This window comes from Dryas octopetala, chromosome 7 (assembly GCF_963921425.1).
Source record: "Dryas octopetala chromosome 7, drDryOcto1.1, whole genome shotgun sequence".
Classification (NCBI taxonomy): domain Eukaryota; kingdom Viridiplantae; phylum Streptophyta; class Magnoliopsida; order Rosales; family Rosaceae; genus Dryas; species Dryas octopetala.
The window spans coordinates 497,512-603,107 of record NC_141372.1 but is presented as its reverse complement, the minus strand read 5'-3'; the positions used below and the strand labels follow the sequence as shown (position 1 = coordinate 603,107).

The 105,596-nt window shown below is 36.2% G+C and overlaps 17 protein-coding genes across 21 annotated transcripts; 10 read left to right on the top strand and 7 right to left on the bottom strand.

Moving 5' to 3' along the window:
- Nucleotides 1-2,605: 2,605 nt before the first annotated feature.
- Nucleotides 2,606-11,140, bottom strand: LOC147278068 (ATP binding microtubule motor family protein). The gene is made up of 22 exons (XM_086250918.1): nucleotides 10,628-11,140; nucleotides 10,309-10,508; nucleotides 10,067-10,190; nucleotides 9,890-9,984; nucleotides 9,625-9,760; nucleotides 8,989-9,054; nucleotides 8,757-8,819; nucleotides 8,234-8,284; nucleotides 8,003-8,085; nucleotides 7,761-7,875; nucleotides 6,858-6,921; nucleotides 6,592-6,746; nucleotides 6,297-6,461; nucleotides 6,075-6,167; nucleotides 5,431-5,523; nucleotides 5,007-5,099; nucleotides 4,846-4,920; nucleotides 4,644-4,743; nucleotides 3,896-3,987; nucleotides 3,224-3,345; nucleotides 3,049-3,127; nucleotides 2,606-2,735 (listed from the first exon to the last, which is right to left on the bottom strand). Exons 1-22 carry the CDS (start codon nucleotides 11,138-11,140, stop codon nucleotides 2,646-2,648), a joined length of 2,667 nt encoding a protein of 888 aa, XP_086107044.1. The 3' UTR covers nucleotides 2,606-2,645.
- A 774-nt stretch (nucleotides 11,141-11,914) lies between these two features.
- Nucleotides 11,915-15,716, bottom strand: CLV1 (Leucine-rich receptor-like protein kinase family protein). Its single transcript, XM_086251497.1, has 2 exons — nucleotides 12,820-15,716; nucleotides 11,915-12,536 (listed from the first exon to the last, which is right to left on the bottom strand). The coding sequence occupies exons 1-2, from the start codon at nucleotides 15,386-15,388 to the stop codon at nucleotides 12,184-12,186; spliced, it is 2,922 nt and encodes a 973-aa protein (XP_086107623.1). The 5' UTR covers nucleotides 15,389-15,716; the 3' UTR covers nucleotides 11,915-12,183.
- A 5,686-nt stretch (nucleotides 15,717-21,402) lies between these two features.
- On the bottom strand, nucleotides 21,403-26,275 carry SYTB (Calcium-dependent lipid-binding (CaLB domain) family protein). The gene is made up of 12 exons (XM_086250557.1): nucleotides 25,706-26,275; nucleotides 25,343-25,441; nucleotides 25,188-25,238; nucleotides 24,955-25,078; nucleotides 24,590-24,708; nucleotides 24,281-24,382; nucleotides 23,823-23,897; nucleotides 23,435-23,511; nucleotides 23,104-23,350; nucleotides 22,492-22,842; nucleotides 21,988-22,119; nucleotides 21,403-21,711 (listed from the first exon to the last, which is right to left on the bottom strand). The coding sequence occupies exons 1-12, from the start codon at nucleotides 25,814-25,816 to the stop codon at nucleotides 21,580-21,582; spliced, it is 1,620 nt and encodes a 539-aa protein (XP_086106683.1). The 5' UTR covers nucleotides 25,817-26,275; the 3' UTR covers nucleotides 21,403-21,579.
- Nucleotides 26,276-37,706: 11,431 nt separating this feature from the next.
- Nucleotides 37,707-39,179, top strand: LOC147278065 (uncharacterized). Its single transcript, XM_086250599.1, has one exon. The coding sequence runs from the start codon at nucleotides 38,100-38,102 to the stop codon at nucleotides 38,760-38,762; it is 663 nt and encodes a 220-aa protein (XP_086106725.1). The 5' UTR covers nucleotides 37,707-38,099; the 3' UTR covers nucleotides 38,763-39,179.
- Nucleotides 39,180-39,336: 157 nt separating this feature from the next.
- LOC147278064 (DNA-directed RNA polymerase I subunit RPA12-like protein) lies at nucleotides 39,337-41,753 on the bottom strand. The gene is made up of 6 exons (XM_086250600.1): nucleotides 41,528-41,753; nucleotides 41,064-41,228; nucleotides 40,502-40,542; nucleotides 39,900-39,959; nucleotides 39,749-39,808; nucleotides 39,337-39,634 (listed from the first exon to the last, which is right to left on the bottom strand). The coding sequence occupies exons 2-6, from the start codon at nucleotides 41,179-41,181 to the stop codon at nucleotides 39,560-39,562; spliced, it is 354 nt and encodes a 117-aa protein (XP_086106726.1). The 5' UTR covers nucleotides 41,182-41,228; nucleotides 41,528-41,753; the 3' UTR covers nucleotides 39,337-39,559.
- A 1,397-nt stretch (nucleotides 41,754-43,150) lies between these two features.
- On the top strand, nucleotides 43,151-48,676 carry ABCB13 (P-glycoprotein 13). Of its 2 annotated transcripts, XM_086249797.1 has the most exons (10): nucleotides 43,151-43,552; nucleotides 43,924-43,978; nucleotides 44,072-44,247; nucleotides 44,341-44,541; nucleotides 44,649-44,908; nucleotides 44,997-45,310; nucleotides 45,429-45,652; nucleotides 45,797-46,589; nucleotides 46,689-46,930; nucleotides 47,045-48,676. In XM_086249797.1, the coding sequence occupies exons 1-10, from the start codon at nucleotides 43,271-43,273 to the stop codon at nucleotides 48,266-48,268; spliced, it is 3,771 nt and encodes a 1,256-aa protein (XP_086105923.1). In that variant the 5' UTR covers nucleotides 43,151-43,270; the 3' UTR covers nucleotides 48,269-48,676. The 2 variants fall into 2 exon arrangements, with proteins under 2 accessions (XP_086105923.1, XP_086105924.1); XM_086249798.1 differs by lacking the exons at nucleotides 43,151-43,552; nucleotides 43,924-43,978 and having other exon boundaries at nucleotides 44,147-44,247; nucleotides 44,345-44,541.
- A 274-nt stretch (nucleotides 48,677-48,950) lies between these two features.
- LOC147278062 (rac-like GTP-binding protein 5) lies at nucleotides 48,951-51,522 on the bottom strand. The gene is made up of 7 exons (XM_086249801.1): nucleotides 51,185-51,522; nucleotides 50,963-51,050; nucleotides 50,745-50,854; nucleotides 50,574-50,637; nucleotides 49,676-49,740; nucleotides 49,527-49,592; nucleotides 48,951-49,435 (listed from the first exon to the last, which is right to left on the bottom strand). The coding sequence occupies exons 1-7, from the start codon at nucleotides 51,281-51,283 to the stop codon at nucleotides 49,334-49,336; spliced, it is 594 nt and encodes a 197-aa protein (XP_086105927.1). The 5' UTR covers nucleotides 51,284-51,522; the 3' UTR covers nucleotides 48,951-49,333.
- Nucleotides 51,523-52,383: 861 nt separating this feature from the next.
- Nucleotides 52,384-60,084, bottom strand: VPS35B (VPS35 homolog B). Of its 2 annotated transcripts, none has more exons than XM_086249799.1 (22): nucleotides 59,893-60,084; nucleotides 59,698-59,794; nucleotides 59,469-59,592; nucleotides 59,002-59,187; nucleotides 58,834-58,921; nucleotides 58,579-58,635; nucleotides 58,398-58,487; nucleotides 58,157-58,279; nucleotides 57,769-57,843; nucleotides 57,550-57,609; nucleotides 56,445-56,561; nucleotides 56,008-56,247; nucleotides 55,870-55,935; nucleotides 55,623-55,712; nucleotides 54,989-55,078; nucleotides 54,759-54,869; nucleotides 54,334-54,402; nucleotides 54,039-54,119; nucleotides 53,790-53,897; nucleotides 53,601-53,704; nucleotides 53,286-53,399; nucleotides 52,384-53,187 (listed from the first exon to the last, which is right to left on the bottom strand). In XM_086249799.1, exons 1-22 carry the CDS (start codon nucleotides 59,986-59,988, stop codon nucleotides 52,977-52,979), a joined length of 2,397 nt encoding a protein of 798 aa, XP_086105925.1. In that variant the 5' UTR covers nucleotides 59,989-60,084; the 3' UTR covers nucleotides 52,384-52,976. The 2 variants fall into 2 exon arrangements, with proteins under 2 accessions (XP_086105925.1, XP_086105926.1); XM_086249800.1 differs by having other exon boundaries at nucleotides 54,759-54,848.
- A 2,458-nt stretch (nucleotides 60,085-62,542) lies between these two features.
- Nucleotides 62,543-64,767, top strand: LOC147278060 (protein kinase STUNTED-like). Its single transcript, XM_086251488.1, has 6 exons — nucleotides 62,543-63,184; nucleotides 63,270-63,518; nucleotides 63,613-63,773; nucleotides 63,866-64,093; nucleotides 64,228-64,377; nucleotides 64,478-64,767. The coding sequence occupies exons 1-6, from the start codon at nucleotides 62,656-62,658 to the stop codon at nucleotides 64,727-64,729; spliced, it is 1,569 nt and encodes a 522-aa protein (XP_086107614.1). The 5' UTR covers nucleotides 62,543-62,655; the 3' UTR covers nucleotides 64,730-64,767.
- A 178-nt stretch (nucleotides 64,768-64,945) lies between these two features.
- LOC147278059 (DNA ligase-like protein) lies at nucleotides 64,946-67,457 on the bottom strand. The gene is made up of 3 exons (XM_086251489.1): nucleotides 67,280-67,457; nucleotides 65,723-66,065; nucleotides 64,946-65,606 (listed from the first exon to the last, which is right to left on the bottom strand). The coding sequence occupies exons 1-3, from the start codon at nucleotides 67,349-67,351 to the stop codon at nucleotides 65,092-65,094; spliced, it is 930 nt and encodes a 309-aa protein (XP_086107615.1). The 5' UTR covers nucleotides 67,352-67,457; the 3' UTR covers nucleotides 64,946-65,091.
- Nucleotides 67,458-67,838: 381 nt separating this feature from the next.
- LOC147278058 (uncharacterized) lies at nucleotides 67,839-70,654 on the top strand. Of its 2 annotated transcripts, none has more exons than XM_086251475.1 (6): nucleotides 67,839-68,308; nucleotides 68,494-68,628; nucleotides 68,759-68,837; nucleotides 69,085-69,179; nucleotides 70,022-70,189; nucleotides 70,273-70,654. In XM_086251475.1, exons 1-6 carry the CDS (start codon nucleotides 67,978-67,980, stop codon nucleotides 70,431-70,433), a joined length of 969 nt encoding a protein of 322 aa, XP_086107601.1. In that variant the 5' UTR covers nucleotides 67,839-67,977; the 3' UTR covers nucleotides 70,434-70,654. The 2 variants fall into 2 exon arrangements, with proteins under 2 accessions (XP_086107601.1, XP_086107600.1); XM_086251474.1 differs by having other exon boundaries at nucleotides 68,494-68,655.
- Nucleotides 70,655-72,330: 1,676 nt separating this feature from the next.
- LOC147278057 (putative BOI-related E3 ubiquitin-protein ligase 3) lies at nucleotides 72,331-73,681 on the top strand. The gene is made up of 2 exons (XM_086252450.1): nucleotides 72,331-72,879; nucleotides 73,135-73,681. Exons 1-2 carry the CDS (start codon nucleotides 72,523-72,525, stop codon nucleotides 73,663-73,665), a joined length of 888 nt encoding a protein of 295 aa, XP_086108576.1. The 5' UTR covers nucleotides 72,331-72,522; the 3' UTR covers nucleotides 73,666-73,681.
- Nucleotides 73,682-76,609: 2,928 nt separating this feature from the next.
- LOC147278056 (RING/FYVE/PHD zinc finger superfamily protein) lies at nucleotides 76,610-82,253 on the top strand. Of its 2 annotated transcripts, none has more exons than XM_086249523.1 (10): nucleotides 76,610-77,693; nucleotides 78,178-78,264; nucleotides 78,359-78,490; nucleotides 79,361-79,492; nucleotides 79,674-79,739; nucleotides 79,824-79,934; nucleotides 81,060-81,152; nucleotides 81,391-81,421; nucleotides 81,697-81,767; nucleotides 81,928-82,253. In XM_086249523.1, the coding sequence occupies exons 1-10, from the start codon at nucleotides 76,773-76,775 to the stop codon at nucleotides 82,003-82,005; spliced, it is 1,722 nt and encodes a 573-aa protein (XP_086105649.1). In that variant the 5' UTR covers nucleotides 76,610-76,772; the 3' UTR covers nucleotides 82,006-82,253. The 2 variants fall into 2 exon arrangements, with proteins under 2 accessions (XP_086105649.1, XP_086105648.1); XM_086249522.1 differs by having other exon boundaries at nucleotides 76,611-77,693; nucleotides 81,388-81,421.
- A 5,647-nt stretch (nucleotides 82,254-87,900) lies between these two features.
- Nucleotides 87,901-89,800, top strand: LOC147278055 (GDSL esterase/lipase EXL3-like). The gene is made up of 5 exons (XM_086249525.1): nucleotides 87,901-88,206; nucleotides 88,356-88,486; nucleotides 88,658-88,891; nucleotides 88,963-89,218; nucleotides 89,332-89,800. The coding sequence occupies exons 1-5, from the start codon at nucleotides 87,942-87,944 to the stop codon at nucleotides 89,520-89,522; spliced, it is 1,077 nt and encodes a 358-aa protein (XP_086105651.1). The 5' UTR covers nucleotides 87,901-87,941; the 3' UTR covers nucleotides 89,523-89,800.
- A 3,919-nt stretch (nucleotides 89,801-93,719) lies between these two features.
- LOC147278054 (GDSL esterase/lipase EXL3-like) lies at nucleotides 93,720-96,179 on the top strand. Its single transcript, XM_086250500.1, has 5 exons — nucleotides 93,720-94,085; nucleotides 94,885-95,015; nucleotides 95,124-95,357; nucleotides 95,453-95,708; nucleotides 95,839-96,179. The coding sequence occupies exons 1-5, from the start codon at nucleotides 93,731-93,733 to the stop codon at nucleotides 96,030-96,032; spliced, it is 1,170 nt and encodes a 389-aa protein (XP_086106626.1). The 5' UTR covers nucleotides 93,720-93,730; the 3' UTR covers nucleotides 96,033-96,179.
- A 1,614-nt stretch (nucleotides 96,180-97,793) lies between these two features.
- LOC147278053 (GDSL esterase/lipase EXL3-like) lies at nucleotides 97,794-101,526 on the top strand. The gene is made up of 6 exons (XM_086249524.1): nucleotides 97,794-97,867; nucleotides 97,967-98,299; nucleotides 100,251-100,381; nucleotides 100,510-100,743; nucleotides 100,879-101,134; nucleotides 101,240-101,526. Exons 2-6 carry the CDS (start codon nucleotides 97,972-97,974, stop codon nucleotides 101,428-101,430), a joined length of 1,140 nt encoding a protein of 379 aa, XP_086105650.1. The 5' UTR covers nucleotides 97,794-97,867; nucleotides 97,967-97,971; the 3' UTR covers nucleotides 101,431-101,526.
- Nucleotides 101,527-103,187: 1,661 nt separating this feature from the next.
- On the top strand, nucleotides 103,188-105,157 carry LOC147278052 (GDSL esterase/lipase EXL3-like). The gene is made up of 5 exons (XM_086249684.1): nucleotides 103,188-103,530; nucleotides 103,748-103,878; nucleotides 103,998-104,234; nucleotides 104,344-104,599; nucleotides 104,685-105,157. Exons 1-5 carry the CDS (start codon nucleotides 103,188-103,190, stop codon nucleotides 104,873-104,875), a joined length of 1,158 nt encoding a protein of 385 aa, XP_086105810.1. The 3' UTR covers nucleotides 104,876-105,157.
- The last annotated feature ends 439 nt before the right edge of the window (nucleotides 105,158-105,596 follow it).

The window sequence follows — 105,596 nt, the reverse complement described above, 5'->3', positions numbered from 1 at the left end:
ATGGGAGCCTCTCCCGGCTCACATGTGGATTTTATGAAATGGTTGTTCTCTTTTTAATCAAATGATATAGGAAAATAGATGATACCAAGTTTAATATTTTTTTATTAATAAACTGTTCAAATTTAAGTTAATAATTTTTTTCAACACAAAGAAATTAGTGTTATTTACTATATGATAAACCATTAAAGTTATAAGAGCATCTCCAACAAACTTTTTAAACAATTTTAAATGCTACATTTACTATGCCAAATAGAAAAAAATTACTCAAATAAAATCTTCAAAATAAAGACTTAAGATCAACTAGTCAAATTTGAAGAGTGAGTTAGGCTCTTCAAATCAACTATTATTAATTTAAAAATTATTTAACGTTTAAAATTTAATATAATTATAAAAACATATATATATATTTTTTGTTTAAATTTGAAGAGTATATCTAAATGAATACTTTTCACTTTTCAAATTGTCACATATACTTGTTTCATGTTTAAAAAAAGTTTCATACATCAAGGTAATATTGTTAAGGACCATGGTAAGTACTTATTTTTACGGGAGAGTTGTTTCTCATATTCTTCCACTTCAAGCAATACATATCATAATAACTTCCAATTCTATGATTTTATACCTTTATTTTTTCCTTCATATGATTTCATTGTGTTATTTTATGAATATCTCTTAGCTAGTAATATAGTACGACACAATACATTTATTTGCCAATCGGGTAAAAGAAATACTCCAGTCCTATGCTAAAATGTTACTAGATTATTATTATTTTTATATAATTGCTAATCATGATGGAGCTACTAATTTATATATATATATATATATAATCTTGGCTGAACATTTTTATGATTTTATCCTGGTGCTAAAGCAAACCAAAACATTGGGGCTGGTTGCTTGCTTGCTTGACATGACGGGAGGGAGTCCGGGAGGTAGCTCTTTCCATTTATGATTTATCAACTAGTAAAGATGAAATTTTGAGCTATTCTTTAATCGAACATTAGACACAGACAACTTGCCTACATATATTTATTATTAGTGAATATACATTGACCACTTGCCTACAAATTTATTAGTGAATAAATTGCCTCTTCAAAAAATCCCCATCACTTTTTAATAGCTCTTAGCATAGTGCATAGTGCATACACCAATTACTTGTTGGGCTAGTTACACGCATCTTATCCTTGAGCATAAGATAAGGGTTCAACATACTATTTTCAAGCCCAAAACAACAATAAAAATGATAAACAAATTTCAAGAACCCTATAAATGATCCAAATATCAAATGCATTCTATTATAAAACTTGGTACGTTAACTCTCACAAGAAAAGTCTAAACCATGGTATACAAACCATGAGGTCTTTAAAAGAGCTCAAATTCAAGCTTCGCTTACTATGGTTTTGACCTTTTTGGTAGTCCAAGTGGCACATGCCAAAAAGTTTGACTGCTACCCTTTTTTTTTGTCTAAGGAATCTTTTTTTTATTGGATATAAATTAAAATGGGGGTGACAACGATCAAAGACAAACCAATTCTGCAGCCCATACACATAATATTTTAAAGCCCGGATAGAAAAGGGAGAGAAGTTGACTGTTTTAGGCGGAGGCTATTCCGACCACTTTTTATTGTTGAATTGATCATTCTAACACATGTTGGACAAATTTTTTTTATTTGACTTTTTTTTGCAAAAAATTATAGAATTATCCAGACCCATTTAATAGCATATCACATAAATATACTAAAGAGTTTGGTAGCTTACGGTCGAATATAATGACATAATAGAATACTACTGAATGCCTTTTTTATTTTTATTCAATGGTTACTTATTAAAAACTTCGCTAGTGTTCGACAGTTAAGAATCAAATAACCACAAATATTTCGACAAACAATTGTTGAATGACCTAACTAATAAAACTAAAATTTTTTATTTTAAAAGTAAAATTAAAATTAAAAATAAAGTAATCAACTCAACAATTTAAGATGATTGAAATAACCTTAGCTTTGTTTTATTTTTTCGAATTTCATTTGGCCAATCACAATTTCTTATTCGTCTAGAGAGAAAATGAGGCTAATTTGTGGCAAGACTAAATGGGCTTCCAAAAACCTTAATAAGATATCACTTGAGATGATTACGAATATGGACACCAGATGTTCAAGTTGACAAGACCTTACAACGAGATGACTCATAGTATAAAGGATATTCGAACCCCCACAAAAAAAAAAAAAAAGAGTAAAAAGGATGAGGGAGGTAGAGGTTATGCTAATCAGTTCGAATTGAGGACGTTAGATGCAGTCAAACATCCCAATCATTAGTCATAAACCCTGACCATTATGACATGGTTAGTATTTCATCAAATGCATTTCAAAAGGAACCAGATAGTGACCTCGCATAAAATACAAGGGGTTCATGGACCAAAGGCCTCTATCAATGGGACCAGCAGATATTAGGTGGTTTATAACTTGTAAGAACATCATTCCTAATATTTTTTTTAGTAATGCCAATTTACACTAAGCGCAAATCTAACCACGCTACTAAACTACACAACCTAAATTCTCAGATTTGACCTATATAGGGGCCCAAAACAAAAAATGACCCACGTACAATAGATTGGAACTAATTTTTAGATTGGAACTATAAACATGTGTAGACTTATATATGAAGATTGCTCTGAAGCATGCGCAATAGAGAGATGCTACCCTGCGTTCTTTTTCTTTCTTCTGCAGCTGCTTTCTTTCCACCCTGCAAAATTATTTTAAACCTCAATCCATGAAACAATTTAAGCCATGCAACTATTATTAAGTGTGCTAATTCTCACATGAAACAATGCTCGTCCTACTTCTTTAACCTTGGCACACCAATTCCCATATTCCAAACAAATTTTAGCAGTCAGGATCGATGATTTTATTAGAAATGCAACTTATATATATATATATATATATATATATACCATATTCCAAACAAATTTTAGCAGTCAGGATCGATGATTTTATTAGAAATGCAACTTATATATATATATATATATATCCAACAACATAAACACAGAGAGAGATACCTTTGGTTTCTCATTGTCATCGTCAATGTCCAAAGTAATGACGTCCCTCAATAATATGGATGAGGCAGGCAAAAGTCTCCTGGTAATAACAACATAAAAGGAGTATTTACCAAAAAATAATAATTTAAACAAATGAGTTGGGGGGAAATATGATAACGATTTATCTTGAAGGCACCTTTTCGGTTTCCTTAGTTTGGTAGAACCATGAACTTCTGATTCGCTATCAAGCACAATAACTTCGTTGCACCCTTTAATTGGCACATCTTCCTTGGCCAATGTTGGTAAAATCAATAAATCCTACAGCAAGAAAAATGATTGAGGAAGAGAGAAAGAGAGAGATTGAGAACCATGTTACATTAGAGCCCAGAACATATATTTAATCATTTTCAATCGCTTAGGAAAAGATATAGATATATATATCTATATATCTATATATATTTATTTATTTATAATGTTTCCATTAATGCTAGAAAGGAAAGCAATTATTAGTAGGTCAAGCTTTCTACAAACCGGTTATACTCTTCTTTAGTTTTACAAGTGTTTTTTATGTATTTATTTTTTGTCACAAGAGGGTCAAGTGTTATATTGTTTCCATCACTTTATGCCTCAAGGTAAGCTCGAGAAAAGTTTATAAAATTCATGCCCTGATGTGTTCGTACTCAGATAGCAGTGAAGGGCAAACAATACAAGTATAATTGATAGCAATAACAATTTAATTGGCAGGTTGCTTCAAAACATCACACCACATCCAAGATAGAGATGACTTGCCTGTATTGCTGTACATGAGCTCTTACAAAGGGAAAACCAAGAATCATTATAATTCAAAAAATAGTTCAACGAATCTAACCTCATCCTCCTCAGTAAGCTGGTCCAGCTCAACTGATGAACAGCTATCCTTTCTACGCATGACAAGTGACTGAGAAGAATTCACCATAGAACCTGGAAGCCTTAAACTTGTCAACTAAAGATAGAAACCAAGTTGAAATAATACCTAGTAGGTAAAGACGTACAACTCAACCCAAATCAAAATTAAAATTTAAAAATTCCGTCTTTGGTAGTTAAAGCCCACAATGCTACCACTGAACAAGGCTTATTGAGAACATTCCATTTGCAAAAATCATGAATGACAGAGCTGTTGTAAACAATCAGATCCACTGAACTATCATTGGCAAAGCTGATAATGCTAGAAACTACATCATTACATCTTAATAACCAATGGAGTTTTATATTCTAGATCCCCTTGAGTTGAGCACACAAAAGATAATGATCTTCTACGCAGAATATTGAAAATATACCAATATAGAGCGGGACAAGTCCTATCTGGCCCAAAGGCTTCAAATGTCCATATGATAGTTTTCTAAGATCCATAGTGTTTAACTTCTAACCACTAAATCGTTTCCTTTCCAAAGTGACAAATAGAACCCCATGACAATCTCAATCACATAACATTATATTCCTGGGCAAGACTATTGACAAATAGTGTGACAGAATTTTTACATGCTCCAAGATCCAGATTTTAGATGTTCCAAATCATAGACTAGCTACAGCTACAACAAGAAATGCAAATGTAAATTCATAAACTCTTTAAATCTAACCTGCTACATCTGCCTTAGGATAACTTTCCTCCACTCTGACATATTCAGACTCACACAAATCCTCAGTACTATGTCCACTGCCAGAAAGGCTCTCACATATCTGCTTTATAAACCACACAACAGCTAGGTTAACTTCGAATTCATCTACCACACAAATTACTATGGACGATAAGATTACAATCTCTGTCCTGATCATTCGTACCTGATGATCCCGCTGATTTGAGTTTTCTGGTCCAAGACATGAAGCACTAGCCTCACCAACATCCAAACTTTTCACCTAAATATTAGGAAAGGTATACCACTCAGTCTAACGCAATTCCTTAAAGAGAAGACTACTCAAAGTATAGGGTAGCTCTGCCTTACAGTGGCATCAATTAGTTGTTCATGATTCTGGCTCTGCACTATAGTGGCATCAATAACTTGTATATTGTCAACACACAAAGCTACCTCCTTTACCTGGACATAAAATCAGAAACTGTTTCATGGAAAAGAGCTTAAAACAAAATATTACAAATATCTGCAATAGAAACATGAAGCTAGGAGCTATCCTAATTCTACATCTTGATACCCACTCCTGAGGATCAAGTACCTGTTAGTCTAAATGTATAAAGTAACTATAATTTATTTCGCTTGAAATGAGGATCCAAAGATTTTCAATGTTCCATTGTTCTTTAAAAAAAAAGGTAAATAATGAACTTAGAATAGTTTCACAATGAAATTAAAGTTGGAATACACCCAAGGCCAATTGTTATAAAAGGAGGGGAAAAGAGCTCAGTGGGCTTCGCACCTGCACCTGAGAGAAAATATCTTGATCCTTTTCTGAAGTGGACTCCAATCTTTTGGGAGGGCTATTGCTGTCGCATCCACTTAAGTAGGAAGTCTGAACATAGAGTCAGAAGTTTAAGAGTATAAATAAAACAAAATTATAAAGGCAGTTCCTTAAAGAGAAGACTACTAAAAGTATAAGGTAGCTCTGCCTTATAGTGGCATCAATCTGTTGTTCATTACTGGCTCTGCATTATAGTGGCATCAATACATTGTTCATTGCCAACACGCAAAGCTCCCTCCTTTAACTAAACATTAAATCAGAAACTGTTTCATGGAAAAAAGCTTAAAACAAAAGTTCATAAATCTGCAATAGAAACATGAAGCTATCAGCTATCATAATTCTACACCTTGATACCTACTTCCAAGGATAAAAACCTGTTAATCTAAATGTATAAAGTAATTATGATTCATTTCGCTTGAAATGAAGATCCACATATTTTCAACGTTTCATTAAAAAAACAAAAAAAAGGTATATAATGAACTTAGCATAGTTTCCAAAGTGAAATTGATTTTTTTTTTTCTTGGGTCAGAGAGATTAAAGTTGGAATATGCCAAGGCCAACTGTTATAAAAGGAGGGGAAAGAAACTCAGTGGGCTTCGTACCTGTACCTGAGAGAAAATATCTTGATCTTTTTCTGAAGTGGACTCCAATTTTTTGGGAGTGCTATTGCTGTCACATCCCCTTAAGTAGGAAGGCTGAGCATAGAATAGAAGTTTAAGAGTATTATAATTTCACAGTGCACAAGTCATAATTATTTACAAGTCAAACATGAAACTGAACTCTAAGAGGAAGCTAACAGTTGAGCAAGGACAAATATGTCAAACCTCATCGATATTGCTAGATTGAAGACCATCCAATTGAACTCTTGCCTTAAAATCCATATCCACTTCAACTAAGGTTACCTCAACTGGTTTTCTGTGGGAACATGTACAGCAGGATTTTATATCCTTCAGCTCTTTCTCCAGCTGAAGACATCTTGTATTTGCCACCTGCTTATGATTGATGAGTAAATTTTTTTGGCCAATAGTTTATGAGTAGATCGAGCTAGTTAGTTGCAAAAATTACAAATATATCAAAAGAGCAACACGCCACTTGACAAACTTAAAAACACAGGATTACCTTTAGTTTTGCATTATACTGCTTCAAAACATTCCATAAAGCTTTGGAAAAGTTCTGCATAATCTGATGGTTTCTCTCTCCCTGTCCGGAGTCAATACAACCTGAATTTGAAGGTGCACAGCTACTCATGTCCACTTTGTCTATTCTTGAGGCCTCTATAACAATATAAGCAAGTGTGTCACATATTCTCAAGAAAAAGTAAGAAAATTAGATAAGGGACCCGGCAGTTGGAATGAGAAAGAAAAAGGTAAACAAATATAAGTTACCCATGTTTTTTATAGACCCTTCCTCAGGAGGTCCATTTTCAGCTTCAATGCCTTTTCCTCCAATCTGAAATCACATCAAAAAAGAAATGCATAGGATATAAGGTATGCTTAAGGCAAAAAAAAAAATTACATTTAAAGTCAATTTTGACAGACAGCTTAGTCAAAAAAATTTACACCAAGCATACATATTTTAACAGAAACTTGGGGAACACGTTCATGCATACGTATAACATACAGACAGACCAAGCTAAAATGGACCTCAGGAGGTCCATTTTCAGCTTCAATGCCTTTTCCTCCAATCTGAAATCACATCAAAAAAGAAATGCATAGGATATAAGGTATGCTTAAGGCAAACAAAAAATTACATTTAAAGTAAATTTTGACAGACAGCTTAGTCAAAAAAATTTACACCAATAAACCCAAATTCAGTCGAGTATATGACCAGGAAGAATGCTGATCAATTTTCAGTTTAAAAAATTAACAACTTAGGAACCATAATTCATGTCATCTAGTTGTTATGTCAATTATTTCAATTATTAAGATTAAGCATTGACGCTAATAAAATATATTAGAAACAATCAAACCAGATGTTGAAATAATCAGCTCTTGAAGTCCAATGTTTAGTGCCATAAAATTTGTCCATAGATATTAAGTTTTAACAGAAACTTGGGGAACATGTTCATGCATACGTATAACATACAGACAGACCAAGCTAAAATGGAAAATCTAACCCCCCCCTCATTTAATCATTTCAAGTCATCAGAAAGAGGCATTCATATATACAATATTGCAGTCAAGCAAAGTTTCAAGAAAGCCATGATTTACTTGCAGGGATCAAAATAAAGTGAAATGATCTCTTTTATACTATTTAAAGAATGGTAATAAAAAAAATAAAAGACATACCGCACAGGTGTCAAAACCAGTCAATTTCATTCTTTTGTGTGACTCAATTCTAGACAAAGCTTGGAAATGCCTTTTGTTATGTGGAATATTTGATGGTTCTTCAACATTATTAAACCTGAACATATAGTACAAAAACTTTTAACAACTCGTACCCAAATAAATGAAATTTAAAGAGCTTTTTTCTTTCTTTTTAGTTTTAGTGTTTGGGGGGGGGGGGGGGGGGGGGGTTATGTAGTTCATACTTGATTTCCATATAAGGTGAGGCTTGTCTTAGCAGGTAAGATGTATCACGATAATCTTCTTCTCCTGGTTTGACTGTTAAAATCTGCAAATGAAACATATAAATTGCATGAGATAGTTCCAAAGACAATAGAACCACAATAAAATGCAAACTTCTTATGCATATCCAAACTCATCACAAGTTTTTGAACAAACTTAATTAGGTAACCTATTCTGGATATAAAACAGCATACCAATGTCATCCTCTTCTTGCCTTCCAAATAATCTCGCAGGTACTTGGTCAACTGTCAGAATATAAAATTCACATCAGTAACATTTGTAGCAACTGTAAAAGACCTCCAAAGACCATGTCTAGCAATATTTCAGTGCCAATTGGGATATATAAAGCGAGTGAAATGCATCTCAATATATGTAAGTTTCCATATTTGATCTAACAACTTAGAAACAAGATCCCATTTCAAGACCTTAAGAGAGAACTAAAAACATATATAATCATTTTCTAATGAAATCTTTGAATAAGGACCTTAAATAGAAACATGTTTCTCTGTTATTAGATCAAATATGGACAACTCAGATGCACAATGGGTGAAATGCATGTGAGTCATGCATTTCCATCTTGATAATTTTATATGTTTATATATATATATATATATATATATATGTTGTCACCAACTGAAAGGAGAAAAGAGAAAGAAAGTTAAAGGAAGCAAAGGACTACTGACAAGAGTAATATAAAATCAGTAAAGAGAACATTACCAAAGAGTTCTGAAAGTGCTTCTGTAATGGTTTTTTAGGGTTCTTCTGATGCTCCAGTAAAGACTAAAACCACAAAAAAAAATGACTATAGAACACACACACAAATAGAGAAAGAGCCAAGAAAACAAATAGGGGCCTTAACAAGCAAGCAATATTCACCCATATAAATGGTAAAATTATTATAATCAAGTGCATATGAAGAAAAAGATCCAGAAAACCTAAGGCTACATACTCTCAAGCAAGCGCTAAAAACCATCGATGTGTTGTTGATGAAATTACTTTCAAGCAGTCTTTCCCCCTGCAAATTTTAAAAAGACAATAAGAAAAGGAAAAAAAAAAAAAAAAGGAGAGGCTAAAGCATACATAAAATAATTTGACACCAACACAAATAACTTCAAAATCAGTTCAAACGGTTTGTTATCAACCCCAAAATTTGCTTTGAAGCTTACCGTCTAAAGATGAAAAGACTAAGGAAAAAAATGAAAACAAAAAATGTATTGTCATGCATTCTAATGATTTCTTTTAGTTCAATAGTTAACCTTTCAATCTTTCATCAAGTGAAACCTCCCTATATTATTATAGATCCAAGCAAAACAGTAAATTAGATCATATCCAAATTCATTATGAATACCATCTTCTTGTGTCTATTATGAGCCTACTACAGTGGCTAAAAGTGAACATCATCCGATATTATATTTAGAAACAAATCATATATTTACAATGAAAAGATGGTCATGATGATTATAAAGCAGATATCATGGTTTGGGGGATTTATTGAGCATCCAAAACTGTACAAATTTCAACATTAACCAAACAGCTAGTTCAATGAGATTAACTCAGTCACATAAAATCAAAAATAAAGTGAAACCTGATTCCCAGTTCTTTTTTCTCTTTCTGCACCAGCAAGGTCAACAATACTAAGGACAACATCATTTGCTTGATCTCTACCCCCTCCATTAAACTTTTCAGCAACACCACGGATGTTAATAATACACTGCGACCGACTAGAAGCATATACAGAAACAATAATTTGAGCAACAATGTAAACAAATCGCTGAAATAAATAACACGTAAACTCATGATTAACATAGCAACTCCAGTCACATAAAAATTTAATTATAGCTGCCACACACCTTGACTGGCTATTTGTATTTGTCGTAGCAGTGGCACGTTTTTGCATTGCCTGAGCAATTAAGGATTCTGCTTCTCTAGCATCAGAAATGGCTAACTGTTTACAAAGATAGCGTAGGTGCTAGTCATTTCTATTATCCAACAACATAATCTAAAAAAAATCAAAGATAGTACTCAACCTCTTGTAGGCCTCTTAGGGTTGATTGCTGCATGCTTAAATCACCTCCATTGGGAGATAAGTCAAGCAACTTTTCTGCTCTACCTCTTTCAGAACTTATTTCAAATATTGAGATGAAAAACGATCTGTGAAGATATCATACCAACAAAATTGATCAGAAATTCCACATCAACAATGCAATTGGTGAAACATGTACAAGGAATGCTCTCATCGCATATTTACATGTAATAAAGGACCTAATACCTCAAAGACTTGGAACCACTAGCAGGAATCCGCCTGAAAATCTGTCGAAGTGCACGCGGTACCACACCGGGATCCTTGTTGCTCCCAAAGACCGTATGAGTCTTGCCGGAGCCACTAGGCCCCAATGCAGCCAACATTCCACTTTTGCCCCTCAGAAAATCATCGACCAAAGGTTTCACCATCATCTCATACACCTCCTCCTATCAGCAACACAAATTTTCCAGAAACAAACCAAATAAAGAAATTAAATAATCAAAAACTTTTCCAGCATTTTCTTTGTAACTAAACAAGCAGAACGAACAAAAAAAAAAAAAAAAACCTGAGAGGAATCCTCTGAGAAGACATGGGAAAACCCGTCATAGACCTCAGACCTTGTCCGGTTAGATTCCAGTAATGCTATCGGTGGCGATAGCGTCACAGACTGAGAATCGTTGATCGTTATACAAACCTCGGAGTTCTTCTTCTTATTCTTCAAGCCTCGTTCTCTGGCTGCGTTCTTGGCGGGGTTTTGAGGCCAGAAGTTTTTAGATCTCGGCTTCAAATTCTGATCTCCCCCGAAGCCATTGTTTCTGTCCCAACGCTTAAAAGGCTGTAGCGGTCGAATCCTCAGAAAGACTCGGAGATCCTCAGGCTCTGGCTTAGTTTTGGAAATGTCCATGGAGAGAATCTCTTCGGTTGGGAAAGACCGTACTTCATTCACAGTTGATGAAGATGGATGAGGAAGTGGAAGGTCGGGAGCTAGTGTGGCTGGCGTTGCCGGAGGCCTAGCTCTCCGGTGAGGGTTACGCCGGACCGTCACCGTATTTGGACACGGTGGGCTGAGATTATCCATAATCTGTGTGTGTGGGCGGTGATGCCAGTGACTCAGTGGCGTCCTTCGTCTCTCCCCCTCTCTTCTCTTTTACGCTTTAGCGGCAAAATGGAGGGCTGATTGTTATTTGAAGTTTTGAACACAGCCTTCCAAATTAACCACCAATAAAAATCTTTATCAATTCTTTATTTGTTTAGAGATTTTGTTTAAACGATAAATTAGATTTCAATTTTTTTTAAAAACAAAAACATCAAATCACTTTGTCCTTTCAAATTGGAAAAGTAATGTTAGAGAAAACTTTCTATTTAAACCCATTAATTTGCTCAATAAGCACACTAACTCTTTTTTAAAAATTATTGCAAAACGAACTAGGTTCATGAGTAAACGAACTGGCAAAGGATGTTCAGTAAACTATTCAATTGTAAAATTATTAAACAATGCCAATAAAAGTCCTACATCCATACATATTTGACCTCACAAAGTCAATCAACAATTGGTTTTTTTTTTAGTATAGTTCTCACAATTTTTTGCTCATTTGCTGTTGGCCCCCCCGTGTGTTATTAATTCCATCCATAATACCAGTTTTACATGCAAAATCCCAATCCATGTAATGCCTTCTGATACAAGTTACAGGTACGCAAGAGTTCATATACCCAAAGTACCTTTGAAAAAATTCATATCACCAAGTAGAATAATAGAATGGAATAACATATCCAAGAACCAAAGCATTGAATTACAAGTTTAAAAGCTCGCAAACAGTACAAATTAAGAGATTTTTTAACAGATAGAGTAAACAAGAGATTTTTTAACAGATAGAGTAAACATCAAAACTGAGACGAGGCATTTACAATGAGAAAGGAAAACTGATCAGTTTTAGTGAAAGCAAGAATGCAACATTCTCCTACTATGGCACTAAAACAGGTTGTGCAACTATTTGTTACACCCACAACCTCTTGGCACTAAATTATTTTCAGTTTCTGCAGCTACTGCTTTATTTACTCAAAAACATTAGTCCGGAGCTGGTGGCAGAGCCCGAATCCCAAAAGATCGATATCTAAACTGAACTAAAGGTTGAGTAGGTTCGGAGCAGAGCGTGGAGGATTAGTGAGCATATGAACCACTTCCCTCATTGTAGGTCTTGCAGAGCTTTCATCTTCCACGCACATCATTGCAATCTTGAACAGGTGTATGACACCTGCCAGTGGGTAACCAGAGAGCCTGTGATCCACCACTGCCAGCACTGATGCCGCATCAGACGGCTGAGAGAGTTCTGATGTGGTCTTCCTCACCCACCTTACTATGTCCACCCCATCACCGAATTCCCCCACCGGCTTCCTCCCTGCTATTAGCTCCAGCAGAACCACACCAAAGCTGTACACGTCGCTTTTCTCATCCACTTTCAGTGTGTAAGCGTACTCTGTTCGTACCATCACACCAAACACACACAATTATTGACCCTTCAAATCATATGCTTATGTGTACAACAGACAAAAAGATTGAATTGAATTCTTGGTCAAATTACAATATCAGAATTCAGAAGACAGGTTTTCTTTGACTTTAGTTGTAACCCAATCGAAGCAGATAAAGACAAAAAGTTAGATTTTAATTTTTTTTTTCCAATTGGATTTTTCACAAATATAAAGAAAGAAAGAAATACTCAGACATATAATCAAATTTCAACGAATTGGGTTGGGCTTTACCTGGGGCAATGTAACCATATGAACCAGCAATGGAAGACATGCACTCGGAAGCTCCAGCGTCTTGCAGGAACTTAGCGAGCCCAAAATCTGCAACATGGGCCTCAAAGTCCGAGTCCAGTAAGATGTTATTGGACTTGACATCCCTGTGAAGAATCAGAGGTGAACAGTCATGGTGAAGATAGCACAACCCCTTGGCAGCCTCCACAGCGATTCTGTACCTCCTCTCCCACTGCAAATGCCCTCCCTTTGACCCATGCAATAGCTCCCCCAAGCTCCCATTGGGCATGTACTCGTACAACAGCAAATTCGTGTCCTTGTTCGACACGTACCCCAACAGCCTCACAATATTTCGGTGCCTGATTCGTCCCAGTGTTTTAATTTCGGCGGAAAAACCGTGATCACTCCGACCGGTACCACGCCCGACAAGTCTTTTGATTGCCACGTCAAGACCGTCTGCCATGGACCCGCGGTAGACGATCCCGGCACCGCCTTTGCCTATGATGTTCTCTTCCTTTAAACATTCCAAGACATCCTCAGCTTTGAAATCGAGTCGTTGGAAGGCAGTGAGTCTCCAAGCCCTCGATTTCTGGATCTTTCTCCTTCTCGTTCTATAAACCGTTATCAGTAAGAACAAAAAGACTACAGCGAGTACAAGGATGATCGGAGCGAGCTTGCAAGAACCAAACGCTTTGTGGGAAGGACCCGATGGGCATGAGACGTGGCGTGGTGAACAGAGATTGGGGTTCCCTGCAAACGACGTGTCGTTGAAGACCAGGAACTGACCGTCGGTTGGGAGTTTGCCTACGAAATTGTTATCAGAGAGATCCAGAGTGGTTAGGCTGGCCATGTAGCGAATCTCAGCTGGTATTTGGCCTGTGAGATGGTTTCTGGAGAAATTGAGAATACTCAGAACTTTGAGCTTGGCAATCCCTCTCGGGATTTCCCCAACCAAATTGTTTCGACTGAGATCAGCGGACGTCAGAGAGGAACAGTGCGAAATTGAAGCCGGAATTTGACCGCTTACATTGTTGTCGCTGATGTTGATCTTCGATAAAAATTGTAGATCAAATATTTTCTCTGGAATTTCACCGGACAGTTTGTTTGACTCCAGAGAAAGAGTTTGCAAATTCATGAGATTTCCAATCGCCGGAGGGATTTCCCCGGAGATCTGATTCCCGGAAAGCGTGAGGATTCCGAGTGAGGCCCCGGACATTTGCGTTGGAAGTTGGCCGGACAAGTAGTTATCATTGAGCTCAATTATGGCCACATTGGGCAAACTGAAAACCCCAGCAGGAATAGTCCCATTGAGTGTGTTTTTCATCATTCGGATTTTGGTCAGCGACTTGCACTCCCCGAGTTCTTCAGGAATGGGACCAAAGAAGTGATTCTTCATGAGTATCACCGTTTTCAGCCTCCCTCCTTTGCACAAATCACGAGGAATCAACCCGGTGAGGTGGTTTCCGGTGACGTCAAGGTCTATAAGCTTGCCATTCCGGCCGAGACTCTCCGGCAGCCCGAACGTAAAATTGTTCTCCCAAACCTGAAGAACCTCTAGATGAGGATACTCACCAACAAACTTTGGTATGGGACCGTACAGATCATTCTTATACAGATTGATAAGGGTGATGTTCTTCAGCTCCGAGAAGCTCGCTGGTATCTCTCCGGTGAGCTCGTTAATAGAGAGATCCAAAGACATGAGGCTCACCAACCCCGAGAGTTCGGGAGGTATAAAACCACTGAGACGGTTCAATTGTAAAAACAATGTATGCAAATGATTCAAAGAGCTTAGAGTCGTCGGAATCTGGCCGCTGAGATTACAGCTTCCCATGTCGAGCACTTGCAGCGAGCTCAATTTTCCCAACTCCGGTGGAATTCCGCCGTCGTAGTTGTTAAAGTACCCAACGTACATTTCCTTGAGATTCTTCAACCGCGCCAAGCTGGCCGGGAACTTTCCGCTGAGGCAATTGCCGTTGAGGCCTAAATATTCCAGGCTCTGAATCTCCGAGTAACTCTCGGGAATTTTTCCTGTGAAGTAGTTCCCGCCGAGATGGAGATACCTTAGCTTTTTAAGATTGACGATCTCGACCGGAAGTGCACCGGTGAAGTTGTTGTTGTAGGCGTCGAGAACCTCGAGCTCCGTCATTTGGACCATGATTTCTACGGGGAATCTGCCCCTGAAGACGTTGTTGGAGATGTTGAGGAACTTGAGAGCCGTGAGGTTGGCCATCTTCATAGGAAGCGTCCCGGTTAAGTTGTCGGCGGCGATTGTGAGGTTCACGAGCTTGTTTAGAAGGCCAATCTCCGGCGGAATGGAGACGAACAGAGGCTTATTCGAGATGTTGAGAGCTACCACTCGGGATTCATGGTCGCATGTAACTCCGGAGAAGGAGCAGTGTGCGGACGACGTCGTTGAGGGCCTCCAGTTCTTGAGCCCTGAGCCTTTTGGTCCAATCATGGCGGCCTTGATCTTCAACAGTGCGTCAAGGTCGCCGTATCCACAGCAGGTTGAGCACAGAATTAGGAAAATGAAAGAAATGTGGAGAATCAGGGAGAAAGTGGAGCTTCCCATCTTTGCGTTGGTTGTAATGTTCTTGTTGTTGAGATATAATTGCAAAATGCTCGCTATAATAAGAAGAAGAAGCAACGGTGTACACTAACTAGCTTTTTTCTGCTTTTGGCCTTTGGGAGGAGAATCGAAGAAGTATCAGTATCAAAGTTGAAAATGGATAAACAAATGGAGAAAAACTGGAGTGGAAGAAGGAGATGGAGTTGTTTCTTGCATGAGAGAGACCCATTCCATGTCCTAGCTAGCTCAGCTAGAGTCTGACTAATAAAAGACCGGGCAGTTTGGCCTTGTCATGCCAGTGGGCCCCACACTCACAGTACTACGCTACTCATTTTTCACGGTGCTAGACGGATGGTTAAGTCTCTCTTTGTGCATTGTATATTCTAGTAGGCGTTAACATGGACGGCGTTAAGGGGCAGTACTCTCTACTATAGTCTCTAGTCTCAATAGGATAGGTGTGTTTTGACGGCGTGATGTGGTGGTCTTGATTACCAGATGACTTGATAATGTTGTTGGCAGTCTGTCTCCTCTGCTCTCTCGTGTCAGCTCAGCTCCGCCAGTTGTACTTTGACGTGAATCCCTCTATTATCCAAGTTTAAGTTTTACGTCGTGTAGATTGATGTCGTATTTCTAATGTTGTCGCTGATTAATAATAATATTGCAATCTTTACTTAGTGAATAGTGATATAAAACAACATTAATATCAGAGATCGATCATGTTTAGTAGGGTTGTGCTTCGGACGTATCGGATCAAAAATAGGATGTTTCAATTTTTATTCCAAAAAATCGAAATTTCAACATCTCATTCTAATTCGGAGTTTTTAGATTTCTTGAAATTTTCAGATTTTTTCGAATATCACATTTTCGAAATTTTCAGATAAAAATTTAAAATTTTCAGATAAAAAATCAGAATCTTCACGTTACTTTTTGTTATTAGTAAAAACAAACTAAAAAAATTAGTAATTACACGTACAAAAAATGTGGGTGTTTTTGTTAACATTTATGTTATTATGATACACATATATTTATAATATACATATGTTTATATTAATAGTATTAGTTTTTTTTTTTTTAATATATATGTATGTGTATGTTTGAAACAAATAATAAATTAATGAAATATATAGTAAAAAACTAAATAAATGATATAATATTAATATAAATGCATAATAAATTGGTATAATTTCGAAAATATCGAATTAGAATGTCTTTAAAAAATTTCGGATCAGAATTTACAAATACATTCTATTTCCAATTCAATTTTTTTAGAAATTTTCAGAATTTAATATATTTGAATTTCAGATTTGATTCGAACATTTTAAAATTGGTTATTTCATATTGAAATCGGTCCAATTCTGATTTTCCAATTCAAATCACACCCTATGTCTCGACTCTCGGCAATGTTTTAATTTCGGTTTTGTTGGCTAGCTTTTTGTACTTTAGCAAAATTAATGTGTTTTTGTTTTGGGCCAGGGTTCAGAAACGAAGGTCAATGTGGATGCTACCTTTCTGAGAAACTGATCATGGAATGGGCTTGGCCGTTTGGGGCAATGCTGGGCCCAGAGTAAAGACTGTCTGTGTCTTTTCCCAGACGGTCAAATTTTCCTCTGACTCCATTTGGCTGTGAGCTAAAAGTCCACTCTTGCTCTGTGTCTTTTATCTCTCTTTCTTAATTTGTAGTTTGTTTCACCAATATGGACCCTTCAGTCGTGGACCCTACAGTGTAGTGTAATTGGCAATTACTTTACAACCCTTCAAATTCCAACAGTGAGTTATGAAATATGAATTTTTCGCCGTCTGATTTGTGCAGTGAAGGAACACAGGGAGTGAGTTCACTCGTGGACTTTGCTTAAATATTTCATTGACAACTTTACAGTAAAGTTGGCTTTAATGGAAATGGACCTCTTTAATGATCTTTATGCTAGAAATGAAAGTGGGTTCAAGTGGATGTGTCACTGTTGCTAAGTATATTACTTGGGAATGGGTTTGGATAATTCAGAGCCGCACAAGTTGTCACAACAAAGACAAAGCATTGATTCTTTCGTATTTCCTCCAAGCTTAATATTCCACTACGTTTGGAACAGATTCATATTCCCAAATCATGCCTTAGTGGAGGAATTCTGAATTACAGGAATCTTAAGTGAGTGATTGCAGAATAAAGATGGCTATTTTTATGACTATAATGGCCTATTATTTTATCCAGAAAAATCAAAACCTTTTAAGAGTAGGAAAATTCCTCCTTAATGCAGCTTTTTGGGCTACTTTGGAAGTTAAAATTTTCCAGGTATAGTGCTTCATTGGACATTAGTGGTTAATGATTATTTTATACTGTAATATTCCTTAAGTACAATGCTTATGCTTTTTTTCTCAACTTAATCCGCAGGTGAGTGTTATGGCCTAAGAATTGCCTTAGCCACGCGGATGGCCGAGATCAACCACAACATGCCTGGCCTTGAGTGATGGCAAGGCTTTCGACCTTTGGTGTGGGTGTGAGCATGCCACTAATCAGTTTGAAATAGCCGATTAGAAAAAGACCAAAATTGAAAATATAAATACACCAAATTAAAAATCTTATTTTTAACAACGATTGAGTGATAGGAAAACAAACGAAAAATTTATTTATATTATTTTCTTGCTTAGAACTTTGAAAATGAACATTTAAAATGTAAATAAAAGAGTAACATAATTTTATGAGAGAGCTTAATGAAAAATAGTACTAAAATAAATTTAAAGAACCAGAGATGTCCTTAATAAAACCCAAAATACAAGCAAATTGTATAAACGTAAAAAAATATAACTAAAAGGGCCTTGAAAGGCTTTATAAATAAAAATAAAAGGAATTTTGAGAAATAAAAGTCAAGGGGCTGAATTAGAAGCAAAAAAGTTGTAGAGAACTTTATTTAGATTGTCTTGTCAACTTTTTTTTATATTGGTCAATTTTATTTGATCCCAAATTTTGTAGTCAGGTATATGGTGATTGAGAATAACTTGTTTTTATAGAGTAAATAAAAGATAAGTTACTTTTAATAGTGAACAAGTATTATTGTGTTAACGAAAAGAAGAATGAGATAAGATAGCTTGATGAATCAGTTTTATTCAGCCAAGGTTGTTCAGCCGAGAGTTTGGGTTAATATTTGATGGCTCTCCTTTCACTTCCATTTGATGACATTCTCCTGGAAAATAACGCAACTAGCTCTCTTTTGAACCCAAAAAATATTCACGTGGGCAATTTTGGGTGGGGGTATAAACAGTGAGCTTATTGTCAACAAAATTGGGACTATCTATTTAATTTTCTATCTTTTAGCTTGAAAAATTAGAAAAATTTTAAAGACACGTTTCTTTTAATTTTGTATCTTAAAATTTATAATGAATTCTGTCTATTTATGAAATGAATTTATGTATCCAAACCAACCGATACACTAAACCAACTCGAAAAATCATGGTTAGTTCGGACATAAAAATTGAAGCTTGTTGTACAAGGGAACCCCACCACTACTCTATTCACATCAAGTAAGAGGTCCATCTTCTTATGTAGACCTGGAACAACTTGATCGAAAGTGTACCACTTTTTTTGTTGGACTGAATTTAAGTGTACCACTACCACTTGCTAAAGCCTAAAGGGTGAAATGAAAAGACTTAATATGAAAACACACTCAGTCAATTCACTATTGGAATAGGCGCGTGCTTGAGTGCATACTGCCTAGAGGTCCATACAAACGCACATGCTTGGGTACAATGGAAACTTCAAATTTGTCTCTTCTTTGGTACAGTTGGGCCAATTATAATTGTGCTTAAAATATATATATATTTTGCTAGATCCCCAAAATTCATTGACACAGTTTATGTTATGGATGCATTTTTAACCGTTTTTTATTTGTTATCCTTACAGTATAGATTTTGAGTCACAAAATCTTTATGCATTGGAGCATCCGCACACCTCTAATTTTATTTCCTTTTCTTCTCTTTTATAGTTTTATTTTTTCGTCAGTTTTAACTTTTAACATCAACATCGTCATTTATCGGGATTATCTTGCAATATACTCTCAATTTTAACATGATCATCATGAAATTCATGGGAGTATCTTCCAATTTTACCCTCAATTTGAACATGATCATCATCCATGGGAGTTATCTTCCAATTTTACCCTCAATTTGAACATGATCATCATTCATCAGGATTCTCTTCCAATTTTACCCTCAATCTTAACATGATCATCATCATCATGACTCAGAAGGTTATAAGCTTTTAGCCTTGAGAATTGAGATGGGCTGAGGAGGAAAGCAAACCAATAGTAACAACAATAATGCGGCCTACTTTTACTTATTTTGGTAAAGGTTTTAGGCTTTCTTTTCAATACCTGCAGAATCAGGAGCAATTGATAGGTGATAGATGGGTGATGGACCTGATGATTGCCAGCCCGTCATTCAATTCAAAATACTTTTCCAAATTGCAATGAAGATGATGATAAATTATTCTCCCCAGTGTCCAGTGTTCAATCAAATAGAGTGCAAAGTCGGCAACAGGTCACATCAACGGGTCACTATTGGGCTATTCACGACCCAACTTTCCTTTGGATAAAACGGGCTGTGGATATGACCAAATTTAAACTGGACCTTTGAATCCCAGTTGGGCCATTAAAACCCGGGCCTGACCAAAAGCCCGAAATGGCAAAGGAAGACAACTCCAACTGTTTGTGTTGCCCAACCCAGCAGATTTTTACTTCCACCAAGTAAAAGAAAGAAAACAAAGGTATTATTATTCACTTTAAGGCACATGACAAATGATTTCTGATTGGCCGGGCTAAATCCACCACCTTATTTCAAAAATTCTAATTTTACCCTTTGGTAGATAACTACCGAATGTTCATTCTACAGGTATTTGCCAAACTTTGATGGATTATTCGGTAATTATCTACCGAATATTGGTGAAGGTTTTGGTAGATAACTACTGAATGATCATTCTACAGGTATCTGTCAAACTTTGATAGATTATTCAGTAGTTATTTGTCAAATATTGGTGGATGTTTCAGTAAATAACTACTGAATGAGTGTTGACGATTTCATTTTTATTTTGCTAGACAAAATATGTTAAGGTGATGAACTCAACAACTGAGGATGGTCAATTTAACCTGTGTCTTTCTGATTTTTTTTTTTTTTTTTTTTAGGTAAGCCAAAGGCCCAACAGCAGAAAACTACCGAGCCACTAGCCTGCTACGAGGAACACCCAAAAAGTCCTCTAACAAACAGTGAGAACAATCAAGAGGAGGCTGAGAGTAAACTTTGAGGCCAACAATATGAGTCTATTTACAGTTCCAACTTCTCTTTAGCAGACACGGGCAGGCACCAACTAAGGAAACAAGAGGGAAGTGAATCAAGTGATGGGCAGACTTTTGCATCACAAGATTAACTGCACAGCTAGAGTCCATCTCCACCAAGACCTGTCTGAATCCCCCATGTCCCAAGCCATACATAAACCATGATAAAGACCCCAAAGTCTAGCTGTCAGGATCTCACCACCAAGGTTAACAGCAAACCCAGTCAACCATTGAGCATTAGAATCCCTGATTAAACCCCCTGCACTAATATAACAATCAGGCCCAACTCTGCTACCATCAACAAATTACAATCATCCATTTATTTCTTCGCAAGGAAGCATAAGTTCGTTGAAACAAGAGCCAAATTGATCTTAACAAGAAACACAGCCATATATAGCTCAAGCGGCACCTAAAGAGTTAAGCTCTCGCCCTCTCTCTCTTTCCTGAATTTAAAAAAAAAAAAAATTGCTAAAGCTTTTTTATGGGCGTCCAATGCTAATTATTTCAATGAAAGATTATAACACGGGCATAATCCAATTCCAAAATTTGATATCTAACTCTTGAAAAGAAGCCATGCTAAATTGACATTTTATCAGATACTGGTAAATCCACGGCCTTCAAAGGGATAGTCTTAAATTGTCAGGTGGAGTGAAATCAATAGGAGGCATCACACAGGTATATAAACATGGAAACAACATAATCTGAGCGAATCAAAATTTACAAATCAATTAGTCTTCCAACTAAAGACAAATTGTCAACTAGGACAACATATATCAACAGTACAATGAACTTAAAAAGTAAACAAAGCCAATCTTTGCTGAAAACCTAGAAAACTTACACCATTTTCCCCATTTCATCCCAATCTTTGCTGCAATGCCCTCAAGAAGATGTTCTCCATTGCAGCTCGAGTTGAAGCTTTCCATTCTTTGAGTCAATGAGATGGTATTTCTCATTGATTCTTCTATTGCTAACAACATCCGCTAAATTTATATCCACATATCCAAGAGTTTCCTGATTCGAAGAAAACATCAGAATATCATAAATTACCTCAATGTGCATTTCTTTTTTGAATTAAGTTATGAACCAGCAGAACCTTTTTTACCTAATTTTTTTAAACTTAGTTTCCATTCCCATGGGATATGCAAAAATAAGCTTTTACCAGACATATTGAACCAACCACATGATTTCAAATTTTGAGTGGTTACTGAAAAACACAAATCTACATGAGTTGAATGTGTTGCAGCCTTTAAGTGATGAATCAATCTTTATGGTGGTTGCAATGTGTACCTTGGGATGCAGCAGGCCCATCCTTGAGGAGGTGCTAACTACTTCAACACGAAGTCTATCATTCTTAGGTGCTTCATCTAGGATAAACTGAAACTCCTCGTCCCATCTTGGATCCCGATTTTTCTTGACATGCTGTGTCAGTTCCAAATGTAATTGTCAATTGACATGCAAAATGACCGTAGCCAAGTTAAACTATGAAAATGTCAAATCAGATTAAATGAATGGCATTCAGGCTTTTCTTATTGCATCAACATCACAGTTGGTCGGAGGGAAACCCAATAGGTTCCCATACTTTCAAAGATCAATTTAGTTGGGCTTCAGCTCCCCTCTTACCGAAAAAAATGATCAATTTAGGAGCAACTTCGTCTATTCATGAGAACTTCAATTTATCTATCTAATACACATGCAGCAGCAACTTCGACTCTACATGCATCATCATCACACAAAGTGCTCCAATGTAAAAAGAATACAGGAATGACAACAACAAAAGACATTACAGTATACCTTGGTTCTTTTCTCCTCCCCTCTGAAAAGTATTCGCACATGTGGATTATTGTGGTGCTTTCCTTCCACATCTTCAGCTTCATGGACAATAACTACAAGCACACCACCGGCTGCAGGTGTTCCTTCAGGAGCCTTTTGTATGGTATTTGAATCTTCATTATCTTTAGGCATCTCATCCTCTTTAAGGGGCTTATAAACCAGTTCCACAACAAGCTGTCCACGAGACTTCTCATTTTGAACAGCATTTGGGTCCACGTTTTTCAGTATGTCAAGAGTCACAACTTTAGGTTCATCAGGCGTAAGTTCTTTCAAGGGAATGACATTCATACCCATCTTTTCATGTTTGCCAACCTAAGGAAAATGAGACCTACATCATGATAAATATAAGGAGAGAAATATAGAAATTACTACTAAATAACAAAGAGTACAAAGCTCTGGGGTTCCCACTTATATATGTTTCTACGCATTGTGGAAAATAAAGAATTACACCAAACAAGGACAGGGCTATGGAAAATATGTCTACTTTCCTTCACGTGTGCAAACAAAGAAAATGTCCCCAGAATGTGACCTAAGATTCCAGGACTAGAGCAAATCACTTCTAAAGAACCATACCTTTTCCCAATCATAAACAATAAACTCTAGTGCTTGAGTTCCTGGGTCTTTGACAACCAAATTAAATTCCTCATTCCATTCAGGGTTCAAAGTGCTGCGTTTCACAGTTGTTTTCTTTGAAGGAAGCTTGTCCTCAGTGAGCTTTAGTTTCACATAAGGATCTGATCCTCCCAATAAATCTTTCTTTTTAAGATTTATTGCCCTTACAACCTTCACATTGAGAATCCCAACAGGTCTCTTCATGGCACTGGCAGAGTTAAACAAAATTATCAAGTCACACAACAAAGAGCTTGACCCAATCACTTGAAATGAAACAATAAAACATGCTTACACCATGGGATCCATGATTTGTACTTCTAGGGCTTTGGGCCATAGCAACATATTTGCCACTTGATCTTTAATAAGCTCCTGCGAGAAAAAGTAAACTGGGGAATCAAACAGGATTTACGCAATAACAAAACCAAGTTGAAACAAGATATTCCATGAAAAAGTAATCAATGCATCTTGTTTTATAGCATATTAAAGCGAATCATCATGCATCTTCTTTTTTTCTTGTTTTCTTTTTCCCCATTCAATCACTGCAAACAGTTATGCAAAGAATGACATTAAATTGTAAGAAATATCTTGAGACAACATAATCACTAATCATACATGGATACATATAATGCAAATCACCAATTAAATCACTGCTTAATCTCTGTAAAAGTTAGAAGTGCTACCTGGACAAACCTATATAGGCCAGGAATAGACATAGCATCTGCTCCTAGCAGTTTTAATCCAAAGTCAACATGTGGCTGCAAAATCAGAAGGAGATAGCTGAGAAGGGAAAAGAATAAGAAAACAAAATGGCGGTAAGGAGACAGGGACACATGTCACATTATAGATACCACAAAGAATAATAATTATGGAGGCTGTAGTGTAAGGTGGACGTCTAGGACATCCAAGCCTTTTTCAATTCAATTGAGGACACATAGAATCAATATCTCGAAATGAATATCATTTTGAAAAGATTATACATTTCCGACTCATGGTAGGTACCAGACTTGAGACTACCAGTCCTCAGAATGTTGCATATCTAATTATAAACATATTACATCTGTGACTACCAACTAAATTTTCTGCTGTGCAACAATAATCAAGTATTTTTAACAACTTGAAAATGGAATCATTACCGTACCTTCTCCATAAGAGACACACAAATTTTTGCAAAACAAGGAAACGCTGGAACCAAAGGCTTCAGGGTGATACGTGGAGAAGCAAACACTTGTAAATCAACCACCTGAGACACTCCAAACAATCAATGCCCCATTCAAACCTTGAACCCAGAAATAAATCTCCTCCTTACTTTTGTTATAAGTATTGACCCGTGTGTGTGTGAGAGAGAATTTCTGTGGTGGGGAGGGGGGGGAGAGGGGGGGGGAGTGTGTATAAATGTACCCAACTTTAAAAAATACTAGTTTCTTTATGCTTTCGCATTGGCAAGTACCTGGACTGTGGCTCTCAACCCAAATCCTTTAACTGCAACAATGATGTTAGGATTGCCTGCCCACTTCATTGATAATTCCATAATCAATTCCTTCTCACCAGTAACATAAACTTTCATTCCTGGCATATAATGAAACCAAGAATGAGTAATCCATCAATAGAATTGCAGAGAGTCCCCGAATGAAACAAAAGTTTAACATAAGATGAAACACAAAATTAAGTTGGGTGATAACTTGTTCACTCAAGCATATAATTGACAGATAGGACAACGAAAACATATTGTAGTTGTACAGTTGTGTGTGCGTGTTAGAGAGAGAGAGAGAGAGAGAGAGAGAGAGAGAGAGAGAGAGAGAGGATCAACTCAACCTTGAAAAGTTGGTGGTAGGGAGCCCAAGGTTAGTGCTTCAAACTCAACGGATTCAATTTTGTATTTTGGAATTTGTTCAGCAATAATGGGCTTTGCTACGGTCGTTGCAGTTTTGCAAATTGCCTAAAAAAATTGAACCATCAATACTCAACACAAAAGAGTAAGATGGAGTAAACCAAAGAAGCACCTCCGGAGAATAACTGTACAGTGTTATAATAGTAGTGTCACATACCTTGTCCAGATAAGGCCACATAAGCCCAACGAATTGGTTAAGCCAGTCAAGCTTCACAGAAAAAGAATTATGATAAGCTTCTTGTTATATCTAAATATGACAATTGGAACACAAATACGCGAGTGTGAAAACTAAAATTCCAAAGATTAACATACACGATCATAGTCTGGATTTTTAACCCACAAGGGTATCTCCGGAAGCAGCCTTTGCAAGGTTTTCGAATCTTGTTCAACCAGAGGACGAATAACAGGATCCTGGATGCATCACCATCAGCATTAGATATAATAGCAGAAATGCAAACTTAATAAGTGGGTTTGAACATGTAACATTTATCATAATTTTTTCTTGGTGTTTATGCATTTTTATAACTAGCGCATAAGCAAATCAACAAGCACTTACTCAACCACTTATACGAGTCCAAGCATGGAAATACAGAAAGGGTATAATTCAACCAAACAAAAGCAGAATTAGCAATGAAGAAAGAGATTGGAGAACAAGAAAGGAAGCGAGAAACCAACCTTGACATCAGTTGGCAGGAAGTAGATGAACAGGTAATACCCGATTACAAGCCCAATTGAAGTTCCCACTCCAAAACCACAAAAACCCAGTATAGAACTCAGAATTCCCATCTCTAGTTTGCCCTCAGAAAACCCAAAATTATCAAGAACCCGAACGAAAAAAAAGTAAAAATGGAGTGCGAGTAAAGACACCTCTGGAAATTCACTTTGCTTTTGTACAGACCAAGACTGCAATTAGGAGTGTAAACCAAGAAAGAACATAAAACTGTAATTCAAAACCTCTTGAAATTCACTTTGCTCTTGTAACTTGTTGATTCACATTCTTGTTGCCGAAAAGAAAAAAAAAATAGTCACCCCCCCTTTGAGTGGTATGACGAAAATTGTTCTCATCTGGATTTTCTTATCTGGAAATGCATTAAAGGAGGCATTTATTCTTGGTGGGAAAGCTTTATATCCAACGACCACTTGATCCACACAACGGCTGTAGTGGGTTTCTCAAGTGTCGGTAACGTCTAAGTGATTTCTTGGATCGCTCTGATGAACTGTCCAATTTGAAATATCTTTTAAAGTTTTAATACTAAAGACAGGGCCCGGTTCCGGACTTCCGGTTACTGCTATATCTACAGCGTTAAGTTTAAATTAATTCATAGTGGCCAAAAAAAAAAAGTTTAAATTAATTCATCAAAATATCTAAAAAGGAAGAAAATGATTGGCTTCTATTTTGAGTGTTTGTCCTCACGCGTCTTTATTACTTTTTTGACCTCCTGGTTTCCTCTTTTGACACTATTGCGCTTTCTTACAGATTTCATTTACAGTTATAGACCTGCTTTCCTTCGATAAGAATGCTACTCACCTTCTCCATTTCCTTCTCCACTTTTATATATATATATATATATATATATATTTTTTTTTTTTTTTAATTTTACGATGTATTTTTGTGATAAAAAATATTTATTTTTTAAATAATTATTTGAAGATAATCTCTGTAAAAAATAACTAAATATGAAATCGTTTGATCATGTAATCGTTATAAATAAACTAATGGTGAATCAAATTATTACCAAAATCATCTGTTTATTTGATCACAGATACATAACTAAATAATTTTTAATTTGGTTAATTTTTTACAAATATAATCTTCATATTTAGATCTAAAAAATAAACGGTTTTGATCATAAATTTATATTGTAAAATAAAAATAATAATGAAAAAGGTAGATTTGAGAATATGGATAGCATTACCCTTCCTCCTTTGTCCTTATTACCTCTTTGCAATTGTCAATTTTAGTCAAATTGCATATAAATTTAACAATTTGGCTCTGGATTCAGCATCACCAACCAAACAATAAAAAATAAAGATATTGGGTAAGATTAAAACTCACATAATGCTTACCACGATCAATACATTGTCCCTTTGTATGGTTGTCCTTTTCAGTTGGTTCACTATAGAGTGGCAGGTTCACATGACACATGTTCAATGAGTCAATGACAGATGGGTTGTGTATGGTGGTTCTGCAGTGACCAATTTGAAGGATCAAACAAGATAATAATTAATGGTATGCTGAACTTCAATGTAGACTTCTAGCTTATACTATATAGTCTATATTGCTATAAGATGAAGACTTGAAGTAGAGAAATTATAGCCTCATAGACAAGAACTCTTTTTCAACACCCTTCCTAATTGTATGCCGCTTGATTCTAGCGCAATATTGGAGAGATGACAATTATTGGATTCTACTCCCCACATAAAAAAAAGGGTATATTTTATTTTTTTATTCGAAGATGGATAAAATCATAAACTATAATTTGTCATGCTTTTATGAGGATGCCCTCATTTTAAGAAGAAAGAGGGCAATTTTGTTGGGGCCCACCTCAAGATATGGCTCTACGATCCAAACGGTTCAATTATCTAATAATTATTCATACAAAAAATTAACTATTTTGAAAATTGTTTGGCCATTTAATTATTATTGTGATCATTTTAATATTTAATGTTAATAATTATACACCCCCTAGTTAGAGATAAAATCTTTCATAACCTCCACCCAAAATCTACCTCTCCTATAACCCCCAATCTTACACTTAATATTTTCCTAAACCCCCTAATCAACTAATACCCAGTCAAGTTTGACTCCCCATCTTTTAATTTTCTAGTTTTACCCTTTTTTTTTATTTTCATTTTCAATTTATAGGTGCTCTCTCTCTCTCTCTCTCTCTCTCTCTCTCTCTCTCTCTCTCTCTCTCTCTCTCTCTCTCTCCCCATCAGGTGCCTCTCTTCCCCTCTGCGTTCTCTCTCTCCCCGCTACTATCGCCGGTGCGTGCGCCACCGTCTGGCGACGGTTGCCGGCGAGACCGGTCCCATCACACTCGCCTCTCCTTCCTCTTCATATCCTTGCCCTCCACTCTCCACGAAACATAACATCGACGCCGGATCGGTCTAGGCAAACCCGAGCTCCCTCGCCGGCGATCCATCAATTCCGACGACGACGAGGTGTCGAACTGGTTGGGTTCTTCTCGCCTCTTCCTCCTCTATCTATTCATGGCCTTTTCTTTCCAATAAAATCCTCATAAACCCAAATACAACCCGAAGTCCGATCGTCATCTCCGGCGGTGACTTCGAGATTTTGGCGACGTCGCAGCCGCTCTCTACTTCCAGAAGCTTCCTCTCGACGTGGTGAGTGTGATGGTGGTCTCTGATTCTCCAGCTGACCACCGTGGACGGCGAATCGACGCCGAGAAAGTCTGAGACTTATCGCCGCCGTTGCCGGCGATTCCAGCGGCGGATTGAAGTGGTTCCGGTCTCATTCTTTTCCCTTTGACAGTCTCTCTTTACTGGTATACAAATCTTGGTTCAATTGCATTGAAATTCAAAAGCCCTGATTTGAAAACCCTAATTTGAAATTGATTTGTGAATCTGTCTGTGAAATGTATAATTTGTGAATCTGTTTTAATTGAATTTGTTATAAATCATATAGAAATGTGGTTTTTAATTGATTTATAAGTATATACAAATTTACTTCATTTATTGATTAAACAGTTTCAGTTCGTGAAACAGTTTCATTTCGTGAAACAGTTTCAGTTCGTGAAACAGTTTCAGTTCGTGAAACAGTTTCAGTTCGTGAAACATGAGTTTTAAATGAATTTTGAATGAAATTATGGTTCTGAAATATGATGAATCAAACTTGCAGGTAGAAACAGATCGAGGCAGTGGCGGCTGTCGTATACTCGTCGCGCGTGAGGTGATCGGACGACGTTGTATTGTTGGCTACTCCTCTCATTTCAATGACTTGTTGTATTGTTGTTTTTTTTTTTGATAAGGTTACTGTGTTTTTTTTAGTGAAACGAAATTCAATAAAGGTGTAACTGTTTTAGTGAAGTGTAATTGTTTTAGTAAAGGTGTAATTGTTTTTTAATTAAGGTGTAATTGCATTTTAGTCGAGGTGTAATTGTTTCATTACTTAATTCAGTTTCAGTAAGTGAATTCATAACTGAATTCTTCAATTTAGTGTAACTGAATTTCTGAAATTCAGTTTCAGTGTAATTGAATTCTTGAAATTCAGTTTCAGTGTAACTGAATTTTTGAAATTCAGTTTTAGTGTAATGAAATTCAATTTCAGTGTTTGATTTTAGTTTTAGGAAAATATTGAGTTTTAGCAAAAACTTCAATTCCAGAAAAAAAAAAAAAAAAAACAGTTTCACAAAAATTCAATTATAGTGACGTAAGCACGTGTCAGCATGCGTCAGCGCGCGTCAGAAGGGTAATTTAGGATTATAAGTTTTAGGGGGTTTTGAAAGAGTTTCTAGATGGGTGGGAGTTTAGACAAATTTTTTTGGTGATTAGGGTGTTTAAAATTAGGCACTATTCTTAAAATGAGGATATCACCGTTAGAGAATTATCCAACTATTACAAGGGTATGTAATCAATTTGTGATGTAAACGTTATATTAAAAAAGAAATGTTATATAAAATACTTTATTTTTGTTTTGGTTCGTTTATTTAGATTATCTCTTTTCCCATTTTCGTGTTTTGTTTTACTTCCAAGTTCCAACACATACTACGTGTCTATAGTAGTAATAACTTTATTTTTGTGGTGACACAATTGTTGTGTCCAAAATCCCATTGAAAGCAACCTTTTGGTTTTGGTTTCGGCCGACTCCAACCCTTTCAAAGATATTCTTGGTCAAATTAATTACTCATATATCAACCATTTAAAAGCTTCAGAGAAAGAAATCCTTCTTAAAACATGTAGAAATCTCAAAGAGAATCAAAGCAAACACACACCAACACACTGATCAATCACAAATCCGAGAGAGAGAAAATGGAGCAGCTCGGTGGCTGGCTTTCTATTAGCTTCTCAAAATTAAAACCCTAATACAAACATTAGATGTCTTAATAGGCTTTAGTAAAACGAAACGACACACTTTAGAAAAGTTCAGAAAATAGAAACTCATAAGATAAAAAAATGGCTCGAGGCAACTTTTACGGCGAACAATAAGCTCGAGTTGATTTTAAGAGAGGTAAATAGACTTAAGCTGTTTTGGACGACAACAAACAGGCTCAAACTGTTTTGGACAGAAAGCACAAAATAACAAAAGAGGTTGGTTTAATTCTCAATAAAACACATCACATTAAAGCCATGAAAGACAAAAATAATGTGTGACAAACAAAACAAAAGAAAAAACTTGGGAGTCTTTCTCTCCCTTATCTGTCGGACTTGGGATATTGATATATATTAGTAATTAAATTTCAGTATGATCTCAATCTCTTAATTAACTGTCGCTTTTGATAGCAGCCACTAGTTTTAGCTGGTTAACGATTGGCGCCTAGACCCAAACTCGGCCTGTACATCAAAACCATTGCAAAATTTGCATCAACAATTCAACATCATGCGTGGACATGGACCACTACCATAAAACATATTACATGTCACGAACGTTAGTTAGAACATTGGGGGAATCTTCTCATTACACAAGAATAGATATTCAGAAATGTAATGCATTTTTTGTGGTAATGTTTAGAATAAACATCAATTTCAGTATAAAGAAATTTGTCACCATTTTAAGGGACAGAAGAGGCCACCTCCATAGTGGGAACAACAGCAGATAAAAAAGCTCAGTTATTTAGAAGCCAAGCCAATGAGTCAATGACAAGTCCTGCAATGATAGAGGAGAACTGAGGAGGATTCTTTTGAAATATGTTCGGTTTGCTTTTGGGCTTAGGCCCTCCCTCCATTGTACCAAAAACAAAATATGTGGGGTTAGAACCAGGAAGTAAGACTAACTAGGAAATTTCCAAAGAAGGTGGCCCAATTACTAAAACTGGGCTCATAGTATACCCAACTAGAGAAGATGGCTCAATGATTGAACTGGGCTCATAGTAGATTGTCTTACTGTAAGCCCAACCCTATCAAGATGGCCCAATTATATATATACATATTATAAAAGACATAAATGATAAAATATACAGTAATTAAACATGGCAAAGTGGAAGGACTAACAAGTAACAACCATGATCTGGATCCAAACTTAAAAGAGGAGGAAAGAAAAACACTTTATTTATGATGAGTTGACCATTCTTTTGAGAAACCGACCTTTTATTTGTTGTGATTTGGTTGATGCCTCTTTATGTCATGAGTGAGCAACATATATTTTACTTTATTGGTATACCTTTTTATTTCTTTACATCAATTTGATAATATCTAAGCAAAGAGCACGTGACCTCGATTGTTGTGAATCATATAAGCTGACGATGTTAATACCACTAAGTTAATATATAATAATATAAGAAGTTAAGAACCCAATAATAAAAGGCCGCCTAAACCAAACATATATATAAAAATGAGTATATATATATTATATATAATCTTACTTTATTGCAGCATTGCAATACAAAGAACGAGGGTTCTAATTAATTCTTAACAATGGTCGGTGATACCAGCTTATGTCACTGCCAATATATCAAAGCGTGAGACACGCTTCATATAGTTCAGAATTACGTATACCATGTCTATGGATATATTGTCATTAATAGACCCAGTATTTTATGTAATAAAGCAATTAATATTTAATTTGTTATTATTCTTTTCCAGAAGCTATTACATTGATGTATGAATAAAGTTATTATGATAATAGCTATTATCAAATAGCTATTACTTATAAAGGTATTATCAAATTTAGCTATTACATTGATGTATACTAAAGGTATTAAAATAGCTATTTAAATAAAATATATAAGTAAAATATGTGTATACATTGATATAAAATAGCTATTATCAAATAGCTATTACTTATAAAGGTATTATCAAATAGCTATTACATTGATGTATACTTATAAAGGTATTAAAATAGCTATTTGATAATACCTTTAAAACATCAATTTGATAATACCTTTCATTTGATAATATCTATGCATTCATCACGATGACAATGGTGAAGGTAGGTGAAGATGTAATGAAATAAAGAAACTTAAAGTAAAAATTATGCATGTCATGGACACACCACACATTTTTCTTTTGTAAAATCTGTTCTCTAAAGTAGGGGAACACTCATTCATTTTTGCCACTCTCAAGGCTGGTTTATTTTTCATTTATATTTTAACATTTATCGTTCCTTAATTTATTATTAATGGGATTATGGGACGAGCTGCAATTAGCTATAAAATTAACTTGCATGATACATGTTAAACCCCCACTTCAATGAGAGAAAATCCAAGATCATTAATTTCCACCTAATTAAATATTGCATTACAAACAGGCATTAAAAGAAGAAGAAGATAAAATAAAAGGTGTTATTTTTCTTTTCCCAGTTTTGTCTGCTTTCGCATTCAAAGACTAGCGATCTAGTTGCCAATTAAAGTCAAGGAACTGGTGTAACAAGTTAGAAACTTCGTTTGAGAGAACTCTCATCAATAGATAAACTTCATTGCCGAAGAAGAAAACACATCAAATCTACATGATTTTAGGCACAATTAATAATGCAATAATATTAACCACCAGTCATGAGCTCATTCATGCATGGCCGTGTGGCAGCTTAGTCGTTGTCAAGCTAGCTTTTGCTGCTGTGCAATGTAATTGACATTTGAGCCATTTGACAAATTAAGCCCTGCCAAACCAACTTTCGGTGGCTAGCTAGAATTGAATCTAGCTATGTCGATCTGCCTGTTAAACATATATAACAATAATATATATGCATATATATGGCAGTAGGCTGTAACACTCAGATTATAAGGGTACCCCTAGCTTGTCCCATATATGTAATTTCCACAACCACACATTACACAACAATGCTGTTGGCTGTTGCTGCATGCCTAACTTCACCACCTGCTAATTAGAGAACATATATATATGCAGTCCTCTTAAACATAAACATATCTAAGAACAAGTCATTAATTAATTTCTTATTTTCTGCCATAATCCTGAATAATAGTCATAGACCATGAAATTGAGGTAACCTAAAGCCTCACGAGAAGCTAGATGAGCGTGCTCTCATTCAATCCACCCTCCTTAATTGATACAATATTGGAAGATCTTTGTCAGCACTCAGCAGTGTGGCTGAAATGAGGCCACGTAGCCCATAGCTCCTATCCCATCCTTCCATCTCAATTCTCATATTTAGATATTCTGATGATCCCCACAAATACAATACAAATATTACAGACATGCATCGATCCATTTTATTTTATAGTGCCTAATTTTAAACACCCTACTCACCAAAAAAATTTGTCTAAACCCCCACACATCTATAAACTCTTTCAAAACCCCCTAAAACTTATAATCCTAAATTACCCTTCTGACGCATGCTGACGTCACTGTAACTGTATTTTGGTGAAACTGTTTTTTTTTTTTTTTTTGGAATTGAAGTTTTTGCTAAAACTCAATATTTCACTAAAACTAAAATCAAACACTGAAATTGAATTTCATTACACTGAAACTGAATTTCAAAAATTCAGTTACACTGAAACTGAATTTCAATAATTCAATTACACTGAAACTGAATTTCAGAAATTCAGTTACACTAAATTGAAGAATTCAGTTATGAATTCACTTACTGAAACTGAATTAAGTGATAAAACAATTACACCTCGACTAAAATGCAATTACACCTTAATTAAAAAACAATTACACCTTTACTAAAACAATTACACTTCACTAAAACAGTTACACCTTTACTGAATTCCGTTTTACTAAAAAGAACACAGCAACCTTATCAAAAAAAAAAACCAACAATACAACAAGTCATTGAGATGAGAGGAGTAGCCAACAATACAACGTCGTCCAATCACCTCACGCGCGACGAGTACACGACAGTCGCCACTGCCTCGATCTGTTTCTACCTGCAAATTTGATTCATCATATTTCAGAACCATAATTTCATTCAAAGTTCATTTAAAACTCATGTTTCACGAACTGAAACTGTTTCAAAACTGAAACTGTTTCAAGAACTGAAACTGTTTCACGAACTGAAACTGTTTAATCAATAAATTAAGTAAATTTGTATATACTTATAAATCAATTAAAAAACCCACATTTCTATCCGATTAACATAATTAAGCTAGAACAGAATTTGGGGTGAAACTGAATTTTCAGAAAGTGAAACTAAGTTTTCTAGAACTAAACTGAATTTACACAGTTACACTAATTAAGCTAGAAACTGAAACTGAACTTGTTGAATTCAGTTGCACTTTTTAATCGCCGAGGTACCTGTTTAAGACCAGATAGTTCAACAAATCAAACAGGGTTCATAAAATTGATCGTTCAACGGCCGAGTCGGGCGGTGACCACCACACACGGTAGCTGCCCAGCCCCAATCAACACACAGAAAATTACAGAACTCACCCAAAAATATTCTCGGACCTCGAATTGAGCTTTTAGGATTCGGGGGAAGCTGAACAGCAAAAAAAAACACCCAACCCGCCGCCACAAGTGGCGGATCTAGCGGTTACAGCGGCAAACCAACCTAAAAACCAAGATTTGAGTTAAAACAACCCAACCAATAGCAAGAGCAGGTCGAGGGGACAAAGATTGATACCTGGATCGACAGAAAACACCACCGGAATCGGCCCAAAAACCGTCGGAGAAGCCGCAGCTTTGTAGCTTCGCAAAAGCCGTGCCCAGTGGTGATCGGCGTGAGGAAATGGCATGGAGAGACTTAGCGTGAAGAGAGGAAGATATTGGTGCCAGAGCTAGGTTGCGATGCTGCCGGAAAAGAGAGATCGCCGGCGGAGGCTTCGCTGCTGTTTGGCGTCATTCCATCGCCGTCGAGGGTCGGTTGGATGATCGGTGGGCACCACCGTGTTCGTCGCGAGGAGAGGAAGCTATTGGTGCCAGAGTTAGACCGCGACGCTACCGGAAAATGGAGATCATCGACAGAGGAGCTTGGGTCTGCCTGGGTTGATCCGTTGCTGTTGTTGGGTTTCGTGGAAAGTGGAGGGCAAGGGAAGGAAGTGGGTACCAAAAAAAACATAATTAAAATTTTATAAAAATTAAAAGTAAATAAAAGGGGTAAAATTGGAAAATTAAAAGATAGAGAGTCAAACTTAGCTGGATATTAGTTGACTAGGGGGTTTAGGAAAATATTAAGTGTAAGATTGGGGGTTATGGGCAAGGAGTTAAATTTCGAAATTTTCGGCGAAATTTCGCCGAAAATTTCGTTTTTCAAGGGTATGGAAATTTTGGCACCTATTCGTCAATATTTCGTCAACATTTCGGCGAAATTTTCGAAATTTCGGAAATTTCGCCGAAATTTTCCGAAATATACCGAAATTTCGAAAAGCTTCGTCTTCTCCAACAATTCCTTCTCTGTCTTCACTCTTTGCAAGAGAGGGAGATCCCAGCCAACTCCGGCCAGATCTCAGCGGCCCAAGAGAGGGAGATCCCGGCTAGATCTCGGCGGCCTAAGAGGGGAGAAGAAATCGGGGAGGAAAGGAGGAAGAAATCGGAGAGGAGAAGAGGAAGAGAGGGAGAGGAGAAGGAGGAAGAGATTTATGCGCGGGCTGGTACTTGGGAGAGAAAAATGAGAGGGAAGAAGGGTCTCTGCCACGGGAAGGAAAAGGTAAGGAACAGGAAGGAAAGACCGAAAGAGAAAGGAAGAAGAAAAAACAAGAAACAAAAAGGAGAAACAAAAAAACAAAGAAAGAAGAAGGACTTGATGACCGATGACTGATGGGTGCGAGTGGGCGACCACTGAGGGACTGACTGCGCCCAGAGGAAGAAAGAGTGGGCGTGGCTTGTTCAGCAATTGCGTGCACAGTGCACTGAAGGAGAAAGAAAATAAAAGAAAGAAAAAGTCAAAGAGATAAGGCCATCAGTATTGGGTAGTGGTATTGGGCTGCGTGAATTGATATTGTGGAAGTGTGGACTGTGGAGAGAGAATTAACAATTTAACATACAAAATTTGATTTTAGATTTTTAAAATTTATGTTTATAAATTTACAAAAATGTCCATTATTTCAAATATTCATATCTTTTAAATCGTAACTCCGATTGATGCACAGTTTACGCTCACATATTCATGTGTTCGAGACCTTTCCAACAAACCACAGGTCGAAGTCAAAAGCACAATTGTTCAAAAAGTCAAAGAACAGATCAAACTAATTTAAAATAAAAATTATAAAATTAACCTAAAATATTTTATTTCTCAAATAAATTTTTAAAATATTTTTCAAAATAAAACTTGGAAAAATACGGGGTCTCACAATCCACCCCTCTTCAAAGGGGTTTCACAATCTATCCCCCTTCAAAGAATTTCGTCCTTGAAATTTCCAATGAAAGTAATAATCGAACAACTTCAAACAAGCACAAACAACAACAATCCAAAGCTTTGAAAAGTTCTTTTCATTTATGAAAAATTGAAAAATAAATTACACAAGCTCTGAGGTGTTTGTTAAATTAAATTTATATAATTATTAATTAGTAAGCTATTTTTTTAACAGTATTTGTCTCCAGCGCGCATTATATTCATCTTATATCACATGAAACCTACTATATAATTTGGTTTCTTCAATGTTTTTTATCAATGTAGTAGATAATATGTTAAATAAACATATGGTAAAGTTTCATTCAAAATTTCCGTATTTTGATAGCAATTTCCGTCATTTCCATCTAATTTTTGTCGAAATTTAAAAATCTTCGAAATTTCCGTCGAAATTTCCATCGAAATTTCCATCGAAATTTCCTCGAAATCCGAAATTTTATTCCTTGGTTATGGGAGAGGTAGATTTTGGGTGGAGGTTATGAAAGATTTTTTCTCTAACTAGGGGGTTTATAATTATTTACATTTTATTTTAATACTGTTGCCATCACTCCTTCCCTTCCCTGCACGTGAGGTCACAGGGTTTATTATTAAAAAAGTACTGGGACCCACGTAGTATAGACGTGTTTGGCTGTGAATCATCCAGTCCCCATCTGACTAGACCAATTACGAGGAACCCGAGGACGACATCAACGGTCACAATGGCCCCAATGGTTATTTCCTATTGCGGAATCCAACGGTCAACAATGAACTGGCGGTTGCCGCCCTACAGTACCCCCGGTCCTTGGACTAAGGGGTAGCCGACCGCAACGGTTGCCTGTATAATACCAGTAATTGTGACACCAAATCTTATAAAATATTAGTTTAAAAAATTATAAACGGATAAACTAAAAATAAAAAATAGTAAATTATGCCGAGAACAAAAAAATACAAGTTTCTTAATTAAAAATAATAATATTTAAGTTAAAGGACCGTAAACTTTTGCAACTGCATTTACATATTTACATCTATACTTTTTAAGGTATTTTAAACTAATTTTTTAGTTGTATATATAATTTTTGATGGTGCAGATGCACGTTGCAGTTTCTAAGCTTCTAAGCGCTCGGCACTAATTTGGACTAAATAAATAGATTGTGAATTAAGTTTATTTTTTATTTTGACATGCTAAGTAAAATATCCAATAAAAAAATGAATAAAGTAGCCGTTGGAGCCTCGGCTCTATTATAAAAGGAGGTGGAGGTGCAGAGCTAACTTCAAGATTCCTGAAGGTAACGCATAGTATACAAAAATATCCAATTAATTCATCCCCCCCTTGATATCAATCAGGGTTTCTTAGATCCGTTCCGGATCAGAAAAACTTATTTATTCATCAATCATCTCTCTATAATTCTAATCCATATGGTAGAAAATTTCTACTTCTAACTTAATTTGGAATATTTTTCGTTTTTTTCTATCAAAGATCTATATTTCTTATGATCTGTTGCTCTCAAGAAAACCGTTTGAGTTTGGTTCATTGATTAATTTCTTATGATCTAAAACTTTTCTTGTTTATATTTTGTGTAAAGTTTTCCCAATTTTGTGAAAATCAGGGATTTTCCCACTATCTTGATTTTCTTATACATCACAAAAAGCAGTCAATCTGTGGATATGGAGGGTGTTGTTGTAGACCAGTCAATCTCTGCCTGCAAGCAGATTAAGACGAGAGCCAGTCCATACTCTGAAAATCTTGCTCCTCTAAGCAATATCCATGGAGGTCTCTTACACGCACCTCCACCTTCTCTCTCATTCTCCTACAGCCCCTCAGCCTCAGTCTTCAATCTTTATCGATACCACCAACAAGTTGTTCAAGCACATCAGCAGCGACAACAACACCCACCTCTTCTTCCTCTGCCTGTTCCCAAACCCCAGCACCAGTCTCTCCCATCTCGTACTCGAGGCCTCTCGCGCCCTCCCACCGCCGCCAGAAGCCGATCTCTCACGCCCAAGAAACCAAAATCAAAGCCATCCAAGAAAGACGAAGCTAAGCAAGACATTAATGCCATCTCAGAGTGCTTCATCATCGCTTCCACCAACCGTTTGGGACCCGACCCGAACGACCTTCCTAAAGATGTTACAAAGGTAATAGGGAAGAAGAGTCTTGTTGGTAGTGTTGGTGTGGGTGAAATGGAGAAGTTTTCAGGTTCCATTTTCACTCTCTCACCACCTCCGAGTAGCTTGCCGCTGCCGAGGTTTTCTCTGCAGCCAAGGCTCAGCTGCAACGCTGAAGCTGCGGCAACTGACAATCTCCGCCGTCTGTTGCGTCTGCCCTGAAGTTGTTGTGATCTTGCGTTGTCTTAGTAGCGATTGGTGACCATGGTTGGTTTGTAGCTGTTTTGCTTTGTGTAAATAAAGGCTTGCAGAGAGAGGGTATTCCCTGATGATTAATTATCATGCAATCCCTCCCCCCCCCCTTCTTCTTGAGGAAATTTGTGATCACCACCTGTGTTTTTGATTGGGGTGCACAAAGAATACCTCATGTATTAGGACTTAGGAGAATGCCTAAGGATGGTTCTTCTTTTCTTGTTTAAATTTCAAGTTTCCCTTTTGTCTTCTTTTTTCCTAAGAAAATCTGTATCTTCCTTTTGTTGGTCACCAAGTAATAATGATATCAATGTAATCTATGACTTGAGAGAACGCCTAAGGATGGTGTTTGCTTTTTAATATATATCCTATTTAGTAGTTTGTTCAGATTTTGTATTGTATTGTATAGTACCCAAATAAATACAAAAATTCACAAATTTGTCTCAGGATAATACTGAACTTGCTACTCCAGCCATGGCTAATCCATTTTTTTCTATTATGCTGCAAAGAATGAAACAATGGGCTACCAAAGATACCACGGGAGGAAAATAATTTGCATAATACATTTATATGGTGTAATAATACAATACAAAGTAAAGATTACTGACCCTATTCCTAGGATTTGGTGTGACTACAAAATTGGATCTCATAACTGATAAATCTTAAATTCACAACACACTCACTACCAACACTTTTTTTTGTTATGAAAGGTCAACTATCAGGCATACACTCATTCTGATCCCATAGCTCTTATAACCTCCCACATATTAATTCTCAGTAAAATTATGCTGGCAATTGGTGCACTCGTAGAAAGTAGTTGCCCCTTCATCTGCTGATCTCATCTGTACAAAAAGATATCAAAGAAAGAAAACAAGGCAACTCATAAGATAATTAGATGTTTGGAAAGATAAAAAACAAAAAAAAGAAGAAATGAGCATTGAGCCGTTATAGAATACCTGTCTGGAATAATATGTATGCTCATTGTGGCCACATTTTTCACATCTTTTAGCATCTGTCTGTTTAAGAGAAAAAATAGTATTAGAAGAATCAAACGCAGATTCCAACAAAAACACCGCACCTTAAAGGAAAAATGAAAAGTGCAGCTACCTTCTGCAATTGCACCTTTTCTTCACAAATTATTGATATACCTAGCTCCCTTCTAATATCCTGCAACAAGGGGACACATGGAGTATTAATTTGGTGCTGTGGGCAGCAAAGTTTAGGAACATAAATATTATCTGATTAATTTCAATCCATATGCTTAAAAAGATCATAAGAAGTCAACATTTTGAGTGCATAATCTTACATTTATAGTAAACATAACCTCTGATTACTCAAAACTTAGGTCTATTTTAATATCTAATTGAAACTAAGCACTTCCATATTCCTATAGTCTGAGGGAACATGAAAGAATGAGGACAAAAAACTTTACAAGAAAACAACAGCCTCTTCAGGCAACATCTCTGTCATGGAGTGAAGTGACCACAATTTAACTCAGACATCATCATCATCATTATCTCTCTCCCTCTCAAGCACAACCAACTGAAGATTAAAATGATTATTCAACTTCTTTGTAGGCATTAAGATATAGATGTGGGAAAGGTGTTGCATCACTACATAATTACTAGTATATACCAAATGCAGCCGCTATGAAAGACATAAGAACTTGTCACAAAAAAAAGGCATGACCAGAATAGTGTAAGACATACCTCAGCAGTGACTGTGTAAGATATTTCTCTTCCGGAAATCTCTGAAGACATAGGTAGTGATTTTAGGAACTAAAAAAACTAAGGAAATAGTAAGATAACATAAAACTTTTAAGAGGAATTTATAGACCTATGTAAAGAGGAAATGTGTATACTGCAACTCCTACTACATTATGGTTTACATATGGACTTGACAATTAAGTATTTATGCCATGCTTAACCGCCCAAACCCGTCAATTTGGTACTGTGGCCCCACATAAGTTGCAGATTAAAATGTAGTAAAAGTACAAATAGCCCTGCTCATAAAAATATAAAGCTGAAATACAATACCAATCCATGATTTAAAAGCTATAGCACTACAGATATGAAACAATTCCAAAAGAGTAAATTCCAGTTGAAAATGGAGTATATATGGCTAAAATGTAGTAAAGTAAAAAACAAACACATGCCAACATACAAACACATGCCGACATACAAACACATGCATTGTTGCATGTATTTTGAAACTTGAAAACAGAGTACATGCAAGTCAACGTGAAGGGCTCAAAGCTTCAATGTGCTCTACCTTTGACACTTCGCTTAAACTTGCACAAGGGGCATTGGGCGTACTTAGCTGAATTCAAAATTAGCATAGTCCCACACAGGTCACAGAACATGAAATCGCGTCCTTGAGAGTATGCCATGGACTGCCTCTCCAATGAACCGTTCAATTTCGTTGATGGACGTAGACCTATAAGCGAAATCCAAACATGTTTTCGGATGAGATTTTTCCAAGAAAATACATGAATTTTTTTTTAGCAGTTCATCAAATAGCTGATGTGACACTTAATTTCCCCTACGTTTCATTCTCAATAATCCAATAAGCCAAATTCATATCTTATAACTCATTCATATTACCATAAACCAAACGATGAATTCAACAACCGAACAAGAAGCAGCTATTGAAAAGACCAAAGCATTATATAGACAAAATTTACTTCAGCAAGAAGTTGAAGACGAGTTTTGAATTAAATTTAAGAAATTACATACGAGTAAAGTCGTGAGGCGAATCAGCGATGGTGGTGCCGTAATAATAAACCCTTCTCTTGTTCGCGAATTGCTAGCGGAGCCAAATTCAGTCTCAGGATCTCAGCGCCAAGGCTACTAAATCTTAAACCCTAAATCCCGAATGTCTGCTTTAATCTGTTTATGGAACTTGGGCTGCAGCCGGCTCAGTTTTTAGGCTGTGGAAACACCACCTTAGGCTTGGTTGAACTTTATTAAATCTCGAAGGCCCATACTCTCAATCTTTCCTTGGGCCTAAAAATAGAGGTTACACTTCACAGGGCGTCATTAACTCAATGTATGATGTTTAGGTGACCTACTTCTTTTAGCCTTTTAAGACAATTATTTATATATATTAAATGGTATATAATTGATGATTATTTTTGGCCACTAAGATCAAGACACATCTTAAATGGACCAACATCAGAATGGAGGATTGATCACTTCCTAAACACCCATTTTTATTCGCACATTTAATATTTCTCATGTTTTGAAAATTAGTTTGTTGGGTACGTATTGTAATATTTCAGGTGGGTTTCTCGGTTGAATTCTCTATGGTTAATAACTTAATATTTCCATTTCATGCGGCTTTTCGTTTTTCATTTTGTCTGATATAGAGAAGTGATGGGAAGAGTTTGGGAGGAGAGGGCGGATCTAAGCAGAGAATCTCATCCCTGTAACTCTCATGGTATAAATGAAATAAAGTTCTACCATGTTAAAAAGCAAAGGGAAATTTTGACAATAATGAGATTAAAAAATTTAAAAAAATAGAGGAGTGCAGATTGACTTTTATAGAGTATGAATAGCAGCTCCCTCTTTTTTTTAATTTTCCGGCAACCTATAATTGAGGTTTACCTATGCGAAGAAAATTTTAAAAAAGACATTTGAAATAATTTTACTTGGTTTAGAACTTCAGAAAAATAAGATCAGAATTTAATGCCTAAAATGATTCAAGTTGAAAAATTATCAGGAAGCCCCCTACGGCCCTTACCCACCCTCATGACATGCAAGTATGCAAATTATTTAATTAATTAATGTTTGCTGAAGACAAATTGTGTAAATTAATGAATGGATGTTTGCTGAAAATAACCAATCCATGGACGAAAATAGATGATATCATATTCAATGCAGGCGTTGCCCGATTGATGAATAGTTCAGTATGTTGAGAGTAATGTGGAGCAATGTCCCACATCGGAAAACTAAAGCTTAGCATATGTGTTTATAAGTCTTGGGCCTCTCCACCCATTGCCAATTAATTTTGGATTGGATGCTCTAATTCTATCACAGTACACCACTATATATGTGCTCCTTTAACCGGTAATTTGTTACCAGTGCAAGTGTATGTATCAATGAATTACGTACTTAATTTGCATCACATGCAATGGTGGTCCTTACGTTGAAAGATGATCACACAGTTGGGCCCAAGTAATTAATCTGTCTATTATTGAGTTAATTTGCTTTAGAAGGTTGAAGATGAACCACGCAACACCCCAAGACTAGTGAAACTACAAAGACGGCAATAAAGATCGATTCAAAAGGCATAGTTAAGGAGCCGAGTTGTTTGTTGTTTGACAACTAGCTATAGAACTCGCCTTTTGCATTAATTGGCGGGAATGGACTGCTCGATCTCCATCCATGAGCTGTCCATGAATACTATTACTTTATGCTCTAATTCCAACTCTATTTCCCTCTCAGAGCAACTTTGGCTACATTCTTGATTCGTCTACAATGGAGGAAGTAGAGCTTGCCTCCAATAGCTTTTCAGAAAACAATCCACTTGCGAGAATGGAGCAGCCAATGAATTCAAGCAAGCAGCAACGCAGTGTTTCATTCCTTGGCCTTTTTGCTGCTGCTGATAAAATGGACTATGTCTTAATGTTTTTCGGAAGTGTCGGGGCTTGTATCCATGGTGCTGTACTTCCTGTATTCTTTGTTTTGTTTGGTCGTATGATTGATTCTCTGGGACATCTGGCAAAGCATCCTAACAAGTTGTCTTCCCGGGTTTCCGAGGTAATTAAAATGAAACATTTCAGACTAACTAGCTTTTGATTTCGTCCCATTACTTTGTTTGGTTTTGGAGGTTAAAGTACCAGTTTGGAGTATGCTGTTGAGTAGAATGAGTTTCCATGATGTTCTCTTTTGACAAATTTTTCAAGCATTTTCTTTTCCCAATTAACGTATTACTGATTCTACAAGAACCAGCCCCATCAACTATGTACCTCTTGTACATATTTATTACATAGATATATGTGCATCAACCAAATATATGTATATATGTATGTAGAGTGTTACTTTTGGTACTGGTTTACTGTCATCTGTAATATGCTATACTTCTTAGAAGCTGCTTATGTATCTGAATTTTCTCCCCCTTTAATTTGCAGAATGCTTTGTACTTGATATATCTTGGACTCATTATTTTCGCATCAGCATGGATAGGTATGTTTGATAATTTCAATTTTCTGCTTTGCTTAATTTCCTTCACTTAGATGAGTATGATCAGTATCCTATAACATGCATTTTGATTTTCAGGTGTCGCATTCTGGACACGAACTGGGGAGAGGCAGACAGCTCGTTTGAGATTGCAGTATCTTCAGTCAGTTCTAAACAAGGATATTAATTTTTTCGACAACGAAGCCAGAGACACAAACATTATTTTCCACATTTCAAGTGATGCAATACTAGTGCAAGATGCAATAGGTGACAAGGTAATATGCTTCATACCATAGTGAAAACTTTTGAAAAGGGTACTTGCATAATTTACAGATTTAATAATATTGTTCTCTTGTATGTTAATGCAGACAGGCCATGCTTTGCGTTACCTTGCTCAGTTCATTGTTGGATTTGCCATTGGATTCACATCGGTATGGCAGCTTACGCTTCTGACCTTGGCTGTGGTTCCATTCATAGCTATTGCAGGTGGAGCTTATACTATAATCATGTCTACCTTATCAGAAAAAGGTGAGGCTGCTTATGCTGAAGCGGGGAAGGTTGCTGAAGAGGTAAAGTACTGCTTGCCCAATTAAAAGTTTGTGTATCTTTGTTGCTGCATTTTATGTGTCTGGCCAGTGTATCGTTTTATGATTCGCTCACCATTTGCTTGGACCAGATTATTTCGCAGATTCGTACTGTGTACTCGTTTGTGGGAGAGAATAGAGCCATTGAAGCATACTCTAACTCACTTAACAAGGCCCTCAAACTGGGGAAGAAGGGTGGATTTGCCAAAGGAGTTGGTGTAGGCTTTACATATGGGCTGCTGTTTTGTGCTTGGGCATTGCTTCTCTGGTACGCTGGCATACTTGTAAGGCATCGGGACACAAATGGAGGGAAAGCATTCACAACAATCATCAATGTCATCTTTAGTGGATTGTAAGTTCACTCTGAATATATATGTAATGGGTTCCTTTGTTGGTTTACTAATTTTCTCCTGATTAAAAGCAGAATTTTTCTTTTGTAGTGCTCTTGGTCAAGCCGCTCCAAACCTCGCTGCCATTGCTAAAGGCCGAGCTGCTGCTGCCAATATCATGAGGATGATTGAAACAGATTCTCATTCCTCTAAGCAATCACACAACGGGACAGTGTTGCCAAAAGTATCGGGGCAGATTGACTTTTGTGAAGTTGGTTTTGCCTATCCATCACGACCCAATATGGTGTTTGAAAATTTGAGCTTTTCTATTAGCGCTGGGAAGACCTTTGCAGTTGTTGGTCCCAGTGGTTCAGGAAAGAGCACTATTATATCCATGGTTCAACGATTCTACAACCCCACTTCAGGTATATATGTAATACTTATCCTAGCTAGAAAATTCAGTAGTTGACTAACTTGACTTGACTTGGACAATCAATTGTTAAGTTAAAGAGCTTGTGTTGCTTACTAACCAATTTTTACTAGGTAAAATACTGTTGGATGGACATGATCTTGGAACTCTCCAATTGAAATGGTTGCGCGAACAGATGGGATTGGTAAGTCAAGAACCAGCATTGTTTGCCACTACTATAGCTGGTAACATTCTGTTCGGTAAAGAAAACGCAGACATGGATCAGATCATAGAAGCTGCTAAAGCTGCAAATGCACATTCTTTTATTCAAGGATTACCTGATGGTTATAACACTCAGGTGCACCCTTTACCACCTAGAAATAATGGCAACTGATAAAACCAATTAAATTAAAGTGCTATAAGTCTGTGATACATGGATTACCTGATGCACATTCTTTCATTCAAGGATTACCTGATGATGCTTGACAGTAATTGAATTCAGGCAGGAGAGGGAGGAACTCAGCTTTCGGGAGGGCAAAAACAGAGAATAGCCATTGCAAGAGCAGTGCTGAGAAACCCAAAAATATTACTCTTAGATGAGGCCACCAGTGCTCTTGATGCAGAATCAGAACAAATTGTTCAGCAGGCACTAGAAAAAATCATGTCAAATCGAACTACAATCGTTGTTGCACATCGCCTAACCACGATCCGAGATGTGGATACAATCATTGTCTTGAAGAATGGCCAGGTGGTTGAGAGTGGCAGCCATTCAGAATTGATATCCAAGAAAGGGGAGTATGCAAATCTGGTGAGCTTGCAGGCAATGGGACAAGCCAAGGATTTCAGCTCAATATCTCGCTCTGCAAGTTCAAGAAATTCCAGCTTTCGAGAACCCAACAATAACTATCAGCAAGAGGGTAAGTCAATCACAACAGGACTGCAAGAACAAAGTGATCAAAATATTCAAAACCAGTCCCAACCAAGCTTTGCTCCTACTCCAGCAATATGGGAATTACTAAAACTAAATGCACCTGAGTGGCCCTATGCCATTCTTGGGTCAGTTGGTGCAATTCTGGCTGGAATGGAAGCTCCTCTTTTTGCCCTTGGGATAACTCATATCTTGACTGCGTTTTATGCTCCAAGTGGTTCGCAAATTAAACAAGAGGTCGAAAGGGTGGCTCTCATATTTGTTGCAGTGGCCGTTATTACTGTTCCAATATATCTGTTGCAACACTATTTCTATACATTGATGGGGGAGCGGCTCACAACCCGCGTTCGCTTGTTAATGTTCTCAGGTTCTTTGCCATATGCAATAAAGCAACTTAATCATTCTTCATATTATTTACACTATGAAGTCAGACAAATCTAAGAAATCATTCTTGTTTCAACTGCAGCTATCCTTTCAAACGAAGTTGGCTGGTTTGATTTGGATGAGAATAACACTGGATCATTGACATCAATTTTAGCAGCAAATGCAACATTAGTGCGAAGTGCTCTAGCTGACCGTCTATCAACAATTGTACAGAATCTATCACTCACAGCAACTGCATTTATTATCGCCTTCACATTAAATTGGCGCATTGCAGCTGTTGTCATTGCCTCCCTCCCCCTACTTATTGGAGCTTCCATTGCTGAGGTCAGTGGTTTTTTTTTTTTAGCATTCAACATGAATATAATGTTTATGTTTGAATCATCCAATTGTTTTATCCTTAATCCCATATATGTTTTTGTTCTTACTTTATATCTGCAGCAACTGTTTCTAAAGGGATTTGGAGGAGACTACAGCCGTGCCTACTCTAAAGCAACTACTGTGGCACGTGAAGCAATTGCCAACATACGTACTGTTGCTGCATTTGGTGGTGAAGAACGGATATCACTCCAATTTGCCTCAGAACTAAACCAGCCAAACAAGCAAGCAGTGATTAGAGGCCACATATCAGGTTTTGCCTATGGTCTATCGCAGTTTTTTGCATTCTGTTCCTATGCACTTGGCCTTTGGTATGCATCAGTACTAATCAAGGATAAGAACTCTAATTTCGGAGACATCATGAAGGCGTTCATGGTCTTGATAATCACTGCACTGTCAATAGCAGAAACTCTCGCTCTCACACCAGACATTGTGAAGGGGTCACAAGCACTTGGATCAATTTTTAGTATACTACAAAGAGAGACAGCTATACATCCGAATGATCCTACATCAACTGTGGTTACTGATATCAAAGGAGATATAGAATTCAGGGATGTGAGTTTCTGGTACCCTGCAAGGCCTGATATCACCATTTTCGACAATTTAAATTTAAGGGTCACAGCAGGAAAGAGTCTTGCAGTAGTTGGTCCAAGTGGGTCGGGGAAGAGTACCGTGATTGCACTAGTAATGAGATTTTATGATCCCACTTTTGGTACAGTTTTGATTGATGGATATGATATCAAAAGCTTAAACTTGAAATCGTTGAGGAAGAAAATTGGTCTAGTTCAGCAAGAGCCAGCATTGTTCTCCACAACAGTATATGAGAACATCAAGTATGGGAATGAGGAAGCATCCGAAGTTGAGGTAACGAGGGCAGCCAAAGCAGCAAATGCTCATAGTTTCATAAGTAGAATGCCTGAAGGGTACAAAACTCAAGTGGGTGAGAAAGGAGTGCAGTTATCAGGGGGGCAGAAACAGAGGGTGGCTATTGCTAGAGCAATATTGAAAGACCCATCAATTCTTCTTCTGGATGAAGCAACAAGTGCATTGGACACAGAGTCTGAGAAGCTGGTTCAAGAGGCTCTTGATAAGCTAATGGAAGGCCGAACCACAATTTTGGTAGCACACAGATTGTCAACTATTCGTGATGCAAATAGGATCGCCCTGCTGCAAAACGGTAGGGTGGTCGAAATTGGAAGCCATCAGCAGCTGATTGGAAGACCCGGTAGTCTCTATAAACAATTAGTTAGTCTACAGCAAGACAAGAAGGAGCAAGCGCTTGATTAATTCATAAGCATTGTATGATACTTCCTATAACCTAAGTTAAAGCATAAGAGTCTTTTCCATCACAAACTATGCGTAGTCTTTATATCGAAGAGGTATACAAGAATAGGCAGTTTTCGAGGACCAGTATTGTATATTTTGGGTGTTGCAAAAACCACAAGAGCTTTTGCAATTTCTGTATAAGATGGTATGGATTGTGAACAAACAGTTTTATACAGTCCTCGTGTTGAAGAGTCAAGGCAATATTGAGAAGATCATTGTGAGTTTGAAAGAGAGGGAGAAAAAAATTCACTGTGAATACCTTGCAGACCTTGTGTGTTTCTCTCAATCCTCAAGTAACACTTTGCAACACAGGAGTTTCACATCCTGAATAATGTTATTTGTACACATTTATAATACTATTTGTATACACTTATCTTACCACATTAACTGACCACTTTATGTGGCAATTAATGTACTGATGTTATGTAATATTTACAATGAACACGTGGATCCTTCAAACCTTACACACAGTAAGCGGTAACACCAAAAGGAAAAAGAAAAAACGACAACCTCCTTCATATCCATCTGGATTGCCTTACTAGAATATTCAAATCACCAAAGTAGACTCACATCTGAATACAGTAATTACCATGTTTACCTTGATACTCAAACCCATAATGAAGCATCCAAATATAATGCAGGATTCAACATCAAGTAAGAAGTTATTGTCTGTCGAGAACAGTATGTCATAATAATAAACACCTATGAATATAAAGTACAACACAACCTGTAAGTGGCCAAACTTTTGCACTATCAAACATAAAAAATTAGGAGTGCCAATTACAAATACAACCATGTTCACGCCAGAGAGTGTGCGTGTGTCAATATGGAATGCTAATAATTGATTACAGTCCTTGAAAACAAGTCTGAAACAAACAATCTAATGCTTTCACACAAATTCCTAGCATGTCAGTCAATACTATACATACACCATGGCTTGCTGCTGCCATGAAAGGACTTTAGGGGCAAAGGAGATACTGATGAGGAAGGCCGGCTGGTCATCATATCATCTTGTAAATCTAATTGTTACAAAATGGAACAACCCTTGTGTGCCTTTCTCTTTTTCTTCTTTTGCTTTGGTGGCTGGAGGACCACCTTAATGGCCGCGTCAAAAACAGCCTTCACATTCTGCCATTACAATATTCACAATGAATCCCATCAATAACAAGGGGTGAAGATATGCAACACATTTTTGGAGAAGGGAAGAAAATAAGCATACCTGCTGTGTTTTTGAGCTACACTCAATGTATGCAGGAGCTCCAATCAGTTTCCTCAGTTCTTCTCCCTTTAGGAAAAAAAAAGAAAAGTCAACGTCATAGACTATCTAAAACAGATATTTGGGTTTTGAGGGGAAGCAGTAGTCTTTACCTGAGCAGTAGTAATGGGAACTGCACCAGAATGGTCTATAAAATATTGTTTATCATCTCGAAGATCTGCATATGAAAATCATAAAATTGAACCTCGATAATCAAAAGGGTAAGAAAATTCAGTAGTGACTAATGAGTTATGACAATACATCTTTGGGCATTTGATGGACAGAAGCACAAGTGATCAATTGCTGAAAGACTAAGTAACCAAAAGATCAATCTTGATAACAGTGCAGTATAGAAGACAATATCAACATCAAGAACAAGCATTCAATCCACACTCACAAAAGAAGTTAGAAAGGGGAGGAAGCAAAAGCTAACAAGAGCAAAGCAATACAGCTCTGCTGCACCTTGACCCTGACCCCTGCTCTGCCCATTTCCCCTGCCAAAACACATTCCTTCATCCTCTTTTTCATAGAACTCCCACAGTAGGACTATACTCCTTTATTCATTCTGGATCCCTCTAAAACCCAGACATGACAGTAAATTGCATAAAAAAGCAATCGCCATAAAAGAGCACTTCCATTCCACCTTTAAAACCATCCATAAAGGAAGATAAGCATCCTATCAACAGTGACGGACACCTCAATTAAAATATGTTTGCAGCATAAAAAGCACATAAATAAAGCAGTACATAGCCAATTACTGACCAAAGCTTAAATTTATGGTGGTTGCACCCAATTATAGACTAAAGCTTTGACCTCAACCTAAGGCCAAATTCCTTTTGGATCACTCATGGAAGAAATGGGTAGTTCATAGTCCAAAACTAGTCCTGAAATTTACGGGAGTCTACAGCACCCGACCAGACACCAGAACAAACATAGCAGAATTAGGCAATTAGCATACACCAGAACAATATATCAATACATTAAACAAGAAGGGATGAAAAAAGATCTTACCAAGCTTTGTTCCAACAAGCACTATTGGAACTCCAGGTGCATAATGCCGCAGTTCAGGAATCCACTGAAATGGAAAACAAAATATCAGACAACTTATCAACACACCAACGAAGACATCATATATTTAAAAAGTTTATTATTGCAAAAGAATTTATATCGAAGAGTTGGAACCTTTTTTGCAACGTTTTCATAGCTAGCTTTGCTTATGAGAGAGAAAGCAAGTATAAAGACATCTGCCCCTCGATAGCTCAAGGGCCTTAATCTATTATAATCCTCCTGCCCTGTTCAGCAAATGATTAATACAACTCCCAAAACTAAAAAATTAAAATTAAAACAAAATAAACAAAGAAAATGAATTCAGATATTAAAAAGGAGAGTAGTAAAGTTACCAGCAGTATCCCATAGTGCTAGGTTGACAGTGCTTCCATCTACAACAACATTAGCGCTGAAATTGTCGAAAACAGTGGGCACATAATCCTGTTATTCGTGACAGTTTAGAAGACAAGGACACAATAAGTCAATTAGATGCAACCCCAAGTTCTTGAAGTGGAGCAATTGCACTAAATTGGGAAGAAGGAAGAGAGTAAATTACGAAAAGGGGACTGACTGACCGTAGGAAAGGTGTTGCTGGTGTAGGAAATCAGCAAGCAGGTTTTGCCGACAGCACCATCACCGACCGTGACGCACTTTAAGAACCTGGAGGCGCTCATTTCCACCCAGAGAAGCAGCAAATACTCTACCCAAAATGCCCCTCTTTCTCCTTCTACTTCCAAAGACCAGCAAGATCAAGAAGACCCCATCTTTGTTAACAGAAACCCTAATTGCAAATGAGCCCTACTTCGCAGAGAGAGTGGGCGAACAAGTAGCAGAGGACCTTTGAGACGGAGAGTCAAAAGTCAAATGGTAGTTGTCTGAAGCGCTGGCTGACCTGGCCACTACTACCAAGCCAACGATTGCCAGCTACTACACCTCTTATCTGCTTATCATATTACCACAAAACCAAAAATCAAAAATAAATAATATTTCATTTAGACCCTGACTTTCTTTCTATTTCTTTGACTATTGAAGACTTACTGACTTTTTTGGGGGTGGGGTAACGGCTAAGAGAAGAGAAGACTTGTTGACTTGTCCGATATGTTGACTTCCTCACTATTTCTCTTAATCAGAGTTACTCAGACTGTCAGACGTTACAAGGAAGACCAAAAGAAAAAAAAATGGTAGCTTTTGGATTATGCATACAAATTTAATCTAATCCAAATTCAGGTTGACAAAGTGAGTTTCGAGCTGATATTGCAATCAATTTAACCTAATCAGACTTACTCAGACGTTACATGTGGCATGATATTCTATTTATTTATTTTTGTCAATTTTTCTAATTATGAAAGATAGAAGTCAATGGCGTATCAAGCAAGACAATATAATATCTTTATTCCTTCGGTCGCTGCGAGAAAGAATGATACTACTGTGGAAAAATGAGAGAACAATCATTTAGGCGACAGCTACCCAATGAAATGAGTTGGATTTAAGTTGTGGCATTAGATTTAGAGCTCATCTGACGTGGGCAGCAACATGGTTTCATCATTACTACTAATATTTAATTAATAGTAATATTGTGAATGTTTAAGGATTTTAAAGACGTGCGCATGTTTGATTTAGATGAAGAAATAATGCAATCATGTACCTGGTATATTAAACTACACTCTCTTTAGTTTCCTACTTCCAAAGTTCCAAGCATGTCCTACGAGAAATGCATTGAGCATAGATGTGGTTCTCTTGTTGTCGTGGTCAAATCATGGTCAAACTCATGGTCAAACTCAAACATAAAAAATACTATTGCCAGTTCTGTAGATTGCCTGGTACTGTTCTTCCCCTATGGTCGTCAATTGTTCAATAAAGCCTTTACATTAAGATCGGGTGTGGACCAACTAATCGAGTTCATTTTTGCTCACCGCCCACCACCTCCAAAAAGGTGGTGGTGAGCATTACCACTATGATAGATAAGTGACACGTATTTTTGCTCACCGCCCACCAAGAGGTGGTGGTGAGCATTACCACCATGGTAGATGAGTGACACCACCATGATGGATGAGTGACTCATCTACCATGGTGGTAATGCTCACTATGGTGAGCAAAATGAATCCATACATAATCCTCTCAACTTTCTCAAATTTTTTTTTGACTTTTTTTTTTGTAGAGTTCCTATCCATCAAACAAACAAACAATCCAACATATTGATGGTCCGCAAATGCCCACGAAAAAAAAAAAAAACTACTTTACACAAGCTTCTCATTTAGGGTGCCAGGGCATTTTCCACAGATTACTCATTTGTCGCCTCACGCCATCATCTCAACCCCAAACAATTTGCTTGTTCCCAAATTTAAGAGAAATCCCTTCACACACGAGTCAGACCTTGATAGGCGCATATTTTTCACCCATTGCCCCGCCTTTCTGTTTCTGGAACTGTATGTACCGCAATGTGGTGGCAAAAAATGCATCTGAGGCTGGATTCACGGTTTTAGAGTCACTTTGCATCTCAGTTGTAATTAACTCTACCAATCCCTGGATTGCAGCACTTGTAATCTGGGGGTTTCCTTTCTCAAAGAAGTAGAGGTACCTGATGCATAACTCATGTATCAAACTTCAATTATACAACAACAAAGAAAGCAAAATAGGATGACAGACGTCAATTTGGCACAGTTAAAAACTACTGACTTGTTCAGTATTTCAACAAAGAGTGTCACTGGCCCAGTGCTACCCCGAGCTACACTGGCCATCTGTTGAACAGCGTTTGCAATTCTCAAGGAACGGTTTAAACAAAGCAAGACCCTGTAACAGAAAGCTTTTGATGTTCACTCCAAGGGATCACAAGCATAATTTTCTAGGAAATATGAGCGTTAGAATGATGACAATAATAAGTCACTTCCAAGTTCCAACATAAAGATAACTCAACATGCAGAAATATATATGCACCTGCACACAAATTGCATTGGCATGTATAAAACCATGTAAATATTAGGGTCTGATTACCTTTCTCCATCTTTAACGCCATCCTGATCATCAACCCAAAAAAGATGTGAACATGCATACACTGCTCTGCACTGATCAGGTTTCTTCAAAAGCTTTGCTGAATACTGACCAAAGGAAAAACATAAATTATGGGGCTCCACAACAACAGATTGAAAACACAACAATCAGATAATGTGAAAGCATTATTACCCCCGTGGCCTTGTGTGTTAAAGTATCCCTATTCTCAATGCCAAATATATTCATCCTCTGGAGAGTCCCAATAATGAGATGTATTGCAGTCACCTGAGCTTTGGAATCCTAAAATTGAGGTGTAAATAGTTATGACGTAGGATGATAATGTCACAATACAGTCACTTTAAAGATATACTGAAACTCTAGAAGCCACTTCCTTGATAATCTATTTAATAAATCACAAGACACGGAATCACAAACAATTACCGCAATTTCTTCTTCATATAATACAAATGCCTGAGTGAAGAATTCATAAGCAACAGGTTCAAGATCACAGTCATTAGCAACCTGATTATCCACGAACCAAACAAAGAGGTTGAAAACAAACAGTTAGTCTGCAGCCACAACATCAAAGATAAAATTCAGGGCTTTCTTTCTCCATAGCCTTAGCTTCATGGTTTGCAGGATGATTCTATAAGCAATATGCATGATATGTTGGATTAACATGATCAACCGCATAAGCCTGCAAACCAAGCTTTCCCACAACCACAGGTTGGCATACCTCAGCACATTGCAAGTACAACCTTAATGCCAGTTCAGGAGACGGAACAGAAGAAAGAGCTTCAATAGTCTGAAATAAAGCAGGCAGCATCAGTATATGCACAAAGATGAAGATATACAATTTAAAAAATTAAATTGGAAACTGGAAAAAAATTAAAAAATTATTGTGACATTATACGAGAGAACTACATATGGGAAACTGAAAATAATAAAAAAAAGTAGGAAGAATTCAAACTATTATGGTAATAAAACTAAGAGGAATACTCTTATCAGCATGAGAAAGGTGAGCATACATAAGCATGATAAAGGTGAGTCATTGGATTGTAAGAATTTAATAGGTACTTTTGGCTCACCCTTTCATGCTTATTATGTATGCTCACATTTTTCATGCATAAACAAACTAAGAAAGTGCATTCATCTAATTACCTGGTTTAAAATCTGAAAAATTTTCTTCGGTGTGGCAGGCATTTCTTCTCCCACTACCTCTCCATCCTGACCTTGCAGTCTCCTAACCAACTGCAAGCCACAACCAACATTCTAAACAATTCTTCAAAATGAGGTCATTTTACTACACTCCACTACTTTATACTGAAAACTGCATGCATAGACAGAATGAAACAACACATATGCCACAATTTCAGCACAAAGAGACATACCCTGAGTGCAGAAAAGACAAGGGGAGGAACAGTAAAAGGCAGGCGGTTTGGCCCTCCACTCATTATATGCTTCTTCACCATACATAGGATCTGAAGGTCAGTTAATCATACAACTAAAGTAAGACTTCTCTGAAAATTTAAAAAAAAAAATCGCATAAATGTAGACAAATTAAAATCACAACCTACAATTAGTGGACATGGTAATGAATACCATGTTTCAACATTATTGCCTACCCTCTTAAATCCAGACATGGGAACCGGAAATGGATGTGTCCTTGCGAATTTTGAGGTATTGAAAAAATTTATTTATCTATGTAGACTATGTTAGTGTGTCTCTATGCATGCCTAAGAACTTTCTAAAAACATAAAGATAATAACACACACAAGCTTCTTGACAAAAAATGTACAACATGTGTAAATCTGCACTACAAAAATGCAAATGAAGGCAACTCTCAATGGGTCTGAATGACTGCCAGATATGTGCTCCCATGAGAAAGAGGATAAGTGTCCAACAACATTAACTACAAAAACCTAAGAGTAAGTTGGATCCAGAAAACTACTACTCTATGCAAAAATTTCAAGTAACATTAGCATCAAGAGAAACAATAAAACATTAAAGATATCAATTACTTACCTTTAACATTTCCTCTGGATCGTCATTATAAAGCATGTGTATAAGGCGAGCAACAGAATTTTGTTCATCTTTAAAATCCTCCTCATCAATCTATCAGTAGAAAATAGCACAAGAAAAAAAAATCATTCAGTATTTCCATACATTTACATTTAGATCGAGAGACTTAAATAATAGGTTACTACGAGAACCTTATATCTATATTCAATAAAATAAATATTCCAATGGCAACAACAATTTTGAAATGCACCTCATCTGCAGAAGCATCATCCAAATCCTTTATGAGCCCTTTAATTAATTCAAACAACACCTCCACCTACAAACAGCATATATACAACATTTTTAAAAAAGAAAAATTTGATAAATAGAGCAAACTGATGAAGCATACCTTATCAGCAGTAGAGATACAAGAGTCGTTTTTCATAATGCTTTGAATAATAACCATTGCCATGACTTTATTTGTTCCATTATCAAGGTGATCCATAACTCGAGGATAATTAGAAAGTGTGAGGGCTGTGACAATGTCGCTGTATTTTTCCAAGGGAGCACTTAACAATGCAACAATCTGTTTTGTGGCTCTATTGTCTTCAAGCTTGGTTTTTCCGGATAGCTTCTTAACGCATGCTCCCTGAAAAAAGATATAAAAGAACTATCATCAATTAAGTCCATTGCAAAGATGGCCCACTTAATATGGAAATGAGATCTCAAAGAAGATGCCATCCATGTTGCAGGGCCATGCTGACAGGCAGGTATTCCACGTCAAATGGCATGCAGAAGTTTGTGAAAAACTTATAGGGACTCTAAAGAGTTTCTTGAAGACCTTACCAGTACTTGATCCACATAATCAAGACGATCAGGATGAACACGAAGTGTAAATGTAAGAAGAGAGACATACAAAGATATGGCTCCAACAATAGGCATGTCAATCTGCGCTTCTATCACCTGAAATTTAATAGCTGATTTATTAAATTAGCAGACAGTCAACAATTCAAGGGAATAAACAATAAGAAGATGTATCATGGCCAAAAAATACAATAAAGAGATGTATGCTTCATAAGTAAACTGAAACAGAAAAATTGTTCCTGTCTTGTAAAGAGGACATCTGGGTCCCTCAAAGAGATTTGGTGGCCGAACTTCATATTAGTAAGCTGTAAAATTTCCTATGATTACTAAGCCAGGCCAAAGAGACTTCTCTACTGTGCACTCTCTCTATTACTACATTCTTACACAAAAGACTCAATACTCAACCTAATTACACGTAACAAACTATCACTTTGTTCTTCATTTTTTTCCCTTCTGTAAATAATTTATTGTCCTCTCTAGGCATATGTGTTTGGGTCAGAAATTAAACAAGTTCACTATCATCCTGATTATTTTGGGTTTTTTTTTTTTTTTGTACAAGTTGTAAATCTTAATGCAGGAAGGAGACTATGTTTTCCAATTATTACTTGCGGGGTCGGAACATAGTTGAGGAAATAATCATCAGGTTATCTTAGTTCACTTTTCAGTAATTTACTCTTTCTAGTTAGCAAGCCAATTGTGCCTTACATATTTCTGACTAACCCACTGCTGATTACATTTCTTCAAATTGAGCCTAAGGGTTCCAAGACATAAGCTGAGAGTTCTTTGACATACTTTAAGTAGGCCACGGACAAGCAAGAGATTTGGCATTTTCACTGAGATAGCAAAACCTGTAAACCAAGTTGCTCAAGTTGTGGCCACTTCCGTTTATAAAATTATTAAGACTACTAAAAGAGTTCAAGTGGGGAAAGTAATACTTTTTTTGTGGGAGTAACAATGAATACCATATATTTCAACTTTATGTTCAAAACTACACATTTACTATTCATTTTGAAAAATAATTTCTTCAAAATAGGAAATTCCTCCTTAATATTGCAATAAACTCGATGTAGGGCAATAGCCAGCTTACCCTCCCAATAGCACTGCTTAATTTAGCAAAAGCTTCCACTTGAAGAAATTCAGGTAATACCTTGAACAACAATAATCAACAATCATTAAAATGTGGAACTGCCAAGATGAATACAACACCCAAAAGGGGGGAAAAGGCATAAAAAATTGCAAAAAGAAAAAAAAAATAGATAACAACATGCAAAAGCATGACCCAAAAGACAGTTTGTAGATAACTCACATCTGTACTTGAAGCAGCATAATTTGATAACCTCTCCATTAATTGAGATAACACGGTCTTGATATCAACTGTTGGCTGCATTTGAACACAGAGGGAAAATGAGTCAAAAGCTGTTTTGGTTGGATATATTGCCTCGATATAAAATAAATAACACAATTGAAAAAAAAGGAGTATGGACCGCATGGTGGCCCACCAGATATCAAAGGAAGTAACCAATTTGGATTTTGTGAGTTGAGCTACTATCTGAATTAAACATAACTATATCCATTCATACATGGATTCACATACACATATTATTACATATATGCTTAGATAAATAACCATACACAATCATGTGAAAGAAAAAAAAAAAAAAAAAAACTCAATAGAATATGATATTGATACCCACCTGAAGCTGGGGGCAAGCACCCAATAATGTCTCCAGTGTCTGCAAATGGTACTCATCTGGAAAGACCTGGATTATGCAAACCATCAAATAATATTGGGCCAGCTCATCTTTACAGTTGATAACCTGCGCAGACCAATTTGGATTATTAGAACGCACGTTGATATTATAGGGCTCCTTTAAGGGAAAATACTGGAAAATTAACCCAAAAAAGTTCATATTGAAAGGTAACAGATTAAAGAACCTGCTCTAATACTCTGGGAAGGACAGTGTCTTTGTACATTTCCAGTTCTACGCCCTCTATCTGACTGAGAACATGGAGATTTTTCCCAACCTATCAAGACAATTCAGAAAGCTGTAATTTATTTATTACAACATGTCATGCACTGTTTCATCCGCTGATAGATTCAGAGTTTTGATATTACAAGATCACGAAGTTCGCTTCTTTGCTTTTCACGCTTGTCTCTCACCCGACCAGGTCCCTGCAGACCAGAAAGCCCAATAGATGGCCTCAACTCAGGATCGCCAAAGAGTATGAATCATTCACAAGCACCATAACACCTGCATGGCCAAAAATCATGCCCTCATGGTTCATTTTCACCTCTATGGCATGCAAGTACTCTGGTGCCATGCATGTCCAGACATTAGAGCAGATAAAATTTCATAGATGTTGAACAAACCTCCTGCTGCATTCGAACCCAAAGTTTATTCATCTCAGTAAAATTCTGTAGCACAAAATCTACAGCATCCATGACAGTGTCAGCATCTCTGCAAGGAGATTGGAATATGAATCAAATTTAGTAACAGGAAACCCATCCCGGCAAATCGAGCCAAGATAACAATCTTACCCTTCATACTCGGATCCAATATCAGGTAACTTATCTCTACTGATTTGAGAAAGGTAACTTCTTAGAAAGAGCCCACGAATTGGATGTTGAACACCACGACACATTTCCACAAGATCTTTAAGCACGTCCTTGGCAGGTGCTTCCTTAGATTTAATGTACACAGATCCCACCGTACATAGGAGATACCTGTTAAATAAACAACACGAACTTCATATGCACTGACAAAGATGACATAACTAGAACAAGCAACTCATTGCACAACTCTGAAGCGCATATCTTCGTGATATGAAACTCATTGAACAAGTAACTCATTGCACAATTTTTAGTAGTGCAGGAGGAGAAAAAACTGTTTTATATACGACCCTGTGTGTTTGTGTTAAGAGCTCCAAGACATAAATTAATGAAATGTGAACATTAACAATGTTGCTCGTCGCGTTTTAATGAATGGGGTAGGCATATTGACTTACAATCTTGGTAATATGTTGCCAGCGTGCTGAACAAGTTCGTACAGATCAATGATCGAAACGCCATGTCTGCTCTCGTCCTTGAAGAACATCTCCAGCTTCCTCAACTCATCGAACGCTCGCATATCTGTGAAATCAACCACGAAACATAAAACGTACAAATTTCGATTACGATATCGAATCAATCAGCTAAGCGCAGAAGAGCAATTGAGAGGAGGATATGAAACGTTACAGAGTTCGTAGTATTTGTGAGGCGAAAGCCTCGAGGTTCGGAGCTCGGACAGCATCTGGGCCGAGTACTTGAGAGCGTCTCTGAGATTGTTCGCGTCCTGAGAAAATTGAAATCGACAAGATCGCAGAGAATTAGGTTTTCCAATTGGAAATTGTAAGTAGGAAATTTTGGGATTAGGATTGGAAATGAAAGTACCAGAGCTCGATGCATGTAAAAGGCATGCTGTTGAATGCCGGCGATGCCTTCTGCCAGCCATTTCTCTTCGTCTCCGATTCCGTCCGATATCATCATTCTCTCTCTCCTTTCGCTGAAAGGAGGCAATTAAGTTTTTTAGGAACGTTGAATTCAATTTTAGCGCCGCAGTATTGGGATGGAGACCCCAGTTGGTAGTTGATACAGTGACAAAATCCTTCGAATAGATTATGAGAAAAATTTCAACCATCCCAAAGAACCCGATCGATCCGGCCCGACCCGGCCTCAATTGGCTTGGTTTTCAATTTTAAAATATGTCAAACCGGGTTTTTACTGGGATAGTGGGATATGTTAAACCGGGTTGTTGAATGAACTACCATTCAAATCGCATGCAAGCTTTTATATGTTTTTGTTCGTCAATAATCAATATGCTTTTTTTTTTGTCAAATTCTTTCGTCAATATGCTAAAGGTAAACATATAATACAAGAAAGGTACTGTAGTGTTTTAATTTCTTCAATTCACTATAAAGCTGATATTTGGCAAAAAAAAAAAAACTATAAAGCTGTTATTTCTTAAAAAAAAAAATCTATAAAACTATAAAACTTTTAGACATTATATTATTATTTTTAAAAAAAAAATTTAGGGGATGAGAGAATTGAACTTGGGTGCAGAAAGGTCAATGCAACTGCCTTCCATTTGGATTGCTTATTAACTACGAAACTCAAAATTTCAAAGTTAAAACTTAATATGGAGCCGACAAATTTTATTCTACACCCTAAAAGGGGTGACACGAACCAGTACCCTATACCCTCAAAAAAAAAATTATAACATATTTTTTTGATATGACAATAGTTAAAGGACTTTATTTATAAAAAACAAACTCATAAAGTTTCAATCCAAAGAATAAATGTAATAAGGATTAAACTCTAATTTTATGTTATTTTAATAATGTAGTACAAAATAAGATGACTAAATATATGAATAAAACACAAAAAGAGTATTGGTGTTCAAATAACTATAAAACTTTTATACATTATTATAATATTAATTTAAAGGGCATAATTTTTTGTGTAACAAGGTAATTACCTATAAAAATTTTACACATTACTATAACTTCATTTGTAATGACAAACTTATTGGTGTAACAAGGTACAAACGGTAATATCTTAAGATACAAAATGAAATGTCTATTAGAACAAATATGATAAAGGAAAGGTAACGATGTTTTCTTTCTTTTGTGAGTTGTGACAGACCAAACCAGAAAACTACACAGGAGCCTAAATCTGCTCACACCTAACACATCATCCAACAAAAGGAACCTCAAAATAGCACAAGCTCAGGTCCAAGTAGAGGCCCAGAGCAGCAAGATGGTCCGCAACCATATTTCTCTCTCTGTATTTTTGCTCCTCATTACACCTCCAATCACGGCCCAAGAAGTCTTAATAGCACAGGATAATATTTACCTAAGCGCTAAGCGGTAATGGTGTTTCAACTTCTTCAAACATTAATTATCAAAATTTTACATATTACTACAACTTTACTTTTAATGATAATTGAATAGTGTGTTCCTTTTTACACTAGTTACATATTTCCTTACATGATTCTGATAAAATATCTAAAGATATTAATATGATACAAAAATAATATTGGTACTTTTATTTAATTAACTATAAAACTTTTACACATTACTACAATTTTACTTTAAAGCATTCCCGTTTGAACAAAATATGATCAATAGTATGTTTCTTTTTACAATAATTGCATTTTTTCTTATTTACAAACAAAATAAAAGAAATAATCCGAAATAACTCGAGAATGTCGAATGCTTAACCCAACATTGCTAATTTCCTCTTTACCAAATTTGGGTTCGTTCTTCTTACTATTCATTTTATCTCTAATGTCTATTATATTCAACTCTCAACTCTTCATTGAGATTGAGAACTTACATCAAACGCAGGATTCAATCCATACAATATCATCATTGCTAGACAAAGCATTGTTTTGTAGCATGTGTGCAACAATATTTCAAGATGGTGGTCTACACCGGCAAAACAAGGCCTTGGTAAATGATAATTGATATCATAGCAATCTATGCCATGTCGATATTTTGTGATATGTCGAATTGAGTTACAAATTTAATTAAAATCTATGAATTTTTGTACTGTCGTGAGTCGTGACAGACGGTCGCAATTAATCTACCCTGGCCAAAATTGTCAAATGGCAAGAAGTATGACTTGTACTGAAATTAGTCAGATTAGGTGTACCGATGACTATAATTTTCTTCTTGTGTTTTTGATTGCGTAGCGATGGCTATTTGGCGGCAGTTCCGTATTTTTAAAGAGATGGTTAGGTGGGTTTGATTTATGTACCAAAGATTAGCCGTCTAAAAAGCTTCAAAATAAGAAGATCCGGGTCAACTCACCTTATCGCTCTTTGATAATATTATAATTGGCTCATCTCTACTATAGTGCTATATGCTCTCTGCTCTTTTGTTTGTTTTCTTCGTGTCGTCTCTGTTTTTCTTAATAACCAATAAATGATGAACTGACCGAGGACTTTCCAATGGATTTGTCTAATCTAGGTTGTTAATATTCTATATGGTAAACGTTAATCTTTCTGTTAGGTATGTTAAACCCACAAGCAAGCAACGTGGAAATCATGTATATGGAATAGTCCCGGTGGGCTCTGATATTATATACTTGTCAGCAGCAGTCTCATATGTAAATATAAACGTGAATAAGCTTTCAAGTTTGAAGGGGTGATTCATGATGACAGAAAAGGGGAGTTCACCAAAGAAATCGGATAATAAGAATCAAAAGACCTTTGAAATTGTAAGGGGCAGCCATGTTGCAGAGTGGTTAAGTTGCGACCTTGCAGAAGCCATAGCAAGTCAGACCATGACCATTCGAGAAACTGTTCCGATGAGTCAGGAAGCTTTTTCTCAGTTGGGTCAGAACTGTGAATCACCATTATCAAAGCCCGGTTGGCCTCTCCTGCGCTTAGCAGCAGCCTCAGTAACTATGAGTCCCATCAGAGAATCACAAACCAGAGAAATGCCTGTGGTCCAGTGGGTGATGGGTCTGCCTAATCGATCAGCTTCCAGTAATGTAGAAAACACAACCGAAAGCGAGACAGAGACCCTTCACTTTGGTTCTATGGATAGTCAAAATTGCTTAACAGCAGCACCAAGACAGCTAGCCAATGAATTCGAGGCGTTCATTAAAGAAGACCCAAAAGGTTGCAGGCTGTTCAGCTATGCAGAAATTAGGACTGCAATTTCTCAATTCTCCCCAGGTTCATAAATTTCATATAATAATTGATCGATATTCCTTTGGCATAGTTCTCTTTCAGTCTTTCTAAGCAATTGGTTTATAAACAGAAAATCTTATTGGAGAGGGAGGGTGTAGCAGCGTATACAGAGGATGTCTTGGAGGTGATCAATCAGTGGCGGTCAAGATTCTGAAACCATACAAGGAAGCTTGGGATGACGTTTTCTTGGAAGCCAAGTTTGCGTCTTCAATTAAGCACAAGCACATCACATCTCTCATTGGTTTATGTGTGGAAGATGACAATCTTATTTTAGTGTATGACCTCTTTCCTCGAGGGAGTTTGGATGAAAACTTGCATGGTAATCTCCTATAATTAACTTCCATGGTTTTGCTTCTTTCTAGAAATTACATTGAATTGAAGGTATAATACTGCCTGATTTCATCTTAAGGCAGGTTGTGGTGATGGACCTGTACTGCCATGGGAAGTGAGATTCAATGTAGCTGTTGCAGTTGCTGAGGCTCTAAATCACCTGCACAATGATTGCCCTCAGCCCATTATTCACAGAGATGTGAAGTCCTCAAACATTCTTCTCTCCAATGATCTTCAGCCACAGGTATATGTCCATGCATCATGCATGCCTATTTGGTTTCCCTGCCCAATTGTTAATATTTTTGTTGATAGTACTAGTTTATTTTTGGATTGTAGTTATCTGATTTTGGGCTTGCTACATGGGGATCGACGGATTCTACTTGCGTGATAAGTACGGACGTGGTAGGGACTTTTGGATACATAGCTCCAGAATATTTCATGCATGGGAGGGTCAGTGACAAGATTGATGTGTATGCCTTTGGTGTGGTTCTTCTTGAACTATTATCAGGAAGAAAGCCAGTTGATGCTGGGGCTCCAAAAGGACAAGAAAGCTTGGTCAAGTGGGTAAGCACTATCTCGATCTTTAACATTTGGAGGGTTCTTTCTGATTACTTGAATCATGTTAAATTGTTTACCAAATTCTGTTCATCACTTCCTAAAAGCTTGTTAAGATGCATGACCACATTTCTTTGATGCAGGCAAGACATTTATTACAGAGTGGGGATCTTAAGGCATTGGTGGATTCCAAGTTAAATGGGGACTACGATGTTGTCCAGATGCGTAGAATGGTATTGGCAGCAAGCCAATGCATAAACCAGTCAGCTCGTCTTCGTCCAAAAGTGAACCAGGTACAAAAATGTGTTTTAATTAGTTGGATGCATTTTTCTGGTTTTCTTGTATGCATGTATTTAAGACTAAACTTGTTGCATTCATATTGGCCATTACCAGGTATTGAAGCTATTCAGAGGAGAGACGGATGCCAATGAGTGTGTCGATTCTAGAGAGTGGGGTTATCAAGAAGACGATGATGACCTTTTCCTGGAAGTCGATTGCAAGTCGCGGTCGGTTTCTGCAATGTCTGATACAAACGATGATAGCATATCATCAAGTTCAAGTGATACAGCATCTACTGCAGAGAAAACCCACCGCTATAAATTGAAGGACTACTTAGCCATCCCTCAATCTCATCATCATTTTTAATAAGTTTATATTATATACAAAGAGCTCTGCTCAAAATTGTGGCTATTGTTTATTTTAAGTTCGGATACAGTAACGACCCCAGCACTGCTATGTGGGTGCATATTTTGTTTGCTTTGCCAGCAGAAGTATGCTGTTGTATGGTCCAAAACGACAACTTTGTACATACAGAGAGATCTAATGAAAAGAAACCACTAATGCTTACAAGCTCTAAACGTATTCAAAATTTTTTTTTTCCTTGATCAATTTAATTACAAAATGATTCAATACATTTTGCAAGAATAATACTCGGCAAAATCGATTTATGAACGATTTTATCAGTTTTACAACTATAGTATAAAAACCGCCGGAGCATCGAGGAAAAACTAAAATGGGACAGTGAAGGGTAACCCATATAAGCCAGCCTCAGGCAACAGCTGTGCTTGTGGCCACAACGTGCAACTTGCACCACATGAGACCTCATCGTTAGCTTTATATCTTTTAGACCCATGTCTGTTCTGCTGCTTCGACTCAAAGAGCCATTCGTCATCACCAAAATCGTTAAGCCCTTCTTGCAGCAATGATGGGACCAAATTCTCAATCAGAGCTCCTAGCAGTAAATCTTCACTCTGACTCTGATCTTCAAATGAAGTATTCTCAAAAGCAGTCATTTTCTGGCCAATCGTTATGATACTCTGTGGTTTTGAACAGGAGAATTCTTGGTCAAATTTAGAAGTGAGTCTATCGGATTCAACATTTGTCACTGCACTAGCTTGATGGGGTGCATGAACAATTTCTGTCCTTTCTTGAGGAAGCAAGTCTGCCCTTCCAGAAGTAGAGCACAGAAGTGAGGCATCTGGTTCACTGTGTCTTCGCAATGACTTAATGCGAATGATGGTTCCTGATTTAAGATGAAAAAAAAAAGGGCCAATTAAAGATAAAGGTTGTAAAATACTGAAAAGAACAAAGGCCAGCTTAACATTAGCACCATCTAGTAAAGGATAAAGATGAACTTACTTCGATTTTGGCTGCTGCTACAAGAAGCCAAATTCTGCCTTTCCATCTTGTTGCTAGTTTGGGTGCCGTCAGACAAGTAGCAAATGTTCTCCTCATGTTCACTAGTAATGCCACTTCTCTCAAGTTGTTCAGCCTCGTCTTCCATTTTTGGAGGATAACATTCATTTGCCCCCCCTTTACCCTTCTTCTCTTGCTGGAGACGCTTCTTGTCATCAAGTTTTTTAGCATTGTGAACAGTAGCATAACTAGATACAATCTTCTCCTCTTTATGCCCTTTTCTCTTCTTGTCCCTCTTCTCTTTCTTCCTCAGTGAGTTGGCCTTCTTCTCCGTTTCTTTCTGGAGCTTTTGAAAGCACCAGAATAAATTTAATAAGATTGGTAGAGAACACCAATGACACATGACTAAAGCAGAGACGTGGCCTCAAGGAAGCAAATCTCATTTTTGGAGGGGTGGGGAACAGCAGCAAAAAGTTCCAAAAAACAATCAACACTAAAAATCATCACAAAGTTTAGGTTATGATATTTCTACCAGACAGTAATGACCAACTTAACCCAATGGCAGTTCCGTGAGTTCAGGAAAAATTATTCCTGCCAGGAAGCCACTCACTTCTAATTGCTATCAAAACGCAAATTTTAAAAAAGACCCAAATATCATAGTTCATTAAAACTATACTTGCCTACAGCCTACTTCTATATTCTAAGTTCTAGCTTAAGTATAAATTTATCAAGTTTCAACTTTCTTCTCAAAAGAGAAAATCTTTCTCTGTCACACTGGATAGTGAAACCTAGAGAAGTAAACTATTTAGTTAAATGAAAATTCAAATCAACCTTGAAGAAAGTAGGATAGACAAATGACAAATTAGAACACTAGTCAAAATTTAGCATGACGGGTCCCCGGAACATAAAGATAGAGACAGAATTTGTGACAAATCAAGTCACAAATAAATATTTCATTGAACACACAAAACTATTACCAGACCCCACAACCTCATTCTAGTTTAGCATCAATCCAAATCTCTGCAAACCAAAATTCAAAACCAATTCAGGATGGAATTACCATGGACACTTGCAACCTTAAACCCAACTTCCTATTAAAAATATTGAAAAACAAAAGCTCCATCAATTTATCCAACCACATCCAATCCGCCCATTTATATACATATTATAATCATGGGTTCTGATCTAAATAAGATATAAATATCATATCAACAGAAATTGCATGATTAATTCTGTGGCTTGGTTAATTCATGTTCAAACTTACAAATTTGTTTACAGAAAATCATCATTCAACCCTTGCTAATAACTCAAGACTAGTCAAAGATCTATCAAGATTTATGGTTATATAGTTTATTTCAACGGGAAATCTGTCAATCCCCATCCTAGATTCCCATCCCATAGTAAAGGATCCAAAAAATAGACAATTCTTGAATAGCCAGAAACCAAGCGTTTACAAGAACAATACTTGAATACAACCGCAGGCGCATATTACAGTGATTACATGTTGCAGAAACAGATAGGGAGAGGCCATTAAAAGCACAACCAAATTGCTCAACAAACCTTAATCGGTTCGAGCGAGGCCTCTCTAATCACTGCCTTCCCCGAAGGCATGTACGGAAAGCAACGAGACATCTTTCTCAAAAGACAGACTTTCCTTTCGGCTAAAAGATAACTACAACGAAAACCCTAGCAGACCTTGCTGTAGAGTTTTGTTGACGGCAAAGGAGTTGAGGAACAACGAAACCCTTGCAGAAAAATTTGTTAACAAGCGTATGCTATATATAGAGGCATAGAGCCAGATTGACCGACTTTTGAGTCGGCGCATTTTTATACCCAATATGCCCTCAAACTAATTCAATTTTACCCACTCTACATCTTCTCTCTTTCGGAGTTACTCGTTTCACTGGGGCCTTTTTCGGAAACACGGACTCCTAGTCCTCCTAGGAGATTGACCAGGCGCTCAGCTGACGCGTTGAGTCACGAACCAATTAGATTTCAGTTGGGTTTTTTTTTTATTTCTGGGAAGCTTCTACACCAAAAAAAAAAAAAAAAATCAAACTTTTAGTTATTTATTTATTTTTGGCCATTAAAATCAAACTCTAGAGTTTGTGAATTGTGATTTATGATTTACCCAAAACCCTGATTAAACCCTGTTCCCAAATAGGGCTCGTTCCAATTCTCATTTTCAACAAAATCCTAAAGTTGCAGACTTGCAGGACAGAAAGTAATAGAGAGCATTGTGATCCAATTTGGTTACCATGAGAAGGCTTAACGGAGTCGCTCTGCTCAGCCGAGCCGTCGTCGGTTACGGTGGCGCAACCACTTTCATCGGCGCAACTCAACATCGGCTGGTTCAAGCAGCGATGTTGAGCACGTGCTCGAATTCGAATCCGGTGTGGCTCACACAAAGATTCGCCGATCGCTATGGCCTATCAAAACCGTCGGTGGGTTACGGTGCGGGAGGGGCCATGTGCTTCTCTGCGAGAGCCACGTCTCTGGTTCAAGAGCCGCCGCGCTCCGACAAGTTCCTCCCCAAGGAAGTCGTGCTCTATCAGTACGAAGCTTGCCCCTTCTGCAACAAGGTTAGAGGTAAGAGAAACTTTCACTTCCTATGCTCTGTTTGGTTGCTGTGATTATTTTAAGTTTGAATTCCATTTCAAGTCCTGCTTTTTATTGAGAATTGATCTCATTTTGAATAAAAAAGGAGTCCACTTGCGGATTCTTTTTGCCAAATTTGATGATTCTTTTCACCTGTGAATTCTTCTGTCTCTCAGCATTCTTGGACTATAATGACATTCCATACAAAGTTATGGAGGTTAACCCCATCAGCAAAAAGGAGATCAAATGGTCTGATTACAAGAAGGTGCCGATACTGAAAGTTGATGATGAACAAATGGTTGATTCTTCAGGTTATTGGATATTTTCCCTACCACTTGGTGTTTGTTTCTTTCTTCTTAATGCTGTAGAGATTAAATTATCTCTAAATTTCAGGTTGAGTGATTTGTATTTTGTTAAATTTGCATGTTTTGTCTGTATCAGATATAATTGATAAGCTGTTCCAAAGGATCAACCCTGAGAACACTGCCTTAGACAGTGAAGAAGAAAAGAAGTGGCGTGGGTAAGTTGTTTTATTCTTTTGTGGACTACTCAACTTTGTACAAATTACACTATTCAACTTAGTAAACCTTTTCTGCATGGTGCTAATCTTTGTTACTAAATAATTTGCAGGGATTAGACTAGTAGACTCCCTGTTTGAATTGTTTTATGCATTTGTTCATATCTTACTGTGCTTCTATTTCTTAGGTGTTGTGACTTGTGATCATGTGGTTTTTGGCATGATAAATAACTGATTACTTGTGATGTAGGTGGGTAGATAATCACTTGGTGCATGTTTTATCACCAAACATATATCGAACTACTTCGGAAGCTCTCGAGTCATTTGATTATATCACCACTCATGGTATGATATCAAATCAGTCCATAATTCATTTAGCTTTATTTCTCTAATACTTTTTCATAACAAACTAACATCCCATATTGGCATTTATTTGCTAGCGTTCTTCAAACAGTATGCATGTGTGGTTTATTTTACTTGAGTTGTATTGGTTGTTGGTGTGAATTTGTACATTTGTAGTATTTTGTATTGATGTCTTCAAATCATAATGGTTAAAAAGAAATATGTATTATTTTTGATAATGCCTAGCTTTACTTTTTTTAAAATCTTTATTGAAGATTCGAAGTAATTTAGTAAAAAGGTATTCCGTCGACAAAAATATATATCTGTAGAAACAATAATTCAAATATGTGTCACTGGAATGTTCTTAAACCTACGGCAACTCTGACTTAGATCCCTTCTTACTAGAAATTAATTAAGTTCCAAACTTAAGCGTATATCTTCCTTTAAATATCATCACCTGCACTCTGTCACAGGTGCAGAGCCCTTGGATATGCTGAATGTCAGCCCATCATTCTGATTTTCAGCACATCCAAGGACCAGCGTCACCATATGTTTGCAATAAAAAATATCTTAATTAGCTTAATTAAGATAGTAAGATATTTTTTAGCATGCCTGCATGCTTCACTTTGCATATGTCTTCCTTTAAATATCATCACTTGCACTCTGTCACAGGTGCTGGGAACTTGGATGTGCTGAATGTCAGCACATCCAAGGACCTGCGTCACCAGTATGCCTGCATGAAGACGCGCATGTGATGTTCTCTCCTTCCATTAAATCCTTAGTTAAGTTGCCATGTTAAATGTGCAAATAATCTTAGTTTCTTAAAATGGACCTCTTACATGCAGGGAATTTCAGTTATTTTGAAAGGACAGTAGCAAAGTATACTGGAGCTGCAGCTATGTATTTTGTGTCAAAGAAACTGAAGAAGAAACATAATATCACTAATGAACGTGAAGCCTTGTATGAATCTGCAGAAACATGGGTGGATGCTTTGAAAGGCCGACAATTTCTTGGTCTGTTCATCTAAAATATCGTATTACTTATTTTATGATTAGAACTATCAACTTAATCATCGGATAATTTTGAATTTCAACAGATGGGGCAAATCCTAATTTAGCTGATCTTGCTGTATTTGGTGTTTTGAGGCCCATTCGGCACCTTAAATCTGGCAGGGACATGGTGGGGAACACACGAATTGGTGAATGGTATACTCGAATGGAAGGTGCAGTGGGAGAGTCTGCTAGAATCGAGACCTAAAGAAGGGACAAAGTAGTTTTTTCAGATATTGCAATCTGCTTCAACCATTGTTTGAACTTTGAACTGTTACCTAGTATGCCGCTAATAATAGGTACATCATAGATGAGGAGGGTGTTATGGTTGGTCCTTCTTATAAGCTAATATGTAAGACCGCTCTCATCTATGTTTTGGAACTACAATTTTTTAAAAACATCGTGATATATTGAGACCAATTAAGACTACGTCCACTATCCAGTGTTCTCCTTTCAGTTCTCAAGCTTTTTTTTGGCCAGGTTTCAGTTCTCAAGCTTAAATGACCTTTTACAGTTTTACGGCATAGAACCTGATTAAATCTTTTACTCTATTTCTTTTGGGCCCTATTAGCCCAATATAATTCGTGTTAGGATATTTATAACTTAAAGGGCTGTGCAAAAATCAAAGCATCGCCCCAAATGCTCTGATACGTAACCTATACGAATATACGATAATGCTTAGAGTATCTTAACCATAAACTTATTTTTTATGAGCCAATGGCCTGGTGAGATCAGTGGTTAGGGAGCAAGAGAAGTGTAGCCCATTAAATTTTTACGATCATCACATCACATGTTCCTGAGATTTGGTTTGACACGTTTTGTAGTCAATTATGCAATGTGTGGGTGCCGTGTGAGCAGCTTGCATGTAGTGGCTGCGTGGCAACCCCTTGTCCCTGCATAACTATCATCAGAGAAGTCTCCACTAAACGCACCATCAACCCCCGTCTCCTAAGATATATTTTCTGTTTTTTTCTTTTTCTTTTGGGCCGATCATTCATGGGATCATTGGTTCCAAACAATTCAAGACCTTGCCTGTACGTGGCAACATATTGACAGAGGCGTCTCAAAGCCTCTAGAATCCTACGCTGAATTTGTTGTCGTTTTTAAGCGAATAGCATTATTTGTAGACTTGTAGTGTAGTTTTTCTTCTTTCTTTTTATATTTGTTATCATTAAACAATGCATCAGTTACTTACTATTCCCTGCATTGTCTGCATTCTGTAGTTATTTTGCTAGCTAGCAGCATTGTTTATAGGTTTTTTGGTAGCAGCATTGACTATTGACTATTGATCTGAGCACGGTTTATTTGTAGGTTATTTATTTCATTCAATTCCACATAAATATCAAATAATAAAGAATGGTACAGTTTCGCCTTGTCTAGAAAAAAAGAAAAAGAAATTATCAATGCATCATAGAATTGAATGAAGATTTAAATATAGGAAATAGAAATGCTAAAGCTATAGCTATTCTTCGGCCTTTCCCACCAAATTGACAATTTCTCCAATCTCTGATTCTCTTTTGTAACGTCTACCATTTCACATCTCAATTGAGTGAATTTCTCTTTCACCAACACATATTTTTCTCTGTATCTCTCTCTTGCTTTCTTTATGTAATGTCTGACCCGATAATTCTGTGACCTTTTTTTCTGTCACAAAATTTGCATGCGTACGTCGTCATTTACCGCCACCCTTGTATCTCTGTCTCTCTCATTAATGCTGGGATTGGTTTTGAAGTCTTTTGGGATTTGGGAAAATTAGAGGAGGGGAGAGGAGAGAGAAAAAAACTCCTCATTCACGGAGCTCTCTCTAATCTATCTCTAACCTTCTTTTTTCTCTATGTATCCCACTCTTTTCCTTTTTTAGTTTCTTAATTACGTCAATACAAATCAAACTATCCATAAAAAATTCGCATTAATTTATCATAATAATATTTAATAAGATTTGTCAGTTTCCCCACTATATATATAAACCACCCACGGGTTTCTTTCATAAGGGTCTCTTTCAGTTAAACCAGAAACCTAAGCAACAAAGAAGGCAAAGGTTATGCCAATAAAGAGAGGGTGGAGAGAGAGAGAGAGTTTAGAGAGAAAGAAAGGGTCATGCGTCTTTTCTTTTCTGATATAAGTTATATAACAAGAATATGATGAACCCTCTAGCTTTAAACCTACCCCCAGTCACCCCCCCATTTCGTTTCAGTTCTGGTTTCGTATTAATAGTCCATGAAATATGTGAAGCAAATTAAGGAAGCGTTTTTTTGGTCGTCTGCTGTTCTTGATATCAGGAGGCATAGCTTGTTGAGATGGCAGTTCAGGCACACTTGTATTTCTCTGAAAATTTGGGGGGCTTACCCACCATGACCATGACTACTACTGCAGGAGGCTTACAAGATTGGTCTACTACGCACAACCCTGTTTCTGTTTCTGGGGTTGATGACATTTTCTCAACCCTTCGAAGCTCTAATCTGCAGCCTCATCATCACCATCAGTTTCATCTTCGTCAAGCCGCTCAAAATTTAGCCTTCGATTGTAATAACCAATTAGGAGTTTCAGTTTCCCCTTCCATTTGCAATAGCTTTCTACCCACGGCCTTTTCTGAAACTTTGGGGGCTCAGCTTGACTTGCAAAGGCAGGAGATAGACTGCATTATTCAGCTGCAGGTAACAATTACTATAAACATTCGCAATATTTCCTTATTGGGTTTTCTTGAATTGTTATATTGAGCTTTAATATGTAAGAAATCAATATTGCCATATTGGGTTTTCCTTTTTCTGATGGCTTTGGTTATTGACTTGTTGGAGATTGGTACAATATTATATGAATCATTTTGGGTTTTCCTTTTTTTGATGTATTGCAAATCTTTTTTTATAGAAGAAAAAAGGAAGTTGAAATTTTTTTTTTCTTGTTAAAAACAGAATGAGAAGCTAAGAGTTGCTTTGCAAGAGCAGAGAAAGCAACAACTTGCATCCCTGTTGAACAACTTTGAATCAAGAACCCTGAGTTTGATTAGGCAAAAAGAAGAGCATTTAGCACAGGCAACAAAGAAAGCAATGGAGCTTCAAGATTGCTTGAGGAAAGCAGAGATGGAAAGTGAGACATGGCAAAGGGTAGCAAAAGCAAACGAGACCATGGTTATAGACCTCAACAACAGGCTTGAACAGGTCAGAGAGAGACTGGTTATGACCAGTAATGAAGCCGAAGATGCAGAGTCTTGTTGTGGGTCGTGTGAGAAAGTAGGAGACAGAGTGCAGAAGCAACTAGTGAGTGAAGAAGAAAGAGAGCAAAAGTTGTTGTTGGCTTGCAAAAGCTGTAAGAGTCGGAGGTCGTGCGTTCTTTTTCTACCTTGCAGACACCTCTGTTCGTGCAAGTTCTGTGAAGCCTTTCTTGGTTCTTGCCCCGTCTGTGAATCCACCAAGGAGGGAAGCATGGAGGTCTTTTTGGTCTAAACAAAACAAAAAAGTACCAACCAAATCAAATCTTTCTTTATTTTGTTTTGGAGAAAAGAAAGTACACTTGTTGATATCGGTACTCTGTGATGATGGTTTTTTTTTTTTTTTTTGGTTAGTTTGTCCTTGCTGGGGGTCTATGTAATCGGAATTTTTTTGTACTGCAATGAATCGAAATGATGATGATGATGCGGTAAAGAATCTTTCCCTTTCCTCTTCTGGCCTCTGGGTTTACTTCACCATATATATTATCTATATTCCCTGATTTGGGTTAAAATCTATTGATAGAGGATTGATTGATGCAGGACTAGCTGTGCTTTATTAATTGTGTCACAAGAAAGCCAAAGCCATAGCCAGTTCTTTTAGTTTTAGCCGTAACAGTGTACGGTTCTAAACCTATAAACTGATAAAACAACAAAGAAAAATAATTGAAAGCAATTTTGGCGTTTGTGATTATAAGCTAGCTAGATCACAAGGACTGTAACTGCCACCGCTACTTAATGAGATAATCTTTTCTTTGCTGCTTTCAATGAGATAACAGCTGATAGCCTGATAACATTTAGATTAGAAAATGACATGCACAAGCATGGAAAGAAGGAAAAAAACAGACGAAGCTAGCTTGCAATTGCATTGGTAGTGGTACAAACAAGGCATGACTTGCATTATTTCATCGCAGACAAGCTTTTGTGGGTTTTTAATATAGAATAGAACAGAATACTGTCTTCCCTATCTTCCCTTTTGCATGTTTTTGTGTTGTTAGAAATTAATTAAGAAGCATTTCACCATCAGAGAAAATAGTCATCCTCTTTTGTGGTGCTGTGGATGCAGTGATGGGGCTACATAATGCTTTCTTGGTGCGTCCGATCTTTTGCTAAAAAGCCAAGTCTTTGGTATCCGCACAGTAAAAGCTCAAACTGGATATTTACTTTTTTTCCTTGTAATGAATAAGTTGTAGACTTGTAGTTCCTAAAAGAGCGAGAGAACACGTGGGACCCTCTTAGAGTTTTTCTCTTGTAATTTTTTGTGGATCCCACAACTTACAATGCGTATGAATTTTGATTATGAAACAACCGTTTCCAGAATATGGTAGTGGCGTAGTGGTCTTTTTCAAGAATGGAGATCTTTCTACTGCAAGTCTGCAACTGCATGGAAAATCGCAACGCTGATTTTGCTCTGTCTCAGTCTCTTTCAATATGAACACTGCAGGAAAGGAACGAAGACAGCACTCAGTCATCAGCTGGTTGTCCTTTCCCACTTCTCAGTTTCCCTCCTATTTCAACTGGTCTAGTAGCCAATTAATTGACCGCTGATGTATTACATCGACGGCTGAGATCTTCGCGTTTGCCCTCGTGGCATGATCATTGTCCTCTGCCACATCGGACATGGAAGTATCCCACTTGGCTTTTTCTATTTGAATGAAAGGGTATATATACTACATTTTTTGTTAACTTAAATTTTAACGATTTCCCGGCAAAAAAAAATTTACCGATTTGGTCTTTATGGCTACATATATAATTTTTAATCATTTTGAAAAAACTGGTAAGTTTTAACAAATTCATATTTGGTGCATAATGTTTACAAATCCAAACAATATAAAACACAATGATGATTAAATTAGCAAAATTTAAACTAGGAGTATCAAATGTCATTTCAAGTTCAATCAGATAGACTATGACTAAATATGTAGTTTATATTTGAACGAAATAATATTAATTCTTGAATGAGATATGCCAATAGAGCATCATTTTACATTAATGTAGGTTTATGTGTTATAACTTGTAAGTCTCACCAAATTATGAGAGGATGCCATATTTCCCATACCCCATGAAAAAATCGCTTATAAAATAGAACGACATTTATGATTACCTGAGAATCTCATACATATATTGATTTTAGTTGTGCAAGTAAACAATGCAATAACATAGCATATGAATAATTCTCATTTCTTCCAACATTTTGATTCTAGATAGTAAACATAAGTCATTATGAAATACGTAGGGTGGGAGAAGGTGCACATATGGAGCTAGCAAGTGGGTGTATATGCCAATTTTTGTGATAAGCTGGTGCATGGGCAAGTCTCGTCCCAAAATAGCCTACGCATGTACAAAATTACATTCAAGTTGAATGTAAGACCAACCCATTTAGTTTCGTTTGGATTTGAGTATAGACTTGTATAGTTCCGACTTTCGAAAAGGTGAGGTCAACCCATTTCACTTCAAAGCCAAATAATGCTGTCTGTAACGTTGGGGTCCCAATTTATAATGTCACAAATGAATCAAATGCGATTGAAATAAAGAGATGCAAGTTTTTTTCCAAACCAAAAGCACCTCAAAATTAATCACTTCAAGAAAAAAACAAAAAAAACAACTCAAATTTTGTGAGAGCAACCTTTCCCTTTTACCAATACCAAGGCAAGAATTTTAATTTTGATAATTTATAAAACTTTCTAATCTAAGGCAAGAATTTGAACACTTTTATGAGGATTAGGATTGTCATTTTTTAAAACAATACCAAGAATAAAATTTGACACAAAATTAACGAATTTTAATTGACTCATAAGTTTATTTTTGGAGTTAAGAACTTGAGAAAGAAGCTTTCATTTAATCACAATTGTTCTATTGTTGCTTATTCAATTAAAAACTCAATGTCTCTTTGATGCATTTTAAACAAATTACTCTCATTTCGATACATTTTATCATACATATTACTATCAATTCGATACATTTTCCCTTCTCTAACTAAAAAGAAAAATAAGTTGATGTATTATATCTTTTAAGGATGTCTTAGAAAGTTGAGGAAAAGAAAATTCGATTGTTGTAGACAATTCCAAAATCTTATTAAAAAAGGAAAAAAAGACATTGAGAAAAGGAAAAAAGACATTGAGATGTGGCAGGTGGAACACCGACTATGGACCGGGGTGGGCATTGAAACTAGCCAATTCAAAGCTACACACGAACAAGCGTGTGTTCCAATTATTCGTTGGAGTATCGTTGGCAGTTTACTCGCTTCAGCCTTCATCATTCCAAAACGTAGAGAAAAAACATCCAGCGACAACCACATTCCTGATTCCTCCTCCTCTCTCTGAGACAACCTCGCCGCAATTAGCGATGCACCACGGAGATTACACCTCCGCTCCATATTTTCAATACCCTCCTCTTCAGAACCCTAACCCTAACCCCATCCCCACCGATCACCACCAGAGCCCCTACGCCTCTGCCTCCGCACCACCTTTCTCCACCTCCGATTACTCCCTCTATTCCCAATCTTACCCTCCATATTCTCTGAATCCCGATCCTGCCCCTCCAACTGCCCCTTCCTATGCCCCTCCTCCAATCCCCAACCCTACCTTGCCAACCTTCAATCCCACACCTCAACCACCTCCTTTCCCTCCCTTTGAGACCCACGCGCCGTATCAGCCGCCGCCTCAGCAACAACCCTATCATCCGCCGTACGATCAGAATCAATCGACTCCCAGTTACGCCACTCTGCCGCCATCAATTCCCTCAAACCCTAACCCTAATTCCAATCCCTCTTCTCCCTATTCGTCCGTTTACTCAGGAGGCCCGTTTTCTCAACCAGCCTCTTCAGTCCCGCCGTTATATGAAAATCCCTATGACAATTCTGCGAAATTCGATCACGGCAGCGGATCGTATTTAGACGATAGGTACGGAGGCTACAACCGTAGCCGGTCCGATTTGGGATCCGATCCGTTTGGGAAGCGCTATGATTCGGGTCGTGATGAAGTGTACGGCGACGGTGTTTATGCTTACGGAGGTGACAAGGCGGAGCCGTATGGGGCTAGGGGCACAGCACCCAAGTCGTCGAACCAGTCTTTGTTCGATGATTATGGCAGGTCGATCAATTTCTCTTCTGGCAAAGACTCGCCTGCGAACTCGAACTCGAGCAAGATCGTTCGGGCAGTACCCAAGGCGGATACTCAAGAAGACGTGAAGAGTGGGGTACTCAAGTTTCGTGTCAAGCTGTTGGCTGAAAGTGGAGGACAGAGCACCATGGATGTCCTTTGCCAGGTATGAACAACGGTTCACTCTGCCCCATTTCTTTGGAAAATTGTTTTCATTTTTCGCAGAAGTATGTAACCATACAAGTCATCCTTATTTTTATGTTATTGTGGGCAGTACGATTTTCACTATGTTTGATTCTGGGATTGGGATTGGACTGCAACATTGTTAGTTTGTGTTTGTGAGTGTGTTGGAGTGGGAGCAGATTAGTTTCGTTATGTTTTTCATGCTACGGACTTTAATAATGTTGGACCATAGCCTAAGAATATAACGGTAATTGGGAGTCATAGCTTTAGAAATGATGTTTTGACTTAATTATTAGGATTCTACGGACCCTCAAATTTTGTTATGGCATTTGTTTTTTAAGATCTGTTTTAAATGTGAATGATCATCTTAGGTTGGTTTAAAATCAGGATAGTGTTTTGAATGTCACCCATTGTTCTTGTTTAGTTCCTACCCTCCATTAAAAAAATGATCAAAACTTCTGTTTCAGATTGGTTTGGATGGTATTCGTATGCTTGATCCCGCTACAAGTCGAACATTGAGAATATATCCCCTCGAGACCGTTACAAGATGTGAAGTAAGTTGTTGTATTTTCGTTTTGTGTTTCTTATGAAATTATTAACTTTGGGCTCGAGATATCAATAATTTGTTTTTGTTTTTGTTTCTCATAGGTTACTGATTCGTCTACCTTTGCATTTTGGTCAAAAAGCTCTGTGGATATTGATCCAAGACGTATCCGATTGCAATCAAATAGTTACACTACCAACACCCTTTTGGATACAGTGACTGCTGCAACCGTTCAGGTTTGGTGTTTAGTTCTTTTCTTTGTGTTTGACTCCCTTTCATAATTGACAACATGTGCTAAGGGCCTAATGATGGGTTCCTTGTTTCTGCACCTTGCATTTGATATATGTGTTATGTATTAACATATACATGGATAATTCTTTTAAATGTATGTGATGTTTTGGGCCTATGTAACAAGAACTAAAGGTGGGCCAGATTTACCTGTTCAGGTTTCAGTTATTTGTGTTTTCACTTCTGTGGTGAAAAGTTTGTAAAGGATTGCTTTTATTTTGCTAATGCTTCTTAAGTGGCGGGGGGTAATAACTACAAAGATTGGTTAATGTGTCTGAATATGTGAACTTGGTCCTGTGTTTCTTGTGTGAAAAAGGATTGATAGATGGCAGCAATAAATTTCTGTTGTGAGCTAATAATTTATCATTAAGTACTCTTGAATAGGGTCTATCCAATACCTGAGTGGGTATCATTTCATTGGTGATGGAATCCAAGTACATCCATCTGAATTCCTCTGTGCATCAGTGCATAAATGCGTTCCTTCAATGCCCAATGGTATCTACGTGTAATATTTACAATGTCTTGTACTGGCTCATTTCTATCATCCATAATTTGGAAATTCAAATCCCTTTTCTGTAGATGGGATCTCATAGAATTTATTATCACGGTCATGTCGGCCTTATACTGAAAATGAGAACTGTGAGCTTACTGTGTGTGTGTTGATATTTTGATTGGATGATTCTGTCTTTATAATTATATATGATTTTATTGCAATTCTGTCTATATAATTTTATATGATATTAGTGGGTAAACTATTATTAGAGGTTCAAATGTTGATTATCGTTAGTCATGTGTTGTTTTGATCATTTGTAACTCAGCTTAAGGAGATGGGCGGAAGAAACAGGCCAACTGAATCCTTAAAGACAAATGAACAACCTACAGAAAAAAAGAAAGGAATAGCTGATTGGATGAACATTATAAAGCCTGGAAATGAGGAGAAAGATCATTGGGTAAAATTAGCTTAGCTTCCTGAAAGCTTTTTACCCCCTTTGCCTTCCTTTGTAATGACATGAATGTATTACAAATGTGTAGCGTTAGATATTTCTCCATGCATCTTTGAATAATGTGCTTTTTGTAAGGAAAAAAAATTATTTTTCTTGCTCTTGCTTATTCCATTATTGCTTTTCTTAGGTCCCTGATGAAGCAGTTTCAAAATGCACAGCATGTGGGATAGATTTTGGGGCTTTTGTACGAAAGGTATGTGTAATTTTAATGTTTTATCATCAGAGTTTGTTGTTCATGCTTGGTTCTATTGAACTTATTGCTTCTTCTCTATTTTAGCATCACTGCCGGAACTGTGGAGATATTTTCTGTGACAAGTGTACCCATGGCAGAATTGCATTAACTGCTGATGAGAATGCTCCGCAGGTTCGAGTTTGTGACCGATGCATGGTATGTCTCTGACTCTGTTCTAGTTAATCATGTCATTCCAACTACATGTGTTATGATTCTGTTTTATATTTGCAGTATTTCTAATTTTATTGTGTTTCCCAAAATATGTAATGAACCTATTTTGCATGTTTGTTCCCGAGTATTTCTTATAAAATGGTTTGGTTTCAATTTTCCACGATGATTTAGCCTCTTAGGATGCTTATTATGACAATAAACCATGACTTACTGGAGAGAAGGATTAGTAAGGGTGCAACAGGGTGTTAATTACGTTGTTAGTTTCTAATCAAATTCTTCATTTATTTTCAGGGAACTAGGTCAGTTATCCAGGTATTTTTCCCGCCATATTTGGATAATAATATTGACCAAGTTCCCTGAGATTTTCATTGTTGTTCACCAGTAAGGAACAACATAATAGTCTATGGTTTGGTTCTTGTATATGCAACATGTAGATCCATTGATTAAAGTGGTAATTTGGGTGTACATAATGGCCTATTTTTTTTTAAAAAAAAAAAAATTTAAGATTCTTTAGGAAAAAAGTCAATGTGAATGAGTATACTGTTCTTTGGCAGTGCCTTCAATAAATTAGGGACATTACTGCAGGCAACAATTGACAACGTATTAGTCGGGAAAACTTTTTTAATGGTTTGTGTTTTCCTTCTCAATCGTTAACTTGGGACACTTTGTTAGAATTTTTGTTTCGACTTCTATTTGGTCAAAACAATAAATGATAAAATATCTTTAATGCAAGCTACAATTGTTTGTGATGTGTGGATTTGATTTGAAAATTTCTCAGATTATGTTTTACCTTGTAGTGAAGGTTGTTGGAATCATTATCCAAGTCTTGGTTAGTGTTGACAAAGGGACATTAATATTGAAAATTTACAATTAATGGATATCTGCGTACATGTTTCTGTGTGTAGAATAATTGTAGGTAGTACGTTATGGTAACATGTTTGTATTAGTTTCACGAAAAACTATACAGCATTTCTGTTTAGCATCTTGTCATACCGATCTTCTATATTCAATGTGTGTTAGGGTTTATTTGTTTAATAAGTTTGGTCTTATTCAGCAAAAAAGAAAGTCCTACAATGTATGTGTGGCTTACAGTGTCATTATCCTTTATAGGCTGAAGTGACTCAGAGGCTGAGTAATGCTAAGGAAACATCTAGTAAACCTGCAGGATTGCAGAGTCACGAGGATCTTGCCAAGAAGCTTCAGGTGATTTGGCGTTGTGTGCCTCTCTTTATTTCTACCAGTTAGCATTTCTAAATTGACATAGATGTTTATATATGCTTCCCATGCTTATACTTCAGAGTAGATTCAATTATTCCACCTAAAGTATGAATATCTTAAGCTGAATGTCTTATAAGTCTCCTGGATGAGTAGAGGCATTTCTATACATGTCTTGTGTGTGCACACTCACACCTGTTTTTTGAATTTGTTTTTTGGACAGGAGGAGATGGAAAAGAATCGCAAGGAATCTTCAGGTAATTTCTTTGCTCGTGAAAGATTGGATTGTGGAAGTATGGGTTGTGACTTGCCACGAAAAAGGATTTTTGTTTTTTTTTTTTTGGCCGGGGAAAAAAAAAAAAGATTTTTGTTTAACTCCTCTTATTTCCTTTTGGTGGACCAACTTGGTAACTGTTCAATGTACAAGTTAAATCAGGGGGGTTTGCTGAAAACTGCACTTGTGAAACATTGAAATTTTATTTTAGAAGCAAGAAGTGTATAGACCATTCTCAATTACATGTTCATTTCTCAGGTTCGAAGACTGATGGATCTGGAAGGCGGATGAGAGAAGTTGCCTGTCCTACATGCACAGTCCACTTGCAGGTTATGAATTATTCTCTCTCTCTCTCTCTCTCTCTCTGTATGTATATATATTTAGTTGTGCATGTGTTTGTCTCTAATATATTAGTCTGTATTAGTGTGTATTGGTGTGTATATATATTTTTGCATGTATTTGGTGATGACAGTACTGAAACTGTTCCAGGTCCAAGTTCCCAGCTCAGGTTCGGAGACCATCGAGTGTGGGGTCTGCCAGCATCCATTTCTTGTGAGCAGTGGCTGAACATAGAAGGGACTAAGAGGGCCTTGTCCCCAACGAACTTTTGAAAAAAAAAAATAAATCAATTTGTAGAATATCAATGTGTTGATGTGTGTCATTTGTAAATACATTTTTTTTTTTCCCTCTTTTATTCTATTCTTCCATAAGCATTTACAGTTAAACCAATTACCACACCTAACTTAAATTGCACAACATAATTTGGATACTCGATCTTTCTGGTATGAGTAATACAAGTTTATTTTTTTATGTAATTGATTAATATTGCCTTTGTCTTCCTTTTTTGGTTTAAGAGTGAGTTTATTTAGATCCAATTATTATATATCTTATTGACCCAACTTTTTATTTTCTCATATTTGTACTTTCAAAAAACTGTGACCTTTTTTTTTTTGGAGTAAATGACGGGCCAAAGCCCAAGCAACCCAAACTAGCCAGACACTAATCTAGATTTATACAGACCCAAACAAAGTAGGGGGAGGGGAGCAATAAGAAGAGAATCCAAATCAGCCAAATGACTCATACTAGCAAGCCCATCAGCAAGAGCATTTTGCAAAAAATTGCAACCTTTACTAATTTATTCTTATAATTTATGTTGTTTTAAGAACCTAACTTTTTCAAAGCTCAACTTTTTTTTTTTTTCCGGTACAAAAAGCTCAACTTTTGACTTCTACATGAAATTACTCAAATCTTGTTTGTATGGTTGGGTTTGAACTTGTTTTATTTTGACAGTAACGTGGTCAAACATTTTTGTTACTTGGTGCCTAGGGGTAGATTCACCCTTGCAATAAATGTATATTAACAAATGGAAAGAAATAACTTTTATTTTTGCTGCCTGAGTTCTTTTTTTCTTCATTTACCAAAAAGAAAATTTCTTTTTTGCCGGCTCAGTTATTGTTTTCCAAGACAAAAAGATAAGTGCAAGATTACATTAAAACATTAATTTGTATGAAATGAGTTCATTGTATGGTTGGAATATTTTAAGAAAATATTTTTGGGTAAGTAAGGATCTTAAATTTTAGCTCTGCCCTCCATTAATTTGTGGGTTGCTGTAATTTATTAGAACGTACTATCTCGGGTCAGAGTGTCAGAGTTTCTTCTTTTCTCTTTTTTGGTTTTCTTAAAGTGCCTCTGGTTTTGGTATTTAACATTTGATCGGTGCGGGTGGTTGTAAACTTGAAATTAACACGGCTTGCTTTTCCATTTATATTGATAATATGATTCGTACAAATAATGCAGTTGTGACTTGTGAGTTGTCATTGTCCGATTTCACACATTTGTCTGCCCTGTTCTGTACTTACTAATTTTAAGTGTGCATTTGTCGACATAATTAATTAAAATGTTTGTTGAAACTGATACATGATTTGGATTTTAGCATAACAAATCATTGAATTTAATTAATGATTTTGTGTAACGCGGTTGAGTTACGTCACAATTTTATGTGGATATATATTAGGATTAAAATTAGTCAAAAATTTAAAATTTTCTTATATAACGGGAAAAACATATATAATTTTAAAAGTGTCGATATTCCTTTTTTTTTTTTTAGCCAGAAAGTCTGTGGATATTCAATTTTAAAAGACCTCATATTTTTTCAGCTGATGATCGATGAATGTTGGTCGTATATAATTTGTGTAGTGCAACACAAAATTAACCGACGTGTACGGGCCAGGTTTCCACATCAGTCTTGAAGACTGATAGAATTTGTTCTATTTTTTATTTTTTCTGATTGAACATGATTATACATAAAAAATATTGATCTGATCAAACCTTTTGTTTTATTATATATGCATGGCAAACACAAAAATGAAAGACGTGCGAGTCACTGACTAGGTCTGGTCTGTATGTAGTTCATAAACTCTAATCAGAAGGTTATTGGAATGTATGGCAAACACATTTGTCGGCCCTATTATTGAAATCTGAAAGTAAATTGAGAGACAGATATATGTCACGGATCATATCGATCGACGACCAAAGGAGTAGTTGCAGGAATATGATGGTATGTGCAGAGTAACAATTAATGGAGGCATTTTTAATTAATCAATTAATTTATAATTGAAAATAAAGATATATATATATATATATATATGATGGTGAACTAATGATAATTAATGACCCTTAATTAACTGACCCTTTATATAGATATACTTATACAACAAAAGTTGCAACATGGTGATATGCATGTGAACGGTGGTGCCCTTAATTAATTTTTCCTTCTGTTTTTCAGTATGCTAGCTATGTTATGTATTTATAGCTAACTATATATATGAATGAATAACTTTAATGGGTGTAATGTATACACTGTATACAATTAATTTGAAAAATCGATCTTATATAATATTCTAGGCTGTATGGCCAGAATGATGAATGATTAATGATACACACTTAGACAGTACTCGTAGAAATGAAGATAAATTATAATACTGAAACGATTCATACCTCTACCAATAACTGGTGTTTGGTGCCAACGGTTGAGCAATTAACGCTGCAATTAATTTGGGCCCGTACGTAGGTGGACTGATGACCACCAAATAAAAAACAATAAAGTAACCAATTAACTTTACATAGCTCACAGCTGCAACGCTGGGCCTTTCGTTCCTTTTCAGTATACGTACGTTTCATATTTTGAGTTTTTTTTTTTTTTTTCAGTACAGAAATTTTTTACTCAATTTGTTGAATTGGGTATCTTCCTATGATATGGGTGAATAGCAAAAACATGTATGACAGTCGGAGTGTCGGACCAATTTTGACCAAAAAAAAGTGGGTAGACCAATTGTAAGTTTTTTTGTTGGTATTGTATGTTTTTCTTGTTACCCGAAGAAATGAAATGTATAAGCATGAAGATCTCACAGATAGAAAACTAACTGGCTATTATATATATATATGTGTGTGTGTGTGTCTGTGAGTGTGTGTATATAGGATCTGGTAGTTAAACCAAACTGATCGTTAATTTGTAATTAATTAATACAAAAAATTAACATACTAGACATACATGTACAGCACAATCACTAAATATATATTTTATCACTTAATTTACCAATTAAGCGTTGAATTGTGGTTCAAGGGGTTTGTGCCCTGTGAGGAACGTCGTATCCAACCACTTGGCATGAACTAATTAGAGCTACTTAATTAATTACCAGTTATTGGTAACCTACTTAATTAGTTAATTACCAGTTATTGTATAACTCAACACTCCCAAGTCTCCAAGTGGTAAAAGTAAAAAATTATTTTGTGTTTGGTCCAATTAGTTGGAGGGATTTCTTTGGCCTTTTTAAGGAATATAACCTGCGGTAAATATAATTAGGTGAAACTTGATTCTCAGCCCATTTCAAAACTAAGCGGAGGCATAGGGAGCTGTTATTTGCAGTTTTGCACAGAGAGATATTCCCAATTGCACCAGCAGAGCCGGAGATTATGCTTGTGTGAGTGTATTAATTAACAAGTGTGAGAGGTTAGTTTTGAAGTGCATGCGTTTATCATTCTTCTTTATAAAATTATATATACTAAACCAGAAAGGTAACTGATTGGTCCAGAAAATTAATGTTTCCATTTATAATTAAAAGATAAATATATATATATATATAACATGCATGCTTTCCATAAATAATTTGCGCCTACATGGCTACATGCATGCCTATAAGCAAGCTTAGTAAAGTTTTAACATCTCTCGCACCCCAAAAATATGCTCCTTCACCTATAAATGTAATGTCCAAAATTATTATTTATTATTATTATTTTTTTTTATAACTGAGGGTGTTTTGGGCTAGTTTTCACTCACCAAATTAATTCCTTGAGTCAATTACAAGCAGACAATCCACATTAGACATATAGAATTCACAACGAATTTTACTTTCCTTGTTACAAGGATCAACAATCAAATTAAAACACGTATTGTCGGCAAAAGATTAAAATGATATATATATGGAATGAGTCTGCCCCAATATGATTTGGAAAGTAGGTAAAGGAGTTAAAGACGTTTTTAATTACCTGGCCAAAAATAAAAAAGACGTTTTTAATTAGTCTTATCCAGCTAGCATTATACATGATACAAGGCAAAGGATCATGTAGATGTGGGTGATCATGAAACCATTAATGACATTTTTTTTTGTGCAAAAAATTAAGTATTTAGTTAAACAATTATTAACTACGTATATATATATATAGTTAAAATGAAAAAGTCTATCTTCTTCGACTAGCTTTAATAATGGGAAATGGAAAGTACTTAATTAATTTCTCCAAGCAAAGGAAACAAATAAACCAATTAAAGAAGGTTTGGTATCTTAATTCCTTAATTTGCGGAATGCTTTTCACCTTTTTCACATACTTTTTTTTTTAACTATTTTTATTTTACAATGTATTTTCATGATTGAAATTGTTCGTTTTTTAGATAATTATTTAAAGATCATCTCTGTAAAAATTAATTAAATAAAAAATTAGTTGGTTATGTAATCATTATTAAATAAACAAACAATTAATTAAATTATTATCAAAATTATTTGTTTTTTTTTTATCATAATTACATAACTAAATAATTTTTAATTTAATTAAAATTTTACAGAAATAATCTTTATAATTAAATTTAAAAAATAAATAATTTCAATCATAAATTTATAACGAGGAATGAGAACAATAAAAAATAATGTCAGTAGATAAAAAGGTTGATATCATTCCTCACTTCCCCTATGCAATTTCTGGGTGCTGTAATATTTAGACTAGAACATGGAGAAATTATTCGGTGGTACGAATACACCACGTGGCATATGCTTAGTGGTGTATCCCTCCGATAAAATTTTAACATCTAGCCTTACAAATAAAACTAAAAAAATCAGAGAAGTCCCATTCTATCTTACAAACTTTTAGCCGCTATCGGAGGTCCTCCTACAAGCGGAAGACCCATAACACAGAGATGAAAAGGTCCCAATAAAAGAAGAGACCATGGTGATGAAGGTGCTTAGAGGATTGGCATGCCCACCGCCCCATGGTTCCGTGTACCCATATCTCAATATTTTATAATATAAAACTATAACTAAATACTTTCTTAATCTTCTTTTTCCCTCTTAATTTTTTTTTTTCTTAAGAAACGTCTTTGTGCAGAAGAACAACCAAATACCCACATATCTGAACTACAGTCTCAATTATAAGTCATAATTTTAGAAGTTTGGAAAATGAAAACGGGTATACAAGTCATAAGAGAGAGAATTAATTATCTTGATGTTATTCACAAGTGACTAATTCTGATGGTTGTGGACCTATTGTTGAGTTCATCTGGGCCAAATTCAATTTAATGGTTGTGGTTTTAAACTGTAACCTTAGGGGGAGATCGAGGATGGGTTAGATTTTGAGATCGTCTAAGATTGGGTTGCTGTGGTATCAAATGTGTTTAGACTGTTTAGTGAACGACCATCGATTAAAACAAAAAAAACATAGTCTCTTCAAGAGAAAGATTTTTAACAATTTTTTAAAAGAAAAAAAAAATGTGACAAGTATTTAAATGAAAGAGATACACTATTGGGATATATGCATCCCTATCACTGAATAATTTCTCTAGAACAGGATTGAGTGAACTCTAGTATATAGATCTACTTTTAGAGAATAAAGTACATGTTGCATGTAGTAGTACTCAAAACAGTGAAACATGTTGAAATGACTAGTGTTGTTGAAGGAGTCGCACCTGTTGAGAGTAATATGTAGCAATGTCCCACGTCAAAAAATTAGAGCTTAACATATATACTTATAAGTTTTGAGTCTCTCCACCCATTGTCAATTAATATCAGCACCTACTTTTTGGTATTTGAACAACTTGGATCTTCTTAAGTTACTTGTGCGTGCAATAAATGGCTAGAAAAGTGAAAAGAAGGCAGTACGTAAAATTTCACAAGTTTGTCCATATAAGTATGCAGAGAGAAGCACCTGATTGAGAAGCAAACATTGTCCAAAAAGAATCAATGGGGCTCCTCTTGATTAGGACATTTGTTTGTGTTGTTGTTTTGGGTGTTTTGCAGTACCACCCCACGAAGGCAAAAATAAAGCTACCACCAAACACGAGCATTCCGGCAGTTATTGTTTTCGGTGACTCCATCATGGACACTGGCATGAACAACAATCTTAAGTCTCTTGTTAAGTGCGATTTCGCTCCTTATGGCCAAGATTTCAAGGGACACAAGTCAACCGGCAGATTTGGCAATGGCAAAGTCCCCAGTGACTTCATAGGTCTCTCTCTCTCTCTCTCTCTCTCTCTCTCTCTCTCTCTCTCTATCAATGTTAGCTTAAAAATAATAATTCTAGAAATTTGTTCAGTTTTATTTATTTTGCAATTATGTTATTAATTATATTAATTGTGGTTTATGATCATGGATCAGTGGAAGAATTGGGAATCAAAGAATTGTTGCCGGCATACTTGGATCCTAGCCTCGGAGCTCAAGATCTGGTCACGGGGGTATGCTTTGCTTCAGGTGGCACGGGGTATGACCCTATGACACCCCAAATAGTGGTACCTACAAACCTACTCACATAATCAATTCATTTCTACTAGTAACTCTACTCCTCTTCATTCCTCAAATTAAGAATTTTTGATTTTATTTCTAACATTCTAAATTTATTTTCGTCAAGGGTCATAGTTTTTCAAATTTAATTAATTAATTGATGAATTACGCATGTACAGTCAGTCATATCCATGGATGATCAGTTGCGAATGTTCAAAGAGTATATAGGGAAGCTTAAAAGCAGTGTTGGAGAAGAGAGAACCAAATTCATTCTAGCCAACGCTCTTTTTCTGGTGGTAGCTGGCAGCGATGACATTGCCAACACCTATTTTACTATTCGCATCAGAAAAGCCCAAATGGATGTTCCTGCTTACACTGATCTTATGGTCAACGGAGCATCTAGTTTCGTTAAGGTACGTAACATTATATATTAATTAAAGACTTATTTTTCAGTTAATTAATCAGTTAATTTATTAATTGGCAGGAAATTTATGGACTTGGGGCTAGAAGGATTGGTGTATTCAGTGCACCACCAATAGGTTGTGTGCCATCACAACGAACTTTAGGTGGAGGAATACTAAGACATTGTGCAGATGAGTACAATGAAGCAGCAAAGTTGTTTAACATTAAACTGAAAAAGACACTCAACTCTTTAAGCAGTAACCTGCCCAAAAGTAGACTGGTCTACATAGATGTTTACAACCCTCTACTTGATATCATTGTTAACCCTCAGAATTATGGTACGTAATTAAATCATATTGCATGTCATGAATCTTAATTATTATATTATTTTTAATTAAATCCCGGGTTATTTAATTTTAATTTGGTGTGGTTAATTAAATCTTGATTTCAGGGTTTAAAGTAGTGGAGAAAGGGTGCTGTGGTACAGGGAATATAGAGGTTGCAGTGCTATGCAACCCCTTATCTCCCCCTTGTGCAAATGCTTCTGATCATGTGTTTTGGGATAGTTATCATCCTACACAAAGAACATATAGTGTACTCATTCCTCCACTTCTCCAAAAATATGTAAACCAATTCCTCTGATCGATCAAGATCGAACCTCATGTTTTTATGCATGATCAATTTCTCAGGTTTCGTAATCTTGATGCTCCACTCATTACGCAGAATTAAATTGCGCGCTTTGTGTACGTACGTTCCTCATTAGATCAAGTGTAATGATCTTTCATTAATATATATATATTATTCTTGGAAAAATAAAATTAATTAATATATTTAATTACTATTGTTTTCCTTGCTATTAATGCAGTCTAAAAATGTATCTCTTGAGCATTAATATTATTGTTACATATGTATTTGGATCCTCTCCCCCTGTTGTGAGTCTTTTAGAAGCAGATATTTTGGCATGGGTTTGTCTAAGCCTACGCTTGTTCCAGACTAATTCTGTGTTGCAAGGCTTTTTGCCGCCCCTTCAAAAAAAATGTATGATTGTATTTAATCTAATTAATAAGGAGGTACTTATATAGCAAAGGATCTAGGGACAAAAAAAACAGATCTAGTTAGCAACTTAGCATGGCTGCATGAAATGAAACCCAAAGTTGATGAAAAAACTTTAAAATTGATAGCTAGGTTCATGCATGATATTACCTAATCATGAAACCATCAACCATGTATGCATTCTAAAATATTACAACTATTAGTTCAATTGAATTCTATAGACTTCGAGAACACGCAGCATTGCACAATGCCAAGTTTTAAATCGGGGTACTTGGTAGGCCACCTACCAAATATAATATTATTTATTATTATATATAAAGATGTTTTATAATATATATGGGTAAAGAATCAAGTTGTCCAGGGATGTAGTTGGGGGTTTAATTGATGAGATGTATGCATTATTACGAATCATGCAATGTGACGTGGAGCTGGATGAGCAATTATTTCTTGGGGATGGATAGATCGATCAAGAGCCACAAAAAACAAAAATCAGAATTATATAATATGATGAACTTATTAATTGCCAACATTAAATTCATTTGTTTTTCTCGTTGGTCTTAGAGAATTCATGTACGTATATACGTATGTGTCACAAGCTAGTTAGCTATTCCATATATCAGTAGTTCTTCTACTTGTAAGTAAAAGTTATAAATACAACTACTAACCATGCCACCAATCAAGATGTTCGTTCAGCATTTGGACGTATATAACACTAGCAAGGCCCAAACTAAGACAGAGATGGAGAGACTAGAGAGTTTAGTTTGAGCATTTCGATCATTTCATATATATGGAATTAATAATGGAAATTATGGATCAGTATAGTTAGCAGACCCTGTATGGCTCAAGCCCAAGGCGAGCAAGGCACAGGTATTGGGCCTCATGTTGATCAAAGGCCTCATATATAATTTTTTTTTTTATTAAAATAAGCTCATTATTTTTTTGCTTATTACTTCCTTGTGTGTGAGACCCTATTTATTTATGAAAAAAAGAAAGAATCAAATTACAGTTTAGAAGCTCAATACATATATGTACCAAACAAGAAACCTAAATATATTATAATTCATAAATCATTCTATCCCAATTTGACTTTTGTCCATAAACAAAAAAAGAAACCTCATTTTTTTTAGGGGTTTTTTCAAATTTGGTACTTAACTTTAATCTATGTCTCAATGTGGTACTTAAAATTTAATTTGTCTCAATTTGGTACTTTAACTAGTATTCTATCTCAATGTGTGTAGTGATGCTTTGTTTTGTTTATTTATTTATTATTTTACATTTGAAGATCTAGAGACCAAAAAGAAGAATGAGGGAAGAAGAAGAAGAAGAGGGTGGGGGGATCTGTAGACATAGTAAGGGGGTGAAATGGAGTTCTTAGCTTTTTCTGTTATTTTGTATTTATAAATGTGCAACAGGAAAGAAAATAGAAGAAGGAGGGGCAGCTATGAATCTAGAGAATTCTGGGTTTTTTTCAGACATGAAGGTGGAAGGTGAGAAGAGAGAGAGAGAGAAGATTAGAGACGGCGTCGTGGGTGGGGTGGGACTGCCGATGTGGTGGGGCGGTGGCTAGAGGCAGAGGTAAATGTGAGCAGCCCACTGGGAGGTCGAATGGGGTATGGAGTTTGGGGTTTCGTTGAGAGCATAGAGAGAGAGTGTTATGAAGGATAGAGAAAAAAAAGGTTTGGGAAGGAGATGAAGATATGCAAACAAATTAGACAAAAATGCCCCTACTACTTCTGTTAATTCATTTAACAGAAGTTTGGTTTGATATTAAAGACAAAATAATAATTAAGGTATCAAATTAAGACAAATTAAAGTTTAAGAATCACATTAAGATATAGGTCAAATTTTAAGTATCAAATATGAAAAGAACCTTTATTTTATTTTATTTAGAGCTTGTAACTGTTTAGATGTCGAACTATGATTCAAAAACAAAAACTTCTCTATTCTTTCATTTTACCATTCGCTACTCTCTTTCTAATTGGCTTTTTTTTATTTTCCTTTCCCATTCTCAAATTTCAATCTATCTCTTCTATATATCAAACAAATAAATCATCTCTCCCTAACAAAATTTCTCAATTTTTTTTCACAAAACCCAACATCTCTCTTTCTCTAATGAGTTGGTCCGTGTGGACTATAACATTATATCTATCTCAAATATTTTCTTCTTTTTCAAGATTGAATAGATTAATTAGTCATGTAATTTATTGAAAAACACATGTTATGAAAATTTGGAGAAAGAAATCTCATTAGTAATTTTTCATCTCAACATTTAAGTGAAAATAGAAACAAAATCCTAAAACTGATGACATATTAAATTAAAAAGACCCCAGAAATAATATTAACGTACATATTAAATTAAAAATGACAAATTTATAACATTTGCCTTACGCGGTTCGATCTGCATCGTTTAGAATTGGGCCGCTGTGTAGCATAATATTCATGGCATGTATGGTTGGCGTTACTTGGCGGGCAATGCCAGCCAATAGCGTGTATAGGACGACATGCAGTCATGCACGTGGAGCTACCTAGCAACTTGGCTCTAGTCCCCACCCTAAGCAGACTCACAGTCTCACAGACAATGTTAGCTACAAGATCAGCTTCAACCCAAATAGCCATGTACCATCATAACCATTAGAATATACTATACATATATTGATATATATATATTTTTTAAATCAACCTTACATATTAACTACATGATACGTACTGGTGCAACAGCAAAGCAAATTAACTGCCCAAAGATCCAATTAATTAATTAATTAATTAATGCAAATGTGCTTGATTCAGCCAGCAATGTCATCGACACAAATTAATTACTTGCCATTAAGTAGCTAGCTTGCTTAAGGGCATGTCTGAATGTGTATGTATGCATTTTGCAATTCCAGTACGATTCTTGTTCAATTTATCGACCATCTCAAGTCTCATGGTTATCTTTTTCTAGTTTTGAACTTGCAAGTTCTATTGCTGTGATGTTAGTTTGTTCCCCTTTCAATTCCTAGAAAAAGAAAAATAATACATATATATGCAAAAAGTAAAATCCTAGCTTCTTTTTTTTATATACAAGCTAGTTCAGTATTGCAGTCGTTAGTCTTACCAGTTAGGTACTACCTACCAGCGGCGGAACCACACTAGGGCTGTAGCCAAGGACGGAGCTAGGAAGGACACGTGTCCCCCTCCCATATTTTTCTTATATATATATATATATTTTTTTTTTGGGTCTGATTATACTTTATATATATATATATAACTCAAACATTTAACGTATATTTTCATAATTATTACTAGAATTCAACCTAAATGTCCTTTTCTTTCTCTTAATTAACTTGTTTTTTATCTCTTCAATTCCTATTTCTTTAATTTCTTTCTTTTTTATGTTTAAGAGGATTATTGTACTTAATTTGTTGTGGTATACTCTGAATTCTTAATTTTGTACTATTTCCAATCCTATTAACCTCAAATTTTTTGATAGAGAAAGTAATTTTGGAGGTTTCTTAATGATATACTTATTGCTAATTAGATTAAGATTTTAAAGAACTTTTTTGTCTAAATAAATAAGTTAATAACTAAAGGTGCCCCTCCTGGCCTAGTTTTCTAGCTCTGTCCTTGGCTGTAGCCCAGGTAGCTCGATCTTGTGGAAAAAGCGAAGTATTACGTGTGATATAGCCCAAAAGTATATGTATAGCCTCAGCTCAATTTTGTATCCATTAACTTCTTGAAATTAATATTGTGATATATATAAATTGCAGGGTCCAGAAGTGGTATTCTCTCAGAATCACTCTCTGGGTTGCAGTAAGAGTATGGGTATGTGGGTGCGGCCATATAATTCATTGTTGATGATGACGACCACATTATTACAGTTTATTTGTTGTATTAGTTTGGTATTTTTGTGCAGTGGCAGTAAAAGTACTGGTACTAATAGAGAAGGAATGAGAGTGGAGGGTGTGAATTATAATTTAAGTAAGATAGAGCGAGCACGTGCGAAAGTAATACCAGGACTGCTTATATTTGGAGATTCAATAGTGGATACAGGCAACAATAACGGCAATACGAAATCAATAGCTCGCTCCAATTTCCCTCCATATGGCAGGGATTTCCCGGGAGGGATTCCCACCGGACGATTTTCCAATGGAAAAGTTCCCTCCGATTTCTTAGGTTCATTCTCCATCATCAAATCTCTCTCACTTAATTGTCTCTCTCGTTATATATGCATGCCATTATTTAATTAATTATTCCCTGATCGATGTTCAATTCTACTCCCATTTACACTAGCTATCTATTTATTTTGTTTATAGTATTAACATTTTTCATTCCGCGTACGTACACTTAGTTTTGTCTTTAATTGACTGCTTCAAAACTAGACAAAACTAGTTTAAAGTGATCACACGAGTAGAAACCTGCCACGAACTAATTAGGCCACAACAAATATATATATGGAATAAATAGGACTCATCCAATTTGATTAACTAAATGAATCATTTTATTAATCATCTCTCTAATAAAAATAGAACTCACTCTAACATAGACAAGCCCTCTTTTTATTCGAATGATAGTCAACAATGTACTCAGTTAGACTACTAAAAAATATGCTACGAGAGAGAGAGAGTTAGGTCGGGATGCATGGTTCTGAAAACTATTAAAATGTATTACTTATACCTCCTTTATTATACTTTGGGCTCTTGGGCTATGTCGATGAAAATCCCATGATTGGATTGGGCCTGTCCGAGCCTACAATATGCCCTGAGAAGTCAGAAGACTCAGAACTCCCAAGTGCAATTTGGTTAAATTATAGACAACAATGATCTAATACTGAAAATTTGAATGACTGAATTTGCTAATATGGTCCTTTAATTAGTTTTGTGAGTGCTGTGGCACTAGCTAGAGGTTTTCTTGAATGTTGATATTAATAATGCAATTAGTAGATTAATTACTTTTAATTTTTTTTTTATTTCAGCGGAGGAATTGGGTATTAAAGAGCTGTTACCAGCTTATTTGGATCCAAACCTACAACCCAATGATCTCCTCACGGGTGTCAGCTTCGCTGTGGGTGGCACAGGATTTGACCCACTGACAGCAAAAATTGCTGTAAGACCACTTGTATATATGCGTTGATTAATTCTGTTGAGAATCAACTTCGTTTTTATTTTTTTGTTCTTAATTTAATTTTAAGTGTGGTTAAACTTAAAACTGCAGGCAGTTACACCACTAACCGATCAATTGAGAAATTTTGAAGAATACATAGGAAAGCTGAAAGGAATTGTGGGAGAGAAGAGAGCAAACTTCATCGTAGCCAAAAGTCTGATTTGTGTGGTAGCATGCAGCAACGATATTGCCACCACCTATTTTATGACCGGCGCTAGGAAATCGGAGTATGACATTCCTTCTTACACTGACTTCATGCTCAGCTACGCTTCTGATTTCTTGAAGGTACTAGCTAATTTACAAATTAATTAAAAAGTAAAATTGTATAAACAAATTAATGGAATAAATTATATATTTGATTTAATTTTTCTTTTTTGAAGCAATTGTATGCATTGGGGGCACGAAGAATTGGTGTTTTTGGTGCACCCCCTCTTGGCTGTTTGCCATCGCAAAGGACTTTGAACGGAGGCATACAAAGAGATTGTGCAGAGACACTCAACCAAGCATCCATGTTGTTCAACTCAAAACTCTCTGCTCAGATGGACAACCTCAGCAAAGACCTACCCAACTCAAGGCTGGTCTATGTGGACATTTACAACCCATTTCTTCATATCATCCAAAACCCTACTAATTACGGTAATCGAGTTAATTACCCTTTATTAGTTCAATGTAATCTTATTCTACAGAGTACAGATCGAATGTCCTTAAATATTTATATAACTACATACTAAGTTTGTTTGTATTGATCGAACATGATATGTGTCAGGTTTTGAAATTGCGAATAAAGGGTGTTGTGGTAGTGGGATGCTGGAGGTATCAAAACTATGCAATCAATTTGCTTCCGGTACGTGTACAGATGACTCTGGTTATGTGTTTTGGGACAGCTTCCATCCCACAGAACGCGCATACAAAATTATTGTCCATCAACTCCTTAATAAATATTACCACTGCTTCGTTTGACTTTAAGAGAATGAGACCATGCCATTAATTATGGGCACATGATTCGCTTGTTGTATCTGTTCACAATAACTCTATTTGAATAAAGTTACAGCCTTCTTTCAAAAAAATTAATTATGTAACTGAAAGGCTGAAAGCTAATAATTATTACACAGATCCTAGCCTCCTCTTTTTTATTAACTTTCAAATTCAAGGACATCAGGCAAAGCGTAATATATAGCTATCAATCAATATGATTTACGTACCAATGCATGTTTAATTAGTAGATAACATGCAGATAAATTGAAGTATTACCAGGCCGGCCAAAAAAAAAAAAATATAGTAGATAACAGAGTCATTAAATTGGTGGGTGTGCTCTGCCTCTCACTGGGAGATGAATCTGTAAGGCTATGACTATGACTCTATAGAGTCAAGCATACACAATATTAATTAGAAACCACTGACATATATGTCATGCATCTAGACTACTGCAATTGATCATAATGGACTTGACGTATAGCAGATGCATTCATATTAATTATTATTTCCCATCTCATAAATATAACTACTGTACTTAAACTTTTCTGTCCGGGCGTACTTGATCTTAAGCACAATTTTATAAATTTTAACAATTATAAACTGCTTCAGTTGGATTATAATAAGCAGTTGTCACGTTTTTAGCTGGCTGTTGCATCTTAATCTGCATAAAATTGTGGCTAGATCAATAAGTGAGCCATTGATTTTATGAACTACCCAACTGTATCAACCATCAAGATCGAAGATCCGACCCAACAAACTTGCCTATCAAGTAATTAATAGTCAGTGACTCAGTGATGCTTTAATTTCTGCTCTTTAATTAGGACTACCGACCACCCTTTTTGTGTCCCAAACAAAACAAGTAACAATATTATATATTTTACGTACATGCATGAGACGTGCAAGATAAACTCTTCAAATCTTGTGCATATATAGAACGCCATTACATTAGATTAAACGTGTAAGACAAAAGATTTTGAAAGTTATGGCAAATTCAGCTTTCTGCTCTTCTTGTATATTGTTTTTTTTTTTTTTTTTCATTCTAACAATATATTACAAATTTATAAATATGACCGGCACACTCAAAAAGTATCATGAGTCTATTATTTTCGATCTTATTCAATCACAAACTTTTATATTTGAAATTCACAATTAAAGTTAAATAAAAAACAAATAAAGAAAATCAAGCAGATTGAGAATCTGAATTCATAACTTATATAATGGAGGTCTCTTGGAGAGAAAAAATAACAACCACAAAAAAAAACAAAAACAAATTTGGTTATATATTCCTCTGGTATAAAAATATGGTATAAAAATGTGGTAAATATAGCATTATTCTCCTCTGGTTATGTAACTTATGTCCTTATGCATCGATAGCTCAACAAAATGCCGAAACAGATTTTATTATTTGATTAATATTAACCTAAAATATATACGGCCAGTTTGATTTGCAGATTGGAAACTTGAGATTGAAAAATTAATTTCATTCTTGTACATTATAATTGTTTACCTAATTATCTAGGTAGCTACAGTGAGAGAGAGAAGCAACTATTACCCATATATATTTATTGCATATATGTTGCACAAAGTTAGAAGTTAGAACAGCTAAATCTGTCACGATATCGCTCTCGATCTCTCTCTTCTGGTTGTGTGTTTGTGAATACTTGTGTAATAAATTAATGGCATCAATCATGAATGGAGGGATTGATTCCCTATTTCCCTTCATTTCATAAGTCATACATATAACGTGAAATGAGATCTAGGTATATAAATGCAGGGAAAACCAGGCAATTAAACAAGACCCACAAATTAATTCTGATCAGGTAGTGATCTCTATACCTGGTTTCTTTCCTATCCTTTGATTGGTTTGCTTATTCTGGAGTTGGATATTATATATATATTAATTGGATTAATGCATGCAGGAGCAATGTGTAGTCCCAAGGTGAGGCAGAGGCAGCTGAGGCACGACTCATATGCATATGGTTGGTTGACCACATCCACCACAATAATATTGTTGTTTGTTTCTTGTATCTATAATATCAAAGCTGAGGCGGCAGTTACAAAACTCAAGCTACCAGCGAATGTAAGTGTTCCTGCAGTGATTGTATTCGGAGATTCGATAGTTGATACGGGCAACAACAACAACAATCTCCAAACATTTGCCAGGTGCAATTTCCTTCCTTATGGCAAAGACTTCAAAGGAGGAATCCCTACTGGTCGATTTTCCAATGGAAAGGTTCCCGCCGACCTCATTGGTACTACTTCTCGATCATCAATTAAACCTATCCATCTCTCTCTCTCTCTCTCTCTCTCTCTCTCTCTCTCTCTCACACACACACCCACTTAATTGCATTAACTATAATTATAATTGCAGATGTTAAGTACTTTCAGCAACTCATCAACTCCATGCCAGCTTATATAACCCGATCGACTCTTACTATAATAACGATCAAGCTACTTATTTATATTAGGATTAAGAGTGCTTTATTACTTATTTTTTCACTGCCATAATTAAGATCATCAATTTTGATTAATGTGAATTCTAAAATTGAAATTAAAGTTATAATACAGAATTCTAATGTTTTTTTATCATCAATAACTGACGTCCCTTAAATTTAAACTCTCCTCACTAAACTAAATGGTTATTGGCACATAATTTTGTTGTCAGATGATTTTGTAGAAAATCAATCCTGATTGTGTTGGCTCCATTCTTGAAGATGATTTATGAGGTATATAACTTGGCTTTGCGCCCTTTTGTTCTCTTGTTTATAATTTGTTGGGGGCTAGTACGGACCCATCCTAAACCAATTCCATTTTTTTTTTGGTGTGGCTGGGATTCCCGTTGTCCTCAAAGCGGCTGGTGTCCTGCCGGGCTTTCATTTCCGAACAAAAGAAAATGTCCCATAAAAATAGGTTATTATCATAATAATATGAAACAAAATATTTATTGGGCATTGGCTCCATTTTATTAAAAAGGCATGAAAAATGCCAGAGAATTTTTGGTTTAAACAGATAAATAATAAATAAGTAAAATATCTTCTTTCTTCTATTCCGTCAGCTGAATCAAATTTACAAATATAATAATATATTATTCTTTTGCTTTAAGGTCCTATACTTAAACAAACGACTTTTTCATGCATAAAAAATTGGTGAAATTCGGTTGAGGATTCAGATCAGGCACGGATCCAAGGGGTGGCTATAGGACAGGCTATCCGCTATAGCCCATCCAAATTATTTTTTTTCTTCATATAGGACTATGTTAAGGCCCTCCAATAATAACCTATACAGTCCTTACTCTTATTCTAATACCTCAAATTCATTATATGTTCGTGTAATTGTGTAGTGTTAACATGTTCTCTAAAAATTTGAGAAATATCATTAAAACAAAAAAGACTCTGTTGAAATTTTTAGCGATTATTTTCATTAAAAAAAAATTAGCTTCAAGTTTAACCTACGCAAAAGTAAAATTCTAAAATTCTGGATCGTACCTGATTGAGATCCTAAATACCAATTGGCCTAAAAAAATCCTAGACTACTAGTACTTCGAAATTCCCCTCCATCTTCTCTGTTGGGGGTCCTACTTACTGATCGATGGACTCCCCTGCAATTGAGGGGCTAGGGTTGTGTTTTGGTTCTTTTTGTTCATTAATTGGAGTTGTTGTTTTGTCTTTTGTTTTCCTTTATATTTGACTTTTGCTTGGTTTGTTGTTTGTTTTTTTTTTATTGTCCACCTTTGTGGCTTTTCCTTTTGCTTTTTTTAATGAATATCTATATTTTTTTTAGATTTATAAATTTAATTCTCAAGTAATATTACTCAAGCTTTTATCAAGAATGGCTCAAATTCGTGTGAGCATTACTTGATAAGGTTCAAACACTAGTTGAGGAGGATTCAAAAAATTTCAATGAAAACTTGAGTACTATTCGATGGTTAGCTTTATAAAAATCAAAACACAAAACTAATTAAAAACTTTTAAATAGAACAAATAGTTACTAATTTTTCAAATTTTCCATCTGTTTATTATTGCTAGCTAGCTAAGAGGTCCCATTAACTCATCTTTCCTCAGTCAAAGTGCAACGAGTTGAATTCAAAGACACTATATATTGAGACGATATAAAAATGCCGAAAAGTTGGAACTCTTGAATTCGCCACTGTCGTTCTTAATTTGATGAATGTTTTGTTATTTTTTCCTTTATTCTTATATATAGTGGAAGCACTGGGAATTAAAGAGTTTTTGCCAGCGTATTTGGATCCAACCTTACAGCCCAGTGATCTCCTTACTGGTGTTAACTTAGCCGTTGGTGGCGCTGGTTATGACCCTTTGACATCACAAACCGCGGTATACGTACAATTAACCTAGCATTAATTCTTAATTAATTAATTAATTAATAATACTCCAATTAAGAGCTGCATGTCTTTGTTTACTACTTATTTATTATTTTTGATAAAATGAATGTATATATATAGGGAGTTGCATCACTATCGGACCAAATGCAGCACTTCAAAGAGTACATAGGAAAGCTGAAAGAACTTGTTGGAGAAGAGAGAACAAACTTCATCATATCAAACAGTGTGATATTTATGGTAGCAGGCAGTAACGATATTTCTAATACCTATTTCCTTAGCGGTATTCGAAAATTGGACTTTGATGTTCCTTCTTACACTGACTTTATGCTCAACTATGCTTCAAGTTTCATCAAGGTACCTTCATTTTCAACTAATAAACTACTAGCTGTACCTAATTATATATATCTAACTAATATTTTATTTATGTATAAATATATTTGATTTAATTAGCAAATTATATATATGTATGTATTATATATTTATATGTAGGAACTATATGGATTGGGTGTACGAAGAATAGGTGTTCTGAGTGCACCCCCTATTGGATGTGTGCCATCTCAACGAACGGTGGGAGGAGGCATAGAAAGAGGTTGTGCAGAGAACCAAAACCAAGCATCGGAGCTGTTCAATTCCAAACTCTCTGTAGAGATGGACAACCTTAACAAAAACCTGCCCAACTCAAGGCTGGTCTATATCGACATCTACAACCCACTACTTGATCTCATCATAAACCCCCATAAATACGGTAATTATTAGATTAATAATTAATTAAGCCTCAATTTTATCAATATTTATTTTTTCAATTTGGTTTCAATATAACTTAAAGAAATATGAATATGATGATATGCAGGGTTTGAAGTTGCGAATAAAGGGTGTTGTGGCAGTGGGCTAATTGAAGTAACAAAACTGTGCAACCAGTATCAGCATACCTGTAGAGATGACTCTAAGTATGTATTTTGGGACAGCTACCATCCTACTCAAAGCGCATACAACATCATTGTGCAGCAGATTCTAAACAAATATGCCAACCGCTTCTTTTGAGTCCACTAAGACAATTACGTACTACTCATTATCCTGAATTTATTTCCCAACTGGACCAATCATTCAGTTTCAGTCAATTAATAAAACTCATCTTGCAAACTCCTTTCATGTAAATCGGGTCATTTTTTACATTTAAAATTTATTTGCTAGTTCTAGCCTCTAAATTTATCCCTAGGGTTCTGATTTGACAAATAGTGTTAAGCTATTGAGTTTATAGTTTACAAAATGTGACAGCTTGCAGTTTTAGTATCCCCCATTAATAAAATCTGGTAAATTTATCTCACCAGTACCGACATTAAACACCATATATGTAATTTTATCTTATCAATCTTTTCTGTGGCATAATTGATATTAAGCACGATTTTATTAATTTTAACAAGTAACTGCTTCAATTGAATTATAATAAGCACTTGTCGCATTTGTCAGCCAACAACTTTATTTAATCCATTTAATTACCAAAGAAAAACATGCCTAATTTCTAATTAAAATGAGGGACTTAAATTGGTTAATTGTATTTAAATTTTTTTTTTTTTTTTTGGAAGGGGGTTTTTGGCTCAATTATATATGTACCTAGTTGGCATATCCTCAGTATGGATCGATGTATCGAGAATTAAACCAAATGATGTAGTAAGTGGGGTCTGCTATTGACTAGACAAGTTTCATGGTAGTAATTAATCACTTAATTGGATGCAGAGACACACCAAACATGCATAATTGCGTATATGCTAGGTGGCTGTTGCAAGCATATTAACTATATATGCATAAATTTGATAGCTAGCTAGTGAAGTAGTGAGCCATTGATTTTATCAACTTTCCAACTGTATCTACTATCAAGAGGGCCCGACCCAACAAACTTGCACATCTAGTAATAAAGAGGCAGTGGTGTTTTTATTCTCTTTTATTACGACTACCGACCACCCTTCTTACGAGCTAGGCCAGCTAACGTATAACAATATTTTTTATATATATATGTTACATGCGTGAAACGTGCAAGATACACTCTTCAAAACTTTCACTTGTGCATATATGTAACACACTAACACCAGTAGAGTGTACATTAATTAGATGAAACATGTGAGACAAAAGATTTTGAAAGTTATGGCATATATAACTAAGGAAAATTGATTATTTTGTGTGTTCACTTTAACTAATGTGTTACAAATTTAAGGATTATAAATATATAAATGTGATACAATCTATGTATACACAAAAAGTGTATGAATTCATGAATTTTTAAATTTTTAGGGCTCATGAGGGAAGGAACCATTTAATATTTTATTTTTACTTTATATGTGAAAATGCATTTTGCTTATAAAACACATTCAAAATTGCTTCTCTAGCTACTCAAATGTTAAAGGAAAGCTATAGAACCACAATTGAATAAGGCTACGCAATTCACCCAATTTGAACTACATCGACATGAGTTTGTTTTGTTTTCAACATGAGAATGATGCTACACTTTACGCAGACAGAGTAACATACATATGGAGATCGAGGATCCCTTCTAAAGAGGCCCTCTGCCTAAAACTTCCCAACATGGGGATAACATATAGCTAGGCCAATAATACGGTATAAACGAAATTTGTAATTAATTTGATTGATATTATTCTATGACATATATACTGTAATTGTACGTACGTCTTCCTTATCTTGCTAGCTACTTCGACAGAGCCACCTATTACCTATATATATTTATTGCATGAATGTTCACAACTCAGTTCTGATCACTTTCTTCGTTTCCTTTCTCAGCAGGGGCAATGTGTAGTCCCAACGTGAGGCAGAGGCAGAGGCAGTACTCATACAATTGGTTGACCACATCCACGTCCACATCCACCACAATATTAATAATAATATTGTTGTTTGTTTCTAGTAACTATGTTAATTATATTTCGGAAGCGGCAGCTGCAAGGATGAAGCTGCCGGGGAATGTAAGTGTTCCTGCAGTGATTGCATTCGGAGATTCGATCGTTGATACGGGCAACAACAACAACAATCTCCAAACACTTGCCAGGTGCAATTTCCTTCCTTATGGCAAAGACTTCAAGGGAGGAATCCCTACTGGTCGATTTTCCAATGGCAAGGTTCCCGCCGACTTCATTGGTACGTACGTACGTACCAACTGCATGTATTCGTAGCTCTCTCTTTTTCCTCTTTATATATACATGTTATTAATTGCACTAATTATCATTATAATTATAATTGCCCAAGTTAACTTCCATCTGCAACTAATATATCAACGTACTCCACTTTAATAATCTTCTAGTGGTATTTAATTTAATGAATCTTTGTGCTTTTCTTTTGTTTTTTAATCTTCTAGTGGAAGGTTATGGAGTTAAAGAGGTGTTGCCAGCCTATTTAGATCAAACTCTACAGCCCACCGATCTCCTTACTGGTGTTAACTTTGCTGCTGGTGGCTCTGGTTTTGACCCCTTGACAGCACAACTCGCGGTATACGCCCTATTTAACTTTTTTTCTTTTTTCTTTTTACCCCTCTACATGCATTAATTCTTAACTAATAATTCGATTTTATTAATGTATTGTTTTTTATAAAATGAATTAATATTTAGGGAGGAGTTGCATCAATATCGGACCAGTTGCAACAGTTCAAAGAGTACATAGGCAAGCTGAAAGCACTTGTTGGAGAAGAGAGAGCAAACTTCATCATATCAAATTGTGTCATTATTGTGGTAGCAGGCACCAACGATATTTCTAATACCTATTTCCTTAGTGGTATTCGAAAATTGGACTTCGATGTTCCTTCTTACACTGACTTTGTGCTCAACCATGCTTCTCATTTCGTCAAGGTAACTTCAACCAATTATAAACCAAATTAACTAACTACTAATGTTTTATTTATATATATATATATTTGATTCCGTTTAGCAAATTACTTATGTATATATTGGTACATAGGAATTATATGAATTGGGTGCACGAAGAATAGGTGTCCTCAATGTACCTCCTATTGGATGTGTGCCATCTCAACGAACGGTGGGAGGAGGCATAGAAAGAAAATGTGCAGAGAATCAAAACCAAGCAGTCCAGTTGTTCAATTCCAAACTCTCTGAAGAGATAGATGGCCTTAACAAAAACTTGCCCAACTTAAGGCTGGTCTATATTGACATCTACAACCCACTACTTGATCTCATCATAAACCCCAATAAATACGGTAATTAAATAGATTTTTTATTTTTTTCAATTTGCTTGCAGTATATAACTTAAAGAAATATGAATAGGATGATCATTCAATCCAGGGTTTGAAGTTGCGAATAAAGGGTGTTGTGGTAGTGGGATTATTGAAGTATCAAAACTGTGCAACCAGTATCATCGGACGTGTACAGATGACTCTAAGTATGTTTTCTGGGACAGCTACCATCCTACAGAAAGAGCATACAACATCATTGTGCAGCAGATACTATACAAATATGGTAACCGCTTCTTCTGAGATTCATTCATTAGCCCCAATCCAGGTTGGTATATTGGTTTAGAATCTGCTGCACAATCCTCAGTTCCAATCAATCGTGCCAATTTTTTTACATGTAAAATTTATTTGCTGGCTAGCTCTATAGCCTCTAGATTTATTCCGAGGGTTCTCATTTGGCAAATGTTATGCTATTTAATTTATAGTTTGCAATTGGCAATCGTTTGATCTATGATACTTCCATAAAATCTGGTGATTTTCTCTCACCATTGTTTGCTAGCTATATGAAACAAGCAAATCAAACGAGAAGTTCTTCATAGCTTCTTGATTATATAAGCACTATTACTGTGGCTATGAGAAATAATTGATTATAGAGAATTACAAGGAAAAACATATTTAGATGCATCAATCTGTCTATTTATTTAGATGGATATATATGACAGAGTCAATATGTACGCTATACTCTTTGATATCAATGGTAGTCTCAAAAGAACTTATTTATGTGTTTTTGAAGCAACTGAGAAACGTTGTAAGCCCTTTCCGTGGGATGAACTGAATCCCAAAACACATATATATTTAGATGCATTTGTACATGTGAAAGGACTAAATTGGTTACATAATATCGCTGTTTCCACTGCACCAGTACCACAGCAGCCATTCTTCTTAACTTCAAATCCTGAAATTATAGAAATAAACAAACAAATAAAAAAACAACAACAGCAATACCTTTTATAGAGCTGCCCAC

Excerpts from the sequence above, each read along its gene's own strand:
- LOC147278055 (XM_086249525.1), top strand. The coding sequence starts at position 87,942 with ATGGGGCTCCTCTTGATTAGGACATTTGTTTGTGTTGTTGTTTTGGGT. Across the intron at positions 88,207-88,355 it reads AGTCCCCAGTGACTTCATAG|TGGAAGAATTGGGAATCAAA; the intron begins GTCTCTCTCTCT and ends ATCATGGATCAG. Across the intron at positions 88,892-88,962 it reads GAGCATCTAGTTTCGTTAAG|GAAATTTATGGACTTGGGGC; the intron begins GTACGTAACATT and ends ATTAATTGGCAG.
- LOC147278062 (XM_086249801.1), bottom strand. The coding sequence starts at position 51,283 with ATGAGCGCCTCCAGGTTCTTAAAGTGCGTCACGGTCGGTGATGGTGCT. Across the intron at positions 50,638-50,744 it reads ATGAAAACGTTGCAAAAAAG|TGGATTCCTGAACTGCGGCA; the intron begins GTTCCAACTCTT and ends TTTCCATTTCAG. Across the intron at positions 49,436-49,526 it reads GTAGCTCAAAAACACAGCAG|AATGTGAAGGCTGTTTTTGA; the intron begins GTATGCTTATTT and ends TTGTAATGGCAG.
- LOC147278060 (XM_086251488.1), top strand. The coding sequence starts at position 62,656 with ATGATGACAGAAAAGGGGAGTTCACCAAAGAAATCGGATAATAAGAAT. Across the intron at positions 63,185-63,269 it reads AATTTCTCAATTCTCCCCAG|AAAATCTTATTGGAGAGGGA; the intron begins GTTCATAAATTT and ends GTTTATAAACAG. Across the intron at positions 63,774-63,865 it reads CCAATGATCTTCAGCCACAG|TTATCTGATTTTGGGCTTGC; the intron begins GTATATGTCCAT and ends TTTGGATTGTAG.
- SYTB (XM_086250557.1), bottom strand. The coding sequence starts at position 25,816 with ATGGGAATTCTGAGTTCTATACTGGGTTTTTGTGGTTTTGGAGTGGGA. Across the intron at positions 23,512-23,822 it reads GCCTATATAGGTTTGTCCAG|GAGCTTATTAAAGATCAAGT; the intron begins GTAGCACTTCTA and ends TTTTTCTCGCAG. Across the intron at positions 22,843-23,103 it reads TTGTTTATGATTGGGAAAAG|GTTGGCAAACATGAAAAGAT; the intron begins GTATGGTTCTTT and ends CATTTTCCTTAG.
- LOC147278056 (XM_086249522.1), top strand. The coding sequence starts at position 76,773 with ATGCACCACGGAGATTACACCTCCGCTCCATATTTTCAATACCCTCCT. Across the intron at positions 78,265-78,358 it reads AGACCGTTACAAGATGTGAA|GTTACTGATTCGTCTACCTT; the intron begins GTAAGTTGTTGT and ends TGTTTCTCATAG. Across the intron at positions 79,493-79,673 it reads ATGAGGAGAAAGATCATTGG|GTCCCTGATGAAGCAGTTTC; the intron begins GTAAAATTAGCT and ends TGCTTTTCTTAG.
- LOC147278054 (XM_086250500.1), top strand. The coding sequence starts at position 93,731 with ATGGGTATGTGGGTGCGGCCATATAATTCATTGTTGATGATGACGACC. Across the intron at positions 94,086-94,884 it reads AGTTCCCTCCGATTTCTTAG|CGGAGGAATTGGGTATTAAA; the intron begins GTTCATTCTCCA and ends TTTTTATTTCAG. Across the intron at positions 95,016-95,123 it reads CACTGACAGCAAAAATTGCT|GCAGTTACACCACTAACCGA; the intron begins GTAAGACCACTT and ends TTAAAACTGCAG.
- LOC147278053 (XM_086249524.1), top strand. The coding sequence starts at position 97,972 with ATGTGTAGTCCCAAGGTGAGGCAGAGGCAGCTGAGGCACGACTCATAT. Across the intron at positions 100,382-100,509 it reads CTTTGACATCACAAACCGCG|GGAGTTGCATCACTATCGGA; the intron begins GTATACGTACAA and ends GTATATATATAG. Across the intron at positions 100,744-100,878 it reads ATGCTTCAAGTTTCATCAAG|GAACTATATGGATTGGGTGT; the intron begins GTACCTTCATTT and ends ATTTATATGTAG.
- VPS35B (XM_086249799.1), bottom strand. The coding sequence starts at position 59,988 with ATGATGATATCGGACGGAATCGGAGACGAAGAGAAATGGCTGGCAGAA. Across the intron at positions 57,844-58,156 it reads GTGCTTGCCCCCAGCTTCAG|CCAACAGTTGATATCAAGAC; the intron begins GTGGGTATCAAT and ends GTTCAAATGCAG. Across the intron at positions 53,898-54,038 it reads TATATGAAGAAGAAATTGCG|GATTCCAAAGCTCAGGTGAC; the intron begins GTAATTGTTTGT and ends CCTCAATTTTAG.
- LOC147278059 (XM_086251489.1), bottom strand. The coding sequence starts at position 67,351 with ATGTCTCGTTGCTTTCCGTACATGCCTTCGGGGAAGGCAGTGATTAGA. Across the intron at positions 66,066-67,279 it reads CCTCGCTCGAACCGATTAAG|CTCCAGAAAGAAACGGAGAA; the intron begins GTTTGTTGAGCA and ends TGCTTTCAAAAG. Across the intron at positions 65,607-65,722 it reads TAGCAGCAGCCAAAATCGAA|GAACCATCATTCGCATTAAG; the intron begins GTAAGTTCATCT and ends ATCTTAAATCAG.
- LOC147278065 (XM_086250599.1), top strand. The coding sequence starts at position 38,100 with ATGGAGGGTGTTGTTGTAGACCAGTCAATCTCTGCCTGCAAGCAGATT.
- CLV1 (XM_086251497.1), bottom strand. The coding sequence starts at position 15,388 with ATGGGAAGCTCCACTTTCTCCCTGATTCTCCACATTTCTTTCATTTTC. Across the intron at positions 12,537-12,819 it reads ATATGGTTACATTGCCCCAG|AGTACGCTTACACACTGAAA; the intron begins GTAAAGCCCAAC and ends TGGTACGAACAG.
- LOC147278064 (XM_086250600.1), bottom strand. The coding sequence starts at position 41,181 with ATGGCATACTCTCAAGGACGCGATTTCATGTTCTGTGACCTGTGTGGG. Across the intron at positions 40,543-41,063 it reads GTTTAAGCGAAGTGTCAAAG|AGATTTCCGGAAGAGAAATA; the intron begins GTAGAGCACATT and ends CTATGTCTTCAG. Across the intron at positions 39,809-39,899 it reads AAAAGGTGCAATTGCAGAAG|ACAGATGCTAAAAGATGTGA; the intron begins GTAGCTGCACTT and ends TCTCTTAAACAG.
- LOC147278068 (XM_086250918.1), bottom strand. The coding sequence starts at position 11,140 with ATGGATAATCTCAGCCCACCGTGTCCAAATACGGTGACGGTCCGGCGT. Across the intron at positions 9,055-9,624 it reads AAAAAAGAACTGGGAATCAG|GGGGAAAGACTGCTTGAAAG; the intron begins GTTTCACTTTAT and ends TAAAATTTGCAG. Across the intron at positions 8,285-8,756 it reads AGCACTTTCAGAACTCTTTG|TTGACCAAGTACCTGCGAGA; the intron begins GTAATGTTCTCT and ends ATATTCTGACAG.
- LOC147278058 (XM_086251474.1), top strand. The coding sequence starts at position 67,978 with ATGAGAAGGCTTAACGGAGTCGCTCTGCTCAGCCGAGCCGTCGTCGGT. Across the intron at positions 68,309-68,493 it reads CTTCTGCAACAAGGTTAGAG|CATTCTTGGACTATAATGAC; the intron begins GTAAGAGAAACT and ends TCTGTCTCTCAG. Across the intron at positions 69,180-70,021 it reads TGATTATATCACCACTCATG|GGAATTTCAGTTATTTTGAA; the intron begins GTATGATATCAA and ends TCTTACATGCAG.
- ABCB13 (XM_086249797.1), top strand. The coding sequence starts at position 43,271 with ATGGAGGAAGTAGAGCTTGCCTCCAATAGCTTTTCAGAAAACAATCCA. Across the intron at positions 44,542-44,648 it reads CGGGGAAGGTTGCTGAAGAG|ATTATTTCGCAGATTCGTAC; the intron begins GTAAAGTACTGC and ends TGCTTGGACCAG. Across the intron at positions 46,931-47,044 it reads TTGGAGCTTCCATTGCTGAG|CAACTGTTTCTAAAGGGATT; the intron begins GTCAGTGGTTTT and ends TTATATCTGCAG.
- LOC147278052 (XM_086249684.1), top strand. The coding sequence starts at position 103,188 with ATGTGTAGTCCCAACGTGAGGCAGAGGCAGAGGCAGTACTCATACAAT. Across the intron at positions 103,531-103,747 it reads GGTTCCCGCCGACTTCATTG|TGGAAGGTTATGGAGTTAAA; the intron begins GTACGTACGTAC and ends TTAATCTTCTAG. Across the intron at positions 104,235-104,343 it reads ATGCTTCTCATTTCGTCAAG|GAATTATATGAATTGGGTGC; the intron begins GTAACTTCAACC and ends ATTGGTACATAG.
- LOC147278057 (XM_086252450.1), top strand. The coding sequence starts at position 72,523 with ATGGCAGTTCAGGCACACTTGTATTTCTCTGAAAATTTGGGGGGCTTA. Across the intron at positions 72,880-73,134 it reads ACTGCATTATTCAGCTGCAG|AATGAGAAGCTAAGAGTTGC; the intron begins GTAACAATTACT and ends TGTTAAAAACAG.